Consider the following 114,232-nt stretch of genomic DNA (forward strand, 5'->3'; position numbering starts at 1 on the left):
CAAGACATGGAAGCAACTGAAGTGTCCCACGATAGATGATTGGCTAAAGAAGCTGTGGTACATATGTATAATGGAATATGATCAGTCATAAGAAGAGATGAAATACTGCCATTTGCAATAACATGGATGGACCTTGAAATAATCATACTAAGCGAAATAAGCCAAACAGAAAAGATTGAAAATCACATGATATCACATATGTAGGATATAAACCTAAAAGCAACAAATGAACAGGACAAACAGAGACTCATGGACATGGACAATGGACTAGTGGTTACTAGAAGGGAGAGGGGGAGGGGAAGGGCTAATAAAATAAAATGTTTAAAAAAATTAAGTATATACAGTATGAAAAAAAATAAACTGACATTATAAAAAGAAAAAGAAAAGAAAAGAAAATGGGTTTTGAAGCCACCATTCCAATTCATGGCCATTTTGGCAAATAGTTTGGATTAAGGTAGCACATAGCCGTCGTATTGGAATAAGTGGAGTGTGTGGCTGGATGTAGAAGTTTACTGACAACCAAACCAGAGTCTGGAAGCTTAAAAGCCTTGCTGTGGCTCAGAGAATTATCCATGAACCCAGGTGAAGTTTTGGTTTGGTCAGAGGGTAACTTGATCCAACTTTTAAGCAAAATGAAATTATCATGGTCAGGAGCAGATGGATGGAATAAATCACATGAAATCGGCCTCAATTTATCAAAAGCTGTCAGCAGAATTTCTTTTATTTATGTCTAATGTTCTAGTTACTTATTGTTTTATATCGAACCATCCCAAAATTTAGTGGATTAAAACAACCATTTTATTATATTTCATAATTTGTGTGAGTCAGGAATTTGGGCTGGGATTGGCTTAGCAATTTTGTTCCATGTTGCATCAGCTACAGTTACTTGGAGGTATTCAGGTGGCAGATGGGCGGGTCAGAAGGGTCTGAGATGGCTTCACTCACATGTCAAGCTCATGGTGGACATGGCTGGAAGGCTCAGTGGGGACAATTAATCAGAGAACCAAGTCTCCAGTGAACAAGCTAGAAACTACATGGCTTCTTATGACCTAGTTTTGGAGTCACATAGGGTCATGTCTGCCAAACTTCTTGTCAAAGTGGTCACAAGAGCACCTTGATTCAAGGGGAAGGAACTTAGACCCAACCCCTCGATGGTAGGGTATGTAAAAGTGCAACATTCAGTTTGAGTTAGAAGCAAAGAAGGGAAGTCAGGGCCTGCAGGCTTTCTCTGAATCTGAGACTGTAGCTGCAGCTGCTTTGCCAGGACAAAGCATTTGTGACCTAGGGTGTGCCAGGGAGGGAATAAGGAAAGGAGGGATCTGGCACAGCTGAAATCTCTGCTTTTCCGACAGCACTCCCTGCTTCCCGCTTTGCTTGGTCGGCAGAGCTCTGCACTCAGCACCACAGTCATTAGTAAAGAGCTGAGTGAAGGGTTCCGCCTACTCCAAGATGTTGGACCCTTGGAACTGAGAAAAAGGGAAGAGGCCAGCATGGAAAGATTTGGCTGATTTGAGCACTGTGCAAATCAAGCAGGGTTCAGGAGCCCAAGAAATAGCGCCTAGTTGCTCACCACACTGAAGATCTAGAGCTGAGGTTAGGCTCCATAGGGCACTGCCAGTGAAGCCAGCATCTCCCAAGGCCACACTGTAGGCTTCAATTCTGATGTTACTGTCCAACGTACTGATGATCTCTTTCCTTAAAGTTTTATCATCCATTTTTGCACTGAGTCCCTGGAATGGCTGCATGCAGAGTAAATCCTTAGTTTCCCTACAACCATGACTGACAGAGCCATAAAAAACCACAATAACTACCCGGCATGTTCATATGTCTGAAGTGCTATAATGGAATATCATGGGAGCTGAATGCTGGAAGTGTTTAGCATTTTTGCATTGGACAATATAGGCTGCTCCAATTAATGTCAGTCAGATCTACCCCCCCTCCCTTGAGATGCCCAAAATTATATGCTGATTTATTGAACCTACCATATTGTTCCCAAATCAATTTTTAAACATTTCTACAAACCAGGACGTTATATAGAAGCAATATAGCAGTTAGTTTAGTGTTTTGAACTTAATAAATATTCAATAAATGTGAGCCAAATAAGTGCCAGTCTCAATCTTCTACTAACCAGCCATGAGGTCTTGGGAAAATCTCTTCCTCTCACTAACCACCAGTCTGTTCATCTGTAAAATGGGACATTTGGACCCATCTATTCTGAGGTGAATCCCTTGTAGCTCTAAAATTCTATAATTTCATGTAAATGCCAAATCCATTTAAACATTGGCATCAAAGGAAATGGAAGATAGAACTAGTATTTTTTTAACTTCTCTTATTTTATGCTTCATTGCTTATTTTATGCATTGTTTCATACGCTTTCAGATCTATTATGTATTTAGTTATCATAACTAACTTGTGAAGAAAATATACTGTTTCAACATTTGGGAAAACCGAAGTTTATTAACTTTAGAAGACATCAATTTCTAATCTTGATAGAATTCCAACTGCTTTAAGACATTGGGAAATAGGCAGTGTAAAACTGCGAACCCTGAAATAAGGAATCAGTGAGGGGAGACTTAAAATAACCCTGGATTAACACTTGAAGGCAATTTCCACCTGGAAATCACAAGCACAATCTGGCAACTTTGCTAAGTAGAGGAGAGAGACACTAGCGATTGGAGAAGCTGAGGTGGCCAGGAGTTGAGGATCACAATTCCAGAAAGGATGGGAGATACACAGAAAAAGAACACCATAACTCTGCTGAGATATTCTCTTGTATCTGCTAAGTATTAGGCCATTTGTGTATAAAACGAAAGTCCACAAAATAAGGCAAAAAAAGTTACTGGAGAGTAGTAAGCTGAACAACCCAAAGCTCTTATAGGTGAAGAAATGGATGTACACCAACCAACCAAAGTGGAGAGTCCTTGGTGATCCCTTCAGCCATTCAATGAAAAGCCCAGAGGAGTCACACTCGAGTAAAGTGGCTAAACTATTCCTGAGTGACGGTTACTCTCGACCCTCCATAGCAAGGTTTAAAGACAGGATTCAAAGGGATCAAACTATTTCATGAGTACATTAACTGCCTGCCAAAACAATTCTAACACTCTTTAAAAGAAGACAGCAAAGTCCAAATACTTAATGATACAGCTTCACAATGTCTATTATCTAATAAAAAATTGCTAGACATATAAAGAAGCAGGAAAATGTTCACCCATGACCAATAGAAAAACCAGTCAATAAAAACAGGTCAGTATATGACAGAGATGATGTACAAGCATTTAAGTAATTGAACAAGACCCGACAGAGAGTGAGTAGAGAGTCTGAATTCAAACCCAGGACTCCCAACACTTTCACATAGTGCTCTTTTCATTACCTGCACTCATCAGTCTCTCTGCAACTGGGCAATTTATAAGGTTTTACCATGACAACCTCAATGCAATTTTCCTATACTTCTGGTTTGCACTTTAGTTGGAATCTCTCAGAGGCTCGTAGAGATGGACACTACTGATCTAAAAGCTGTGAAGGCCAGTCTCTGATCATGGACCATCGCAGGCCATCTTCATGGACAAAATTTCAACATTACTGCAATAGAACTCCTTTGTCTCTCCTTTTTCCCTACTACAGCACTTGCATGAGAATTCCCCATGGCCACCACCTGTCACATCTCTGGCCAGAGGAACTCTGCCCCAGCGGCTGTGGCTTACGGGAACATAGGAATCAGTGTGTGAATGGTGGGAACACATGCCAGGAAACCAGGCCTCCTCTTCATCCCTGAATTGGCAAAAACTTGGAGGTGAGTCAACCAGCTCTCTGTGCAGTTAAAAGATGAGTGGGTAATTGCGGATGCTGTCGGCGGGTCACACAGAAAATGAGGAACAAGTGCCTAATTGGGCCCACAAGTTCAGGCCTCCGCTTTGTCCTTGAGTTGGCAAGGGGTAAAGGGGAACACAGAAAGTATCGTAGGCTGCCATCAACCTGCAGAAAGGTTCAAATTCCCCCCAAACCCACCCCTCGATGCCGGGGGTATATTCATGTGTGTGCTGCCTACCTGTGTTTGTGAAAAAATGGTTCAAAGAGCACAGACACAAGGTCACCTACCAGGCTAGGGGTGCAGTTTTCCTCCCTGCAATTTACTGCACAAGTTGTTACCAAAGCAAATATCAAAGCCCTGCAATTTGCTAATTACAGGCGGGATCCCGGGCTTGTGGGCCCAATTAGGCACTTGCTCCTCATTTTCTGTGTGACCCGCCGACTGCACTCACAATTACCCACTCATCTTTTAACTGCCCTGAGAGCTGGTTGACTCACCTCCAATTCACTCCCACTATCACCAGGTAACCTTTGGTATCTTTCTGTTTTCAAGGTTCCCCACATTTACCTATTATCTCTCTCTGTATCACTGGACAATGTCTGGTTTCCCCTGACTGGGGCTCCTCTGAGATTTCCTGATCTTACTCTTCGCCTAGGCTGGGAGCATAAGGCAGGAAGCAACTCCTGTTGTTCTGGGCATCTTGCCTAGCTCCCCCAAGGGAGCTCCGGAGGCTGTGGCCATGTTTAGTTTAGCCTCTGCCCCAGACACAGAAGGAGTAAGGAAAATTACAGCTTCTTCGGAGCCAGCTCATTGCCAGAGCTCCTGCCCACGCTCTCCATCAATACCTTCCTGGCTCTGGAACTCAGTCAGGTCAGGGCTGCATCCAGGAAGACTCACTGCCAGTCCTGGGGAAGGAGGTCCCAGTAGCTGCCAGCAGTAGCTCTCCAGAGAGACACAGTTGGAGGAGAAAAACCCCCTCATGATTTTCTACTTCATTAGGCAAGCGACCTGGCAAGCAAAAAATTTCCAGCACACTTTTTGATGATTTATTATGTCAATGATTCCTACCCTTTTTTGTGTCACAGACACCTTTGAAAATCTGATGAAAGTTCTGAACCTTCTCCAGCCAGAATGCTCATATTTTTATTCCATTTATTTATTTAATCATTCAATGGAACACGTATGTGCCAAACACTACTTGACACTAAGCAAACATCAGTGGGCAAAAGAGACAAAAATTTCTACTCTCATGAAGCTTCCATTCTAGCAGGAAGAGAGAGGCAATAAATAATAAGTGTAAGAAATAAATAAAATATCTAATTTGACAGAAAATAAGTACTATGGGAAAAGAAAAATTCGAGAAGGATGAGAGATTAATGGAGATAAAGGTTGCATTTTTAATAGAGTGTGCCAGGTTGTCCTCATTGAAAAGTGAAATGTAAGCAAAGCATTGAAGAATGTAAGAGGTTTCCCCACGTGAGTATCTGGAAAAAGAGTGTAGCAGCCAGAGGTAACAGCCCGAGTGCGAGGTCTTGCCATGTGTCTGAGGTAAAGCAAGGACAGGGTGGCTAGACTGGAGGGAGGCAGGGAGGGAGGCAGTCTCAGCGGGTCAGAGAGACAAGGCGGTTGAGGGGGCAGATATCGCATATGGCCTTGTAGGTCACAAGGACTTTGACTTTGACTCTGAGGGAAATCAGGAGCCATTTGTGGGATTTGAACAAAGGGGGATGTAATCTCAGTGGTACCAGTGGAGACCTGGAGAAAGGTGAGTCAAGAGGATTTCCTGAAGAGCTGCGGTGTGTGAGAGAAAGATGTGCATGTGTGTAACTTCACGCACACTTCTGCAGTCTACCAAGCTCCTAAACACCCTCCATGGATGCAGGCGAAGGCCCCTTATCAAATGATAAAGGGAAGTGGTGACCCCAAGGAAGAAGGGGACAGTGGTGGCTCCTGTGGAGGAGTGCCTCAGCTGTATCTAAAAGTCTCATTTCTTTTTAAAAATGCATAAGAAGATATTTCAGGCAAGTATGGTAAAACATTAACATCTGGTCATCTGAGTGGTGGATACATAGGTGTCTCTACTATAATATTTTCTGTTTAAAATAATTTATACTTTTAAAAAGAACTGCCCATCTTGCGGTTTTTCAGAAGCCTCTCTCTCACTTGCTTGTCAATACAGGATAGGAAATCAACACGATTAAGTTAGCCATTCTGGCTGTGACTTCTGGCTGGGTACTTCACTTGTCTAACTTACTTTCCTTCCCTTTCTTCCAGCAGCTGAGAGGCAAAAGTAAGATAAGTCAGGAACTATCACAAAACCCACACTATAGCTTACAGAGTCTGGATGAGGAAGAGAGTAATGGGAAATGGGAGGACTGGGGAAGGCCCCCTAGCAGAGGCAACCCTTGAGCAAGATCCAGGAGGATGGGCAGAGTGGGTCTGGTAGAAAGAAAGGAAAGTCTTCCAGCTGGGGGATGCTTCACGAACAGAGGCAGAGTTGGGAGCAAGCATAGGGCCCAACCACGTACTCTGCTATGGCCCATTTTAAGGAGAGCAGGCAGATTTTCCTCTCCCGGTACTGAATTAGAGAGTAAAGGCCAGGTGGGAGGAAATTTAGAGCCCTTCAGTCACCCACGTAGGGCCAAGAGAGCCTGATGGTGGAAGAGCTTGCATCCATCTCTGCAGCAAGCTGAAACCTGCAGATCAGGGTGACTTCAGGCCCCAGGGATTAAGGCTACTGAGCTGGGTGGAGTCGCCTTGCGGACCTGGAGGGAGACTTCCTCCAGAGTAGGAGACCAGGGAGGCTCCCCAGCCACCTCTGCAGTCAGCCACCTCAGGCCATGGCCCTCAGACCGCAAATTCCTCACAATCTGCAGAGCTGTCACCGAGCCTGGGGGAAGGTCCCCTGCTGCCCACATTTTGTAGAAACTTGCTGTGTCACAAGTCCTGATTAGGTGCCAAGAGAAGGATTTCCCAGGCCACAGCTTTAACAAGACCATGCTTCCTAATTACTAGTTTTCTCCTAATTAAATAAAAAGGGGGGAAAGAAACTAGTGATTACTCTACCTTGTAATACCACCTTCCATTTATGTGCGTCTCTCTTCAGAGGAGCTCAGAGTGCTTTGTATATTGTTGTACATTTTCCCCTCATAATATCCCTGAGATTCCTAGGGATAGTTATTATCATACCATTTTACAGCTGGGAAAAAGGATGTGACTGAGGTTAAGCAAAGTGTCCAAGTGCCCTCTGTGGCTAGGGTCTGTATTTTGAATCTCTTATAAGAAACCTCTTCATATTTGAAAATAAAGCCATCCCCTTAAACTGGGCTAAAGTAACGCATAAGGAATAGCCATTTACTGCAAACTTTACAATAGTAATTAACACTATTTATTCTCACAACAATCCTACAAAACATATAGTATTACACCAAGTTTACACAGGAGGACAATGGGATTCAGAGAGGTAAAGTGAGCTGCCTAGAGTTGCATAATAATAATAATTGTAACAGTAGTAGTAAAAGCAGGAGCTAAAATTTATTAAGCTCTTACCATGTGCCAGGCATTTCGCACTTATTAACTCATTTTAATTCTTACAACAAACCTCTGAAGTAGATATTAGTATTATTCCCATTTTGCTGATGACAAGACTGAAGCACAGAAAGATTAAGCAACTTGCCCAAGGTCACACAGGAATTCAGTGGCAGAGCAATATAGGAACTCACAAAAGCTATGCATGTCCTACCATACCAGTTTACACATCTGAAGGAATACTGCATTCTAAGGGTTGGCCTGGGAACACCTAGGTACAGTCCAAATGACTCGGGTATATCTCTAGGACTGCTCTGTGCCCTATCAGTGGCCTATGAAGAAGTGAGAGTACACTTTCTGTAAGCCCCTCACTGTAAGGGTGGGTACCGGGAGAGGGGACCCTGGGAGAAAGGCTCTTTCTGTTTGATTGGAGTTACACATATTCTGGGTACTTCTGTTGATGTAAAGTGGTGCGGTAGGGGCTGTTAGCACAAAGGCAGTGGAATCCGTGAATAAGGATTAGCCCAGAGAGACAGTCAGACCAGTGGGAAGTGAACTTGCTGTGGTGCGTGCATGTGGGAGGCAGTGCACCTCGCTCTTCCACACTCCAGAGAAATGAGCCTCTAAATCTAGAACCTTGGCTTTTTCACTGCCCTCTCCCCAAAAGCACCCTCAAGTGACTTATCCCACATCAAGATGAGGATAAGTCCTAGATGGGGACACGAATTCTGACTCCTTGACAGTCTAGCCAAACTTGTCCATCAATAAATTGGCCTGCCAGACCCAGGCTTCAGAGTAGGGGCCTCTGAGTGCCCAGCCACTTCCTGGGTCAGCGAAGGTGAGACCAGGCCCCGCCCCCAACTCTCAGGTAAAGCCCTGCCCTGACTGCCAGGTGGCATGCCACACTCAAACCTCTGTCTTCTCTTTCCAGACCAACACTTGTAGCAGACTAACTACAATCCTCGCCTCCTGTCACTGTGTATCCTATCCCTTTCCGTCAGCTCAGTTTTCCAGACAGCCCTTCCTGAGAATGAGGACATGTCCCAAACAGATGGCATGTACGCAATTGCCAGTGAGTATTGGCTACATCACCCCCATGGTCTCCAGGTCTTTCTGACCAAATCGGAACATTTAGGAAGGTTCTAACTTGCCATGTCTGACTCTTAAAGTTTCCAGAACTTGTATCTCCACCTTGTTGAGAAACGATACACCAGAAGAAAATTCTAGAAGACAGCATCTTTCATCTAGTGAGCACAGTGGCTACAAACATGGGATCTGGAGCACAACTGTCTAAATTTAAACTCCAGCCCTACCATTTACTTACTAGCCGTGTGACTCTGAGCAAATTGTTGAACCTCTCTTTGCCTATTTTGTTGCCTATGAATCGTGGATAATAAGAATTTCTACCACAAAAGAGTCATAGGATTGCTGTGAGAATTAAATGCGTTCGTTATTGCATTAAAGTGCTTAGCACTGAGTAAACATTCAATAAATCTTGACTACTATTAAGTGGCCTGGAAACTTTTTCCCCAGAAAGAGACCTTTTTTTTTTTTTTGGTCAGCTTCTCTTTTGCACCCCAATACCTCAGGCAGGTAGAGGTAGCTCGGTATTGTGAACACTTCTATCAGTTTTGGGGGCTGAGAATCGTATTCGAAAGGAGATTTTGCCTTCCAAGGGTTTATTCTCAGCCCCTGCTAACCACACAATATCTACAGAAAAAGAAAAGAAAATAGAAAGAAGAAAAATCAAAGCCCATGACCTACTCCAGGGAGAAGGATGAACCTGGCTCTCTCCAGCCTCCCTGAAGATCTGTTTGCTGTTTTCGCCCTAGCCGCAGCCCCTGCCATCGACTAGAGGTTCCTCTGCAGATGTTCAGACCTTTTAGAAATGTAAAACCAGTGAAGCCAAGGCCTGTGAGTTCCCAGGGCCTCTCAGGCACGCGGCATCTCTCCCCAACGGCAGCGCCTTAAATACCAGAGGACTTGCCAAAGATGGAACTGTTTTGTTGGAAGCTCGGGTTTCTCCCGCAGTGAGGCTGAGCCGGTGGCGCAGCTGCTCGGAGGTCACGCCCGAGACACGTCCGCACAAGCCCGGCCGGGGGGCGCAAGGGCTGGGGGACTCAGGGGCGCGTCACCTTCTCCAGAGACCTGCCTAGTCTCTGTTCTCATCTTCATTTCACAATTTTGCAGCCTGGGAGGTGGCTTTCCTTTCCCTATGAAGATACAATTTTTGCAAAACAAAACAAAAAGACCCAAGTAAAAAAGAAATGCTTCTTAAAAATGGTAATGTGAGCATTTTTTAATAATTGTTTTGGAATTCTGTGTGGGATCTGGAGTTCTTTTTCAATAAACAGCGGGAAGAAAAAAAACCTACATTCGCCATAGGAAACCTGAAGCCATTTAAAACTTGAAAATTAGCCTTCATTTTCTATTACTTAAAATATTTGCATTTGTATGCCTAGAATCTTCTATATATGATAAAAATAGGGGCACTGAATAGTTTAATCACCTGTATTTTTCTTGAATTGCATATTTTCCTTTGTAAACAAGAAAACACAGATTGGAAATCCATTCATTCCTTCCTAAGTGCTTCAGTTGGGGTTTATTTGTGTTTCCAATCAATGGAAACCAAAAACAACCTTTGCAAGATTGAGATATTTCATGCTAAGAGACTTCAAGACATTTTTATCCTCTCTGAAGCTATTTCTACATAAAGCCCAAGATTGTTTAAATTCAGTTAATAATTATAATTATCATTTAATTTACCAAGTACATTCTACACGTTTGACTTGTCATCTCATTTGATAATACTGGTAAGCAGTTATTCTTAATTCTTATTTTATAGATGAGAAGACAGACTCAGAGAGAATAAGCAGTAGTTAATAAATGATGCAGCCTTTATGTCCACACCATTCAGGTCTGAGAGCTGCAAAGCTGTGCTCTTTTCACCACCAGAAACCATTTCCAGTGTATAAATATTTCTAAGTAAATGGATGGTTAGGGACATAGAGGTGTAGCTGATCTTTTCTCTTAAGTTACAATATAACTTTTAAGGGGAGAGGCGCTGGTTTCTAGAGCTAGTGCTGCCTACATTATCTTGCCATCCAAATTTAATAAGGCTTTGAGCCTCAGTGTCCCCTCTCCAAAATGAGACATTATCTCTGTAGTCCTTTCTAGCTCTGACATCTGAAGATTTATCCTAAATGAAAAGCTCAGATTCTTTAGCCTGTTATTGGGCATGACATAATATTAATCACTACTCTCCTGATTCCCTGGTTCCATTTATCTAACTCTGAGATTCTCAACATTGGCTGCACATTAGAATCTTCTGGGGGAATTTTTTAAAATGCAGATGCTCAGGCCACACCTGCAGAGATTCTGATTTAATTGGTCTGACATGTGACCCAGGCATCGGTATTTTTCAAAAGCTCCCCAGGTGAATGTGGAGCCAGGCTTGAATATTGATCTAACCTAGTGAACTACTCCAATTTCAACCACCCCAGTGGTGCTTTTATACGTGTAGTTACTGTAACTGGAATTCTCTTTTATAAAATCCAATAACACTAGTGCTACCAGAGTCCATCTCAAAACAGATGTGAGCTTTTTACTTTATTTGTGTAATTTGCTTAAATAAATTAAGATGTCTCATTATTGATAAAAATGCTCTAAGGGTGTGTGTGGGGCGGAGGGAGGGGCTGTTGAGACAATAGATGGTTTTTTTTTCTTCAGGGGTAGAGACAGAAAAGTGCTACAAGAACCAGAGGCTCTACGTCAATCTGATCCAATAATTGATTGGCCAAGTGAAAGCGATCACACAAAATATTTATTTAACCCAAGGGTAATACCCGTTCTTTGGAAACAACCTATTTTAGACCTGGCCTCAGAGACTGGGTTGAGTTCGAGTGGTAGAAGTCTGAAAGTCTGGGTAAGAGGTCAGCCTGGAGCCATTTGAATCCCAAAAGGCCCCAGGCTATTTTATGTACTATTAGCCTCTTGATTTGGCATCTATTAGAGGGAGGTAAACTTTCCAAAACTCTCCATCTAAATGTGACCCAATGACATCAGTACACAGGGAAAGTCCAAACATTCTTATAAGTCAAAAAAGATTTACTTCTTCTTTATGGAAGGATCTACTAATTTCCTGATATGCAGAAGAAATCTAGAGTTTGTTTCATTTTTTAAAAAGTCTGTTATACTTCGTTCATTAAGCTTAAGCTTCTTTCTTTTGCATGAACCTATAATCCCCACCACTCTACCACACACACACAAACGCATGCACATGCGCGCGTGCACACACACACACACACAAACACACACAAAAGGAAATGTTTTTTCATTCAACCTCTGGTGACATAGTTCAGGTTGATGAAATTCTAGTAGGTGATATCAGTTGATACTGTGGTCAGAACACGATTTCTCCAAATGAGAACATCAGGCAATTCTGTGGCCCTTTGGCCTTTACCTGTTACTTGTAAACAATCTCAACTGTACAAAGTGGACACAAAATTCTACTTAATGTAAAAATGCATGAAATCGCTTTACTTGTTAAATTGTTTCCCCTTGGCAATAGAAAGATTAACATTTCTGTACAGGGAATGGTTTTGATCTCGCCTTCCAGCTACAGCATTTACATTCCAGTAAAGTTCATCTGGATCAGTTAGTAGTCACATGAATGAATATGCAGCTCAAGATCACGTTCTTAAATAAAGATATCATCCAAAGAACAGGGTGGAAGGGGACTTATCTTAATAATCTAAAGATGAAAATCCCAGAAAGACACAGAATTGTTCTCTAATGTAGATTTCCATGATGAATTCTGGCTCAAAAAAAAAAAAATTATTTGAGGACTAGAATAAAGAAGGGACAGACAGATTATAGCCTCCTTAAATGAGGAAACTGGGAAAACACCTCGTCAACCCAAATACATTGTCTGCATAGATCAAACATGGACCTGAGCTTTAAAACATTAAAATAAAATAAAAAATCTGTCTAGGTGAGAGAAAGGGACTTTGAAGTAATAGGGTAGTTGTCATTTCTTGTATGAACTATAGGAATCAGATCAGAAATACTGACCTTAAGAAAAGAACAGTTTCCAAAGCAAGAAACAATTTTTTAAAATCTCTTTTATGTAGTTTGATATGTAGTTTGAGTTTAGGGGCAGAAGTCGCCTAATGATAATGTGTTTCATGTTTTTATAATCCAATAAACATTTGTCGAGCACTTACTATATACCAGGCTCTGAGCTAAGCATCAAGATACCAAGATGAGTAAGACTCAGTGCCCTTTCTCGAGACACCTACCATCCGTTGACATTGCCTGCAGTAGAAATTCATATGAGGTATTATTAGTACAACCGCAGTTTCACAGGCGACAAAACTTGTTGCTCACAACTTGAGGCTTGGTAGTCAAGATGGTGGGGGTAACTTGGACATGCCACCAGTGTTGATCATTAATTTAAGCCAACAAACTTCCCTCAGAGCCAACCCTGGGCAAGAACTCATGGGAGGTGCTATAAAGGGTACAGAGATGAATAAATCAGGGTCCTCTTCTTCCAGAGGTTCCCAACCGAGTTTCTGGATGAAAAGGAAAACTAGATGTAGCAAGTAAAGACTGCTTGCTAACTGGTTTTCCTCAAGAGAACTACAGAGAGAGACTTTGGAAATGCTTTGGAAGAATAATGCTTTAAAAGCACAATAGGTTAAAACACCGGAATGACAGATTAGCTTTGCCAACCACTTAGTGAATGGCCTTCCTTCAGCACATTGGGCTGATTAAGGAGTAGATATTAACTGGTGAGCTTCTCTGTCTCTGACACAGAGAGGTTTTAGGAGCCATCAATTTATAATTTAATGGGCTTTTAACGGAAAGCAAAGTACTGGTACATTTTCATTCAAAATAGCCATGCTGATAAAAGCCCGACTAACCACCTCTAGATAAGAGTCGGAGTAAAAAGTATCATTGAAGGAAATGCTACATCATTCCAACTGTCCATGTCACCTCTTCAGCTATTTCCTCAAGTCTACCCCAACCATCCCAGCCTAGATGTCTGTCACTGTAGCTGAATTCTCACAGGCCACTGGGCTGTATCCCTGGATCTCACACCCAGCCAGTACAGTTGGAGCTGTTCTCTGGTTGGATGATGACCATCCCAATTAGTCTGTGAGACCCTGACACTAGAGATCACATCTCCTTTCCCCTCTGCCGCATTGACTGCTCCTAGAATAGGGCTGTTCGTATGATACAGGTTGAGCACGGCCTGACAGGGTAAGCCTTAGACCTGGACTGGAAGACCATGGCCAGCGTGAACACTGACTAGCTATTAACCTTGGAAAAGTAACTTTTTCTGTCTGGACGTTAGTATTCCCATCTATAAAGTGAACAGGATGAATTACGCATTCTTTGAAGCCTGTCCCTAATACTTTATGATTATGCGATTTTTAGCAAATGCCAAATCTCCCCCAACATACCCCGCCACACACACCACCACCCACCTCACTTCTCCTTTCTTCTCCCTGTATTTGTGAATTAGCGGGCAGCTGACCATCTTAAATGAGACGAACGCACAACCTCAAACACACAATCCTCGAATTACTGCTGGTAGGCTGCTTGGGGTGAATGCTCCAAAGACTGGCATTTTATCCTAACAATACCAAAATGACATTCACCCCAATTCCCACTAAATACAAAACTGAGCACATGTGTCCAATTCTTTACAGCTTTCAGGACAGTCTCACATATGATCCCACAACGTACAATAACCTGTTACTGTTGGGCCCATTTTACAGAATAGGGTTTGATGCAGTCACATAACTAGCTAGTAAGTTGTCTTCACTTCACAGAAGCCAGCTGCCTTCTCCCTGAGCTGCCACAGGCACGGCTGCAGATGCTTCTTTTCAAGTGGGAGGCAGGGAGGGAGTGCGTTTGGAGTTCAAAAAGAGAGAAGAGCAAGGAGAAGAGATGGAGGAAGGGGAAGAGAGAAGGAAACAGCTACATTCCTGATACTGGTGAAAGGTCTTCCAGCCTTAATCGGCTCTTAACTCACAGCGCCTTACGCCTCCCAAGGTTTAGAACCTGCGTGTTATTCTTCTGACCCTCAGCCACTTCCCTTTCTTAGGCTGCCCTAAAAAAGAATGTCCGTTGCAATCTCTCTCCAGCTGTTTGATCTTTTTAAATGTCTCTCACTTATCTGTAGCATATGCTCCAACTAAAAAATAGACCTTGGGCATTCAGGATGGGAAAGAGTATTAAATGGCAAAAGCCAGCCTCGTGCCAAGGGTGTGGGCAGCCTCTAGATAGCTATGATGACCAGATGTCCTGGATTTGCTGGGATGGTCCTAATTTAAAAATTCTAGCCTTGTCCCCATAAGTGCCTTCACACTTGTCAGACCATGTGTCCCTATCTGGGGTTTGGAAAATATAGTCACCACATGGATACCTGATATCCAAGCATCAAACAGACCCAATGTCTGCGTCATGGGGGTGGAAAGAGGACAGATATTGGAGCCAGATGGATCTTGGGTCGACCAGCTCTGCCACTTACTGTCTGTGTGGCTTTAGGCAGCTTTTATTCTTTCTGAGCCTCAGTTTCTTCATCTAGAAAATTGTTAGCTCCCCAATAAATCAGCTCCATGAATTTTGACATCAGAAAACCGCTGCTTATAGAGACTTAATATCTTCCAGATGTTTCTGCCATTCTGTCTGTACTGTCACATTGTTTGGATTTTGGTCAAATCTGGTGTGTTATAATTTAAAGCACGAACTTAAATTTACGGTTCTGAGTATCATCTTAAACAGCTATAATAACAGCAACCAAAAAAATCCCAACAGATATGAAATGCCCTTCTTTATTCCTGCACATCCATTCCAAATCCTCCTCACTCTTTAAGACTCAATTGAAATCCACTTTCCACTGCTTCTTAACAGTTTCATGTGGGCTGATCCTGTCTCAGCCAGGTCGGGGGTCACATCTAGATCGTCGCTGTAGGTTCCAGCTGCTTTGCCTCTGTTCTCACCTCCCTTTAATCTACTTGTCACAAGCCCAGCATGTGGACCTTCCTGAGCCCCTCTCCCCCCTGGTACTCAGGGGCGAAGGTGAACAATGGAAAGTGGTCCACCGTGAAGCCAGCCAAGCACCACGTCTGATCCTGCTGCCCACTAACCTGCTGTTGATCTTAGTCAGGTCACCTGACCTTTCTCAGCCTCAGCGCTCTCATCTAAAAACAAGGATTAGGTTTCCTATATCTTGCGCTCATAAGAAGCATTTTCAAAGCCTTCCTGTTGCCCTGTCATTTAACTAGCATTGACTCCTCCAGCTCTCAAATCTTCTTCAGCATCTATTTCCAGGCATATCGAGCACCAACTCAGCATTTAAAACCCTCCAAACACCCAGCATTCAAAAACCTCCATCATCTGGCCTTACCCCAAGATTCTCAGATTTATTTCCCACCCAGCACACACTTTTGGTACCAGCCATGCCAGGCTCCTCACTGTTCGCTTGCCTCTGCCTCTGCATTTTTGCCCAAGCTGTTTTCACCAGGCACGCCCTCTGCCCACCTATCCAAGGAGATATCTTTCTAGACTGATCACGCCCTTTCCCCACTGCTATGAACCAAATTATGCCACCCCCCAAATTCAGATGTTGACACTCTAACTCCCCTAATATGAACTGTATTTGGAGACAGGGCCTTTAAGGAAGTAGTTAAGGTTAAATGAGATTATAAGGTTAGGGCCCTAACCCAAAAGCGTTAGTGTCCTCATAAGAAAAGACACCTAAGAGAGGGTGCTTCCCTCCCTCTCCCCCTCTCTCCATCATGTGAGGACAGAGCAGAAGAGAGCTCTCACCAAAAAATAAATTGACCAACACCTTGACCTTGGGCTTCCTAGCCTCCAGAACTATGAGGAAGATAAATTTCTGCTGTTTAAGTCACACAGTCTATGATATTTTGTTACGGCAGCCCAAGCAAACTAATATACCCACAATCACTTCTCTCTCTTTCTTCAGAACCCTGTGTCACTTGTCACCTCTCCCTCACATGACAACACTGAATTAGTGATACTCTATCTTGCTCACTCAGTAATTTCCCCTATGTGTGCCCGTTTTGCTCCTCCAATAAGGAGTAGGCTCTTTGCAAGTAAGAGCATCATCATCTGTATCACCCACAGGTCCAGCACAATCATGGCACACAACAGAGGCTCAAGACGTGCTTAGCTGGTCACAAGTCCTGCACTGATAGAGGAGGAACAGTGGTCCTTAAAGGATAGGAAGTCTTTCCAGTGTGGCTGTGGAATGCCTTTAGGGGTACACACCTACCCTCGCCCAGACATTTGCTTTTCTACAACCAACCTTGGCTCAGTCACCGTGGTCCATAGCAGGACACTGGGAAGAGTCAAGCACACAAAAGATGCTCCACACTGATATAACAAGGAGTTTCCCCAACCAACAGGTAAGTAACAAAGAGATGGATATATCATACTGAAATAGTCATTGAAAATATTTGTCATTTATGTGCATATTTTTTGTGTATACTAAAAAGCATTTTTGCATTGAATATTTTAATTTATATATTCATATGGTTGAGCACCTGCTGTGTGCCAGCTTCTACACAGGTCACTTCAGACCCAATACCAATCGAATGTATCTCCATTTTACAGGTGAAAAAACTGAGACTTAAAGAGGTTATGTAATTCACCTAAGGTCACACGCCTGGTAAGTGAAATTGTGAGCTAAGTGATAAACTGCATTTGAAAAGCATTCATTTGCTATAAACAGAGCAAATACCACACCCAGAGCCCCCAAACTATTATTTATGAGGGATACAGAAAGGAGGGCAACATAACCTCCATCCTTACAAAATTATAGAAGAGAGAAGAGGTTATGTAGATCACGAGTCACAGGTGGCTACAAATGCCATAAGAAGGGACAGAAATCAAATGCTTTAGGAGTGGAGGACCGGTTGCACACTGACCACACACCAGACACTAAAGGACAAGCAGGAGCAAGGTACAGAAATGGAAACATGCTGATAGAGCACTGGGATGCCGTGGAGGTTTCACTCACCAGGACAGACTTGTAGGGTGGTGCACCCCAGGCAAGACCGTCTGAGGTAACGGGGGTAGGACCTCTGGAAGCATAAGGCCGACTTTATGCAAAGTTCCTGGGGTCTCAGGACACATGGTTTAACCCCATCCCCATGTGCCCCACCCCCAACTTCTCTAGTTAAGGCAGGGGACTCATTAGGGACACTAGGCTGCTGAGAAGGAGGGCCTGATTCTCAGGAGGAGGAGAGTGTTGGGGTATGGCAGAAGGGGCACTGGACTTGGATTCTAGAAGTAGCTCTGCAGCCACGCAGCAGGAAGACCTTGACTAAACCTCCCAACAAGGCAGGACTTAGAAGGCCTTGGCCTGGGGGATTTCTGAGTACCATGTGATGCCTACTCACACCAGGCGCTGGGCTGGAGTTGTGGGTCCAGAGGATGCTGTTTCGGATTTGGGAGAAGTGGGCACAGTGGGGCCTCCTGTTCAGAACTCTCCTTTCACTGAGCCTTACTTCAGGGCGCCTGGCAGGGGACCAGGAAGGTGCTGATGTCAGACATGCCCAGTGAGGAGGGCCTCCCTCCTGCTTCTACAACCACGGCCCATCTAGGCCTTTCTCTGAGTGAGGTCCATGCTTAAAGACTGTTCCGTCTAACAGGACTAACCTACTTAATTAAACCAAAGACACTAGATCATTCCCCCCAGAATATGAAAGGCAGCAAAGGGCTGTGCTGGGCTGCCCCTTCCCGCTGCTTGCCTGCCCTGGGTCGTGCCCCAGGCAGGGGCAGGCCCTCCCGAGTCCCTGGGGTGGGCTGGGAGAGCGTGGGTGCGGGCCTGCCGCGCGCGCTCGGAAGAGCCCCTGGGGCCTGGGCGGCAGGCGGCTCCTGTTTCCCAGCTCGGCCAGGGCGCGCGCAGGGCAGCTGCTGGGAGGTGAGCGGAGCAGCCTTTTCCCACAGTCTGGGGCGGTGACACATGGTGCTCACACATTCCACAGCCGGCGGCCGTGCCAGGCCTGGCCGCGAGTCAAGGCCGGGCCGGGAGCCGCCGCCGCTGAGCAGGTTCCGACTTGGGCACCCGCCACGCCGCCCTCCCGCCTTCCCCACGCCGTGGGGCGGGGCGGGAGAGCAGAGGGAGGGGGCCGCGCTGCCTGCTTAATCCTTCGGCATCTAGACACAACTATGCGGAGTTGTTTTGAATCCCAGTGCGTAGCTCACCTAGGTGCTGAATAAACATGGAATGGATAAATGAATGAAGGAGCAAAGGAACGCAAAGGGTAGCCTCTCCTGGCATGCTTACACCATGTGCCTATACAGTTATTACCAATTTTCAAAGCATCTGACTCCCATTCTCTCCCTATATTTTGAGAAGATCCTGAAGATGTGGGGAGAGGGTTATTTGCACCTCCAGTAACCACGGGGAAAATTGGACTCAGGGAGAAGTGGCTTGCTCAGGGCACTGGTGTTCTTGCCTTTAGATTCAGATGGGAACTGCTAAAGGGATGTGTGGTTGGGGGCACTTTCTGTCATGTCCATCCTCCATCTCTGAGTCTGCAATGAAGGGGCCTGCCAACTTCTGACCCAAACCCACTCCCACAGCTCCCTATTTATTGATGGGCTATGGAAGTCTTTATCACAAACCCACTCGGCAACCTTTTGAGAACTGCAAAAGCAGACGATTAGAAAACAAAAAAAAAATGGGCCCTCTGATTCTGGGGTGGGCATTCCTTTCTATGGAATGGCAAACACTCCTGGTGTTCTGCTTTGCTTGGGCTTCTGTGTGAACTCCCCCACAACCCCAACAACTCTATCACCTCTAGAACTATATCTAACTATATATAACTATAACTGCCCAGGGGAGATAACACACTGAAGCTGGAGGTCACAGTGAGCCTTCGCTCATGTAAAACCTCACAGAGCAAGTAACCCACAAGCATCTCCCACAGGAGCTGCCCAGAAAGTGTTCTGGAAACTTCACTATTTCCAAGGTTGTCATATATATATATATATATATAGTTTTTAACTCTAATGACAACCAGTGAGATGGGTAGTATTATTGTTCTCGGTTTATACGATTTATACTTAAAGAAATCGAGACTTAAAGAGATAAAATCACTTGCTTAAGGTCACATAGCTATAAACGTGCTTGACCCCAGGTTTGTCGAATCACTAGCCCAGGGCTTTGTCAGCTAGGTCTCAAAGATGAGATACAGTTCAGATTACATTCCATGCATACACCCTCTCTCCCCACCTCCCCATAGCACACCTGTGCACAAGAACTGCCCAACCTTAACCTTCTCAAAGCAGAATCACACTTGGTCCTCCATAGATCCTCACTGAAGAGCTTCAGTGGCTCTGACTTTGGTGGAATCTGGTAGAATTTTTCAAACTCACTTTTGTTCTGTGAAATAAACTACCCACGTCTTCTGATCCACAATCAATAATTCTCGACCATTACGACATTATCAAAGAACAGAGAGGTCACTAATGAGGCCCTGACTAATCAGTTAGCACTCACTGAAACTGCTGGGCCAAGCACATAGCAGGGTGGTAATGGGGACAAGAGGGGACTAGGAGGTGAAGAAAAGGAATAAGAGAAGGTACAAGAGCGAATACAATACAGAAGACCCACGATCCCCACGTGGGGCTCCCAATCAGGTAAGATTGGAAAGACTCATAAAGAGACATGTACATCATCACATGATCAAAGAAGCATGAACTAAGTGGGGATACTGAGGCGAGAATGTTGCTAGTTGAAGTGCAGGAAGGGTTCCCTAAAGAGGTGAGCTTTATGTTGGGCCATGAAGGATGAGTGGTCCTTCTGACAGAGGCAACAACGGAAGGCTACTCAGAGCAGAGGAAACACGACGTAGCTTAGAGAAGACAGGAATGTGAATTATGAATAAAAATTGACAAACAGTATATTATCAAAATTTTAAATTTCTGCTCACAAAAAATTACACCATCAAGAAAATAAACAGGCAAACCACAGACTCCACTACAAGCAGAATCTATAAAGCACACCTGCCACTCAATAATAAAAACACAAACAACCCAATTTTATGTTTTAATGTCCAAAGACTAAACTTTCCAAAAGATACACAAATGACCACAACAAGCGTGAAAGCCTTCAACATCATCAGTCACCAGAGAAGTGCAAATTAAAACTACAATGAGACATCACACACTTATAAAGAATGCCCAAAATTAAGAACTGACACCACATGTTGAAGAGGATGTGGAACAATTGGAACTCTCATACGTTACCGGCAGAAGTGTTAGATGATACAGCCACTTTGGAAAACATAGTTTCTTAAAAAGTTAAACATACATCTACCCAGTGATATATGGCTAAATGTTTAACTGTCTCCTGGGATAAAAAACAAAGCTGATTTGTGGCACTTGGATGACTTCCCTGGTATAAATACTCTCACCAGGGCTGATTTCGAGCTGCCAATATGACATCACTGAAAGTGGAGTTGGGGAGAGATGAGCACATTTGCCTCTTGCTGGCCAGTACCAGTCTGCTCCGGCACACCATTGTACCCCTGACCTAGCAATTCTACTCATAGGAATTTGCCTAAGAGAAATGAAAGCATATGTCTATGAAAAGTCTCATAGAAGAATGTTTGTAGTAGCTTTTTTCATTATAGGCCAAATTGGAAATAACCCAGATGCCCATCACAAAAGAGTAGATAAGTTAGCTGCTCTATATTCATACAATAGAATACTATTTATTGATAAAAATGGATGATCTACCGAGACATGCAACCAGATGAATGAATCTTAAAAATATCACGCTATGTGAAAGAAGACAAACATAAGAAGAACATCCTGTATGATTTCATTTACATGAAATTCTAGAATGGTCAAAAGCAACGGTGATAAAATCAGATCATGGTTGTTAGGCGAAACAGGGATTGACTGGGAAGGGCCCCGAGCCAACTTTCTAGGGTGATAGAAACGTTCTGGGCCTTGATATGCATTGATCAAAACAGAACACTTAAGGTCTGAGCATTTCACTGTATATAAATTATAAGAAAAGAAAAAGGCACCACAGCTGAAAAGCCTGGGTTTCCTTCACTCGAACACTGCAGGTACCTCAGGAGTAGAGGACCACAACCCAGAGTGGGGGCTACAAAGCAGCTGGCTCAGCACATGGGCCTCAGGGACTAAATTGTGTTTCTCCTATTTTCTTTAGCAAAACCAACAAAACATTATTTGCTTTGCCGCCCACTGTGATTACCAGGTCCCCCAACCACGGGGCAGGGTATGGGCTGGACAGCTAGAGGGCACTGAGGTCATCCGGGCCAGTCATTCCCATAGCTCAGCTCATCTTTCCTCCACCCTCTCTCTCCCCTCCCCCATTTTTAAGGAACACATTTAAGGGACTTGCAAAGTTACTCTGCCTCCCAGTTCTCTCTATTCCCTCCCATTTTCCTCCAACATTCCCTTCCTCCCAACCACAATCTTCTATCTTCCTTCCACTAAAATATGTAATAGTTATTTAACAGGTCACAGCAGTCAGAAATCCCTGTCTCTAAGGGTTCTACAATAACTGAAGCACAAAAATTATTTAGTAAATTATCAAAGGTCATCCAGCATGTTGAGTTTAGAACATCTTTCTGCCACCACTTATCGAGCGGTGTGATTGTAGGACTGTTCCTTAAATCCTCTGGCCTCGATTTCCTTATTCGCAAAATAGGGGAAATAATTCCTACCTCAGTGGGCTACCTGAGGGATAAAACGAGATAACCTGTGAAAGGGCCAACATGTTTGGGAGACTTACATTTGGGGTTAGTTTATTTTTCCATATTGCATTATGATTAATTCTTACTATAAACATTTTAATGATACCATTTTAAAGAAGTAGTGCAGCTCTCGAGTCATGTACCTAAAGAGGAGCAAAGACAGCCTTCCAGTCCAGGTCTCTGCTCCTCTTCAGTCCACAGGGTGCTTCCAGGCTGGAAAACCATCTAGCTTAGGGCACAGCAGTGGACTCCACCCACTCAAGCTTTCATTTCTGCAATTCCAGAAAAATAGCATAAGAGGGCCAGGTGCAGGAAGGTGGAAAGGCTCTTGTCTCACACAAAAACAGTAAAATTCCTTTCACACCCTCCTACCCCCACTCCTTAATGAGTCTCTTACCAACTAACGTCTCCTTGACTTTTCAAAGTTCTATAAAGAGTTGCTTGTGGAACTCGGAGATTGAATATGAGGCACTTGTAAAACTTCGCACAATACACAGGGTTTCTTTTTGCTTTTTTCATATTATATTCACACACCCTTTCCCAGAGCAAAATGTGCTAGTCATTGTCTGGTGGCTCCGCATCCCTCCTGCCTCCTTAACTCCATTCTCATCACACGCTCACTACTGTAAAAATGGCTGGTTCCAAGGTCCTCCGAAACACTGCAGGCTACTCTCCTTAACTGCCTCAATCTCCAAAGTTAATGTTTCTTCAGTCTTCATATTTGACCTTTCTTTGCTACTCGGTGTGCCCCAGACAAGCCTTTGTGCTTCTGTTCATGCTATCTCTGTGCCTTTGCTCATGCTGTCTTCCCAACACTGCCTTCTTCACACACTGCCCATCCTTCAAAACTCAGCTCAAATACCAGCTCCTCCTTGAAGTCTTCTTTAATGTCACCAGCTAGAAGGGATCCTTCCCTTCATCTAAGACCCACAACACTTTCTAAACCTCCTTGTTATGGCACTCATCCCTACCCCCCATGTAGTATACAGATGAATGAGATGGATAGACAGGCAGATTGGTGAGTTGACGGGCGGGTGGATGGATGGATGCATTGATGGGTGCATGGATAGAATGTATATGAATTGTTGAGTGGATAGATAGATAACAGGCTGACAGCAAGAGCTATAAGATATACTCATACCTGGGTATCTGCATCATATTAATATATTTATTTGTTCAATGTTTATTCAGCAGTTTCTATGTCTTGTCTATCTATCCACAATCTATTTCCGATCTTGGAAATAGGCACTAGGAAGATTTAATTGAGGCTGGATCCCAAATCTTGTGCAGTCAATATTGACAAATGACGAAAGGCCAGATATGTTTTAATTTGTCCCTAACGTGAAGCCTGATGAGTTTTTACTAGCATTCAAAAGTAGATATTGACATATTTCTTGTTTCTGCTCTTGGGTTTCCAGCTGAATGGGAAGTCAACCAGTTCAACTGCTCATTTTTCAGATATGGAAATCAAGCTCTGGAGAGGGAACGTGGCTTGCGAAGATCAAATGTAGAGTGAGATAAAATCTCTACCTGACTCTCAACTCCCTACCGTAAAACATAAAGCCAAAAGTCTGGCTTATCCATTCTAGGTATGTTTCAAACCTTGATGAAAAGCAGAAAGGTTGGGGAGAAAATCCAAGACTTCTGTAAAGACAGATAAAATTCCTCTTATTACAGATTCTTTCGATGTTTAACATTAGATTTGGGACCTTAACTTTCCAAGGTGTCATTTGTACAATGAGGAGAAAAATGCTATGCCCCACGCTCCTCCCTGAGAGCTCTGAAGGATTCCAGTTGTGTTTGCACAGTTAGCTTCTCTCTGACGTGGAAAAATGAAGAATCGGAGACTTGGATGCTGAAGGCTCTGACTTCTCTCCGTGGTAAAAATTCTGATATCCACTAGGACTTGAGAACATTTTGAAGAACACCTCTATTATCAGACCAAGAATTAACTATTTCTCTGCTCTGGTGATGTAATCACTTTCCATAGTTTTTATTGAAGAACAAAATATTCAGGGAAGCCTCTGTACACTACTAGTTTCTCTGAGTTCTCTAGAGAAGGCTCTGGCTTCTCTCTCTTGACATACAACTAAACGCCACTGCCTGGGAATTTCTAAAACTTTGATCAAACTTTTGGTTCTGTTTTTGTGTTATAATATAATTCCTTGATTACGATGATTTTAAACTTCAGTTCTTTTTCTCTCTTTTTTTAAAAAAACCATCATTTCCCTCAAAATTACGTGAAGTATAAAGGGCACAACTGATCTATGCGTCATAAATATAGCCAGTGACTATTCATGGGCATTAAAATTTTTCTTTAATTGTCTTTTTCTCCTGGAAAGTCCAAAGATAATAGGAAGAAAGTGAGAGAGAGTAGTCAGAGAATGGGGGCGTCAGGGGAGGGTATCTCTGTAAGAAGTTGACCTCTCCCCAAGCACCAAAGCAGCAATTATGACTGATCAGCCAACCCGAAACGCGTCCTGCTTTTATGAATTTCCAATCAATACCTAAAATACCAGAAGTTTCTTTTCAAACCAAAAAAAAAAAAAAAAAAACAGCAAAGGAGGAAGAAAGGAAAAAATTCAAACAGTGGACAAAAACCAGGCGCCATGGCCCCCTGCTCCAGCTTGTATAGCAGTGACAATGGTGAGAAATCAATGCTCAGAACCACAAGACAGCTTTCAGACACCTCTTGACCTTGTCACTTCCTGGGTAATTAAGAGGCACTACAGTTCCGTGTCACTGTCAGGGGCTGAATGTATATCGATAGATAGATAGATATGTTCTTAAGAGATTCTTTTCCTACAGCCTTGGTCAGGATCTCTCCAAAGAAAAGAAGGAAAAGAAAGGCATTTTGTCCAGAGTGTGGTGAAAGGAAACATGAAAGGGGAAACCTAAATTTTTCAGCAGTCTGCTCCTGACATGGGAAAATGGCGCAGACAAGAATGGATTGGTTGTTCACTGTTGTTTTTTTCCCTCTGTTCCCTTGACAGATTATCTGTGTGAATGTGTTGTAGGCAGCAGGGCACCCCTCCCTCTCCGTGTTCTTCTTCAGATTCCTTAAGAGCAATCATGCAAACCCTGAGGTCTCCGAGACAGGTCGAGCCACTGCTTTGCTTCATGCGGCTCGAAGGGCGCCACTTCCCGTCTTTCAGTCTCAGTTTCCCCAAATGAGGGAAATTGGACTAAACACTAAACCCTCTTTAGAGCCTTTCCCAGGGCTGCCATTCACTGAGACCGTAAGAAGTAGTTTCTGTCTCCTGACCTCGTCAAGAAAACAGAGGAACAGGAGCACAGAAGATTGGGAGAACAGGAGCAGGTCTCCCCACCCACACCTGTCAAACCAGCTACGAGGCTACTCAAACCCAAACCCATGGGGAGCCTCGAGGTAGGGACACCGGGAAAAGGTTGTGCTGCAACTCACCACAGAGGAAAGCTCTAAAGGCACTTTGCCAGCTCTGACTCTGATGGTTCTGTGGTGAGTCTGTGTTCCTTCCCAGAGGCTCTCATCTCTGGGGGCCCCAGGTAGAGGGTTGATCACAGTCTGCTTTGCAAATTGATATGAGCAGCATATCTATCGTGGACTGTGAGCTCACTGATCCACATCCCTCTCAGCTCTAAGCCTGGGGCCCTACTGAGTATGTAGGACGTGCTCAGTGAGCGTTTATTAAGCCAACATCTGAATTTAAAGATACAGTGGGGAGAAGGAGGCTGTTGGTGTTGGATGCCTCGGTGAATCACTTCCACGTAAAACTGAGGTTTTTATTTCCGCAAAACTCGTGACTTCACTAAGCCTAGGTAACTAGTTTTATACCTAAAGGACAAGAATCTGGTTAAATCATCTCTGTTCCCACTACTAACACAGTGATGGGGTATACAAACCAGAAAAGTTTGAGGGAAGGAATGGGTGAATGAGGTCAAACACTGAGTGACATCTTTCTTTGGCATAGGGACTTATGTGTGTATATAGTGACTGCCCTGGAAAACCTGTTGGTGTGGCCCACTGATACTCTGTAATGCGCGATAATCTCTGCGTGCTGTTACAGAGGTGCTATATACGCATGGGCTACAAAGCACTCTGGAAGTAGCATTGGCCGTCACATCGAAGATGTCCTCCTTCACTCTTGGAATATCAAAAGTATGAACATAGTAATACACGTGAAATGGAATTACATTTGTCTGAAAGAAAAGCAGAATATAAATGAATTATCATGATTGTACATTGATAACTCAGATGAAGCTTATCTTGATGTTCACTCCAACTCACCAGGTAAGTGCTATGTTTTAAAGCTTTCTGGCTAAACTTTTAAATAGCTGGCTCCCAGACAACCTGGCTTCCTTTGCAACCCCACCTGAGGGGAGACAGTGGGTCACTGTGATCCATCTAGAGCAAGGGCCGATTCTCTGCAGGTACAGAAAGATCCTTATTACTTTGCCCTCTTCGCTACTTTTTCTTCTTAAACAGCTGGCTTAACACCCATTTCATTTACTCTCACAGGGGCTTGAGGGGCAAGAGAGACTGTATGACAGCCCAGGAAGACTAGGCACAGAAAGGCAAAGCTATTTGCTCCAGTGAAATAAGCAAGAGTGGAAGCGAGAATGGACCTACAGCACTCACAACTTGAGTCCTCAAAAAAATTATTTGGAAAGAGGTCAAAGAGAGAGATCGTTTAAGAAGAAAGGTAAAAGGAGGAGACAAAACGCTGAAAGCTAAAGTGACTACATAGCAACTCTCTGTACCAGGGTTATCCAAAAGAATGTTCTGCGATGATGGGACAGTCCTATTCTGTGCTGTCCAATACAGTGGTGACTAACCACATGCAGCTACCTAGCACTTAAAATGTGGCTAATGCAAATGAGAAACTGAATATTTAATTTTATTGCATTTAATTAATTTAAACAAATTTAAATAACCGTATGTGTATGGTAGCTACTATTTTGGACAGCCCAACTCTATACCCATCTTCATCACTCAAAAACATTACAGAATTTCAAGTATTCTTGGGACTTGAAAAAATCTGAAAACACGATAAACAAAGCAACTAAAAGGAGAGTCTTCTTAACTCTTACTTGGCATCTCCCCAGGACTGTATTTTCTAAGTCCTTGAGGGCCTGGCCTGAGCCGGTGGCAGAGCCCAAACTGAGGCAGCTGTCAAGAGCAGGCCCCCACCAGGATTACTCTTGTCCCTCCATGGTCCCCTGCATGAACCGACCCTCACCCTCACCTCCCTGTCCCTGGTCATCCTCACCCTGATGACAAGATGCATGGTTGTCTTGAGTGTGAAGCAGCAAGTCTTCTAGACTGTGAGCTCCCGGAGAGCAGCGACCGGGTATCACCCTCCACTGAACACCTCCCTCCAGTTTCTAGCCCAATGCTTGTCACACAGCAGGTACTCAAAAGAAAGTTGTTTTGAACAGGATTCCCAATATATAATTCAGAGATTGTTATGATTACAAGATGGATAATGGACTAAATGTGTCCCCCTCAGAATTCGTATCTGGAAGCCCTAATCCCCAGTGTGGTAGTATTTGGAAGAGACCAGAGCCCTCTCTCTCCAACATGTGAGGACCCAGCAAGCAGGCGGCAGCCTGCAAACCAAGAAGAGGGACATTGCCTGAGCTGGCACCTTGATCTTGAACCTCCCAGCCTCCAGATCCGTGAAGAATAAGTGTGTATTGTTTAGCAGCCTGAACAGACCAAGGCAGGGTCTTGGGAAAGAGCAGCTTTTGATAGCTTTTTCACATGCACTCGTTAAAAGTAAAAATAAAACCAGCCAAACCCCAAAAGACATTTTACCGAACACCTCCCACGGGGACTACGGAGCCAAAAAAGTCATTCCTTGTTCTGAAGGGGACCCAGTCCAGTGGCAGAAATAACCAAGTACAGAAGTAATTATGATCCCAGAATTAATGTGATTGGTTCAATTTGAGCAATGCAGATGCAGCCTTTGGAGACTTCAGAGGAAAGAGGGATGGGTTATTGCTAAAATGTTTGGGGGGAGGGCGGAGGTAGGGGACAGCTTCCTGAAGAAAATGGCATCTGAGCCTGGATAAGGTGGATGTGCTTGTGCAGAAAGAAGATTGGAGTAGGAGCAAAGAGCGGAGGCTAAAGGCAGGAAGTGGCGGGAGGGGGCATTTGGGGCCTAGCAACTAGTCTAGCCTTCTCAGTAGTGGTGTCATATAATGAAGCTGGAAAGAAACACTGCTGTGGCTGAAGCAGTGATGGCAAGTGGTCCCCATGGCTCCTTGGAGCTTGGGTTTAAAACCATAAGGAACTGGGGTATTTTGTGTACCTAGCTTCTAAGTTCGCCTCCACTGAAATGGATCCCCCAATCTCAAGCCCCACGCTTTTCACAAGGAGTGCGGGTGGACAGCTGAACAACCAGTGTGGCCTCCCAAGTGGCCGTGGGAAGGGTCTGGGTTGTCTGCTCCCCCTCACTCACTTCCGCCTGCTGTGAAATCCGCATCAGCTGGAGATGCCCAAGAGATCCGTTTCCATCTGTTCTGGGCATGGCTGGTGGGAAAGCCTCAGATCCAAGAGGGCAGCTTGGCCTATCAGCATGACAGAGGCGGCCTCTGTGGGGGTGGGGAAGGAGCCCACAGCAAAGGCAGGCTCAGCCAGCCCTGGGAACAGCTGCCCAGCCATGAGGCCAGGAGGCTCCCAGCTTCCCAGCCGCTCTCAAATCACCCATTTTGTAGCCTGGTTGCTAATAATGCAATTAACTTCATCAGAAAAACATCTGTTCTGAATGATAGGAACAGTTGGTATGCTCTGAAGGACACCCACCAGAGTCAGGGGACTCGGGTGACTAAACAAGCAAGGAATCTGGACATTCCCCTTTCAGACTTCATCCATCTCTAACTAGACCAGAAAGTGTCCTCAGCCAAGACCCCACGACAGGCTTGTCCACAGCTGTGCTGCTCTCAGCAGGTCCCAGGCCTCGCTGCTACCTCTCACATTCGCAAGCTCCTTGGTTTGTGGCTCCTTCTTCCATCATCAAAGCCAGCAACGACCATGTGAGCCTTTCTCACATCGCATCATTCTGATATTGGCTCTCCTACTTCCTTCCCCCCCCCCATTATAAAAACCCCTGTGATTACACTGGACCCACTTGGATAAGCCAGGATAATTTCTCCATCTCAAGGTCAGCTGGTTAGCAACCTTAATTGAACTTACAACCTTAATTCCCCTTTGACATGTAACATATTCATAGTTTCCAGAGATTAGGTCATAGACATATTGAGGGAACCAGTTTTTCTGCCTATTGTAGATACTGTCCCACCTCTTTCTGAACAGAAGAGCTCAAGCATGTTTCAAGTTCATTGGGGCTGACTGTCTGCACTGTTCTTAGAGCCAAGAGAGGACAGGCTGCCTGTTTCTGAAGCTGTCCCTAGGATTTCACATTCTCCTGGCACAGCAGCTTCCTTTGCCAAGGACAACTAAGCTCGATAAAGTCAGGAGACAGATGACCCAGAGGCTCCAGATCAGCCTGGGCGCCATGGAAAAAGCCTGATCTGCGGATAGATGGACTGAGCTACAACCCCAACTCACTAATTAACTAGCAGTGGGACCTAGAGCAGGCCACTCAGCCTTTCCAAGCCTCCATATGCTCATCGATGTAGCAGGTCCAATGCCCTAGGCTACCGGGATCAGAAATCACTTTTCAACTTCTAAAAGATAATTTTTGAAGAATTACTATGTGCCCAGCATTCCTCTAGGCTCTGGGACTGCAGCAAGGAATAAGGCCAAGTCCCAAGCCCCAACATGCTTACATTCTCATTGCTATAACTAATGTGTTAAGCCCCTAGACAGTGACTAGAACATAGTAGATAGTCAATAAATTGAAGGCATCATTAGGGCTTTCACAGCTATAATTCTCAAAGAAAAAAGACTACTCCTTAGTTATCTATTGATTTATAATGTACAAAATGTAATCATAACCATTACCTCATTCGATCCTCAAAACAATAACCCAGAGAGATAGGACTGATAGCAGCCCATCCACAGTTCTTACTGCAGCCTTAGGGAGACCTGAGTGTAACCCAAGCACCCAGTCACGTAGAGCAGGCCACTTCCTGCCCCGTTTCTATACTTTCATTAGGCAAAGGGTTGGGGAATAAGAAACCAAAACCTAACAAAAATTTTAAATGGCTCTTTTCTAGAGCTACAGATGCAGTAAAATATTTTAAAGCCATTTTCTCAACTGGTAGAAATATTTTAACCATATTTGAGCCCTCGGAGAGGAAGTACTCTCTTTTTGCTTTCAGCCCAGGCTGCCTTGCTTTTAGCATGTATATTTTCTTGTCTATCTCTCCCACAGAGCTGTGAACTCATCACCTAGGGACATCAAGGCCTCATGAGGTGTTTTACAATTATTTAATAGCCTACAGGAAGCATTTGCTAAACCTGCCCCCTCCCATCTTGAGGTCTCTAGGTGAAGGAGAGAGATTTGGAAGTCTCAGGTGGCTACCCCAGGCATGAGGATTTCCCTCTAAGTCTCAATTGTTATACTCAGGTTGGCGGGTATGAGCTTCAGGGAGATGGCGGAAGCACCAGGTGACATGAGCTAACTCCCCATCTGCAGGGGGGACACAGATGTCTGTGTGCATGCGTATGAGCGTACATCAGGCTTTTCCCTCAACCCTTATCCCTATCTCCAGTTCCTAGAAGGTGAGCTCCAACCTCATGGAGCCTGAGGGGCCCGAGAGGGATGGCCTGATGCACAGGCACAGGCGGTTGCCCTGTCGTCCCTGCTTATCTGGCACGTGCCTCTGCCTCTGCCGCCTGCCCTTTCCCACACTCTGCTCGCCCCACCTCCAAGGCTCCCTTCTTCACTTGTCAGATCTCCCAGGCTCAGCAGGCAGTATGCCATAACTCTCAAGAATAAAGAAAACATTTTAGGGGTTGACAAGCTCAACATTTGCATGTCTGTTTTCAGAGAAATACCCATCTGTGGGGGGATTAAGCTTTTTTTTTTTTTCTTCCTCCCCATCCAACACAAAGTATGAAAACATTCTTGACATAGTTGCCTGAAAAAGGGTTTCCAAAGAGAAAAATACCCTGTGATTTCAATGTCTTGGTGTAAAATGCATCGAAAGGAAGGGGATGGGGAAAAGAACAGAAAAGAACAAAATCTCTTCAGTCAAACAGCTTGTTAATCCTAAAGCAGGCAATGCGTTAGCTTTTGTCTCTACTTACAGGAAATACACAGGTTGGTTTCTGCCCCTTCCCAGCATTGGTGCGTATTCCATCTTTAACATGACCTCTTCCCTGAAGCAGGGGGCTTGCACTCCCCTAGGGCAAGGAACAGCCCAAGTGGGAAAGAGCAGAAACCCAAGGCCCACAGCCCAGAGGCAGCAGGCAGAAGAGGGAGGGACAGAGAGCGTTCCTTGGGCCATTTTACACGAGGATTTAGGCACATCCAGATGCTAAAGGCTCTGGATTGCGGAGAGAAAAGATGAATTTCACCCGGTGCTTAGGAAGTCTTGCCTCTCAGGGACGTGCCTCCCTCTTAAGGAGATCCTCTCGGGCCTACTCTGAGCATATAAAGTAAATTCATGGGAGGATTCCTAGAAAAAGGCCAAGTAGGGCAACTCATCCTAAAGTATTAAAGATTTTATTTGAAGGTGATTTCCACAAAGACCAGCTCCTCTCAGTCAGGTTGGGAAGCTGGTGAACTTGTAAGCAACAGGGTCCTTCTGACATGATGAACTTTGCTGCCATTGTAGATATAATGAAAGGCAATTTTAGAGTTTTGAAGACAAAGAAAATGTGCTGTCGCCTCAAATAAGAACTTTTCACCCATCCATTCATTCAACAATTGAACGTCTGTGTTGGCAGAGCCCTGTGTTAAATAGTGAGTTCTTCTAACCTCAATGGGACGTGTTGGCCTGCAAAGCCCTGGAACAGAGAGATGGCAGGAAGAACAAAAAATTTGGAGAACCCCCAAAGAGTTGGTTGACTGTAGAAGGACAGGGGAAAGCATCCCAATACAAACCCCAGAGACAGGGCCAGTGCATGTTCCTGAAGACAGGTGTCCCCACACACACGGGATGCTCAGAGATTGCCTGTGGCCTGAGCCCAAAGTGGCATAGGCTGAAGCCACACATCTTGTGTGTCAGTCAAGAGACCAGTTTTAAAATGAAGCCAAGGAGAGAAACCTACAGGAAAAGACCCTTCTTCTCCAAGTAGTCAATGGGCTGACTGGAAGAGCTCAGCCTCACCTGAGATTGGAGAAGAGAGACTCATCACAAGACCCAGTGCTCAGATGGAAGAAGCTCCTATCAGGACTTCTGGGACAGACAAGGTGAGGTCAGGGCATAAGGATCCACCTGGGACTTGTGCTGCAGAGTGACAGTCCAGGCGTGCCCTTGAGCCACCACAAAGAGTAAAGAGCAGTTGCCTAATCGCTGCTGGAAAGCAGAGGGCTGGGCCAGGCCAGGGCAGGCCAGATGAGAAAACTTTAAAGAAAGAGGTGGAAGTGGGATGGGGGAAGGGGGTTGGACTGTGAAGCCAGAGACCTTACTTTAAAGGAGAAATTATTTCCTCCTGTCCCCATTAATACTATAATCTGCAGTAGGCTGCCTATGAGAGGCAAGGAAACCAGCTAGGGAAAAAGTCTTCCATCTGTAGTTCTTGTCCCAAAAGCATGGCAAAAATAATGTTCCCTACCACCTTTATGCCTTCTCCCAATAACAGGTTAATTTCAAAAAAAAAATCATTCCTGTATGCAATACAGTACATCATACAAAATTATGCATTTTGGATTTCACTCCTAGATTTCTCTGTAAGCATTTAGCTTTCCTTCTGCAGGACCAAATCTGAGGCTGGAGGGGAAGTTTACAGTCAGCTGACAGCAACGACATCCCAGGTAGACAGGTTCTAGGGAACAGTGAGACTGGCATCTGGGTAGGGCATGTGACCCCAGTTCTGCCCGCCCTAAAGCCCACTCAACACCTGGCACCATCTGCCTCACTGCCACCCCCAGCCTTGGCTCAACCACCCAGTTCAGCTCGGTGCTAAATTGATTAGTCATTCACAACACTTAAGTCATTAATTCAGGAAGGAAGCCACGCTTGCTGCCTCCTCTTCTCAGCCAGGAGTTTGCTGCCATTGCAAAACAGAGGAGTAATCAGACATTCCCGGAGCCCTTGTTAAGCCCATTGCCAAGAAAGGTGTCTTGCAGCTCATTTGCTGGTGGGGAAGCCATGCTACAGGCCCTGAATCACGCGGGATACAGGACAGAACAAGGCCAAACTTGCCTGAGTTCAATATTTCATCACCAGGATCAGTGACAGAAGAGGCTCACCAAACTACCAAGCCCCATGGACTCCACCCACAGCCGCATCTTTGGGGTGACCCTCTGTGGCATGTTCTGCTTCTTCTAGGGTCTGGAAAGACTCAAAGGTTCAGAGACAGACAGGCTCGGAAGGACAATAGATACTAGCTAGAGCCCAATGTCCCCATTTGATGTATGGTAAACTGAGGCCTCGAGAGGCAATGGCACTTGCCCAAAGTCAAATAGCTAATTAATCCAGACTTAGGATAGAACTTTCATTTCTCAGTTCTCTGTCCCCAGCAACTTCCACTGCACCAAATTACTCCAAGATAATGTTAAGGTTTGGATGAGCCAGCAAGAAAGGACCCCTCTTCTCTAAGGAGTCAGGAGGCTGACAGTGAGAGCTCAGCCAGGCCTGGGAGAAGAGGAGACTCCTCTCAGGACACAGAGCCCAAACTGAAGGAGCTCCTGTGAGAACTTCTGGGACAGGAGCACATGAGGCCAGGACATGAGGCCCCACCTGGGACTTTTGCTGTGCAATGTCAGTCCAGGCATGCCTTCAGCCACTGCAAAGGGCATACAGAAATGGAGAGATAATGAAAACCACCCAAAAGTCTATCAGTAGGCAAGCAGTTTAAAAAGTGAAAAGTAAGTTAAATAAAATGAAATGCTAATCAACCATTTAGAAAGATTGACATGGCTCTCTATGTTGTAATATGGAGTTATCTCCCTGATTTAAAAAAAAGAAAAAAAAAACAGATATAGAAACAGAAAACCAAGATATAGAAACAGTACGTATAGTATGTTACCATTTTGGAAGAAGGGACACACACATGCACACAAGCATATGTGTGTTTGCATATGCATGGACTCTCTAAAGGATGTGCAAGAAACTGGTAACCATGACTGTGTCTGGGAGAGGCCCCAAGAGACAGAGTATCAAGAATAGGAGGGAGGGGCTTACTTTTTATTCTTTTCTCTTACAACTCAGATGTTTAACATGGGCCTGTGCAACCTGTTTGAAATCTAAAAAATCACACCTAGCCCAAGACTGAGAGTCAGGGAATCCTGATTAGCTGCGACATACAGTAGGTTCTCAGGAAATATAAGCTTAATAAACAATGCATCGATGATTGAAAGATGAGTAAATGAACAAAAATTCATCAGCTTTTTTTCCTGAGCACAAGGTAGTAATTAAATATACAGCATCACATTTTGGAAACGACCGGGAAAATGGACCACAGTGCTTTTGAGCTGGAAGGAAGTATCAGGATTATCGTGGGCAGCCTCTCATTGGGCACATGGAAGGAGTCTGAGAACCTGGGCTCAAGTCCTTGGTCAACTAAAACCTCAGAAACCTCAGTTTCCTCATCTGCAAATCTAGAATAATAATGTCGCCTTCCCGAAATTTTTGTGTGGATCAAACGAGGAAATGGATGGGAAAGTACTGCATAACGTTTGATATTCAGAAGAGGCTGAGGGACTGTGGTTATTATTAGTAATACTAGTTATTTTCAGAGTGTACATTCTCCTACCATGCCTTTCATTAGTGAGGTTTCCAAGAGTGACTCCTATTCACTGCCACTGAGCCTGGGGCCAACCTTGTTTCCCCTGCCCCTCTCCTCCCCACCTGCAGGTCTGAATGCTTTTCCCAACTCCTGCACCCCCATTGCTCAGCACCTTGGTTTCCACATGCTCAAGAAAAGCTCTGGGGGAGCCTCATAATGCCCCCTCTACCCTTTTCCCACAAGCGGCAAAGGTCCAGACACAGTTTGCCCGAAGTCACAAAGGGACAGGATCAGGAAGAGAATGACTTCATTCCTTTATGTCTTCAAAGTGTTTGTTCTTTGTAAGTTGTCTGGTCACATGTAGAGACCTTGAGAGGCATCACACCTTTAGCTCAATCAGCTACCACCTCATTATTTACCCACCAGCCTCTTAGGACAGCAAAGCTCTCAGGAAAGGCCTAAGCACCCTCCCAGGTGTCTGCATGGGACAAGTCACCCTCCAGCTCCCACTTTGGACAAGAGAGGAGGGGCCATCTGAGCCCTACTGGGTGAATGTGTGGCAAGATCAGTACCCTTGGTTGGACCAAACCTTCGGAAAAGCCAGAAGGAAAGAAGCGCTCATCAGGAAATCTCCATGATTACCTGGAAAAGTGGCTCCAAGGACTCCTAGTATTACCTATCCACACTCTCCTGAGAGCCTCAAGGAAGCTGGTACTATTATTCTCATATCGAGAATGAGGAAACTGAGACTCCGAGAGAAGAAGAGAATCATGTATTTAGGTTAGAGCCGGGGTCCTGCCGGCAATCCAGTTGTTTCCAGCTATGTCCGTATAAAATGATACCTGGAACGTGGTGAGCATCCGGTCAATATTTAGTTGAGTAAATGGAAGAAAACCCGTGATGGCACTTGGAAAGGGTAGGACACCCATCATTTAGGATACAAATATTTGTAGTCTGATGGAAGAAGAAAACAGGACAGTGCTATGGAGACACTAAGATTTCGTAAGGAAACACACTCACTAGGTCAGGGCCATAAGTCATGTACTATTTATGGACTACTAATTATGCTTAAGGGCCGCACGAGGCTCCGAGTTCTGTGCTTCACTTCATCCTATGCCCTGATCCTTGTACCCACTCCAGATTTTCACAGCTTCTCTCACCCCGCCCTCTCACTTCGGCTGTATCAGTGCTGCAGCCGTATTTTCCCCTATTTATCTCTCTACACTCCCTCCATCAACACCGCAAACCTCTTCCCCAGGCACAGGCTGGGCCGGCCTTTCAAGCTGACCAAAGATCATTCCTTTATGTCTGTGCGAAGGACAGAAGCTTTCCGTTTTAAGGTCCTTCCCTTTTTTCATTAATGTGCTCATTTATTCGTGAACTCATCAAATATTTACTGAACTCTGATATGCCAGAAACTTTACTAATACCTTTTCATTTGAAAATTATATAGAATTTCGTGTGTTTTTCATAGAGCCAGAGGAAAAAAATCGTTCCAAAAAATCCTGAAATGAAACAATTTTTAAGGAACAGGGATAGCAATAAAAAGCTTAAGTTTTTGAGTTTTCAGTTAATGCATTATAATTTATTAATTCTATTCTTGTGTCTTAAATTCTCCCTCACTCACCAGAATGGAATCAATAAATGGCAACATTTTTCCATCCGATGTTTTTAAACCAGATTACAAAGGCGTGGAGTTTTAATTTCACAAGCATTCGTTTCTGGGTCTTGGGTCTTTTTTTTTTTCCTCAAAGCAGATAAATGAGGTTCTAAACTTAGGATAATAAGGCTTAACAGTGAGGCGCTTTTTAAAAAGTGAATCATTTCTCAGTTCTCCTTTGCTAATCTCTCTTGGTAACATTAATTATGAGTTTGTGCAGCATGCCCCAAGGCGAGCTCGGCTTTCCCAGGACAATTAAAGTTACTTAATTATTAAAAACTGTGTGTGCTGCTGCCCAGAGAGAAAGAGGCAGCCGGGCCCGGCTCCCACAGCCCCCCACAGGAGTGACCGGACACTCTGTGGGAACTCGGCTCCTTTCCCTCACCATTGTAATTCTTTCAATATAATCTATGAAAATCCTTTCTCTGCTGTCCCCCTCCCACCTGGAATGATGAGGGTTGCTCCCTCCCTCTCCCCTGTTGCTGATTACAGCCTGGTTCCTCATTAGTCTTCAGGCTTAATTCCATCTCAGCTTAGCAGTCAGGGCCAGGGAGGCTGGGGAGCCCGGAATGACAGTGCCTCTGCCGAGGGATTCATGCTGGAGTAAGGGAGTAGGGCCCTTCTGACTGAAGGACATTGGAAAACGCTGAGCCCTTGTTTGTGAGTGGATTCCTTGACCCCATTTTTTCTCAGGCCTTCTGCCTCATGGGAGCAGGACATGTCATCCCACACCCTGAAGAGAAGAAGGAAGAGGGGTACATGGCCCGGCTGCATTTGCAGCAGATGTTACCAAGGGCAGACACTAATTTGTAACAGGCTTTTTTTTTTTTTTCTAGATGATTCTTCTTTAGTTGTGGGAGTGAAGAGACTGAAGGTGGTCCTATCCCTGCCATTGACACCCAGAGGGATCTCGAGCAAGGCGCTCCTGCATTCTGAGCCTTAGCTTCACAGTCAGAGGCATCCTGCAGTCTCTAAGGGTCTCCAGGTCCCGACACTTGGATGAATCTAGCTAACTCTTACACCTAGGAAGGAAAACCTCGAATTTTCCATTTCACTTCCGACCCCATCATCCATTCAGCAAGCACTCAGTCTGTGCCAAGCACTGTTGTAGCTCTGGAGACAGAGCAGAGAACAAACCAGACAGGAACTCCTGTCCTCCTGGAGGTAACAGACTCAAACCCTAGTCATCATTCTGCACACAGAGAAGGGAGGAGACTGGTCTTAAGGTCTCTCAGAAAGTCACTGTGAGATGGGGGACACGGTCCTCTCACCCCCAGCCTTAGAGCTTTCAGCGGGCTGCTGTTAGCCATCTGTCTCTTTTCCTTTGCTTTCTCCCCTTCTGCTCCATTTAGCTCCTTCCCACCTTAGCTCTCTCTCTGGGCTCCAAATCTCCAAGTAAGCATAGAGTCCAATAGAAATATGCCGGCCATGAATGCGAGCCTCATACATCATTTTACATTAGCTAGTAGCATATTTTTTAAAAGTAATTGAAAAAAACATGGTGTAATTTATTTTAAATATTTTATTTAACAGATATGTTCAAAAATAATAATTTCAACTTGTAATATACATAAAATATATTAATTAATAAGATAATTTATATTTTTAAATTAAATCTTCAAAATTCAGTGAATGTTTCACATTTACAGTACATCTCAGTTTGGACAGTCATATGTCAAGGGTTCAACAGCCACATGAGGCTAGTGGTTACTTCCCTGGACAGCACAGGTATAAGGTTCCTCCCATTTCCAAGTCTTCATCACTCCTCAATACTCAATATAATCCAAGAACAGAAGTGTGTGATTCATGCCTATAACATGATGAGGCAAGGCTGGAGCATGGCTCCTTCCATATTTGGCATTTTCCCCAGTACACTGACACTATGGAATACTATGAAGCCAAGAAAAACAAATCAAAGATACTCTTTTATGGACTCCTATGGAAAGAGCTCCGAGGTAGATTATTAAGTGAAAAAGGGCATGATACAAACAGTGCCCAGTATATGGAATTCCACTACAGCGAAGTACGTATTTGGTTGGATGGGCATCAACTATCTGTAGAAGTATTCATAAACCAAAATCATCAGTAGGGAGAACGGGATGGATGGAAGGGGGGGGTAGGAGGGGGACTTTCATTGCATGTATGTTTCCAGTTTTTGAATTTTGAAATATGCGGATGTATTTACTCATTCAAAAATTAAAATCAAAGTGCTTCGGTTAACAGGTACACTTTGGGCACATGAGGCCTGCTCAGCACAGCAGTGCTTGTCCCCATTCCCCATGGCAGTGCGTCAGGAGGAGCAAATACAGGTCTCTGTTTTTACTGCTGCTCCACAATAGGAAGAGAGAGCCTTGGCAGAGGCCCAGGGCAGGAAGACATGATATCAAGTGACTTTAAAGGGCTCTTTTGTTTCCAGACAGCGGTTTCCACTCCACATCCCTGCCCCCCTCTCCCTCCCACCCGCTGTCTCTGGGATCCCTCCACCACCTGCTGTAAGGGCATCTTTCTCCCCCGGAAGAGCCTCTGGGCTTGAGGTGGGGAGGGGAGGGAGGCACTGGCTGGGAAGGGGCATCATCCTCTCTTCCCAAAGGATGTCATTCATTCCCAGATGTCATTTTCAGAGGCATGATGCCACTCTGCCAGCTGCCCTCTAAATCTTGGCATCTCTAGCCTGCATATGACACAGAGCAATGGAACTAAGAAAGCAGAGCGTGAGTGTGTTGGTGCACGTGTGTGTCCAGCTGTGCACATCTGTAGCCCACTGACTGGCATTCCTTCACTCATTCATTCATCTTTTCAGCTAATATTAGTTGGACATCTGCTCTATTCCAGTCTCTGTGCTAGACCGTTGGGATAGAGCCAGGAACAAGGCAGCCGAGCTCTTGCCCTCGTGGTGCTTGCAGTCCAGGAGGAGAAACAGACATTAACTTAAAGATAATTTGCTCCCATCCGTTGTGATAAGTGGCAGGGAAAGTACCTAAAACTGGGGCACATGATTTAGACTGGGTGGCCAGGGAAGTCTCCTTCAAGAATTGTTGTTTAAGCTGAGTCTAAAAAATACTTAAGTATAGCGATGATAAGATGTGACAAGTAGACCTTACATAGACAGGGGCTCCACTGTTAACTTGCTCTGTATCCTTGAATAAACTGCATTCCCTTTTTAAAGAAATGTTTTATTTGGAAATAAATTTAAAATTCCAAAACTTAAAAATAAAATTAGTAAAAAAAAAACCTTTGCTATTTTTTACCCAGATGATTCACACTATTATTCCATTTTACCCCATTTGCTTTATCAGTTGTGTGCTCTCTCTCTCTCTCTCTCTCCCCTACACACACACACACATGCACAGGCACATGCACACACACAATTTCTTCCTGAACAAGTTGATGGCACCTAGCATACATCATGGCCCTTTGAGACTAAATACTTTGGAACCCCACATGCTTCCTGAGCACAGCTTGCTAGTTCCAGCACGGAAGATAACCCTGCCCTCTCTGCTCCCAGGGCAGTTACGAGGATAGGAGGGGCACATGAGAGCCTGCGAGAGCAAATCTAGGGCTGTTATCTTTTTGTGAAGCAATTCTTGGGACTTAAAAATGAAAATTACGGTGTTTTCCCAGAGAGATGTCCAGGGTCTCAATTCCTCTGGCAGATAGGCTGCTTTTCAGCCAAACCTGGAGTGCATGGTGGGGGCTATGTACGGAGGCTGGTCCCTCTGCAGCCCCTCCTCTAGGCCAGGGTGACCTGAGCCCTGGTGAGGACCTTTCTGGCTGATCATCTCTCCCCAGGGCCCAGGGGAGATTCTCAAGGCAGCTGTGGCTGGCACAGACAATGCTCGCCCACCCCAGGGAAGGGCTCCTTCTCCTTGATGAAATGGAACCAAGCCAGTGCAGAAAACCTCTCCTGGCCGGTTGGCCTTGCATTCAGGAGCACAATGGTGTTGGTCCTCTCAGCGGGTTTTGAGAGCCATTCCCTTAATGAGAACGATAAATTCACAAGAAAAGGCTGGTTGCCAAGCACAAGGAGAGAAGTGCTCTCCAGGCCTTGTGGCCCCAGGGGACCACCCCTCTGAGCGTGGGACCTGCAGAATCAACCACCAGACACAGACCAGGCCCAGACCTACTGAGTCAGAACGTCTGGGCTGAGGGCCTGGCGATGGGTATTTTTAAAATCTTCCCAGGTGACAATCTGTCAGTTTAGTAACCACTGACCTAGATACTCTCTGAGATCCTTCCAGCGCTGAGATCTTTTGATGGTGTGATCTGGAGAAGAAAACTAGAGGTAAAAGAGATGCAGACTCAGTTAAAGGGCATGCATTCCTCCCTTGCACCCCAGGAGTGAATTTGATAGCCCCCTTCTCCAGAGTAGAAACCTCAGGCACTTTGCTGGCAGCCCATTAATCTTGGAAGGGAAATGTGTGCCCCGAGCCTCAATGTGTGTACGAGGGTGTCTTCCAGAGTCTCTCATCCTCAGTTTTCCTGAACCAGCCCTAATGAAGGCAGAATGAAGTGGTGAGAGGCGGTAGAAAATCAGTGAAGCAGCCAGTTCTGCTCTGGCTGCGCTGATACAAGCTGGCTGCTGGTGTGGGCTGCTCACAGGAGCACAGCTGTGGGCAAGGCCAGGTGCAGTCAGGCAGCCTCCGGGTGAGCCCAGAGGGCCCGGCTGCCCACCCAAGTCAGGGAGCAGCATTCGCTGGTCCTGACTCATTCAGCCCTTCTCAGCAGCAGGCCTGGGACTTCCCCCTCTGGCTGCCCAGCAAGCTTCTCTCCTCCCCACCCCCTACCGTGACTAGCTTATTTTCTTCTACTACAGTTACCCACACCCCTCAATGGGGTCACTCTGACCCATGCCAGGGGCTTCTTGAGTTTCTAGGCAAACACTGGGACTCTGGGGCCCAGCAACCTTATCCCTCCCGTCATTAAACATTGAGGCTCCGGGAGGGTGGGGTATAAAACCCTGTGAGAATAAGTTCCCTCCCCCATTTCCCCAGCACCCAGCGTTGCCCTAGGCAGGTAGCAGGCACAAGGGCCCAAGGGAGAAAGGCAAGGAGGAAGAGAGAGAGGAAGGAAGGCTGAAATAAATCGGCAATAAAATCCAGTTCTTAATTGATCCACTGCATCAGATCTCTCCCTGGAGTCTGTTCCAGGAAAGCTCCTTAGTCCACTCCAGTTCAGAACGACTTCCCCTTTTACCTCATCATTCTAGGGCTTCTCTTGTGAGGAAAGAGTGTGAATTAAGCTAAGAGTGTGAACTAAATGGATTTTATAAAGGTTCACCAGATGTGAGAAGCCACCCACATAGCACAAAGAATGAATAACTGACTGAAAGAATAAACATATCTGAATGTCCAAATCTGGCCTCTTCTTTAAAGTTCCCTCAAGGAACTTTGCCTGGATTTCTCCAGCCAGAAGAGATCTTTCCCTCCTCTAAAACTACACAGCACCTTACCCATCCTTCTTTGGCTGACAGGCTACAGTTCTCTACCTTGTGATACAACCAGTCTGTGTACATGACAGAGTGATATACACCAACCAGCAAAGGCTTTGCAGGCAGATCACCCTAAGTTCGAACCCCACATTTTCCTCTCACCAGCTGTGTAGGTGTGGAGGAGGTGCTTAACCTTTCTTATCCTCAGGTACATGTGTAAAATCAGAATAATAACAGCATCCAGGGTTGTCATGGGGTTAGCAATGTGGCAGAAATGAACAGAGTTCATATTATTTCCTTTCTTTAAGGCCCCAGGGAAGAATTATCCTTCTCTGCCCCTGCTTAAAGTTAGATATGACCAATGAAATGTGAGCAGAAGTGATGCACGTCACCTCTAGGCAGAATCGTTTGGAAGGTGGTGCTTGATTCCCCAGTGAATCAAAAGGACTCATGCTGAATGGTGGCATCATAAGATGGCACAACACCCCAAAGGGTGGCAACCATAGGCAGTCCCCTTCCCTAAAGAGCTACGTTAAGAATTTAATAGCAGTAAGAAATAAACTTGTATTGCTTCCAGCCACTGAGATTTTGAGATTGTTTTTTTTAACCATAACATTGCCTAACCTAACCTGACTAATACAAGACATATGTATGTAGGACCCTTAATACAGCTCTGACACACAGTAAGTGCTTGAAACATACAAACAAGTGTTTGAGCAACTGGACAAATTAATGAAGTAGTAAATTGTTCCAGACTGGTTCTGCTTTCTCTAAGGAAAGTTTGCAACAACCTTTCTGGCTTCTTTATGGTGAATAAATGCCTTACGTAAATGCCACTGGTGGCTGGGTTACTGCCTGGCCAATAGGTGTAATTGCCTTTCACAGTGTTTTTCCCCGTTATCTGGGGATGCAATGTCACCCATATAACTCCACACATCTCCCTAGACCCTACTCTGCCACCTCTAACTGGAGGTGTATGAGGGGAGTCAGGGCTCTCAATCTAGGTATGTCTGCCATAGGAGATCCCATCTGGTGAGACAGGCTTCCAGCAAAATAATCCTTGAGAATCCCTACAGCCTCCCTACCACACACAAAGCATATTCCATCTGGGAGAAGAGCCCAAGGAGAGGGGTCAGATGGAACCCATGCCTGCTGTTATCCAGTCCTGGAACCTGAAGGGCCTTTGCAGGTGGCTGCTTAACTCAGCACAACCAGGACTGACCCAGGTGAGGCTACACAGACTTCAACCCAAAATGGAGCTGAGAACTAACATGTCAGGTCGACTGGATGGGCCATGTAGCCTATCAACATCTTTCACATCAGTATCCGCTGGGGTCCAGGTAGCAACTTGGTGACATAGCCTAGATGGGAATCGTTATTATCCCCGTTTTACAGAACAGGAGAAACTAAGGCTCTGAGCAGGAAAACGAATGTTTCAGCACACTCCATAGCGTCCAGAAGAGGCAGATCCAGTCATTGATAACAGGGGCTTGCTCAAGATTTTCCCTCTACCCTCCAAAGGGGAGGCTGAGAGACCTTCGTGATTTCTCCATGTCACTTTAAAGACATCCTTTTTGCTGATGAAGCAGGCAAATAGCATGTTCACCTGAAAATTCCTCAAAGACTGCTCCCTACAGCTATAAAAATTACAAAGGAGAGCGAGAAAGAGGGAAAGAGAGGAAGGAAATGCTGCTCCAGAAATTAACACAACACTCAAGAGAAGAGGGGGAAGGGGAGAGCATTCGAAGCACTGAAAAGGGACCCACTGAAAAGGGAGGTATGTGCACCGGAGGCAGCAGAATTAAGTGCCAGTGTGCGATCAGAGTCACTGTTCAGTAGATTTGAGGCCACAGCTGAGAATTAGCAAGAGTCAAGTCTAAAAGACAAGGTGACTGGGCAATGTCAGGTGGAGGGAGGGAGGGTGGGTGCAGAGAATAAGTCCAGGAAACCTGAGGGCACTGGAGTCCCCTCTTCTGTGGTGGGTGTGTGGGTCTGACGACAGGCGTGGTGGCCACAGGGGCCCTGTAGGGTGGGGCGTTTCTGGCTGCAGTTTCCTTTTCTGGCTGATGAAGGGTTGACGCGAGGTTCCTTGCCATGCCCAGCTCTGACACTAAAACAGTCTTTGTGCACTGAAAATCTTGTGATTCTCCATCTCCAGACCACTGGGAGCTGGGTCGCATCCAGATTCCCAGTGAACCATCAAGAATGGCCCTGTCACCGCACTGTCTTTTAGTCCTCACGACCCAGGAAAAATGCAGTGCGGTCCTGCAGTATGGATGGGGAAACTGAGGCACGACATAGTAAAGGTACTTTGCTAAGTACTACAATTCGTAAGTGGAGGAGCATAGATTTGAATCCAGTCCTACGGGCTGCAAATCTCAGGCTATTTCTCTGCACCGTGCTGCTTCCCAAGCTCATAGCGAAGATTCGCCCAGAGCAACAACCCTCTGGGGTTGTTTTTCTTTTTTTTTTTAAGTTGGTTACCTACGTCAACAGAGAACTAAAAGGGACCAGTGATAAGGGAAGGCTCTATCTCTTTCCTTTGCCCAAAGAGAATAAACACAAATACCAAGAGCAGTGGTGCAGAAAGCCATTTGCCCCTATGTCCTTGCTGGAGACAAACAGATAACCCTTATTTGCAAGTTTGGTTAAATATTAACTCAGCACCCAAGGGCGCTGTCCTGTACAAGCAAGACAAAGTCCTTGCCTTAAGATTCGAAGCTCAGAACTGAACCAAAGGAGCCTGAGCATCTACCAAGCATTTTCCTTCTGCACCGAAGACCCCCAGCCCAGGGGCCCTTCCCCTCTCCATCATGGAACTGAATGAAATCAGGCGATCATGCACTGATGGCCTGGACAAGCAAACGAGAGCTTGACCCTCATGCCAAACTGACCTACAGGAGAACTCAGTTTACACCCTGTGCCTACTTCTGCACACACCCATATAGTGTCACCCACTCCCACTCCTGGTCTCAACGGCTGTGATCAGGCAGAGGTGAGAGAAATGATCGCCACGCCCTTGCTGCCTCACATGGGAGCTGCCTCTTCCAGATGCATCAGGGTTTCTGCTCTCTGGGCCTCGGTGGTATTTCTGCTCCACCGACTGTCCTCTGGCTGAGGCTTACGTCACATTCAGCCTATGACCTCTGTGTCTGTGGACACAGTGGGGTGACAGAGGGGAGGAGGGCAGTGACAGATCTCTGTGGTGCTGGAGGAGGGCTCTGATCATTTCCTAAACATGCTGGCATCTCAGTACTCAGTTACTATAGGTGCCAGCCTGCCTTTTCAACTGAGTTGGAAAAATAATGACATATCTGAAAACCTACTTTCCTTCCTTAACTAAACCCTGCTACTCAGTATTATGTTAAAATCTTATTAAATAAGACGTTGGTGTCGACAGTAAACCTCACCCTTTAGAGCTGATGAGGAATAAAAAGAAAAACGAAAAACAAAACAAAACAAAACAGTATCTTCCTCTTAGGCAGTTGACAGTGTAGACAGGACAATAACTTTCGGGCTGATAGCTCCAGTGCAGGACTGGAACATAAGATAAACCAGACTATGAGCCCAAAGGAAACCAAAAAGGCAGCAAGACTTCTCCTGTTCATACTGACCAATCAAGTCATGAGACCATCCGCAAATACATCGCCACTCTAGTCATTCTTGTTAGACCTCGAAAACCACTGGCCTCCCCCAAATCTCCCACTTTTGTTCATACTTCCAAACTTCCAACTAAAAGGACTTTATCTTTCTTCTCTACCTGACTCGTGCCGACAAATCTCAATGCCTCCCGCCCTGACTTTCAGATTTGATTGTGCCCCCAACACCCCATCAACCCCTACAGTGAACATAGCTATTTGACAGCACTTAGCCCATTTCTTGCACTTAGCCCTTTTTAAAAAATCAGGCTTTTGGCATACTTCAAATTGTTCCTAAGCAGAGAACATATTCATAATCTCCAAACCTGCCTTATAGTAACTGCTCAGCAAATGTTGATTGAATGGATTGGCGACGGGATAAAGTAACTTTATAATTATAAACTCCTTCTTTATTTGCTCCCCACAGCATCCCTCATATGGGAAGAACAAATATTATTATCCCCGTTTACAGATGAAAACAAGGCCACAAGGCTCACTCTCGTTCACTTACTTAACTAATGTTTATTATGTGTAAGTTTCAGTCTGGAGCTGTAGTTTTCAAATGTTAACATACACACAAATAATTTAGGGAGCTTGGTCAAATTTGGGTTCTTCTGCAGTAGATCTAGTGTGGGGCCTGAGAGTCTGCATTTCTAACAAGCTCCCAGGTGACACCCATGCTGCTGGTGCAAGAGCCACACTCAAGTCTTACCTACCTAACAGGGTGGCTGAGAGAAAGAAACTACCCAATTAGCTTGAGTATGTAGCAGGAACTAGAGTCTTCTTCAAAACCTTAGAAAGGATAGAAAGCATTATACCCATTTTACGGATATGGAAACTGAAGATCAGAGAGACTGACTTCTCAAAGGTCTAATCCAGCCCTTCTGACACCAGTTCAGTGCTGCCTTTACTGCCACCCACTACGCTGAGTGCTGGGAGGATTCAGAGATGAAGGCACCACATCCCATCCTCAGGAAGATGGCGCAAAACATGCACTTGCACCAGGAATTGCAGTGCAAAGTCAATTGAGGGAAGAGCCAGAAGTCCAGGGGCAGGTGAGCCACGTGCCAGCCAGATTTTACCCAAAAAACATGGCACATCTTTGCTTTCTACTCACAGCCCAATTTAGACTGCAGATGGGGGTCTTCTTCCATCAACCCAATCCCTTTAAAAGAAAAAAGAAAAACAGTGGCTTTAGCATTTTTCTTTTAAGCCCTGAACCTCTTCAGTGGAAAGTGCTGCCCTTCCGACCTGTTGATGTAATTGCCATAATTGAAGATTCCAGCCCCCCATGTGGGTGGACAGGGCCCCATTCAACCATCAGGTCAGCGAAGTGTAAACCTGCTGAGTCCTTCAGATGCCCCGGCCACAGCCTCCCCCTCCCTCTTGCCTCCAGCCCTGCATGCTTGGCTCCCCGCGACGCCAGGGCAGCCAGGCCCAGGCTGGTCCCTCTCTCACTCTGGGAATGGTGCCTAATTAAGGGGTCTGTTCTCATCTCCATGGGGCCGACTTAAGGCCTCCTGACAGTAATGAGAGCCACACGTGTGCTGCTTGGGGTGGGAAGGATGGCTCCCCTGCTGCCCTTAGCACCCTATTAAACAGCAGAAGTACACACACACACACACACACACACACACACACACACACACACACACTCACACACACAGTGCAGTTCTGCGATAATCACCATCAAATCTTTAGAGCTATAGGGAACTGCTCCAATTCTGGAAGAGGAAAGAATCAAAGAAAAAAATAACTTGCCTAAGGGCACACGGCAAGTCAGTCAGTGTCACTGGACTCAGGAGTCCTGTAGCCCCTCACAGCACAGACTTCCCCATGGAGGGTAGGGCTCTCCACTCTGGCTCTAGGGGAGCAGATTGGGGGTGAGGGAGGAGACAGAATCCCAATTCACTATTCTGGAGCAGCCAGTTTCAGGGGGCTGCCAGGCAGAACAGAGAGAAGCCGTGTACTGGGGCTGGGGCTGGGGCTGTTGCATCTCCAAGACACCCTTTGATCACACACAAAGCCAAGCTCAGAGTGGGACATTCCTTGCTTCCCGGGTGGATCCATGCTTAACCCACACCCTCCCAGCATGAAAAGGAACCAGTCTCATTGCCCTCGCCTGCAAACCCTCCCCTGTCCCCACACCCTTTCTCTCAGCATCCACCCCCAAAACAGCACATAGTCGATTCTCAGTAAATATTCATTAAATATAATAAAAGTCAAGTCAATGTTTGTCCCAACTCACAGTCATGTTAGTGCATTGTTTTAATCATAACTTTGCTTATCGAGAGGGCCCTGAGATGAGGTGGTACGGAAATGCTGAAAATAACATGGAGCAAATCTGAGATACCGGCTCATTAATAAAGACAGTAAACAAAAGGGACAGAATTTCAGTTAAGTCTAACTCCAATCCCTTGGCACAGTGATGAATCCCAAGAAAGAAGCCAATAATATCCTAGGTACTAACCATATAGTCTGGAGACCCTGGCTTCCTACAGAAGCCCCTTCACTAGCATCTCTCCTCTGATACTTCCTCTTCCAATCCCCCCAATCCTCTGTGCACACTGGCTTTCTGATGGATCACACCACATGCATCATGTGATACCCTTGCTCAAAAGCCTTTGATGGCTCCCTATTTCCTCTGCATGAAATCTGTACTGCTTTCACTTTGAGGGACCTCCTCAGTCTGGCTCAGTCTTAACACTGCATTGTTCCACTGCTCTCTAGAGCCCTTCTTTCCCTCTAATCAGTTAGTCTCCTCACTTGGCTCAGTGTAAGACAGGAGTGGGATGAAGATGAAATTCGGAGCCAGAAGACCTGGATGTGAGTCCCAGGTCCACCGTTTGACCTCTCTGAGCCTAGTTTCCCATGGATAAAATGGGGATAAGAATAACAATATCTACTTTGTAAGGTCGATGTGATGGATATTAAAGTACTTTACAAACTATAAAGGGCTAAAGGAATGATAATTGTTCATTTCTAGTCATCGTTATTCTCACCCCCCAGCGGTGCCTTTAATCTCATGACTCTTACACCCAGTTGAACCCAACTCAAGCCCAGCCTCTCATAGAAAATCATGGCTGATAACTCAAGTTCTTGCTGACCCTACCTTTCGTAGGCTCACCCATAAAGTGTCTTGATTTGTTCACTGTGTCTTGCACATGTTAACCTTAAAACTCTAAGCTGTGTTTATTTATTTATATATTATATAATACAAAAGTTTAGGCTGCTCAAATTTTAAAAATAAATACATTGTGGAAAAGCTCAAGATACAAATGTAGAGTGAGTGAGGAAAAGAATAATCATGCTAGACATCTGGTTAAGCTGGCTACTGCAGTTAAGTACCCTTGCGGGTAATCCTCAATTTCTCTTCTTCACCTTTTTATAGAGGAAAGACTTGCATGCCTCAGCCCACAAAAGGGAAAAGGTGGAATGGAACTTTGCCATCTCTTCCTGGGGAGGAGGACTAGTTAATGAGATGGGTGGGGTCCACATTTACGAGGAGGGGCCACTGAGTCAGTGACACCGTGATGCCATCACTGCCGATATTCCTTGGACTGATCAAAGTAGAGCAGGCTCCTGCTCTCTGTCCCCTCTGGACTTCCGTGATAGGCCACCCGAAGAAGTAATCACCCCTCACTGACTACCACCACCGCCACCATCATCACCACCAAGCAGGATAGTCGCCAATCTCCTGTTGTGTCTACTCCACCAAACTTCTAGAAGCAGGCTCATAATCCGTTCCTTGCAGTGGCTTGAATATGTGGACTCAGCATTGGCTTGGCAGAACATGCAAACCCCAAAATGTAGTTCAAGAAGGGATTAGGAGGTCCCACCCCATTCCCAGACAACCCGCAGTTTGGGAAGCTTACCTCGTCATCAATTAAGCTGATACTTTGATGTGCATTTGGCTAGTGGTCTTTAAACCTGTTCTCAATCACTCTGAAAAAGAAGGAAAAATGGTTTTAGAGCCCTTACTTCCAGCAAACACAAATATGAACTATGAGCTTCTTGATATCGTAGGTATCATTATTTGATTAAAAAAAAAACCACACAGCTGAAGTTAAAGACAAATATGTCCTGATATAAGGGACATTGAGTAACACGATGAATGGTTTCTCAATAATAATTTATCAGAAGATGACAAAAGCGTCTTTTTTTGTTTGTTTTAATGACCTACAATATTAATTTATAATACAATGCAAAGGAACTAAACTAATACAATTCAAATCTATTTCTTTGTGATGACCCAATTAGATACAAGGACAGGGCTTAATTCATTGTCTCAATCATTCTTTGGGCAAGAATAAATAGCAAACAAGTTGGAATTAAACTTTATTTCCATAGTATATGCACTTGCATATACTATGGAAATAAAAACTGATGCGACCCTTTTAAAACAATAAATGTTGACAGTCTTAATAATGCTCCTCTCTTTAACTAGCAAGTCCACTTCTGAGAATTTATCATAAGAAAAATAAATATTTTAAAAGTTATATGATTAAATATATTAAGTAAATCATGTTACACGAGTGATGAAAAACTATATAGTCATTTGAAATGAAGTTTGTGTTGTTAAATAGCAAAAGCAGATTATAAAATTATCTATATGCAAAGATCAAACCACATAAAATCATGAAAAGAAGAAAAATATCAAATAATAAGAGTAAGTATCTTCTTTCACCTTTTTCTGTATTTTTACTTTTTAATGAGCATATGTCATATTATAATTGGAAATAAAATGAAATAAACTTTATTATTAATATGTATGTATTAGCTGTCCATAGATCCTCATACTTTAGATACCAGCCTGGCAGACAACAGAGCTAGCATCCTGTTACAAAAGTTAAAAGCTGTACATAAAGTGCTTCACCCAGGTGAGGGGGCATTTCACTTCCACCCAGAAGGAAGCTTGCCTTTGCTAGTGAACAGAACCTACATTTTTCTGAACTAGAAGCTCTGGTGGTGACCGGACACATTTGTCCATCTCAGTTCAGCTGTAGATACCCTGAGGGCAAGAGACAAATTCTTCAACTTCTATTTTTTGTCCCCAGTGCTTGATGATAGCTTGTCACCTGCCAGTAGATGAGTTGCTGGTTTCATTGGTTGATCTAATATGCTGTCTAGCTGGTTCACTAACAACATCGTAGGTACTCAATCTATAGTTACTGAATGATTGAATGATGAAATAGATATCAGTTCACTTCTTGGGAAGTACTGAAATAATGAAAACACTCCTGCATATGTTTCCAGGTTCAGGTCAGTGGTCTCTGCCTAAGCACTTTGCCCTAGTTGGACCCCACCTCACTCACCCATCCCCATTCCCCTCTGGCCTTGTGCAGACCACGACTGTAAACTTGAGCCATTCTCTCAGCCTTGATGCAATTTGTTTACCTGTCTGGCTCCTCACATGACTCTGAGTTCCTTGGAACCAAGTTTTACATTTTGCTCATTTTTAAAAATCTGCCTCTAATGTTATTAGCACAGAGTCTGGGACATAATTTCTTCAATATGACACATCAGAGAGATTCAGCAAATGTTTGTGAATAAAGGAACAAATGAATGAATGCGGGACAAGAATATTTCAAGTACCAACGAGCCATCCAGTCTTGGGCCAGGTGCAGTCTCTGAGGCCTTAGAGGAACCACAGGGAAACGAGCGTAACGCTCACCACGCTTCATTGCGATTTATCGTTCATTTGTTTCTCTTCCCTTATGGATCATAAATGCCATGAGGGCAAGGGCTGTTTCTGTCTTATTAACCCAGACTCCAGCAACACACACAATGCCATGGAAGGAACTCAGTAAATATCTGTGGAAGGAATAAATGGATGGGAAGGAAATGCCAATTTTCAGTTTCAATTTCCTCCAACCGTGCTTACTCATTGAACAAAATGGCATATTACATGTAGTGTTGTGCAGTCTGCCACTTTACTTTCCTTCCTCTTGGCTTTTTCTTTTTTTTTTTTTTTTGAGCTAAAGAGAACTGTTGGGGAAGGGTTGGAGCTTTTCCTCCTCAGTTGAAGATTACCTGGGAACTTAAGGAAGAGCCAAGGCAGGTCCTCCACAAACGCAGCCTCAAAGGAGAATGTTAATCCTCCCTGAGCAGGTGGCTGAGCATCAGGCTACAGAAACAATTCACCCCAGTAATCTTCTCAGAACTGAACTGTATGGATGTCTTCAAACCTTCTTACATGACCGATTTCCTTAGAAAGGACAGGGAGAAATAGTGAAAGAAAAGCAATTACTAAAGTTTTGAGACGAAATCGGTTATGAGGCATAGAGCTTCATCCTTGTATTTTACAAAAAAGATGTCATAGGCTGTCCCTTACTCAGTGCTACCTCAGCCACGGTCTCAGTTACAAATGAACATATAACTATGTGGAGCTCTGGGCCTCTCCCTCTAGGCCAGCCTTCCTTACTCACTTGTGTGCTCGCTGGCTCCAGCTCTCTCTGGAAACATCCTTTTTGATGTTGAAGACTAAAGCAACCTAAATCAGACAACCTCCAACTTAGTACCTAATAATCAACATTCAGATCCCCAAGACCCATTCCAGAGACATACGTTTGGAGTGGGAGTCTGGAATCTGCATTTTAACAAACTCTCCCAGGTTATTCTGCTGTTGGGTGCCCAATGCCTATGCAATAAATCAATATTCTAGTCCTAAGATAGAACTTCTCCTCTCTGCTTCTCCAGGCCACTGGTTGAGCTCTCTTCCTCCCCACAACTTTCTCAGTCCCCTAAACAAGCCTCTCCTTAGACACAGGTCACACTGGTATCAATAAACTGTAATATTGTCTTTATTTCCCCAACATATCTCACAGTACATGGGGATGAATGTACACAGTACTGTGTCCATGAATGGCCTATAGCAGGCATTCAGAAAATATCTGTTGAATTAATGAATGAATAAGTAAATGAATGAGTGAGCAAATGAATGAATTTAACATCACCATAGAAAATTACTTCTTTCAGTTTCCCCCCACTTCTTCCAACTCTAACTTGAAGGAACCATGACTTGCTATTAGAGACCATTTTTTGATCTCCTTGTCTCTGTGGCAATCTCTCAGAGACATTGGCTGGGAAGTCAGCACCAGTGGAGAAATGCCTTTCCACACATATAACCTAAGGGAGGCCATCTGGTCATCTGCTAAAGCCCAGAGAATATTATCGTCCTCAAAGATTTGTGGATCAAAGACATCCACAAGTGTTGCTGCTGTGATGCTCATGCCAGAAAAAAAAAAAAATGACAACGGAACCTTCTTTTCCCAGCAGGAAAGCCCTAGTCAATCGTTTCAATTTTCAGAATTGGGAGGTTGATGATTTACTCTTCTCCATTTCTACTGCTGAGAAAAGCCTGGAATTGGAAACCCAGGATGGGAGATTAATGGTGAATTTTGAATTAAAACACCTCATTGAATTAAATCCCCTCATTCCTTCCCCATTCACATCTTCCATTCTTAAAACTGGAAATACAAAGACTCTTCTCCTTCATGCAAGATCGCCCCAGGCTTAATCAAAACTGGAAGCTGCTGTCATTCACCCATGTTGTAAACACAGTGACAGTAATCAGGATAGGTGTTTGGAATAGAATGATGTAAGTGGGGCTTGTTGATGAGAGTTGCTGACAGACAGGCAAGTTGACACCAGAGAACAGCTTGGGCTACGAGGTCATTTGGTCCAACAGGTAGGCCCTTCTGTTTTCTTCGCCCTGACATTCGATGCCCTGTCAGTTATTCAATAACCAGAAATGAAATGGGTCCTACAAATTCCTGAATCATCTTGGGGATGGAGAGGGAGGGGCTGTGCTTCCTTGATCAAGGGCACTGTAGGAGAAGCTAGAGCTGGAAATCTGTCCCCAGGAGAAGTGTTTGATGACATAAAATGTGAGAAAGATATTCAGAAACAAGTGGTATGGTTTCTGCAGAAAGATGAACCATAATTCTGCTTAACATTTAACCTAGACAATCACGAACCACTCCTAGAGGAGAAAGTGAAACTCAGACCCAGCCTGAAAAAGTATGCAAACCCTCCGGTCAAATGGAGAAGCCAATCCTCAGCAAATTTGCTTTAAAAATGTGAGAGAGGAAGTTTCTTTTTGTTGGTGAAGAGGCTGTTTGCTTTTTGATTTGTTTATTTTACTACCCAATATATGCCACACATATAACCCAACATATAAAAGTTTTATAGCTTTAAATACATGAAATATTTGATGAAAGACTGTAGGTAATGCTTCAAAAAAGTGCAATCAAGCCAAACATATTTTTCTGTGAACATTTCATAGAGATAAAGGAAAAAGAGGTTATAGATTTTCCTTTTCAGCAAATATTGGGGTTGGGATAAAGTATTAGTTTCCCAGGGCTGCCAAAACAAAGCATCACAAACTGGGTGGTTAAAAATAACAGAAATTTATTATCTTACAGTTCTAAAGGCCAGAAGTTTGAAATCCAAGTGTCAGCAGGACCACGGTCCCTCTGAAAGCTGTCAGAGAGAGTCCTTCCTAGTTTCTCCTCGCTTCTGGTATTTGCCAGCAATCCTTAGTGTTTCTTGGCTTGTAGATGCATCAGTCCAATCTCTGCCTCTATTGTACATGGCCATCTTCTCCCCTGTGTGGCTCGGTCTCTGTGTCCCGTTATACTGGACTAAGGACTCATCCTATTCCAGTATGACCTCGTCTTAACTAATTACATCTACAACCACCCTATTTCTAAATAAGGTCACATTATGAGGTATAGGAGGTTAGGACTTCAACATATTTTTTAGGGGACACTATTCAACCCATAACAGGTAACATCCCCAATAGTTGTAATAAGCCCAGCCCCAGTTCATAAAAGGAAAACACAGAGTCCTCAGTGTCCACATAGCTGGGAGCCCTTAGCTATGGATATATTTGTGATTCCTCCCAAAGACAGAAACAAGCCACTCATTCATCAATTCTTTCAGCAAATATTTACTAAGTGCCTTCTAAGTATCTTACATACATTGGCTATGGGTGAGAGAGATAAGACAAGTTCCCAGTTATTGGTGAAGAATATTAGCAGTAAGACACTGTGTAGTTTTGTAGTTCTTTGTTCAGGTGTCTCCAGCCTACTCTACTTAAGTACGAGCAGTTTGAAGGCCAGAAAACCTGTTCCAGGCAGCCTTTGAAACACATCCCACATACTCATAACTCTTTGTAGAATTGGGCTGCAATGAGCCTCTGGGGAGAGAAAAATAAGTATACAAGGAGTTAAAGTACAATGTGCTATAGGTTAGAGGAGAAAAAATCCAAAAGCCAGGGAGGCACAGGGAAGAATCATAAGATTTTAGAGCTGGAGAGATTTCTGAGAGTATCTATCTTATTTGGTGGTTTTCAAACTTAAACATAAAAACCGGCAGAACACTTTCTTTGAACAAAATCGCATGAGGACTCACAATGTGTGAACAGGCAAAAGCCAAATCGTTCTGGTGAAATAATAAGAGGGTTTCTATAACCTTGATGAAGCCTTTGAAATTTCCTGGGACTTACCCCAACTTTATCCCTCTGTGGAGGAAAAAAATCAAGGTTCATGAGACACAAATTGGGAGTCATTTCTTCACAAGTTTGTTCTGAATTCAGAATTCTGAATTTTATTTCTAACTCACTTTGGAACAGCTTAGAAGTCCATACCCAAAGGACAGCACTCAATGCCCAGGTTCCTTAGCCCAACCAACTCGACCCTGGGAGAACTTTCCATGGAGGCCGAGTCGCCTCATGAGGTGTCCTGTCCACAGTTTTGGTCTGTTTAGCTTCCAACCATTGTAATTACTTTTCAAAGACTCACTGCAACCTTCAAGGTTATTGACTCCAGAGTCACTCTCCTGCCTTCAAAGGAAGGGCAGTAGTTTGGAAAAATCTCCAGAGGGTGGTGCCTGTAGAAATAATGATGGGAACTGTTTGTATATTCAAAACCTCTGAGGTCAAGTCCAGACTGCCACTTACTACTGAGTCAGGATCAATCTCTTGATTACTTCTGAAACTGTCTCGCCCTGTTAATTGGAGAGCTACTCAACATTCATTCAACAAACGCTCACTGAGGCCCTACTATGAAACAGGTGCAGTGTAGAGCTGTAGCAGATGTTTCCCCACCACCCACTCCTACTTCACAGGCAAGTATGAGGATCAGACTATTAGGGATCTGAGCAAGCTCTTCAGTGATGGTGATATTTAAATCTTGTTTCTATTCTAAGACCCTGATAGAGCGAACGACATTTATTTCCTCAGCATGTCCTTTACTCCTCCAGACTCATTCTTTGATTTTATGCCTAAACAATGTGATTAGATCTCATGTTTTTCACAAATTTCCATCGCGCCACCCATTTTGAGGGCTGAGTTGGCACCTGAAAAACTATGATTCATGAAAATAGGCATTCTTCAATTTTCATTAAAAAGCGGTGAATGGCATGAACTTGCCTTATTCGCCCTATATTCCCAGTAGAGCCAGGTGGGCACATAGTAGGTGCTCGATGAATATGCTGAATGAATAAATGAATGAGTGAGAGAAATCTTGCCTCCAAAGAGGAGAATGAGCAAAATTAGAATTAAGGGGAAGGACAACTTTTCTATGAATTTTTTGGTTTTTGTTTGTTTATTTTTACCAATAGATCAGCATCGTCTCTAATACTTGCCTGACTATCGTGAATGACTTCTGCAGTGCGTGTGCCCTCTCTGGCAGAAAACCCCTTTGGTCTAATGGACATTGTGTGTTGTCCCACAGCCAGTCCCAACTTCAATCTCCTGACATCTTCCTATTACACCAGTTATACAAAAGGGAGTGGGCAATGCGTGTGTCCCCTGCCACCCTCATGCAAACTGCCAAAGGCAAGTGGAATATTTTCATCCAGGCTTTCTCCCCTTTCTTTTTTCTTTTAAGCTTCTTCTAGTGATAAAAGCTGAAGCAAATTGAAATTGGCAGCTCCGCGGTCTTTAAGCAATAAGAAAAGTACTAGAGATCATGTGAACCACACTTTTGAAAACTTAAAAAAAAAAAAAATCTAATCTTGCCTCAATAAAAACGACATCATGTCACTGTAATCGGCAGGGGAACAGGCTTGAAAGTTGCTGGCAGTGGCCCAGCAGAGTTCAGGGGTTCTGTTGGCTGTGCTGAATTCCCACGGGAAAGGTAGAGAAAGAGGACTGCCTTTCAGGTGAGCCTCTGAGGCACAGGGAGGAGTGCATGTGTGGTGGGGGGAATGATAAAGCTCCCCCTGAAAACTTGCTATAATCTCCTGCTTTGCTGTAATCACAGCTCAGGGCTGGCCTCCTCCACCCCTTCTCCCACCGGCCTTTCTTCCAGATGCAGCTTTTGGTGGTGCTCCTCCCTCTCTGGCTGGCTGACTTTGAGGGACAGACAACAGCCAACATGAGAAATCTCAATGACGACGAAACTCCCTGTCAGGGCACAGCCCCAGAGCCAAAGAGGGAAGTACCAAATGTCCAATTCCACTGAGTGTGGTGTCTTTGCAAACTCACCCTTATCTGGTCTGAGCCAAAGACAACAATAAAAATGGCAGATTGGCTGTGCTGTAGCCAGCCCTTCCTCATGAGAGCTGCTTTAGCCCTGGGAAATGCAGAGCTGGGGGCCAGTTTTCACAAAGCCTCGGTTTACCTACAATTAGTAGTTACTGTCTACTGCCAATCATTGACTATTCATTAGCCATCCCTGGATGGGTACATAAGGGACAGGTAAGAGTGACTGCATCTGAGACAGGGCTTGGGGTATGGGGCCACAGATGGGAGGATTACTTTTCAGGATTTACTCTTTTACATGGCTTAAAATTTTTAACATATGCATTTTCAAGTTAAATCAATCAGCAATTCAAGAGACAAAAATTCATTAGCAGTAAATGAGCCCTCAGTGATGTCTGTACCTCTCATCTGACTCCTCAAACTGGGGTACAGCAAGAGGAAATCTGTAGCTCAACAAGAGGAAATTTGGAATTTCAATTTTACTTGAAGGACTGGGCAGAGGGTAAGGCAGAAACATTATTTTTATACTAAAAGAAATACGAATATATAAAGCGTAATGCAAAACGTACTTGGATAATTAAGAGGAAATATAATATTTTTATTCAGCCATATGCCATATACCAACAAACCAACCACAGGGCTGATGAAGCATTCAGTGCCAGTTCTCGTGTTTAAAGGGCCTTGAGGCTGCAAGGGCTGCACATGTGAAGCAGAGTCGAGTTAGCGTCCCCAATCAAGAAGGAAGGTGTTCCTAGAGTAGGGCTGGGTGTGGCAAAGTTGAGCCTTGGAGGATGGGAAGAATCTTGTTTGGCAGAGGAGGGGGTGAGAGACTGTGAGCAAATGGTGGTGGGCTGGTCTGAGCAGAAGGTTGGCCCTGGGGCACAGAGAAGTATTTGGTGCAGTACAGAGAGAGAAGGAAGGTAGACCCAGATAACAGAAGGCTTCAATGAGAGGCTGCAGAACTGAGACTCAAGGTGGCCAGCCAGTGCTTCTCATTCTTGTTCTCGAAGCCCCACTTCAAAGCAGAGGAGGGAAATACATGCCTTGGGATTTCAGGAAGCTGCTGACCACGAGGGAGATAAATCTTTCTTAGCAGTGTTAGTTCTACTTTCAAAATACATCTGAAATCCAATCACCTCTACTACCATTCTGGCCCAAGCCACTTTTGTCTCTTACCTGGATGAATGTCAGAGCTACCTAAGCATGGTCTCCTTGCTTCCATCCTTGCAGGCCACAGAGCAGCCAAAGTGGTCTTTTACGAATATGAAGCACATCAGGTGACCCCTTGCTCAAAATATTGCAATGTCTCCTGCCTTCCTCAGATCAATAGCCAGGTCATTAGTATATAGCCACGCCTGTACCATCTGGCTCTGTCACTCTTTGCTTCATCACTCTTCTCACTCCCCTCCCCACTTTGCTCACTGCACACCAGTCACTCTGGCCTCCTGGCTTTCCTAGAGCACTTAGGCTAGACGTGGTCCTGCCTCAGAACCTTTGCACTTGCTGTTTCTTCTCTTTAGAAAGCTTGCTGCCAGATATCCGCATGCTGGCTCCCTCCTCTGCTTCAGTCTTCTCTCTAAGGCCTTCCCCGACCATGCAATCTAAACTTGTACTTCCTGACACTTTCCATCTCCCCTTCCTTATTTGATTTCCCTCTGTAGTACTTGTCACTGTTTAATATACTGTCTAATCCATTTATTTATTTTGCTTGTCTACCTTTTTTTTTTGCTTGCTTCATTACAATGCGACATCGTGCAACCCCTCCTTAAGAAGAGTTCCTGGGAGAATGGGGTGAAGGATTAAAAAGTACAAATTAGTAGTTGATAGTTGGGCACGAGGATGGGGAGCACGGCACAGGGAATGCAGTTAGCATTAATATGATGGCTAAGTGGAGGGCCAGGCATGGGAGGGAGCAATTGGGGGAATCGTTTTATGAACAATATAGATGTCTCACAAATGTACTGTATACTTGAAACTAATTTAAATAAATAAATTTATTTTTAAAAAAAGAAGAGTTCCGATTAATGTAGAAAGAATGAGAGAAATAAAAAATCACTGTTAAATTACCACAATATTCATTGCCACAGGTGAGATCCTTCAGTAGTTTCTAAATTTAGTGGACAGAAGTATAAGGAGAAACAGCATATTTACATCATCTTGAAGTAACACCTCTCAAAACGTTTAAGAAATACAAAAAGAAAAGTCATAATTTTGTAGTGGACAATCTTGGAGAAACTGTCCTAACCTCGCGATCACGGTTAACAGCAGCAGTAAAATCCAACAATATCATGTAGCCTCTGACCTGCTGCCCTGGGAAGGGCACACCACCTCTGGCACATCTGGGCATTCTTCACAATAGCGCAGGCAGTTCCTTGATATCATCATGAGAAAACATCAGACAGACCCCAGTGGAGGACAGTCTATTAAACAACTGACTAGTACTCTTAAAGTGTCATGAAAGTCAAGGAACGATGGCAGAACTATCACAGAGGGAAGGCGACTAAGGAGACAAGACAACAAATGCACTGTGGAATCCTGCATAGGATTCTGGAATAGAAAGGAAAAAAAAAACATTAATAGAAAAAATAGTGAAACCTGAATTAAGTCTGTAGTTTATAGTATTGTACCAAGATTATTTTCTTAGTTTTGATGATCAGTCCCTGGTTACATAAGATGTAGGGAACCTGGTTAAAGGGTATAAGTGAGCTCTCTGTATTATTTTTGCAACTTTTCTGTAAGTCTAAAAAAAAACCAAAAACACTAAGGATCGTTAAGGGTCAAATTTGGCAGTCTTTTCTTCACTGAACTCTAGGCTTTGGAGCAGAAAGAAGGAAAAATAAGTCTAGAGATTATTATTAAAAGTCAAATTATGGAAGAAGGATCCACACAGTTAGTTATTCGAACAACAAACCAGGTATCATCTTTTGACTCCTCTTTCCCCATCATGGTCCAGTCAGTCACCAAGGCCTAGCTGATCTCTTAATCACTTGAATCCATTCTCTTCAGCCCACCAGCCCCACTTAAGTTAGGGCGGGCTCCTTCTTCCCCATGGCTTACTGCCGGAACCTCCCCTTCTATCAGTGAAAACAGAAGGGTGAGACACCAGGGAAGGTGCCCCTCAAGACCCGTAAAGAGACTCCCTTGCAAATGACTGACATGAAGTGACCAGAGAGGTGGAAAGAAAATGCACGTGACTTGGAAACAGAGTAGAAAAGTTGCCTAGAACCTATCAGCAAGTGAAAGGGAAAATCTATAAAACTCAAAATCCCCAGTCGTGGTCATTCTACACAGTCTTCATTCTGTGACAGAAAACAGTGGGCCTGATACAGGGTATCAAAGACTGATATCCAATGTTATCCCCAGTTTTTTCTCAAAGAATTTAGCACATTTGATGGTTTTTTTTTAACCTCTCCTTTTCGTTTATTGTCTCAGGGTAAACACTTGTGATTCATGAATGCCTTAAGAGTGAATCAGTATTCTCCTGTTCAAACCAGCAGAGGCCACATCAAACAATAGCCCACAAGGTATTATTAATCATTAAATAGGCACATATAAGAACATTCAAGCAAGGGAGCCATTTTTCTTTTCTTTTCTTTTTTTTTTTTAAGGAAATTAACAAAGAGCAAACCTTGACTTTGACCTATTTTTTAAAAGTGTTTTTTTTTCTTTTTTTCTTTTTTTTTTTTTTTTAATTGTTAAAGGTTTGGTCAAATTCAAGAATAAATAAGCAAATATTTCATGTGGGAAAATGCTCCTTCTTTGGGGATCTTCTTTCAATCATTAAGCAATGGCTTGGATTTCAAATTTTAGCACTCGCTTTTTCCACATTCACATGCCTGAGAAAAACAGATGTGCTCAGCTACGGTTGATAGGTACAACAGGTCCCTGGGAGCATTGCTATGTTGTTGCCATAACCTGGGTACAAACTAGCAGGGGAGAAAGCTTGGAGCACATATGCTCTATAAGAGAAGAAACCAAGTCATGTCAAACATACCTTGACCACAACCATCTAACCACCATGGGGCCTCTCCCTTCTCCTATAAACATTGAGTAAGATCCCCTAGGTTCAAAAATGGCGCTATTCTCTCTGTGGAAGATAGAAGTGCTAAAACATTAGTGACTTAAAAATAATATTTCTTAGGTAACATCTCTGATGAAAAGATAGCTGACTAGACAGATGAACAATCTAGCACATGCTGTCATAGGCCCACAGAGCTAGGATGGTCATGTGTTCCCATTAATGCCAGTTGTCCTGCTATAATAGTTACTAGCATTACCACCTTTAACTCTCAAAAGTGTCCCAGTTTGGACCGTAAATTATATGGTCATCTACAAGAACCTGCTAGACCCTGAAGGTCTCAGAATTCATCTTTCTCACCAATCTTATCTCATATAAATACGGCTGGAACCCAGGGAAAGCTTGCCCATGACTCCTCTCTTGAAGTAAGCGTCCCTCTACAGCCCTTCCCATTTCTTCCTGTGGGGAGGAGAGGAGTTGCCCATACATTCTACGTGCCAGGCCCCTGCTGATGTCCTGGCCCCTATGCAGAACTTTCCTTTCTGTGGGCCTGAGGCTCATTCCAAGTTTCAAGGCAGGGCCACACCAAACTCTGCATCTGTCCACCGATAAAGCTGAAACCATAATGCTTGGGTGGTACAGACCCTCCTCCCTGGAAAAGAAGAGGGAGCCAGGTCATTTTTTAGGTTTTTCCTATTCCCACAATCTGAGATTCATAAAAGACTGGCTGAAGTTTCTGCTTTGTCTAATACTCGTGACCAATTTATCGTAGTGGATGCCGACCATTTCTTTGAAAATATTAACATCTTGTGACCTTTTTCAGATGACTGACGGTATCTTACATGTCAGAGATACATATATAACAATGATAAAAGCAAATGAGAACTTATATTGTATTTACAATATGGCAGGCACTGTTCTAAGCACATTATATATATTTGCCCTCATAATAGTCCTATAAGATAAGTACTGTGAATATCGTTCCATTTAACAGGCAAGTAAACTGAGGTACAGAATGGTTATGTTACATAGCTAGAAAGCAAACAAGCTGGAAAATAAACCCAAGCTGTCTGGCTCCAGAGTGTTTACTTTTTAGCTGCCCTGCTATAGTTTTTCCTGAACATATATAGAGATATGTGCTCAACATTCCTATAAGAAATAATCACCAGGTCAGTCAAATCTCAGCTGTAAAGCACTTGAAGTTCACAGAGGAAGGTGCTACTTAAATATAAGAGGCCATTTCACCTCGACTTTATAGCCCCCTTTTTATCAATATCACTCAGCATTGTAAAACAACAGGTGTGTTGGGGTGCTTTATAAAAACAGGTGTTTTTCTGGGCTGTATTTACACTTACTTAACCCAGTGAGTCTGAGCATGATTACTGGGTACTTCTTGGTTATGCAGAATCTTCCACGAGAAGCTGGCATGAAAAGAGAGAGAGCAGGAGAAGAGGTAAGCAGTGTTTCTCCTCAGGAATCACTGTAGGCTCCAGCTCCACCTCAATGACTGCACACCAGACTCTTCTTTCCCAGGTATCCTCCGTCTTAGTGTCTTTCCCAGTTTTCCAGAAGGACCAGTGATCTCCTCACTGGAACCTGCCTGCTTAAATCTTACTTATTAACTATACATAGATATGGCAGACTGCGATTACAGTAGAATTGTTTGAGAGCTCAGTATCTCACTTCTTCCCACGAACCTTACCCTGGGAATTGCTTTGTACTTTCATATTACCATGTGGTGGTGTGTCTTTAATAACCATCAATAAAGATAGGCTTGGGAAAACACGGACAGCCACAGACTCCTCTAAATTCACCTGATTGCAACAGAGTAGAGCTGTCTGCAGGGGTATCCCAGCTGCCCAGAGGTGGTCGCCAGTAGTGGTCAAAGTAAACCAGCCCTCTGATTCAGCAACCAGAGAAAATTTGGAAAAATAGACTGACCCTCTGAGGGTTCCATTAAATTGCCAATAAAATATACTTCTTTAAGTCAAAGTTCATTTATGCATTTATTGTCCGAATATTTAGAAGTTAATTCAAGTTAAGTTCAGGAAATTGCAACCTGGATGATTTTAACCCCTGACTGTATTGTCTGATTACCATCGACACAGGTTCACTGGATACGAAGAAAATAAGCCGAGACTCCTCCCTTCTATCCAGATGACAGGTACTTCTAAACACCCAGTCTAGGTTTGTCCCAGGTGCCAGACTTTGAGGGACTGTCAGAGCCTAGGGAGATAAAGGCCACAGCTGGATACATGCGTGATACATGCACAGCTTGGCAATCTCCTCAGGGAACCAGCAACACTCTGGGACTTTATCAAGAGCCCTTTGTGGGTCAGGCAAGCCTGCTGCACACCAGCGTGTCACAACAGAGCTCCCTGGCTCCTCTCAGCTTTCAGTCAAGGCTGGCCGTGGAAGTCCGACCCTGCAAAAGGAGAGGTTCCTTTTCTCTACCTCATATAACGTCTCACCCCAAGCTCCCTCGACCTTTTCCATTCTATGGGGCTTTATGTTATGCCTACAGTAATATAGACAGCACAGAACAAAACTAAATATTGAGGAAAAGTGGGTTCCAGAGTTCTATAATCACAGACCTGGTCTCTCTTTCCGAGATCTTGCCAGGAAAGCTCTCGGAAGGCACTGGATGCTGAACTAAAGAGCTCTAGGCTCAGCCCAGAAGAGACTATGGTTATCACCTTTCCAGGTCTTTCCAGAACCTGCTCAATCATCTTCTTACTAAGTGAGATCACTTCCCTCACTTCTTCCCTCTTTGAAAAAGGATCTTTCCTCTTTGCTCCAAAGATGTGTCCTCTGGATTACTGATATTATATACCAAATTGTCCTCTCTGTTCCAGTTTCTGGAAATCTTATTGTTGCCTGTGGCTGAGAAAGAAAAATTGGTTCTTGCCTGGCCTCTCAGCTCCCTGTCCTGCCTTGACTTTCTAGAGATACTCTTGACCAGAATGCTTATCTATCCTTTACTCTGTGCCCTCACTAGCCAGGGTCCGGCTGAATGTCTCCATCACTACCCACTTGAATTTTCTCTCTCCCTTCTTGGGCCTCGCACTGAAGTCCCTCTAGTCTAGATCAGAAGGCTATATATAAGGACGAAAAGCTATAATGGACTAGAAAGTGCCTTGTCAACTGTCAAGTACTGCAAGGCAAGGGAACTCCGTGAAAGAGATTAGAAGGTCTCAACTTTGCTAGAACCCACCAGAGGCTTAAGGTGTAGTTGTGGTTGCTGCCTGTATCACCTTTTCTTGTTCCCTAAGATATCTGAAAGGAAAATATATATTTCACATGCAAATACTATTTATCAACCATTTGGAAAACCCCTTATTTTTCTTGCTTTTCCCTCTGCTAAATGTGAAGTCAGCCAGCAGTTCAATATGTTCGCGCTCCAATGCCTTCACCATATTACTAGCACCACGCCTTCTCTGGTTCTAACAAAAGCCTAGTATTGACGGAGCACAGATTCAGGGGCTGGAAATATTCTCTCCCCCAACCTTCTTTTCAGAGCACAAATAAGGGAAACATATTGGCAATTATAAGAAAGATGGGGTGGCATGTGGCTTGCCTTGGTTTGGTTGACTGTGAGGCAGGCTGACTGTCTTGTGTGGCCCCTGGGAGTGGCTTCCTATCTCCTGGAACTCAAAAATCAAGATCCCTTCTTTTCCAGAGGTTATAGGGTGATGAGTAAATCCAAGAGAGAATCACAGAGCAGCAAGCCTGAAATTTAACTATGCTCTGTGCTGGGCGTTTTCTGACATAATCACTCACCAGTACATAGCTCTAGTTCTCAACTGGAAAAACCATCTTTGGTGGTAATGTTAGTCACTTGCCGTAGATGATAGTTCAAAATGTTCTTATATAGATACTGCACAGTGGGTTTCTGGACTGGTAAGCAGGAAACCTGAGCCTATTCTGCCTTTGCTATACCCTCCCTGAGGAGACTGTTTGACCTTGGGCAAGTCGCTTCTTCTGGGGCTCAATTTTCCCAAGCATTCAATGAATGAACCCATTCAGCCTTTTAGGTATCTTCCTCTACCTTCCCCCCGTCCCTTTTCTCTAAGCTGAGAGACGATGCAAGGAAAATGGTAATGGTGATTTTAATTAAAAATATGTTGTATACACACATTCCATATCACTTTCAGGCCCCTAAGTCTTACCTAAATGGTTTTCCTGGCTAGCTGAGTTTTGTTTTTGATTTTGATTTTTTGAGAAATTTGATCTGCTATCACCATTTGAGCAGCTATCAGCAAGCCAAACAAATGTGTGTTCTAGGCTGAAAGGTCCCCACCCTCCTGAGCCTTCCAGAAGCCCTCACAGGCACCAGCGGGGGTGTAGTTCTGAGCTCTTCACACACATAGGTGCAAGTTATATCCCTCAGGAATATGCCCTCCTACATTTCTGACTTGAAGGCTTGCCTCACTGCAGTGCTGCTCAGAGGGTAAACAGTTAGCCAAGAGCACATTTAGAGCCTTCCCACCAGACTGCTGCGGCCAGCCTAAATGTGGGAGTTAAGCCATTCCAGGGTGCCCTGCCCCCACCCTATTGGGAAAGGCTTTCTTGGCAACCATCCTCTTTCAGAGCCCATTAGAAAGTGCACATTCTCGCGGTCTCACTGGGTCTAGTCAAGTTTTCCAAGAGGGGGTGGGGGTGGCGGAAAGCACTACAGGCTGCTGTTAGCCAGTGCTGAAAGCTGCTGTCTTCTGCCCCCACCCCCAGTTTGCAGTTTGAGGCCCCTGCTTGGCCAAGAACCAACTAGGAAGTTTTGTTCAAAAGTAGTGACTTATTTTTATCAAAGGTGGAATTCAGAGTTGCAGTTGTTTATAATGCCTCTGCATGGCAACCAAGACTCTTGCTCCGAGCACTCTGGAATCCTCTTCTCTCTGTAGGCACTTGGCTTTCTTGCCCATTCCTTTCTCCATCCAAAAATTGGGTACAGAGCAGCTCCAGTGCCTCAGAAGGGAGAAGAAGTTCTGAAAATTCAGTGTCTTTATTAATGTGTCTTTTTTAAATCTATACTTTGGTGATGATCACAGCTCTATAATCCCCACCCTAAATTTACCAGGCCCACAGCACTGTGGTGTGGTAGAAAGAGCTCTGAGAGATGGCTTCTGGCCCCCACTCTGGCCACATGTTGCTGTGGGCTCTTGAGTCAGTTTCTTGCCCTCTCTTAAGCTTGGAGTACCTGCTAAGTGGAGATTGCCTAGGTCAGTTTCCTCAGTCTTTTCAGGTCACAAAATGCTTTGAGATTCTGCTAGAAAAAATAATACGTTCGTTCATTCTTTCAAAAGCATTTATTAAGCTCCTACTAAATATGCATGTAGAGAGATAATTTTGAATTTCATGGGATTTATAGGCTCCCTGGGGTTTCATCCATGAACCTTAAGGTAAGATGTCCCGGTCATGAATTCTGCTGTGATGAGCATATATGGACTCTTACCCAGAAGAACCATAATAATGATTCTAGTAAAGGATCATAAAACTATCAGTCAGGCAGATGCCAGAAAACAGAGGCAGTGAGGCAGTCATTATGAAGGTGATCTCTGGCTTCCTCCCCTTCCTGTTGCCCCAGCCTGGCACGCGTGCGGGCAAACACGCGTGCACAACAACCAGCCTGGAATGTGCTGTTTCTGGGCACTCAGACTGCAGGGAGCCGGCTGCAGCCCTGGAGAGATGACAAACATCTCTTCTATCCTGGACTATATTTTTCTCACGGTCTCTGAAAGGGCTGCGATCAGGTGATATGTGTGGGACTGCTCTCAGTACAGGTGCGGAGCAGGTACCGAGGGGAGGAGAAAATCCGCCCAGTGTGTACTTACTCAAGGCTCTTTCAATAGCCCTCCCAGGATAGCTCTTGGCAGGGCAGCTACCATGTCTCTGGCAGGCTGCAGGGAATCTGAGTGTGAGAAAGTCAGTCAAGCGGAGGAAAAGGGGGAAAAAAAAAACTTCAAGTCCTCAGGCAAAATACCTTTATTCTTCTGCTCTCGCTCTCTCTCCCTTCTGTAGCTTTAAACCAAATCCACAAACCATTCCAATACCTTGGGACAAAGGGGAATCTCACCAGAGATGCATTATTTGTTTTATGGTTTAAAGCAAACAGGTGAAGCAATAAGACAGCAAAAATCACTCTTCTTGAAGGCAGAAAGAGGGGAAGAGAAAACACAGCAGCCCCTGGTTGTACTTACTGGGCATGATACAGTGGCAAAGATGCCTTGTGTCTTGCTGGTCTCATAGTGGGATCAAAGTGACCACTGATGAACAGGGTTCAATTTTCTCCTTGCTTAGGAAGAGGGGGGAAGGGAGGAAGATGACTGAAAAATAAAGGCTGTCTCTATCTAAAAGGAGCCTTCCAAATCCAAAAGTCTTTTCTGCAGTTTAGGAGCTTAGTTCCCCATTTGAGAAGGGGTGGAGAGAGTGTCAACTTGGTGCTATTTTCTCTGCCCAGGATAAGGATACTGAAAAGTGGTCTGTGAGCACATTTGCAAAGCAGCTTTCTTCTTAAATGGTTAGGGTGGAGGGGTGGAGACTTTCTGAGTTGCCTTGTGTGGCCCAGACACAAATTCATGGCAAATTTTTCGTTACCTGACCAACCCCTCTGCCGATCTAAAAATGTGTGTGTGCGTGTGTGTGCACGTGCGCGTGTGTAATCCATTTGCTCATTCTACCAGTCTAAGCACTCCTAAAGTGGCCATAAACCAGTTGCTGATCAACTATCTGGCTGAGGAGGCTGCTGTAGGCACTGCAGTGACACCATAACTTGACTATATTCAACATTCTCCACGAACCTTCAGGGTGCCAAATCCTGAGCAGATGACAGAGTCAGACAATAAAGGCTCTTAGGCTAGAAGGCTGAGGAGGTGGCACACCCAGCTAATTAATTAGAGCCCAAGAGCAGACAGCAGTCAAGGTCATAGCAGAGCTTACTGGAAGAAATCACTGGTTCTCATAGATCTGGGGGGAACCTGGAAAGAGTTAACAGACTTCCCTGGGAAGAGTTTAGTTCCTTGGAAGAATCTAGGTCAGAGTATTTAGGCAGTTTTTAAAAAGTCAGATGTTAAGCAGAAGCATTTTAAGAAGCTTGCAAAGTCTACATGTCAAAAAGGAGGGTAACTTCATAGGCTCATCACCTTTTACCAAGAGGATTTCAAACACACAGGACAACCCCACTTTTTTCAATACGAACAGACAATTTTCTGTCATCACCACTTTTCCATCTGTTTAAAATAAAGAAAAGTCCTACCCTATTGGCCTAGGATGCAGGTCAACAAAGGAGGCATTGTTCATCATTTCTTCAGAATGTGATAGGGTACAGCCCATTCTAGTGTGTTAAGAAAACACACACGCACACATCCAGAGAGCAGCCTGAGGGGCAAGAGTGAGTAAACCAAGCCTGCAATGAAGTTAAGGTTTGGCTACAGACTTGAGGGCTGTCCTGGAAGGTGGAAATGAGGTTTGGAAGGTAAATATGGTCAGTCACAATAATTCCTTAGTTAAACTCCAAGTCGCCGGGGGAACATTGAATTTAAGGGTAGGCAAGTTTCTGCTGAACTTGGATCACTGGATAGTGTGCAGTCAACATCCACGTGAACTGGTTCCGGGCAGGTGCTTCCGGGTATCAGCCTACACCTGTCACTTAGGAACCTCCTTTACTGGCTTGAATCTAATTGAGCTCTCTGTCTCCAAACACTACAACCCACTCCCCACACTTTTGCCAGAGCCATCTTTCTATAGGAGAACCCTAATGTCCCTTCTCTATTCAAGAGCATTTCATAGCTCTCCGTTGTCTAAAAATAAGTCCAAAGTCCTTTAGCAAAACATCTAAGGGTCTTATGACATGGCCTCAAGCCTCCTCCTTCAATCCCTTCTTATATTCCTGCCAGTCATACACCCTGTGCTCCAGATCATGTTCCCTGAATAAGGACCTCAAGTTCCAGAGTCTTAGCCTTTAGCTATGGGTACTTCCATCCTCCCCAATCCCATGGCTCACCACATTTCCAATGCCCCAATCCTACTTATTTTTTTAAGATACAAAACACAGGCCACTTCCTCCAGTAAGTTTTCCAGGATACCCCAATTTATGAGTAATTTATATATCCTAAACCTCCTCAGCATTTTACTTCTATCTAGACACATAACTGTCTCTATTGAACCTAGGACCTACCAGATGAACACACCAGGAAACAGACAACAGCTGCACTCATGCCTATAGTATCTCTGGGCTGTGGGTTTCCTAAGGGCAATAACTATTGTATTCATCCCTGTATCCCCCAAGGAGACCAATACTGTTGCCCATACAGGTGAGCTTTAGAGTTTCTTTTCGGTTCTCCTGACTTTTCAGGCTATCATCTAAGCCCGAAAAAGAATGGAATAATAGAGGAATGCCTAGTCATCAATCAGGAAACCAGGGTCTGTCCGCCTCCACAGTCGACTGGAAACTCCTTGCAGACTGCCTCTATCTCTTCTCGTGGTAATCCCGGGGTTTAACCCAGTGTCTGGCACAGAGCAGGCGTTTTATAATGAAAGTTAAGAGAGCTCAAGGTCGTCCAGAGTCAGGAACCGCTGAATTTCATCTGGGACGAGATCTGGTGAAATCATTTACAACATTATCTCAGTGGGGAGCGCGCAGGAAGGAAGGAATGAAGTGACTGAGAAATGTGTGCCAGGCCTCCGGGCGATCTCCAAGCCTGGGGAAGGGCTGGGAGGGCGGGGGACGACATCAAAGACGCTCGGCCCCTGGACTGCCCCGAGCCGCCCTGAGCTCCCAAGCGGCGGGAGGGGTGGAAGGAGTGGGGGTGCAGAGGTGGACGACCCGGGCGAGCCGGCTAGAGGGAGGGAGAGCGGCGGCAGTAGCGGCTGGTCGGCCGGAGCACTGCTCGTCGCCCGCCCTGCGCGGCAAATCCCCCAGGGAGGCCGCCGCCAGAGCCCTGGCGCTCCCGGCCCGGCGCCCGCCACGTGGCACCCGGCGGCGGCGGCTCCTCCCGGCGCGCGGCCCGGCCAGCCGGCAGCACGCAGCCGCCCGCGCCGCCCGCCTCCTCCCGGCCGCCCGCCGGCGGCCTCCCGGGCGCAGTAAGGGGGAGCTGCCAGGCCGCCCTGGACCCCGGGAAGGGGCGGGCGGCGCGAAGCCGCTTTAACCGCAGCCGCCGAGCAGAGGCAGGAGGCTGACCCGGCCGCTTCCTAAGTGCGGTCAGGCATCTCGTGACCGCGGCGGGCGCCTGGGGCCCCGCGGGGGGAGGGAGGGAGGGAGGGCTGGCCCGGGCAAGGAGCAAACAAGAAGGCCCCCGCCCCTCCCCCGGGCTGTTGCCAGTGAGGCTTTCGGCCGAGTTTAAAACCCCAAGCCTGAAATCAGAGGTAGAGTGGGGGGTTGGAATAATTCCCCACTCTCCACCCTGGGGTGCGCGCTCCCCGCCCGGAAGGGCTGACCTTGGCCGGGGGGAGGCTGGAGAGGGGAGTGGTGAGCGCCCGCACTGGGCTCCTAGCCCGTCGCCCCCTCGGATTCCAGGCCCGGCGGGGGCCGGAGGAGGGGGCCCCGGACACACACACGCGCGCGCGCACACACACACACACACACCCCCCACACCCCGCACGCAGCCGTGAGCCCCCGGCCAAGCGCAGGAGGTTTTCCCAAACTCGAGCACAGCTGCTGTTGTCCCTTGGCTCTCCCTGAGACGGAACCATGCACGCTCACTTCTTGCCGCCGCCACCCCCCGCCTCCCTGCCCCCAGGGCGCGCGCACACACACTCACACACGCACGCACACACACATCCTCCCGGCCTGGCCGCAGCCGCGGCGGCAATAAAACATCCTGGCACGTGCTCGGGCTCCAGGCGCGCCCTCGCCGGCCGGCTGATGTCAAACTGCAGCTCGGCTGGTGTAGCTCTTAAAGGGCCCGCGCGCGCCGGATGCCGAGGCTGCGCCCGCCACCCGCAGAACGAAGAGGGGAGCGGCTGCCGCCCTGCCTGCCACCTCTAAGTGCGGCAGAACCGGGAGCCCGTGGGTGGAAAGAAAAAGAATGGCGAAAGCACGTGCGCATCCCTGAGGCATTGCCATCAAAGCCCCCATCTCTTGTCATCTTTCATTTGAAATTCCATTTCCTTTCTGCCCAGTTGGAAATTATTCCAATTGTTTCCTGGGGAAGCGCGGGGTCCAAGGCCACCACTCCAGAAATGAAATGAGAAGCGGGTATCAAAAACCACCTTGTTCTGAAATATATGGTGGAAGGCATTTTTTATCTGCATGCAAAATAGAATTTTTTGGTTCTTTTCCTGAATGATCGACTTTCATCTCCCCCCCAAATTTCACCCCCCCACACACCCATTTCTAAGCGGAAAATACAGATGCTTCGGTAACTCAGCCTAATATACATTCCCTCTTTTAAACACTGCAAGCATAATCTTTTATATTTGTCCTTCGAAACCTTTAAAAAATATTTTCACATGAACTTATTAGCGTCAAAGCAGCTTTATTACAAATGTGAAAGGAAATAAAGAGCAAAGACCCTAGCCGCCCCGCCCCCCCAAAAATAAAATAAATTAGACTAGAGCAAAACCAATGTGGAAAAAAATCCAGTCTAAAGCAAAGCTCAGCAGGGAGAGTAGCAAAGGGTTAAAATCCTTTTGATTGACGTTGTAGCCTCCGGTGCCCCGGGCTCAGGCGCGCGCCATTGGCCGCCAGGCCTTGTGCCTGGCGGCCAATGGGGGGGCGCGGTCCACGAGCGGTGCCGCGTGTCTCCTCCTCCCATTGGCTGAAAGTTACTGTGGGAAAGAAAGTTTGGGAAGTTTCACACGAGCCGTTCGCGTGCAGTCCCAGATATATATAGAGGCCGCCAGGGCCTGGGGATCACACAGGATCCGGAGCTGGTGCTGATAACAGCGGAATCCCCCATCTACCTCTCTCCTTGGTCCTGGAATAGCGCTACCGATCTCAAGTAGCCATAAGATATAATAAACCCTCAGCACTTGCTCTGTAGTTTTGTGAAAGTCTCGAGTAAAAGGGACATAAGCAAAACATTTTTTTGTGTGTGAAGGACTCCAAAAATAAAATTCTCTAGGGATTTAAAAAAAAAAAAAAACAGAAAATGCCGGCTGATATAATGGAGAAAAATTCCTCGTCCCCGGTGGCTGCTACCCCAGCCAGTGTCAACACGACACCGGATAAACCAAAGACAGCATCTGAGCACAGAAAGGTAAGGGCAGTACCTGTATCTCTCTGCAGCCCCAAGAAATTAAGCTGGAGTTGGGGGCTCTTATCCCTTGGAAACCCCGGGGGAAATGGCAGATCCCATGGGAACTCAGGGTTCGTTTTTATTTCTTTACAGTCATCAAAGCCTATCATGGAGAAAAGACGAAGAGCAAGAATAAATGAAAGTCTGAGCCAGCTAAAAACACTGATTTTGGATGCTCTTAAGAAAGACGTAAGTGAATAATTCTGTCTTTTTTTAATTTACAAAGAATGAAATGCTATTTCTCAAGTACTAAGAATGAAACTCCCCGGTCGGCGGATCTTCCCCTCCAACACTGCTTTTTCTGAGGCGGGAGGAGGGCCGGGCCCCTTTGGCTGGGGTCTGGGGACGTGTGGGCCGCGGCCGGCGGGAGGGACCCCCAGCACTCCGAGGCTGCTGGCGGGGGTCTCACTTTCTTCCTTGCCTCCTCTTCTGTGCAGAGTTCGCGGCATTCCAAATTGGAGAAGGCAGACATTCTGGAAATGACAGTGAAGCACCTCCGGAACCTGCAGCGGGCACAGATGACGGGTGAGGGCGGCTTGCCGCGTCCCCCTCTGCGGGCGTCCCTCTCGCCCCGCGGTGATTTCTTCCAGACTTCCGCCCGTGGTTGTGAGAGGCATTGAGCTACATTTTACGGCCTTGGCTCACTCTTGCGTTCCCACGGTCTGGGGCTTATTTATAGCCACAACTCCAAGTTGTTACTGTTCCGGAAAGGGAGGGAGAGAGGTTGTAGCGGCGAGGGCGGCGGGCGGCTTGACAGTGAGGGAAGCGGGTGGGGGCGAAAGGACTTGGAACTGGCGGTTTTGAGCTGCGTTGGAGCCTGGAGGTCATCTGGTTTAGCACTCCCTCCTCCCCCATTACAGAAGGGGAAATGAGGCTCGGATGGCGAGGAATGGGGGAAGGGCATTACCCAAGGTCACATCGCGCGCGCTGAGAGTTAGGGGGCAGATATAGGGCCGAGATCGATTTAAATAGAATGACAGGGAATAGAGAAAGGGAGCGTCTTGACTTAGGTCGCCGAGCTAATGTGGAGAGGCAGATGGTTTTTCTAAACCCATTCCCCTAGCCAGAGGCAGTTCTGCGGGCCCAGTGGTCAGGGAAGCACGCCGCTGGGACCTCCCAGGGCGGAGGCAGTGGCCTCGGGGCCAGGGCCTTTCGGTGACCTGTCTGTCTCCTTCTGGCCTGCAGCCGCGCTAAGCACAGACCCGAGCGTGCTGGGGAAGTACCGCGCGGGTTTCAGCGAGTGCATGAACGAGGTGACCCGCTTCCTGTCCACGTGCGAGGGCGTTAACACCGAGGTGCGCACCCGACTGCTCGGCCACCTGGCCAACTGCATGACCCAGATCAACGCCATGACCTACCCGGGACAGCCGCACCCAGCCTTGCAGGCGCCGCCCCCGCCCCCGCCAGGACCCGGCGGTCCGCAGCACGCGCCGTTCGCGCCGCCGCCTCCACTCGTGCCCATCCCCGGGGGCACGGCGCCCCCTCCCGGTGGTGCGCCCTGCAAACTAGGTAGCCCGGCGGGAGAGGCGGCTAAGGTGTTTGGCGGCTTCCAAGTGGTGCCGGCTCCTGATGGCCAGTTTGCCTTCCTCATCCCCAACGGGGCATTCGCTCACAGCGGCCCTGTCATTCCAGTCTACACCAGCAACAGCGGGACCTCTGTGGGCCCTAATGCAGTTTCGCCTTCCAGCGGCCCCTCGCTCACGGCGGACTCCATGTGGAGGCCGTGGCGGAACTGAGGGGCTCAGGCCACCCCTTCCCCTAAACTCCCCAACGTATCTCTCCTCCCTCGGGGACACTAAACAGGAACTTGAACGCTGGAAAAGAAGAGGACTTTTGTGATTAAGTGATTACTTTGGTTTTTTTAATTTCTAAAAAGTTACTTTTTTGTAGAGAGCTGTATTAAGTGACTGACCATGCACTATATTTGTATATATTTTATATGTTCATATTGGATTGCGCCTTTGTATTATAAAAATTCAGATGACATTTCGTTTTTTACACGAGATTTCTTTTTTATGTGATGCCAAAGATGTTTGAAAATGCTCTTAAAATATCTTCCTTTGGGGAAGTTTATTTGAGAAAATATAATAAAAGAAAAAAATGAAGACTTTTATGTCTTAGAACTGATTATTTCAGAATATGTAATAAAAAAGAGGCTCTTGGCAGAATTTGAATTACATGTAATCTGAGAATTCAGGAATTGGCTCTTTTGTTATTCAAAGAACTTTTTTTAAAACGCCTCAAACCTTTCACCAACCCTCTTGGAACTAAATTCCATTAAATTTGCAAGAACTCATCTGATATGGCTTTTCTGATCAATTTGTGGTCAAGCTCCTAAAGGATTTCCAACATTATTTTAGTTGCAGTTGGGTAAGTCATTCAGTCCTGGGTGTCATACTAGCTCCTTCAGAGGAAGGTTGAATGCGACTGAATTCATGAAGTTAATGGATCCAGTACCATTGCCCACACCGCATTAAGGGAGGTTCCTGCAGCGCTACTCCCCTGGAGTAGCTCACCAATATCCAAAATAAAAACACTCAACCGCTAAGGCCTCCGGCCTTCAAGGGTTGGAGTCGTCCTTTAATTAGTCAGTCCTTAGGTACAACTAGACATTCCCTCGTGCCAGCCTCCAAAACTTTGAAATGCCTCTCTGCACCCTCTTCAAGCAAGCTGAGAAGGTCAACAGATTCCTTCTGCCAAGGGACAGCTAGTTAGACTCCCATGTGGAGCCCAAGTCCAGATGATTAACACCAGACATATGTTTTTGATAAGTTTCTATGCATGGCTCTAATAGAGAAAGCATGTGGGGGCTGTGCTGGCAGGCACACAGGCCATCTTCCCTTTTTAATACAAACAGCAAGCGACCCCTTCGCTTGGTCATGCCCCATTTCCAGGCAAGATGTGGGCTCCAGATAGGAGCAAAAGGCTTGTCTCGGGTTTCAGCTCACATAACCTTCCTTAACAAGTCCTAACTCAAAGCGGACAGCTTTAAACTGTGCCAGGATCTGCAGGGAATTTCTTCCAAATCCCATCACAAAGGCTTGTCAGATTTTGTCAGATTTGGCCAGGTGTTTGACTGCATCCAGGTGTTGGGGAAATGAAAACCACGAGCCCTACGAGACCAGACACATCAGCCGTGCTGTGGGTCTGGCGGGCTGGTCCTCCTCCTGCACCAGGGGCCAGTCTTCCTCCCTGCCCGGCCCCTCCCGCCAGCCTCTTTTCACCCCCTTCCTTTAGAACAGCTTCTGGGAGGAGAACACGAGGCGGGAGAGATCAATCTTTGAAGCCTTCCTAACAAAGATAAAGCCAACGATTTTCTGTCTTGTTTCAAAAGCTTTACCTCTCCCCCGCCTTGCTCTGGCCTTTCCCACAGGCCAGTGTGGAGAGCAGCTCTATCACAGGAATGATCTAGCAGACAGCACTCAGTTTTCTACTCAAATACCTTCCACCCAGTTTTGGACACAGAGGGAGAGGTTTAAAAGATATTCTTTAAAATTTGGCTCCTATTTGCCTCATTTCGTGCATGTGAAAGGGGTCCAATACACCCCCCTCCCAAAGAAATACACACACCCTTCATCATATTTTCCATGATTTCCTTCATTTAAACACAAACATAATAACAATTGCTCTATTAAGACACCCAACCCAAGCTCAAATCCTTCATTTGGTAAACCTGTCCTCTGGCCCCAATAGAAGTCCTTACCTGTGGTGGCAGCAATAATGGAGACATCAGCAACTCATTTTTATAAAAGTATATTTGTGTTCTTAAAAATCTCTCTCTCTCTCTCTCTCTCACACACACACACACATGCACGCACACACACACACACACACACACACACAGCATCTCTACACCAATCTAAGTCTCTTTGTCTTTCTCTATGCTGAAGAGGAAAAATTGAAAAAGTGGATTTTTATTAATATCATAAGTACATAGATATCTTTGGGGGGAGTAATAAATTTAAAGAAAAGAAGTAAACATTTGTTCATGTGAACATAATTGGTAGTTTGAAAATAGTCTTTTTTCCCCGAAATGGCGCTTTTAGATGATTAGAGGAGCCATTTGTTTATGGACAATATGGAGAAAAGAGGGAGACCCTAGGCCTCAACGGGGATTTTTCAGGCTCTTGTGCCAGCTATGCCGCTAAACTCACTGTGTCACTTTGAATGAGTCACTTCCCTTCTCTGGGACAATTCCATGTCCGTAAAATGAGTGGGTTTATTTCTAAGACCTTGTGCCCTCCTGCACCCAGGCTGTTTCTGTAGTAATTAGTTGGGCGAGAGGCTAAGCTTCAAAGACGACTTCAATCTTGCCCCACCCCCCACTCAGATCCCTCTGGCCTGGCCTAATTATACTGCCTTGGGGCACACCTAGCAGCCCCTCTCGCCAGCCCCGGGCAGTGTCGATAGCTCCAGGAGATAAGGCAACCCCAAGCTCCATGTCCGGTTGCAAGCCGCATATCTCCGTTGCCGTGCGCATTAGCCTCTCAATGGAGACCTCCCGGGCCCCGGCCCCCCACCGTCCCGACAGCATCCGGAGCGGGAAAGGCGCTGAACTGGAAGCGGGGGGTGGGGGGGGGGCGGTTCACCTTGGTCTAAAAGGGAACTTTGCCTAAATGGTGAATAAGCGTGACTCGAAGGGGCGCCCCCTCCTCGCGCCCCATTCCGCCCCACGTGTTTCTGAAGTGGGGATCCAGGAGTTAAACTGGACCTCCTCATCGTCACCACCGCCCCGGGAAACCTGTCATTAAAGTCAATTAACTTTTCCCACACCCCTTGGCCGGTAACAACTCGCTGCTAGCTTCCTCCCCGGCTCCTAACTGCAACCAGATGGGTGGCAAGGCTGCCCCCGCCGCGAGCCCTCCGGGGCGGCCCGGGGGTTCCAGGGTGGCCGCCGGGGCCCGCGGCCGGGGCGGGAGCAGGCCAGGGCGGCCAAGCCAGGCCAGCCCCGGCGGCCCTGCGGCCAAGGTGGTTTGCTTAGCAGGCCCGGCTGCTTTCTGGCAGGAAATGAATAGCTCCCAGATGAGCTCAGGCAACCTGAGAGGTCGTGAGAACGGCGCGAACCCCCGCCTGTGCAGCCGGCAGCCTGCCAGGCCGCGGGGGGAGCGGGCGGCGGCGGCGGCGGCGGGAGGCCGGGAGGCCCGGCGGGCGGGCGCGCGGGCGGGCGGCGGCGGGGTGAGAAGGAGGAGGGAGCCGCTGACACACGAGCCCGCGCCCGCTCCCGCTGACAGGCAGGCAGCCGCCCGCGCCCGGCCACCTCCCCCGCTTCCCCCGCCCCAGGCCCCAGCGCCTCCCAAGCAGCAGGCCTTAGCCGCAGAAATGCGGCCGCCCGGCCCCGCCAGGACCTGGGGGTGGGGCCGCCTGCCAGTGTTTTTCCAGTTTTGCCGGTAGCTCGGGCCACATTTAGAAGCCGGGGAAACTGGGCTGAGGCCAGTGTCAGGGCACCAGAGGCCTTCGCGGCCTGCAAAGCTCTTGCCAAGCGTTTAGGCCAAGCCAGGGCAGGAGTAGGCAGGGAGAGTGGGGGACAGGGCAAGGGCATCTCAGCCCACAGAGTCGTCCCAAAAGAGACAGAGTCACCAGACAGCAATTCTGGACTTAAAAATGAATCTCATTTCCAAAAACCCTGAACACCTAGTAAGTGCCCAGCAAGCCTACTGCAAGCACTAAAGAGATACCACTAATTTCCACACGGCCCCTAGCCTCACAGAGTTCTCAGTTTAGCTAGGGAGATAAAGTGGCTCATCCTAGGCACGATGTGGCAAGTGCCAAAAATGAAGTTTAAACAAAGAGCACCTCAGAACAGACAGATTAATTCTGATTTGAGAGGAAACCAGGTAAGTTTTTCAGAGTTGGCACTTGAAGCTCGGAGGTGAAAGATGAGTTCAACAGGAAGAGATAGGAATAGGAAATAGAAGGAAAACACAGACATGGGTAAATATAGAGGTCCGGTTTGGGGAAATTTCAGGAAATTTGCCATGGTTGTTGTATTTCAATTTTCAAATACCTAAATTGGCTTAGAGGTCAAAAAGAGAAGGCTAAGTTGTCTGCTTCAGTCTTTGGCTTAGTGCAGTATAGCCCAGGGGTTAAAAGCTCAGGAATCTATCTGGCTTCAAATTGCTTAGGTGTTAAACCAAGGCAAATTACGTCACTTCTCCGTGCTTCGGTTTTGCAGCTCTGTGCCACGTTTGGAACTTAGGGCTCTTTGGGTAGTATGCCATAGGGCTGTGAGGATGAAATGAGTAAATGCACATAAAGCATTTAGAATGCTGCTAGGCACATAAGCCCTCAATGCCTGTCAGCTCTTAATGATTCCTAAACAACCACCAAACAAGAAAGCAAGGCCTGGCCTTTGCCCAGTGATTTCAAAATCTGCTTGTTATTGCACCAGGCGCCATATGAAAGAACCACTGCTTCTTCCTTAGTTTCCAAATCTTATATATTCATTCAATAATTATTGAGTCAGACAATAATTTTATATATTCATTCAATAATTATTGAGTCAGACACTATGAGAAATAAGGTAGAAGAAAGACACAATCTCTGTAGTCACCAAGCTCACAGCCTAGTAGGCAAGACAGACCAGTAAAAAAAGAATTTCTTTGTGTTAAGTGCCATAAAAAGGTAGTGGACATGTGGTACAAAAGGTCACACGTCATAACAGGTAACTTTTCGGTCTTCCAAGTTATGATGAATCTTTATGAATTTTTGTGACCATATAAATTGCTGGCACAGTAAATAGTCTAATTCCACAGAAGAAAAGTTATTGTCAAATGGTTAATTTCAAGATTAATCACAGTACAATACTAATATCTTCTGAATGAACACAGTCATCTTGATGAGGTCAAGGAATTGGTCCAGAATCATAAAATCCCGGTTCCAAATTGGCCACTACCTGTGAGATGCTGAGCAAGTCACCATAAGTCTCTAGGCTTTAGTTTCCTCACTGACACTGTGAGGTTAGACTGGAAAGTTGTTTTCAACTCCATAGTCAGTGATTCTCTTTGCTCAGCATGCTTCTGTGTGCCTCACAGTTTAACACTTGCTCTGTGGCTATGAGAACCTATATTGGGCATATTTCAAAACTTTCAGTCCAGTCCTGGGATGATATTACAACCAAGTATTTTCATCTGCAGTTAAAAATGTGGAAACAGACCTGAACGAAGTATGGGCATTATAGTTCCACTGTCACAAGAAAATAGGCCCTGTGTGAAATTCTTGGAGACCTGCCATGTTAGTGAGAATTGTGCCCACTGCGTGGCATTACCAAGGAAGCCTGCATCTGTGACAGGATTTTCTCAGATATCTGCTACTAAGACCTTGTTCTGTGCTGTAATATCTTGTTATCTTACCTGGAGAACAGAGTAACCAGAGTTTAAAAAAAAACAGCACTTTTCTTCTTCATCCTAAAAAATGTCTTCCCTTTTCACTTGCTCACTTCTTTTTGAAAAGGAAGTGTGATCTGTTGGTTATCAAGACCCTTTCCCTTTAGGAAACATTTCCCTAACCGGCTAGAATTTTTCCACTAGCGCACTTACTGAATTAAGTAAACCTACGGAATTAGTCTCGTTAAACAAGAATGTCCGTCTAAATTAGCAAAAAATCTGAATTTTAAATATTCAATATTTTATATTTGAAATTTTAAAGTAAATTTTGCAAATACTTATAGTGAGTCTGAATTCAGTTTACAAAAGCACTTGCTCTCATAAAACTAATGCATTAAAGTCGTTTTAAAGACTGTATTCTCTTAAGCAGGTTTAACCATGGCTCTTGCAATATTATTTGTACTATAAATTTTTCTTTATAGTAAGCATAAGAGGAGCCCTGATTGCAGTCCAAGTAAAAAATTTGAGCCTAAATTAATAATAAGGCTGTACTGTTGCTATTCTTTCCAGTCAGGATATATTTTCAGTTGTAATTTGCCTTTAGTCAAGAAGGGATCAATGTATTTTTTCCCCCTTAGAACTGCAAGTATCACTAATGATAGTGATGTTAAGGAACACTACTATTTGTAACTTACTATTTCGTTATTCACAAATGTGATCTGTTTTCATGTTAAAACTAACTTTATTGGTTTAGTCATCAATGCGAGACCTGAAATTTATAAATCCAGTTTATAAAAAACTCCAGCCTAGGAGAAAACTACTGCTGTTGGCAAACTACCACCCAAAACTTCAAGTTTTTTGCTACATAAGTCTCTTCTATCAGCTTTTTCCCGGAGATATAAAATTTGTCCCTAAGGCATCAAAATGTAAAACAGGAATATTATTCCTTAACGGGGCCAGGAGAGGGCAAATGCCATGTCAAATCAGTTTCAGAAGCAACTGCCATATGTGACATTTAGGAGCAAAAGTAAGTGTAAAAGTGCTTAAGGCATTTCTTCATTTTAGTGAATACCCAATAGATATCTGGGGTCAAGGATGGGGTACAAAACCTGAAGGAAGGCTTCCCACACCCAGAATTGTAAAGAACAAATACTCTTGAGCAACCAAAGTTATTGTTTTCTGTTTTCTGTTTTGTTATTTGGACATATGATTATTTTCGTACAAATAGAATCTTGCAGGATCAGATAGATATTTCCTGTAAAACTCAAGCAGGTAAAATAATTGTGGAATTGGCCATTAATGCCTTGCAGAGGAGAGCAAGCCTCTAAAGCAGCAGTCCTCCACCTTTTTGGCACCAGGGACTGGCGCTCCTGTGAGAAATCTAATGCGTGATGATCTGAGGTGGAGCTGAGGCCGTGATGCTAGCTCTGGGGGACGGCTGCAAAAACAGATGGAGCTTTGCTCACTCTTCCACCGCTCACCTCCTGCGGTACGGCCCATTCCTACACAGACCAGTACCGTCCATGGATGAGGAGTCAGGGGCCCTGAAACCGAAGACTTGTTTGTAGGGTTTTTTGTTGTTTCGGAGAGGTGAGAGGGGCAAGATGGGGAGGCCCACATTGGTGGGCAAACGTACTATATAATCGTCCAGAGAACTCTGAAACTACTTTAGTGTGATCTCTTTGAGATTTCATTTTAAGTTCAAAGCAGGGAGTATCCATCCAAAGAAGAGACATTTTGAACAATTCAAAAAGAATAACTTAAAATGTTGTTTGTGCCTCAAATATTTGCACAGCTTTCATATCAAAGACCTAAGGCTATCATTATATTTGCACACCTACACTCGCTGGCTTAAAATTAGAAGTTGGATTTCAAACAATCAATTGTCTTGAGATGTAGCAATCAGTCTCTAACCTGATATTAGGCTGAATTCAACTTAATTTTTAAAAAGCCAAGTTTTCTTGTTTAGCATACAACCTTTAGCCACAGGTCCAGATTTCGAATCTGTGTTGTTCCTCCTCTGGTGGGTACCTCTTCAGCTTTTCCACTGTACTCTCTGGAAACTTGTTCTTTTTGAAATAAATGCACCTTTACCTGCACCCTTCGTATGAACCTCCTCATTGCCTGGTTCTACCTTTTTTTGAGCCCCCTGATTAATGACCCTTCACTTTCCCCACCCCAGGTATGAGTAGGGTTGTGGGGAGGGTAAGGGGATGAAGAGTGTGGGTACCTGGGCTGGGGAGTGGGATACCTTGAGTTGGCATTTGTACCTGGGCCCGGGAGCTCGGATACCAGGAACCAGGAAGTGTGGCACTAGGCTGGGGAATAATGACATATTTTCTGCCTCCCTATATCCTTACTAAAAGGAGACACCTTCTTTCTCAAGTAAAAAAATCTGCCCTCATGCCATCCAGCTCTTTCACTCTTTAGCTTTCTGGTCCTTGTAATCTCCTGACTTCTGTCCTTGAGTTTACCTTCACCTGGCTCCTTCCTTCCTTTCTCAGGAACTGTGCTCTGGATGCCATCCTTTCCCCTTCATCAGGGAGGTGGCCCACAAAACATCTGCGTTTATTCCAGAATCTTCGCCTTCCCTTACTTTTTTTATAAAACTTTTTACCTCAGCCTATAAACACATTTATTTCCCTACAATCTTTTAGAGCCTTCTTCTCCAACCCTGTACCTCTCTCTCTACCTGTGACTTCTCTGCCCTCTTTCTCACCAAGGACTCCTGAAATCTTGCTTATAAGCTGCACAGCCTTACTTCTCTGTCATGGCCACCCTTGTGGCCAGGCTTCTGTAGCCCCCTCTCTATTGACATGCTCCAGCCGGGGCAATGCAGCGAACAGTCCAAATGGTTACCTCCCTGTCCTCTCCTGTCAACATTTGTGAAATTTTAACTATGTTCTAACTCCATCCTTGAAATTCCTTTCTTTTTTAGCCCCTGCGGCATCTCCTTCTCCTGACTTCTTTCAAACTCTCTGACGACTTTTTGACATCTATCATGGGATTTTTTCCCTTTACCATCCCATTAAGGTTACTGTCCCTGAAATTCTAACCATGCCCTTTTCCTCCTGTCACTCAGCCGCCCATGGCTGTGATTGGCATCTATATGAAGAAGACCAGCAAATCTGGTATCTTTAATGTAGAATTCTTTTCTGAGCTCCAAACCATGGATCCACCTACCCACAGGATGGTTCCACATGGAAGTCAGAATGTCTCAAACTCAATTCACGACCCATGACCTACAAGGTACTCTCCCATGCTCAATGTGTCTTTCAAATCATCACCACCTACCTTGTTCCTGCATCTCGCAGGTCACCAGGAACCATCAGGCTTCCCAGCTTTGTGAATCTCAACCCACATCATCATTGCCTTTGTGCAGGAGTTTCGAATTTTTCATTTTTACCTTTGCTGATATCCTCACTTTCACTCTTGCCTCTCTCCAATCCATCGGCCATGCCCCATGTATCAGAGACGACCATGTCTCTGAGGAAACTTCCAAAAGCTTCCTATTGCCTCCACCACTGAAGAAGCTTAAGTGATTTGCCCCTGGCCTGCAATCCTGCCTTATTCCCTATAAGAAAGTTGCATCCTGTCCATGTTCCACCCACATGCAAAGCTACTCCAGTGCCTGCACGCTTTGCACGCACAGTCCCTGTGTTAAAAGTGTCCCTCCTTCACTTCTCCATCCAGAGACCTCCTACATTATGTGTCCTTTGAGATGTTCACCAGCTTCTGGAAACCCATCTTATTGCCTCTGGTTCCCTGCTTTGCCTCCTCCCCGCTCCTCTTGTATGTAATACAAGAGGATGACACTGATGACCTTGGAGAATAGCGACTGTTTATCTGTTTCCCCAACCCAGACTGTGCAAGTTTTGGAGGCAAAAACAATGTATTTTGTCTGTACTCCAACATGTGACACAGTGCCTTCCACACAGAAGTCATTCAGGAAGCTATATATTACTGATATAGTTAGAAGAAGGATGTTAATACAAATAGCAACTCATATTTGAACGATGCTTTAAGGTTCACAAAATACTTTTATAAACACCATCTCATTTGATCCTCAAAACAATTCATGTAGGTATTAGTATCCTAGTAGCAAATGTGAATAATTAGTTTCAAAGAGAATATGTAGGTCATTTGGCCAAGGTGATAGCTGGAAAGTGACAGAGGTGAGTCGCTACAACCCACATATTCTGGCTGTAGTACTGTGCTGCCCTCATTCTCTGCCAGATTGGACAGGCCTGAACACTACTCTCTAAAGCCTATTTCTCTTGTTGCGTGAGTATACCTTCTCTGCTGACTGCCCGAGGCAAATAAACCCAAATTCAGTTTCCGTGGTCCCTGTACTTTTGTTGCATATATAACCAGAACCAATTGGGAGCAGCTGGAAATCTGTTCTCCTCATTCCTGCTTGGCTGCCTTAACATGCATAAATAAAATCTCTCAGGGCGTGAGAACTGCAGGGAACTTCCTTCCTCCTGTCTCCCAATGGCATAAGAATAAATGCAATCGAGGCAAGTTGTTTTTTTTTTTTTTAACATAAAGATTAATGATCCTCAGCACAAATGAATTATCATGAATTTTTCAGAATCACAAATTATATAGTGAGAATGGGAAAATAAATCCTAAACCTTAAGAAGTAAGAAAAGTATCAGACTTTGAAGATTATATTTGTGTGGCTGGTTTGAAAAAGAGTGGTCCTTTAATAGGAAAATGAGTCACACTGTGACCCAGAAAAACCAGTGGGTAAAACCATGTGAAAGTGTAACAAGTGACTCTAAAGTGCTAGCTATGGGGTAAGAACGCACAAGAAAATCCACCAATACACTACAGTCATTTGCAACAGGATCAATACAGTCTCTGTAAGCAAAATGTCCACTAGCCACAAAACAGTTGCTGATTTTCCAGGTATAATTCACTTGGGCTTTTTTTCCCCCCGCTTCTGTGACTACCAGTATTTTACATTCCAGTTTTGTGGTAAATCAAAATGAGCATTTATTACCTGAAGGGTATCGTTAGAAGAGAAGCTACAGTTTGTTCATGTCACCTGCAGCTCAGGATGCGATACCTGAAGCAAAGGGCATCCTGCACCAGCATGGGTCACTGGCCAACAAAACAGCTCCTAGTGGAGGCTGGATAGTCAGTCACTCACCAGGGGTTAGTGCAGTGCTTACTCTGTTCCAGGCACCAGAATTTGTGCAACAAAAAAGACAGGCAAGACCACCAGAGTACATGTTCTACCACTGAGAAGACAATAAAAAAAGTAAATAAATAAATGAAGGAGAGAAGGTCAGCTCATGACAGATACTATAAAGAAACAAAAATAGGTTGCAGTGATAAGAGGGGACTGAAGTGGGGCTGGGGTCTAAATTAGAATGGGTGGTGAGGGGCGGCCTCAGTGAGGAGGAGACTCCTGAAGCCATGAAGGCCAGTAAAACAAGAAGCCTAACTGATTTTGCAGGCCCAATCAGTAGAGTCAGAAAATGTTCTCCCTGGCCAACCTGAGCCAGGTTTATAAGTGGCTGACCATGGTGCCCAGGGCCATAAATGGGGCCAGTGTCATTTGCTGAGGTTTTTTATGATAAATACAATTACTAAAAGCTCCTCCACAGTTTGCAGAGCACTTTAAATATTTAATGTAGAAGCTTATTCAGAGATAGCTATTCGACCTCTATGTTACCCACATGGAGAAATGAGAATCTGGAACACTGGTTAGTTTTGCATTCATTTGTTCATTTCATAGACATCTTGTGAGCACTCACTTTGTGCATGGTAGTGGGCTGGGAACCCCAGGGATGCAGAGATGAGCAAAATGTGAAAGGCCTTCAAGGAGCTCACAGTCTAAGGGGGAACATAGTGTTCACAGAGGAGGAAATGTGCTAAAAGTTGTCATCCCAGGACTCCACCTAGCTGTAGCCAGGGCCAGGCCAGGATTAGAACCTAGACTCCAGAAGCCCAGTCTAGGACTTTCTCTGCTTCTATTCTTTTTTTTCCCTCCTAAGTCTCTCAGCCTTATATTTACTATTTATTCTAGCTAGGAAAAAATTTCCCTTATCACTCATCAGTCCATTTGGTTAAACAGCCTTCAACTCTCCCCTTAGACTCTACTTCCTCAAGTCCTTGCCCAAACCTCTTCCTCCTGAAATTTTTTTGTTGTGTTCTCACTGCATATGTACCATGTTGCCATTGATATTTCCCCCATCAATCTGCTTATCACACGGGGCCATGGTCTGTCCTTCATGGTCACACTGCAATCTCAGGACATTCACAATGCCTGGCACACAGAAGGGGCTCAATAAAGTTCTGTTGAATAAGTAGACAAATAGACAAATCAATTGAGCGTGTTTCTTCCACCCTGCACCCCAAAGCAACCTTTGTCTTTGCTTGACCTCACACTTCCAGGCAACACCCCAGAATCCAGTGTACCTGCTTGCCCCATCAGGGCCCCACCGAGACCTGCCTTCCATGAAGTACTTGGAGACTATTCATACCACGCTTACCTGATCTGGTTTGGTGAGTGGATAGAAGACCCAGAAAAAGCCCTGACCAAGTTCATTTCTGCCAACCGCATCTCTTTGCGAAGGACTAGGAAGTCCTCTCTGTGACCCCATGAGTAAGAACAGGTCAGTCCCACGAAGCCACCATTCCTTAGCAGTTTCCCAAGAACCCTAATAGCTCCTACTTACAGAATAAGACTGGGAGGGAACATTGTGGAACTGTCAGAATGGCTGTGTCGAAGAAGAATGGGTGGCTTTTCTTTTTCCTTTCCCCATTTTCCAAATACTCTGTAAAATAGTTGGTACTTTCATAGCTGAAATGTTTATGTTTTTAAAAGTGAGTTTTTGACAACAGCTTAGAGAAAATAATTCCCTTTTCTGAATGCCAGCCACGCCAATAGTCGATACAGTTTGAGTCAACATTTAATTATTATATTCTTGCGTCTCGAGTGTCTTTGTTGGGTCTCTCACAGCTAGACTGGCACACAGAGCCAATATGATGCTTTTCTCTGCCTTCTTCTGCTAAGATCAAACCAGAGCCTGCCAGCCATGTTGTGGCTGCTTGGGAAACATTGCTGGGCTCCTTTGCTCATGCAACAGGATTGAAGTCATCCCCATGGCTTCAACCTGAGGACCAAGGAGAAGGCTCTTCTCCTTCTCAGCCTTGCCTGACCTCTCTTGTTGTTAATCATGATGGCTAATGAATGTGTAAGTCTCTAAATTCAGCTCTCTGGTGGATTAAGGTGGAGGCAAATTTATTGTCATTCTCCCAGGGGAGAAGTGAAGTTTTTTTTTTTTCCTCCTCCCTTTGATTCTGATCTGACCCTGTGACTATTTTAATGAACAGAAGGCAGCAGGGGTGCCACTGTGCAAGTTCCTGATCTAAGCCTTAAGAAGGGCTGGCAGCCTCTGATTTTGCACACTGGAGAGCCCTGAGCTGTCATGTAAGAAGTCAGCTACACAGATGGAGAGACCAGGTGGAGCAGCCACATAAAGGGAGAGAGGCCTCAAATGACATGGAAAGAGAGAGGCATAGCCATGTCTGCATCCCAGATGAACCCAGCCTTCCAGTCATCATCACCAAAGCACCAGCCATGCAAAGGAGCCACCTAGGCATTGCAATTGGTGGAGTCCTGAGACGACTGCAGCACAGTTGACAGCATGTGGAGCAGAGGAGCTGCCCAGCTGAGACCAGTCAACCCACAGAACAATGAGAGATAATAGAATGGTTGTTCTTTTAAGCCTGTCACACTGACTCCCAAATAAAACTGACACAACCTGTTGGTAAGACAAAGCTGAGTTAATTGCTTACTGCAGTAAGGGAGAACACTACATGGCAAGGCTTGGTGCTTGTCTCCAAAGAGAAGAAGGTAAGGTTAGAATTTATTAATAACTGGAAGCTTGGTTTAAGGCAGTTTTTCAGTATAGGGATATAATTAGAATTAGGCAAGAATCACCACGTAGCAATCCAAGATTGGTGGGAATAGCAAGGCAAGGATTTCCAGCCGAAGAATTAAAAGAATCTTAGGGCACAAGTTGTTGATGTTTCCCATTGAAGAGTTGATAGAAATTTCTTATAATGAACAATCAAACCTTTTCCCTGGGCAGGAGACTTCTGAAGAAATAAAGTCATACTAATGAAGACAGAGGAATCTTAAAGTTCTGCTAATGAAGCCTATAGCACAAGATCATGTTAATACAGACCAAAAGATGTGGTTTATGTTCTCATGTCCAGGCTAAGTGTTGGGCTGTCTGATTTCGATTTTTAAGCCGCTAAGTTTGGAGATGGTTCGTTACACAGCAGTTAACAAATAAGACATTTCCCAAACTTTCTGCTTCTCAATGTTTCTGTATTTCTCAATTCACTCATTCATCAAATATTGCATACCTGTTATGTTCTAGGCACAGTGCTAGGCACTGGAGATGCGAAGGAAAATAAGATAGACAGGGTCCGTGCTTTCTAGAAGCTTAAATTATACTCAGGAAAAGATAGACAACGAAGCATTAAACAACAACAAAAAAATTAACAAGGTAATTTCTATACTGATGAAGTGTTCTGAGGAAAATAAAATAGGGCAATGGGATAGAATGTTGTTAGGAAGGGAGACAGAGCTGCTTTCAAAACAGCAGTCAAAGAAGTACTCTTAAGAAGATGACATCTGCACTGGATAACATGTGAATGATGGAAGGATCCAACAAGTCAAGTTCTTGGGAGAGAACATTACAGGCAGGTGCAAGGCCAGGGCAAAATCCATGAGAGAGGAAAGAGCACTGGCATGCCGGAGGGAGGGAAAGGCCAGCGTGCTGTAAACATGCTCACCAAAGGGGATGTGGTCCATGTGGAGGCCAGAAAGATCGGGTCACATAGGGCCTTGATGGTCATGGTGAGAAATTTGGGTTTGAATCTAAGGGCTGTGGGAAGCCACTGGACCAGTGCTGTCCAATACAGATCAAATGTGAGTCACATACGCAATTTTAAATTTTCTAGTAGCCACATTTTTAAAAAGTAAAAACAAACAAACAAGAAAACAAGTATTAACCAGAATTAATTTTAATAATTTTTAACCCAATATATCTAAAATATTATTTCAACATGTAATCTATATGTAAATTGAATATTTTACATTTTTTTGGTACTAAGTCTTTGAAATAGGTGCATATGTTGTCCTTATAGCCCATCTCAATTCAGACTAGCCACACTTTAAGTATATAACAGACACCTTTGGCCAGTGGCTACCATACTAGCCAAAGTAGCTAGAGAGTCTAATAATCATCATCTTCTCAGGTATCCAGGTTCAGAGCTGTCATTCATTTCCCCCTTCCCCTCACACTGACCTGCCATCATCATTCACCAAAAGCTTAGATAAGTCCATCTCAATATAGTCACATCTGTCCTGTCATCTTACCCCAGCTCAAGTATCTTCAATATTTTGCACATCAGTTATTGCTACATCTGAATTGGACTTTCTGCCCTTGCTCTACCTAAACCAATCTCTCTCCACCAGGCTACTGATGTGTTCTGCTAATGCACAGCTTCCATATTCTCTCTTCTCCCCTTCGAAATCTTCCATAGCTCCTATTGCTTCCTAAAGTTCAAACTCCTTTGGAAGGCTACAAGTCTCCTCATGAAACAATGCCACCCCTCCTTTTAGCCTTTTTCCCCACCACTCCCATTCTATGACACACTTAAAACCCAGGTTCCAGCTTGGTCCACTTCATCACACTTGCCCCAGTGACTTATGAAAGTAATGTTATTTTATTTCCAGAGCTTTCAAGATTTGTTTCTGTTTATTATTATTCTTTAATAGTAGTTTTCCTCCCTGTACAAACGTGTTTCTATTTTTTATTTGGTAGTTTTTATTTTGTAAAGTTTTCATTTTTTCTTTGAAAGACAATTCCAGTGACCTGCAATGTTTGGATATGAGTGGCCTCCTTATTGTTTGATTTCTTATTTGTTCTTGTTCCACAGCCAACTTTTAGCAAAAATTATGCATATATGTAATCAAGCATTATATGTGTATGTGTATGCATGTGTGTGTAAAATTTTAAGTTAAAGTATACTTAATTGTATGCTGAACAACTATGACATCACTTGAAATTAAAAGAAACGCTATGGGATATAACAAGTCCAGGTTGAGAAATCTCTAAAATTCTCCTTGACTTTGGCTATGACCTATAGAGCATTTTAGCCGCCATCTTTGAATTATGGTTGAAGGTCATTCCTCATGTTTTTCTTTTTACCCTTGGTTAAAACATTTAAGTGACTGAGTATGGAATTCTTACAGAACCCACTCCAAAATAACCATCAAAACAAAATTCATATGATGGCCACTTGCCGGTGCATGCCACACAGCTGCTCTTGGCTATTTATGGTTGTGAGATGTTAGCTCCAGAGTTAGACTGGAAGTGAATTGAGTCGTAACTTGTTATTGAAGGAAGCTTGTGCTTGCATCTCTGAAAATTAATACTAAAAGGCAAGGCACTTACAAGCCTGTTTTAGCTGGAGTCTCCATTCCCTAGGTCTTGTCTATCAACTCGGTTTGGCTTGATTTTAATTTGGTTTGGGAGCCTACTTCAGGCCTTTGCATATATTTCAGTATAAATGAAGGTCTAATAGCAAACATCCTCTGCTTGTCTAACAGGAGCATAAAGGCCCTTCTTCTTGCCAGACCATGGGGCCTGGGGCTTTACGAGAAAACCCACAAACAAAGCTGATGACCAAAATTAATTTCAGACTGTAGTAAAGAATAAAAGAATTTATCTAGGCAAAAATAGCTGCAGCTCAGGAGACACAGATTCAGGTTGCAACCTAAATTGTGCTCCCCTGAGACAAAGGAGAAGCCACACTTTATAGAGAAACTTCCTGCCCATAGTTCCCATTTTGGTCTGTTTCATACAAATAAGGCTTCCAAATTGTGCAGTTCTGATTGGTCAGTAGATATATAAATGAGGTTTCAAATTGTGCGGTTCTGATTGGTTGGGGCAGGTCACAGTCTATCGGCTGAAAGGTAGCATGGTGACAAAATAAGGAACTTCCCTACAGTGGTGGACTCAAAAAGTATGAAGACAGGATGGTGCAGGAGGTTAGAAGTTCAGTTCGTGGTTCTTCTTGGAATGCAAGGTTCATAAAAGATACCTATCGGCAAATGGCTGCTAGGCTCTAGTTTAAATTTTAGGTCCATTTAACTACAAGGAGCTTTGACAGGTAAATTTCTTCTCAGGGTACGTAAAGCTCATAAAACTCATGGCTCCCCAGGTTGCCTAGAGTTCTGGTCTCCATCTTTTCCTGCTTCCTCCTGACACACTATACTCTTTCTGAGCACCTACCTCTGTGCTAATACTGTGGAGAGACAGATGAATAAAATACCAGCCTCTCAATCTCTGGGGAGATTCAGATGTTAATAAAGAATTTTTTAAAGGGTTTCTTTTGGATTACCTTAAAGAAACCCTTTAAAAAATGGGTAGGTGGGTAGGTTAAATGCTAAGTAACTGGATACGTGAGAGAAGTTGGAGATGTAGAGAAGAAATTAGAAAAGGCTTCAGAGCTGGGTGTGATTTAGAGAGGGAGAGCAGAGAAAGACCAGGTTTGACAGGTTTCACATGCTAATGAGTCACAGCCATCAGTCAATGTTGTTCAAGAAAAACTGCCTCTTTAAATCCCCTGGAAGGGGCCAGGTGGAGCCAGAAGAACCTGACCTGAAGATGGGCCCTGCCTCAACTCACCTGAGACCTTGGCAATGTCACTTGCCCTAATTCAACTCTAGTTTCTTTACCCATAAAATCTGAGTGTTGGATCATTTGGTCCAGGGGTCCTCCAAATTTGAGACCAGAATCCTCTGAATTGTCTTCCCAATAGGCCTGCTCCCTGAATGGAGGTCAATATGTGCAGACAATGTGAGCCACGGAACTATTTATGCCAGATGTCGCAGTTAGAAGCCGATGGTTATGATTCCTGAGTTGCAAGTACACGTTATCTGCCCGAGGACACAAAACCCCTTTCAATCTCTCATTTATCCACCCTCGTCCCCAATATCTGGCCACTCGTGATTTCTACTTCCTTTGTCTTCCTCTATTCAACTCTCTGTTTGGTTTATGTTTTAATCATTCATTTATTCAACAAATATGTTTGCACCTGTTAAGTACCGGGTATTATATTAGGCACCACAATCTATCCTGACCCTAGTCTGGATAGGGAGAAAGAAGGTGGGGAAACCAGGCCCTCCTGTGCTGTCAGGCTGGTCCCAGGAATGCGATGCTGAGTTCTCGAGCTCTGAGGAGGACCCTGTCTCACCGTGCATGAGCCTTGTCATAGCAGCCATCCATTTTCTGGATTTTCCATACACGGGTGTCCCACCACACTTCAGATTCAGCATGCTTAAATAAAACTTGAGATTTTTTTCCCCCTCACATCACCCTTCTCCCCTCAGTTAATAGGATAGCTTTCCATTTCCCCTCCAGTTAAAGTCATTTCAATACCTTTAGCTTCCTCACACTCCTTAAACAGAGGAGGCAAGTGATCCCAAGAAGTGGAAGGGTGAGTGTGGTTATCACAAGCAAGTGAGGAAGGGGCACTGGCCCACCAGCAAAGGATTAAAGCAACAGAAGGAAGTTGTGCTGTGAGAGGGATTTGGCCCAGGCTTGTAGGACAGAGGCCCCTAGCAAAGCCCTTGATTAGCTGACTAATCTGGTTTTCAGGGTTCAGGGTACCTGACTGCAGCTGGCATTTGTCTGCCAGCTCAAAGTCACTTCCTTTCCCCTCCTTGTGGCTCCTTATTTGCTTTGAACTGGGAGGGCCTGTTATGGAATCTAACCGATGCTCAGAATTGGAGGACGCCTACCTCAAGGGGGATGGGGCAAGCCTCCCGCTGGCCCTAGACAGAGCAGGCAGGCCTGGGCTCCTGCTGGGGTTAAGTCTCTCCCTCCATCCCCAGTATGAACTAGAGATTAACACCTCGCATGGGAATAGTGGCCGTAGCCTTTCTTTCTGTCCTTTCGGAGGCCACATCTCACCTTCAATCTCCTTTGTCCTGAAGAGTGTTTATATTTGTAATTAAGGAGGTGGTGAAGGCAGGAAGAAGGAGTGTTGAATTGGGAACCCAGGGCAGCCCAAAGTCATTGCAACCTCAGAATGAAAAAAGAAAAAAATCTCTGAGCTGGGGTGGGGAGGGTTGTTTAAAAGGCAGAAATAGATTGGGGTGAGAGAGTGAGGTGATGGGTATGGAGAGAAAGAGAACAAGACTGATTTATAATATTCTGAGAGCAAAAAGTTAGAATCTTCTGTCTCCACAGCAGGATCTCAGGGTTCAGTGTGAGAATCTCAGTATTTCAATTTCTCTCTCTCCTACCTCTCTACCACCTACTTGTCTCTCATGACCCTTCCCTCTCTCTCTCTCTCTCTTTTGCTTCAGTGGTTTGCATTATCATTTGCCTAACTCCAAGAGCCTCAAGACCTGTATCTACTTCAGCCCCAGCTGTAAGTCTTCCTCCCCACATCAGGAATTTCACAAATAAATCATTGAGAACAGAGTTGGCCTCACCACGAACAGTACACAGCCTTCTGCTTAGCCTCTGTGGCCTTGGACCAGCTCCCGGGAAGGGCCCCTGCCTGGTGACAGGCACCAGCACAGCCTGCCTCTCACAAACACTTAAAGGTGGGGAGCCCCTACCTCTCAGGTGACCAACGGGCTTGAAGGGAACTGGCAAGGTCGCTGTGCTGCTCACAGCCACCCACACCCTGGGCTAAGCTGGGTCCAAGGCACAAAGCTTCTCTCTCAGGGGACCAAGCAAATAACTCAGCGACCTTGAGAAAGTTATTTTAGCCTCTGCAGACTTCCCTTTCCTTGTTTTTAAATAGTTCAGAGATTTATGCTTCTTAATTCGCAAGGAAACTGCCTGGGAAAAGATTGACTTGTTCTGAAGAGTTTTGGCTTCCTGAGAGGAACCTGGGGTTCTGGGAAGCCTCCTTGAGCCGGCACAGGCACAGGTACCCACACGTGCATGATACGCAAATCCACCCACACGCTCACCCAACATCTATTCACCAGCTCGATGCCTAGGGACAAGATATTATTTTGTGCACTGCTCGGTCCCCTGCAATGTAGTGCTTGGAATAAGGTTAATGCTCAATAAATATCTATTGGATGAATATGGTTGACAATTATTTCCTGTATCCACTCCTTGTGCCAGTCACTGTGCTTAACACTCAAGTTGCTCACAGTCCAGGAAGTAGACAGGCACGTAAACAAATACAGCCGATATAGGGTGTTGATGGGCAGGCGCCAGGACAGAAGATGCTCAGGGCACTGGGAGGCTCAGCAGAGGGGAGTTCAGCTCTGCCCCATGAGGGGAGGTGGGTACAGGAGAGTGGCAGTTCTGAGCATTGAAGGAAGAGTAGGGGTTCATTAGTTGGACAAGAGGGAGATGAGGGTGGGTGGGGGTGGCAGATATCACCCAGCTGAGAGAAAACGTTTTCAAAAGCACAGAGCCCTGAAACAGCATGACAGAGTCCAGGGCACTAGGAATTGTCCCTCCCTCTGGGCTAGACCACAGGAAGGAGGCAGAGCATTAGGAGATGAGCAGGGGAGGAGGGAGGCTGGATCCTATAGGTCATTATGTTCCAATATTTTCAAGTGGTTTCTATACTTAACTTTAAGATTCTTGTTAGACCCTTAAAATGTAACAGTCTTACTTTTCTCTCTGCTGATTGAGAAACTACATGAGCATGATGGGCTTACAAACTCCACACAGTAATTCTAAGACTCCTCCCACCCCCGTGCCTCTCTTCACACCAGGCCCCATATGTTGGAAAGCATTACTTAGGGGGACCATATAAAGCCATTTACAATCCAAACTAGTTCACTTTGGGAGTGAAAAGATCACTCTGAATAATCGTACCTGGGCAACCTGGGCAACAAGCAAGAACTAGGACCATTCTGGGCAAACCCCAGGATGTATGGTCATTCTAGCTAAAGACCTTGGACTGCCATTGAATGGTTTTATAGAGGCAAACAGTGTGATCAGATTTACATTACTGGAATTAAATTATTCTCTCCCCTCATTTCTTCACAAAACGGAGGAGGAGAATAAGGATGGAGGCCCTTTCCAGCTTCAGTATTCTATAAATGTATGTTTGGTAAGCATCTGAAGGGTTAGATAAAATGTAACCTCTAGCAAGTTTTGGGGGTGGATTGCAATTCAACCCAAACCTTGAAGATCCATACCAATATCCTGTGTTTTTAGTTGAAACCCAATAAAAGTGCCCAAGAAAAACACTCCCAGGGAAACTCTACTCATCCACCTATCCAGGAAGGGAAAGGCGATGCCCATGAAAACATTCCATTGAAATTAAAGCCTTGCTGCCAATCCACCTCTCCCACAAGTCCCAGGTCTCCCTCCCTCCTCCCCTGGACTCCAGTAGCATGCAGGTGAGAGGTGATTGGATCTGTAAGAGGATGTGAGCATAACGAGGTTAAGTTAGTGCTGCTGATTCAACTCTTATAACAATCCTCTGCCTCTTCAAAACCTTCTCTCACAAAAGAAAACAAAAGTCTTAAAAAAAATCTTCATGTCTCTTCATTGACTAGAGAATTGAGTACAACTCTTCAACCTCCATTTCAAGACTCTCCATAGTATGAAGACAGCCCACTTTCTTCATGAAACCTCTCTTACAATCTAATTGAAAAATTTCCTGAACATACTTTACATTATTCTAAGTGCTAACTCATGTTCTATCTACTTTTTACTTATCAAAATCCTACTAATAAATTTCATCTCTTTTATGAAGCTCGTCTTTCCTCTTCTCTCTTCCTTTCTTTTAAGTTACTTAAATACTTATTTTTCAAAATACTTATATACTGTACTTCTACATAAAGGTATAATTAATGAGTGCTGGTATCTATCTCTTAACTTTCTTTCTGAAAGAACTAGTAACCAGTGTGGTTTAAAGAAGTTTACAGTCTCTTCTGTATGTCCCGCACGAAGCTAGTTCTGTACAGTTTGGAAAGGCCAAGGAGGTAGAAGAACCAAAATACTTTTGAAAAAGAACAAAATTGGAGACATACTATCTGACTTATTTCAAGATTATTTGAAAGCTACAGCAATCAAGATAGTATGATATTGGTGTAACAATGGGCAAATAGATCAGTAAAACAGTATAGAGTCCAGAAATAGACCTCACATACATACTCAAATGATTTTTGACAGAGGTTAAAAAAAAAAAAAACAGTTTAGTGGAGAAAAGATGATCTATTCAACAAAGTGTGCTGGAATGAGTGAATAAACAATGCAACAAAGAAAAAAGAACTTTAATCTATACCTCACATCATATTCAAGAAATAATCCAAAATAAATCTTAGACCTAAATATAAAACCTAAAACTATAAAATTTCTAGAAGACACATAGGAGAAAATCCTTGTGACCCAGGGTTAGGCAAAGATTTCTTAGATAACAACATCAAAAGCAACGTAGATTACAAAAAATTGACAAAGTAGATTTCACAAAAATTAAGAACTCCTCTTTAAAAGATTCTGTTTTGAGAACACTTTGAAGAAAAGGAGAAAAAAGAATTTGGATAAAATATTTGCAAATCACAGATTCGATAAGAGAATTGTATTCAGATTATATAAAAAATTTTCAAAACTCAATAATAAAAAAATAAACAAACCAATTACAAAATGGACAAAAGATTTAAACATATCCTTCATTCAGGAAGAATGTGAATGGCAAAGAAGCGCATGAAAAGATATATGTTATTAGTGTTAGGGAAATGCAAATTAAAATCACAATGAGATATACACCCATAAAACACACACTAAAACTAGTCTAAAACTAAAAAGACTAACTGTATCAAGTGTTGGCAAGAATGTGGAGTAACCAAAACTCTCAAACACCACTAGTGGGAATATAAAATGGTACAACCATTTTGGAAAACAGTTCCTTAAAAAGTTAAGCATTGCCTAACGTATGATCCAGCCATTCCACTCCTAGGTATGTATTTAAGAGATATGAAAGCAAACATCTATACAAATATTTATACACAAATATTCAAGGCACCTTCATTTGTAATAGCTCAAAACTGGAAACAATAAAAATGTCTATCAGTAAGTCAAATGCGTAAACAACTTGTAGCATATCTATACAATAGATTATTACTTAGCAATAAAACAGAATAAATTACAGATATATGCAACAATATAGATAAATCTCAAAGTAATTATGCTGAGTGAAAGAAGCCAGAAAAAGAAGAATACATCTTCCATTTATATACAATTCTACAAAATGCAAACTAATCTATAGCAACATAAAGAAAATCAGTGGTTGCCTAGGGACTGGGAGAGGGTGGCAGATAGGATGCTAGAGAAGGCTCACAAAGAGAGATGAGGAACTTTTGAGGGTGATGGGTATATTTACTATCTCAATTGTGGTGATGGTTTCATGGGTGTACACATATGTCGAAACATCAAATTGTACGCTTTAAATATATGCAGTTTCTCTTACATCAAATATATCTCAACAAAGCTTAATTAAAAAAAAAATAGACCTAGCCTGTCATTTAGGAGCTCAGAGCCATTGTCTCACTGAAGAGACACCAGTTGAAAGAGAGAAGAGAGAAAGGCTTTTGTTTGTTTGTCTATTTTCTTTTAACATCATCTACTCCAGCATTCTCCATAATTGCTCAATGCCTGGCCTAACAAACTTAACGATGTACTGCTGTCCCCACTAAACATCCATATCTGCTGCTTGAGCATCTGGTGGGAGGAGGGGGAGATATACAAGTCTGATTTCTTGAGACTTACACAAATTGCTTCTGAACCGCAAGTGGCCTTCTGGGATACAATTGAGAGACTGGTCTCAGGGCCTTAGAACTGGAAGGGGCCTTGGGGTTTTCTCCTCTACTTTGGGTCTGGAATCAGGAATCCCCACTGTTCACCACACATAAAGCAACTAGCTACATTCCAATGGGAAGAAATCAGAGCAGGACGAGAAGAAGTGAGAGAGCCGTTCCCAAAACCCAGCTAGAGCTCTGTTCTTCCTTGCAATATGGTTCTTTAGGTATCTTCGATTTGGGAGGAAATCAATTGTTTTCAATAGACTAATACATTTCTTTTTGCCTGTGATGAGGGAGAGAAGAGAAGAAGGGGAGATGGATAGATTTGAAAAATGAGACTTCAGTGGCCAACGAATTCTTAAAAAAAAAAAAAGCCTTTCCAACCCAATGGGCTATGTCTGTTTGGTTGGAGTGGTTTATATGTTGGTTAGCTCTGACTAACTGAGCACATCTCTTAATGTTTCATTGCCTTGGCTTTCCCAACTTTGTACATTTAGTATCAAGAGCATGGGTCTGCCTCCCTCCTGATCAGCGACAGGCTCTTAAGAACTTTGGGTTCTGAGGAGAAAAAAAAACCTTTGTATAGAAAGACCAGGACTTATCATTTCTATTTCTCCTTGACAGCTTTTCGAGTTTGGTGATTTCGGCTACTTTTCTGAAGGGAATAATCTTTTAAGCTCTCCATCTAATTTGTTCTCAAGCAGGAGTTTAAACTCCCCCATTCGAAGTTTATCAGACAGATCTACAGAGACTTTTTTAGGGAGGATGTTTACAAAGGACTCTTAGTGTTGCCAAGAAAAGAGAGAACGAGAAAGATAGGGTTTCTGAAGGATAGTGTCAGAGGCAGTGAGATTTAAATATAAATATAAGGACCCCTTTCTCTCTCTCTCTCTCTTGCTAACAGGTTGTTCAAAGGCCAGTGGTGGGCAAAGCAGTTCGCAAGGGGTAAATGGCTTCCTTTTTGGAGAAGATTCCTCATAATCACATGAGCCAGTGGAGTTTCCCTTTTAGGTTTGTCTTGCTTTCTCTTGTTGCAGAGTTGGAATTCCAGACATTAAAGCCCGTAGTTCTGTTTCCCCCTACTTTTCTGCTTCCTATAGAATAACTTTATTTTTCTGGGGAGGTCTTCTTAAAGGTGATATCTTTTAAGTAACAATGTCATATTTACATGATTATAGCAGTAGTACCATGTAAGAATAAATTAATCTCTTTTGGGGAGAAGGGAATTCTAGAATATGAAATTTATATCTAATAAATTACGTGACCACAGGCATAGAGCATTTTAGGTATGGCTTCAGTAATCCCAAAATTATTTTGAAATTGTGTACATGTTCAGGTATTTACAACTCTGAAACTCTCCAGTTGTAGAAATCTACATGTATGTAGCTTATTAAGTTTGAATTCATTATGTGAGAAAAATACCACCCCCCCTCCCCCCCGCCTCCACACAGTTAAGCATACCCTAATACGTAGTTAGGTCTGGAGAACAACTTCATTTAACATATCACTTTAGGGGCATTTTTTTCTTTAATTCTAGAAAAACAAACATTTCTGCAGCCAGTCTTGAGAAATGATTTTTCTCTCTGATAAGGATGACTTCATTTTATCCTAGTAAAAGATAAGTTTTCATCATCATAATCAAGCAGGAGAGAAATGTTCCCCAGTGAGCTGCCTGACAAATTGTGTAATTGTAGTTCATTTTAATTAGCAAGCTCCATTTTTGAATTGTTAATCTCCATTCTTTTCATTTTAGTCAAAACTAGAACTAAATGGATTTCAATCATGAGTTTCCCCTCCTCCTTCAATGAACTATTGTATTTCAAGTGTCTTATATAGGAAAAAAAAATAATTTATCCCATTTGTCATAAAGCTAAAATCTTCGGTTGTTATTCATGGTACCATCCTTGTGTAATGAAAAAGTACATCTAAAAGAGACCTTCTAAAGCACATCTACTGCAAAGTGAGAGGGTAGGAGGACTGTGTGTTGGGAGGGAAGGGAAGAAAGTGGGCATTCAGCAGATTTCCACAGAGGCTCCATAAATAGGGAAATCATAATATTAGAAACAAAGCTCTAGCCTTCAAGTCATGTAACATGTCATCACGAAGAAAAGTTAAGAACCAAATTTTGCTTCATGGCTGTTTTCAGCACAACACACACATACATTATTGTCTTTATTTTTTAGAATAGTTTTAAGTTCATGGTATTTTTTTTTTTTTAAAGAAGAAAACCATGGGTCTCAACATATTGCTAAGAAAGACTTCCAAGAACAAAGTGTAGTCGTAAGATTATTGAGAATTAAGCAAAATCCTAGAGCAGGCTTTGTTTATACAAGTTACTTCACCCACCACTGGGTGGTGGTATGATTGAAACCTTCATTCTCAGGTAAAATGTCCTCAAATCTCCCCCATTCTCCCAAGTCACTGATGTCACCATCTGGGAAGTGTGTGTGTGTGTGTGAGGGTGTGTGTGTGTGTGTCTTTTGAATCAATAGAATTCTGGCCTGATTGAATGTGATCTGCAGCCATCATGACAGAGGGTATTGTTCTGTCCTTTTCAATCAACAGTTTTCCATCTAGAGGACACAGAGGTGGCTTAGAAAAAGGTCACCACGGGGCATGTGGCCTGCATTATGGTCCTGGGTTTGTTTTATGACACCAGAAGATATGCATAGTCAGCCCAAGAGAATGAAATAAAAGTCTTTCAATTAAATTTTAATCATGCACATGTGTCCACTCCACTATCTGAATGAAAATCAAAAAACTGACAGTCGCCTGGTGTAAAGGGTCTCAACCTTTTGTCAGCTAGAACCCCTCTGAGCTACAAATTTTGAAAGATGTATGCTTACCAATGTGCTGCTTATATTAAATAATAATTCAATTTCTTATTTTTCATTAATAAAAGTTCCTAACAGTAACAGCTACCTTTAATCGTGGGCTTACTATGGACCAACCGAAAAACTGTGAGGTGGGTGTTATTATTGTCCTTATTTTATAGATGAAGAGAACACTGAGGTTCAGAGAGATCAAGCAGCTCCATCAATGTCATTTGGCTAGCAATGGGTGTGCACAGGCTGACCCCATATCTGTCTGCTGTCAAAGTCCTGGCGATTCATCACAATTCTCTTCGGTGCAGCAGAGCTTCTGGTTTGCGTGACGTGGTCTCTGGTGTAAATACACAGCCAAAACCAAAGACAGGGGGTGTCTTGATGAGACTGCAACCCATATCCAGGCATATCCAGGCAAATGCAGAATTCCCGCCAAGCTCTTTGAAATATTGAAAATTGTTCACAGACCTCCCCTTCTTTTCCACGTCATTGACACCTTTAAGTATTCCGAGAAGTCAGTGGGCTCAGAGATAGAGAATCATTTGCTAAGTCCTGTTCTCTCACGTCAGAAGCAGTTTGATTGTCAGCAGGACTCTGAGATAGATATATGTGCAAGGACACAGAAAGCGTGGTTCCCAGCCTTCTTCCACTATTGGACCCCTGGGAAAGTAGAAATAGTATAGGGGCATAGGCGAGACATTATTCTATAATTTTCCTTATTTTTTTTCCTCTGCAAAATTGCTTTCACTGAGATTCTATTCCTCGCTGCCCAAGAAGTAAAGACTTCAGCCTCCACTGACAAATATCAGAGAAATCTATTAATATATATAATTATATATATATACACACATATATGTATATGTGTATATATATACACGTATATATGTATGTGTGTGTGTGTGTGTGTGTGTATATATATATATATACGTATATATATATATACGTATATATATATATATATATATATATATATATATATATATATATATAATTCCTTCAGTTGTATGATATTACTAGCGTGTGACCTGGTGTCTCTAAGATTTCAGAGATACCACATGTTGACTGCTTTGGGCCATTTTGAAACAATCTGGGATCTAAACCTACGAGGCCAACAAATACAAAGAGAGAGCTGGGCCATCAATCATTAGCAGACATCCTGAAGTGTGTTTTCCCACACTTCAGAGATGGGGGTGGGGGTGGCAGCAGAAGAATGTGAACATTTAGATAGATCTTACTGGGACCTAAAGAAGGAATTAGCATCAAAAGATCTTTGAGATAAGCAGAGTAGATGTTGAAAATAGTATTTGAGAAGCACCGTGAACCCAGCTAAGAGCTCATATTTCTGTTGACTGTGAGCTGCTGGGAGCCTGGCCTGAGCTTATCCATCTCGGTGTCCCCACAGTGCCTAATACACAGCTTGGCACACTGGTGTATTAAGGAAATACTGGTTTTATTACTAAATATAAAGCCCAGAACCTCCAGGGTTGGCACTAAGAAGAGACTGGCTACGGGGCCAGATAAAGGCTTGAGAAAGGCAGCTCCAGAGACCCTCGTCCCATCTCTAGGATTTACCTTCTTCTTGGAGTGATCTTAAGTCTACCTCTCCCACCCCCAGGAAAGGGCTATGCTTCTTCTAACGTGCTGGCCCCACCGATCTTTCCAGGTGAGCTCTAGAGCCTGCTGAGGGGAGGAAGGAGCACAAAAAAAAAAAAAAAAAAAAAGACTCTACTGAGCAAATAAGAAACTACAAGGAGGAGGTGACTGACAGATGCAGCAAGTCTTGAGAACCTGGCCTTAAAACACTACAGTTCATCTCTGGCCATACTTTAATATGACTCCATTCATGTCATCTTTCACAAAATGGTGCAACAAAACAAATTAAAGAAGTTTATCAGATGCAGAGGCTGATAAGACAGCAACTGTCATCTGTATTCTCCAATTTCAAAATTTTGTGCTAGTGAAAACAAACAACCTCTCATTGAGTTTATAATAAAGTTCACAAATTTGAACATACAAAATAAATTTACGCCAGCTAAACACCACTTATATTGGTTTTATATGTTGAGTTCTAGATTAGATTTCAGTTTTTAAAAAAGACTTCTTATGTCTCCATAATTTTGAAAGCCCCTCCCTAGACCATAAAAGAGCGGTTGAGCCTTTTTTTACCTATTCCCCAGGACCCTCATTTGTATTTTCTGCTTCCCAGGACCCTGAGCTCTACTTACCTACCTACCTACCTACCTACCTACCTACCTACAGACTTGTCCTGATTCTTGTAAAGCCAAATAGGAAAACCAGGTCTCAAGGTAATTTCACCAGGAGACACTGAGCTGAGGCTGTTGTGGGGGAGAAGTGTGAAGGGGGATATGCTCATAATTAAAGCCCTTTGCTGACTCCCCACTTTTCTCCATTATGGTAGCTTTCTTGGGTCTTGGGAACCATCTTCTCCTTTTAAAGCTACAGGATGCCATGGATTGGCCCATCGTGCCCCAGCATAACCTGAGGAACGGGCCGTCATCAGAAAGGCTTTAAGGAGTAATTTTCTTACGCACGACACCCCAACAACAGCTGAAATTATTGCACAAAATCCTTTCACATCAGGGCCAAAGGGCCCTTTGGAGTGACCTAGACCAACCCCACATTTCCACAGAAAGAAACTGATGCCCAGAGAAGGAAGTGACTTACCCAAGTCACACCATCCATGATCCCTTGACTCTGTGACCCCCTCCCCCACCTTCCGCAATGCCTCATCTCCTCACTTGCCATGATGATCAGCTCTCACATGAGAGGGTTATTCTTCATTTTGAAAGATGTTAGTAGTGATTTACATTTTTAAATGTGGCTAATGGTAGAAATGAAATGATAATGAGAAAGCGACACATACTTTCAAAGTGACTGTTCACCAGAGCGAACATTAAGCCTGATTTGATCACACCCATTAGGGATTTCAGCTGAAAATTACAGAGATGTTTCCTGGGAATTTGTCTGATAAATGTGACAGGGTCAGCTGCCAGGGATAAAGAACCATCATTGAAATGTCCAACTAGACAAAAATTTATCAATTACAGGTATGAGAGGCTTTGAAATGCTACATATAAATCAAATTATTTCTAAACTAAAGGAGTTATTTTTTAAAATTCCTTTTTATACTATAAGTGTTTTAACCTGTATTGAGCTATTTCATAAGTAAAAAGGTGTTTTGGGAGAGTGGATTTTGTTTATTAATTTTTTTCAGATATTAGGTTTTAAAAAGTGAGATACTCCCTATATGGAGAGCTTTAAGTCTAGAAGGTACCTTAGAGATTGGTCAGATCCTTCATTTTCCAAATGAGGCAGCTGTGGTCCAGCAAGGAGAAGACTGTCCCAGGGTCACACAGCAACCAGCATCAGAGCCAGGACTATGAAAATGCCTCCAGATCCAGGTCAAGGAGTTATTTTATTAACAGCCGACACAACTCTCTGGGTCGTGAGTTGCAGGAACAAGATTAAAGTACTGAAATTGTAAAAAAAAAAAAAAAAAAAATGCAGTCTACTTCTCTATTAGTCATTGTTTCACTTCTAAAAATATAATCTTTTTACTTACTCAGTTTCAAAAAATTTTTAAAGTAGTGTGCAATAAGACACATTCAAGCCAGAAAGAGAGAGAGAAAAAAAGAGAGGGAAGGAAGGAAGGGAAGGAAAAGGAAGGAGGGAGAGAAGGGGAGCAGGTGGAAAGGAAGGGAAGGAAGAAAGAAGAGAGAAGACAGAAGAGGAGACAGAGAGAGAGAATTAAAAGAAAGAAAGAAAGAAAAGAAAGAGAAAGAAAAGAAAGAAAAGAAAGAAAGAAAAGAAAGAAAGAAAGAAAGAAAGAAAGAAAGAAAGAAAGAAAGAAAGAAAATAAGAAAGAAGAAAGGAAGGAAGAAAGAAAGAAAGGAAGAAAAAGAAAACAGAAATAAAATGTGTGTATGATGCCTGCACATATGTGTGAATGCTCTGTCAAGGGGAGGGGTGGTCAAAGAACAAATTTGGGGATGTGTGTGAAATCTAAACCTCGAATAAGAATGGTCACTAAAATTGATTTAGATCTGAGTTTCCTGGTAATAAAGTTTTCATTTGCTTATTCATTAAAAAAAATAATAATAATAACCTTCAATAGAAGTGTAACTAGAGAGTCTCCCTTTCTCTCCTCTAATCCCATCACCTCTTCCTACATACCATCCTGAGAAACACAGAGCAGAACTGCAGCACTTTGGAGCTAAAAGGCTCCTTATATACCACCGAGTCCAACCCTCCAGTTGACAGAGAGTTAACTGGAACCCCAGAGAGAGAGAGGTGATTTGCCACAGTAACAGCAGAGTCCATGAAAGGTAAGGCGAAGGGCCAGAAAAACACTTGACACCTCATGTCTGAGTTTCAGAGATGTTAATGATTAAAAAAAGTATTTTTAAACTTATTTTTACAAATATCTCCATTGCATAGCAACAGAGAGTATCCCTGATTCCCTTTAGCTACCTGCCCAAGAAGCTTGAGCTCGATGGTCACAAAACTTTTTATTTCCATGCTGTTTTATTAGGTACAATATTCTTTCATGCCTGGCACATCCCATGGAACCGTGGCTTATCCCTGTGAGGTAAGTGCACAGAAGAGGAAATTAAGCCTCAGAGAGTCAGGCTCAGCCGAGGTCACACAGTCAAGCAGTGCTGCTAGTGAATCAGCTCCTGACTGTGAATCAGGCTCCTGAAGGCAAGTCCACTCTTTCCTCTCCATGCTGTGGCCTCCCTGAAAGAGCACAGACAGTGACAGATGAACCAACACACCCCATCGCCCACTGGTAAAACCTTGCAAGGACACTGTGATTGCTAGCTGGGGCGCCAGCTTCATGGTCAAAGTACCATCTCTTATAGGTATTAAACTTCTAACACAAGGGGATTTAAGTGAAATCATTGTTTTAAAAAGAAATTTTTGTCAAAGGGATAGATTTAAGGGCTTCATATTTGAAGTTTTGCAGAACACTAATGGGCACCTCAGCAGATAACCCGCAAACCTACTGGCCACCCAGGGGCTTCTGGGCCTCAGCTTAACAATGTTCATGATTCAAGAGAATTAAGAGAAACCTCAAAATGAGATTCATGGGGTCTGGATGAGTCAAGAACTGGGAGAGACTTAGGGAAAAGTAAAGCAATTATCAAACATGGGAGAAAAAGAGATTGCCTCTGCAATCAGAATCCCACCTCTGGGCCTGAGGCTTAAAGTTTAAAATAATAATAATAATAACCTGGCATCTTGATTTCATTTAAGTATGAAAAACTAGTGTCTACAGGCGGCTGCTGGCTGGACATTCATCCTGCTGGGGCATCCATGGACCCTTCATCAGAGATACGGGATAACTCAGAGCAGAGAGCCCAGCTGGGGCCTTCCTCCCTGCCTTTGAATTTGCAATGCTAGTGATTAGAAAAAGTGTCTCCATCTTGTAAACACAGCAAATTTGATCTGGAAGTCATTGAAAAAACATAAACACAGATCCTCATGCGGTCCTCTTTACACTGTTCCAGCCCCAGTGAAATACAAGCCCAGTTACAGCAGAATTGTTTTTTTTTTTCAAACATGCTTTTCCGTTTAAAATAAAATTCTCAAGAAGTACACATTAGCATGAAGACCCAAGTCCTGACAGAGAGACAATAAGTGCAAAGACAAGTGTTGCTTAAGCAGGTAATAGACAGAATGTCACACTTACTTGGGCTGTCTTCTGCAGCTGCAGAAACTGCTTTCTTGAAAAGTCAATTTTTTATTTTTTAAATTTTTTTAGGTGAGGCAACCCTTGGTCGATCTCACAGATTGTAAGGACCTTGTCAGCTTACAATCCCTTAATTTTTTATTTTTTACACCTACGGCACCTGGTGTTCCTAAGTGGTCTCCCATCCAAGTACTAACCAGGTCCGACCCTGCTTAGCTTCCGAGATCAGACGGGATCGGGCTTGTTCAGGGAGGCACGGCCATAGACAAAAGGTCAATTATTTTTTAAGTGAAAATTAACAGTACTAACACAGCTCCTAAACTATATCTTTAGTTAAGAATATGGTTTCATGACTATTTTGTGTTTTCCAAATTCATTCCAAATCTGCAGTAATATGGACCAAGAATTTAGTCTAGTTGCCTACATTTAACCAATAAATAAATGGAGGCACAGAGGGAGAAGTGACTGACTTAAGGTCACAGACATATTAGTGCCAGTGGCAAAAATGGGGCAGTGATTTCCTGGTTTCTACTGTTTCCTTCAGGACCTGTCTCTTCCAGGTGTTACTATTTACTTCACATTTTTGTCCAAAGGCATTTATTAGATATTGTGCTTTATACAGAGCAAGTAATGGGTTTTATTCCACCAATGTAAGCATGAAAGAAATGTCACGTGATTTTTCTAAAAACAAATGAATTCTGATTAGGAGCGTCCAGTTCATAAGGTTGGCGGAGAAATTCACCCAGTCAGTCATGGGTGAATGGGGCTCAGCCTGTTAGCTGCAGTGACAGATGATTTCTAGATCATATGGAAGGCCCCAAGGTATGGAAGTGGAGCGTCTGTAAGGGCCTCTGGTTATTCATGTCTTCACAGCCCAAGGTCCCTATAGGCTGGCACTTCACCTGCTCTTGCAGGAGATGGCAGTCCCTGGGCCTGCTAAGTTACTACCTCCACACTGGGGCACTGAGAGGAAAAGAAGTAAGGGCCCGAAACCTCAAACCACTTCTCTTTTAGGTCTGGGGAACCTCTCCAGCCCACTTCCTACCCCCTCAGCTTCTCTCACTTTCTGCTTCCTAGCCTCCTGCTGCCTCCTTCTGAACCACTTAGCACAATCTGCCCTCAGGCCAGGCCAGAAAGGGAGAGTGACCAATTTTGAGGAACTACTACTTTCAATTTTAGGTCTAAAAAAATCCGCAAACAAGGAAACCCAAAGGCCTATCTACCTAGAATGAGAGAACGAAAAATACAGTAAGAACAAATTCCAAATGGAGACCTCAATAAATCATCCTGCCACTGCTATATGCCACCTTTGCCATGCAGAATTCAGATCACGTCATAATGAAAACAAGAATGCACTTGTATAGCACCTGATAGTCTGCAAGCCACTTCTATACTCACCAGCTCTGTACACTCTCCAGCACTGCAAGCTACTTGTCACCCCATTTACAGAGGAGGAGAGACCAAGGCTTAGTGAAGGGATAGATATTTGTACTTCCTCTTTCCTAGTCCTGAGAGGAGGGTAGCCAGCCATGTGTATCAAATATCCTCTGAACTTGGCTGAACTCTCAGTAAACCAACACTTGTCAATATTGCTCCATGATACATTTTCTCCTTCACTTCTAAACGGCCCAATGAACTTAGATGACACAACCAAATGCAACTTTCAGTAGTTTTCTGGGGTGAGCTCCATTGTTTTTGTTCACTCAACTTCAAGGTTAAAAAAAAAAAAAAAAAAGAAGACCAAAGATCATAAACAATCTCAGCATTGGAAGATTTTGGAAAGAAATTCAATGAATGATGAAAAGAATTGTTTAAATTCCTGAGGGTTATTTGGTTGAGGTCTTTGTGCCCTGGTATCAAGACTCTTGAGATCGTGTCCTCAATCTCTGTCTCCACATCCTGTCCTGAACCCCACCTAAACAAGGCTGTGGCATTGACTGCTGTCAGCTTCTTTCTCCTGGAGAAGCAAGCAAAAAACCCACAGGAGCTTCTTCAGTTGCTGTTACTATGTGAATGTTTGTATCCACCCCACCCCAAATTCATATGTTAAAACCCTAACCCCCAGTGAGATTACATTAAGAGGTGGGAGGTCTTTGGGAGGTGGTTAGATCATGAGGGTAGAGTCACCATGATGGGATTAGTGTCCTTATTTAAGGGACCATGTCCCAGATTTGCCTCAGGAAGGGTGGTACGTACCTTTCAGCAAAGGATGAAAATAGCCATCTAGAAATCAGAGTCTTTTGCACAAACTTTATCTGGAAGAGACAATGTAAAAAAATAGCCAAGACAGTTTTGAAAAAGAATAATGAAGAGAAGCTTATCTCAGTAAACAGCACAACTTACTATACAGCTAGGCCATTTTGAGCAGTATCCCTGTTCAGGTGCAACAATAGGTAAATAGAGCAATGTATTCAAGGACTTCCATGACAGCTGGCGAACCCTTTCAGTGTCAATCAAAATCAAAGTATCATACCTTTGAGCCCAGTAATTCCACTTCTAGTTATCTTCTCTATAAATATAGAGCACATATTTATATTTATAAGTGTACAAATAAATACCTGGAAATTCTGGAAGGATATACCCAAATTGTTGACCAAGATGTCCTCTATAAGTAGAGTAGGGAGAACAAGATTGTGGTTGGGGTAGAGGTAAAGGAGGGATGGGGCTTTTGCTCTTAGCTCTAAATTTACGTTTCGTTCAAACTTTTTTAAATTAAAAGTAATTTACATATTGTGTAGATTTTTTAAAAAATTAAACAGAAAGCAATATTACTTGGGCAGGCCATGCTGTCTTCTGATGAAAGTCTCGACTCTAGCATCCCTACAGGATGTGACCTTGACCAACTCTCTTTTGCCTCAGTTGCAATATGGCTCAGCATAGCACTGAATGTAGGATGACTCATGGCTGTAAAATTATGACGCTTAAAAGAAAAGTCAGTTCGAGAAGAAATTGGTTTGGGGTAGAAGCTGGGGGTGTTACTTTAGTTCTTACGGGCATGTTCAGACCCTTCGGACTGCAGTTGAGGTCCATCTAGTGTAGAAATAAAAAACGATCTCTGAGATTAAGTGGTAAGAGAGGGAGAAGAGAATTTTGGCTTAGTATGGAGACTATCGAGTTCAATCTCTTCTCAAAATGAACTGTGTAACCTTTACTTAGCTTCCCCACATCAAATAGAATGTGGCAAGAGAGATGTCCAGAAAAAAAGCCCATTGCTTAAACAGTTCAATTGTGGATTACACCATCCCAGACCGGGACTCAGGTGCCCAAACCAGAGTGATGATAATCATAATTATACTCCTGTGTTCATTCATTCACCAATTTCTTCTTCTCTCTCTGCTTCTCCTCCTCCTCTTTCTTCTGTGTGCCAGCTTTAGGGTAAGAAATGATGATGAGGAGGAGGAGGAGGAGGAGGAGGAAGAGGAGGAAGAGGAAAACAACAGTAGAAGATGAAGAGAAGAAGCAAAAAGGCCGAGAGGAAGAGAGGAAAGAAAAACAAAAGAAAGAAAGAAAAAGAGAAGGTGAGAAAGAGAAGAAATGGTAGTAAGTAAGGTCATTCGTTTTCTGAATTATGATTAAACCATTTCACGTGAATGTTAGAGTTAAAAACTGCCCCCCTCCGCCCCCAGAAACTGCAGTGACAAACTGAAGAATGATGACAGATTGATTAAAACTTTTTGTTTTATTTTTTAGTAAGGAAAGAAGTCACAAATCCAGGGCATATAGCTACCCTCAACTGATACTCCCAACAAGCACCCCAACTAGAGGGCAGGGAAGGAGAAGGTGCCTCTGCATAGAGGTGATGTCTGCACTCAGCCTCAAAACTCCATGGCTTACCTCTGTAGATGCTCATGAAGTTCCAGTGAATAAAAATATCTAAAAGATTAGTGGATAAAGGACATAACTGCCTTTTCTTCTTTAAAATAAAAGGAATGAAGGAAGGAAGGAAGGAACCTTCCAGGCTGTTGCTGATAACTAGCCTGTTATCATTTAACATTACTGTTAGGTAATCGCTGGACTCAAGTGACCTCTGTAATCCTTTCTGGCCCAGAGACAACAACTAAAAAAGGTTACTATAAATTACATCAAAGTCTTTTGGAGATGGAACTTTCTTTTAAGTAACATGGAAAAGGAAGGCAGGGCAGCTCACAGATTTAAGATTTCAAAAACAATAATGCCCGTGATGGGAAATACAATCCACATAAATAAACAGAATTGCAAAGGCAATTAAAAAAAAAATTCCCCTTAACTTCAACTCCTTAAATATAATCTATAGACAGCGTAGGAGTGGCAGGGAGTGAGGGAAGCCTCTATCTCTCGAGGATTTACTAAAGTGATTTATTGGGGAGGTCGCAGCAGCCCGTGTTTGGGCCTGTTACAGTTCGTTAAGCTCCACTAAGCTCAGGTATTAAGGGATGCTTCATTGGAACATTTGTGTCGAAGGAAGGAGGAGGAAGGGGGAAGCTTTCTTTACTTATCTATTTATTTATTTTTCAGCTCTGGAGGTGCCTAGGGCCTAGGGAAAGTCTCAGGACACAACTCTGTTTGTCTTCCTTTTCTATTCACGTTCCTGATGTTCCAGGCCTTCTCTGCCCCATTGCTCAGTGTTTGTTTATGGCAGCGAAGTAGAAAATTGTAACGTCTATAATTGTTATTGGTTTGCTGATTGTGTGACCACCTGGTTTGCTGGATCCAGACAAAGGCTGTTAAGCCCCCTTTCAAGCTAAAGTTATGTACTTTAGAAGAAGGAAGAGGAGAAGAGGATGTTTGGATGTCTTTTGTTTGTGTCTGTGTGTTGTTTTGTAAAGAATCATTCAAAGTCGAAATTATTTTAATTAAAACAATAAAACCCCCTTAGTACACTTTTCATGGCACAAGTCTGCACTAGAAGGCCTTCCTTTTTGCAATGAAATGCCCTGAAACAGAGGAATTCCTCAATAAACAACTTCATACTTGATTTGCTGTGTTGGAGTCGGATGTGCAGTTTCCAGATGTTTTCCAAAAGGCCCCGTGCCCTGAGGTGCACTGACTGCTTCGAGACACCCCTCTGGTCTACAGAGACCCCACAGCTGCTTTAAAAGAAAATTGTTTTCTTTTAATTTCATAGAATGCCACATTCAACATGCACCTTTCATCCAGACAGGCCGCTAAGACGTTCAAAGGATTCAGAATTACTGAACCACCCCCTACCCTCTGGAGTCATACACAGAAAATATTTAACATCTGCACCGCTGTACCACCCAAAAGTTTTAAATTGAAGGAAGATGTGTTTCTCACACTAAATTACCAACGGAATTTTCAGAATAGAGCTCAGTTACCTAGGTTGGCCAGGACATCACTGCAGGAAAATCCTTCTACTAGTCTAAGCGCTGGGAACCATGAACGGTCAGACAGAAAGCCTCTACCTGTGTATCTTGTCTAGAGATGACATCGCAAGCAGCACCTGTTTGCCAACACTCAATGGGCCCTGGTATGGTAATGAGAGTAATAACTGGGTTCACTGGGTGCTTACTATATAGCAGGCCTTGAGTTCAATGCTTAATATATATGATTTCATTTAATCCTCATAGCAACATTATTAGATGGGTATTGTTACATTCTTATTTTGTAGAAGAAAAACAAAATGAGGCTCTGAGAGTTTATCTGGTCAATAATCACAGAGCGGTAAATTAGAATTCAAATCCAGGTTTGTCCGACTTGGTGCCCACCGTGTCAGTGAAGACCCCCGCTTGTCCCGACACTGCACGGCTTTGCCACCCAGATACAGTGCATCTTACCGAGAACCTGTTATGTTCAGAGCTGTGGGTTAGGGTCAGAGTGAGGACAAGCGATGAATAAGCAACACCCGCTCTGCTGAACTCGCTAATAGAGCGACCAACAATCCCAGTTTTAGCACCAAGAGTCGTTCATCCCAGATGGGGTACACAGAATTCTAGGATGGTTCCTAAAATTCCTGATCCCTGCTGTACCCACTGCTTCACCTAATTATTCAATCGAATATTAAATTTAGGTGTTACTGTGAAGGGATTTTGCAAGTATAAATAAATTGACTTTAAGGCAGAGAAATTAGGCGGGTGGGCCTGACCTTATCAGAGGAGCCCTTTAAATCTGGGTCTGGAAGTCATAGAGATGGAGAAGTCAGTGGGATTTGAAGCACAAGGGGATTCAAGAAGGATTTTGAAGATGGAGGGATTCACATGGCAAGGAATATGGATGGCCTCTAGAAGCTGAGTGGCCTCCAGCTGACAGCTGGTAGGAAAATGGGAATCTTAGCCCTACACTATATGAAACCGAATTCTGCCAACCATCTGAATGAGCTTGGAAACGGATTTTTACCAGCGTCTCCGGATGATAACTCAGCCTGGCGGACACCTGAATTTCAGCCTTTGAGACGCTGAGCAGAGAAGCCAGCCTTGCTATACCTGGACTTCTACCTACAGAACTGTAAGCTAATATGGGTGCTATCTAAGCTGCTAAGTTTGTGGTAATTCGTTATGCACCAATAGAAATGCAATATCTCAGGAAATTCTTCAATCCTGGGCAAACTGGGACAACCGGTCATCCTAAATGAGTGCAAGCTTATGCGACATGTGTTGCTGAGATATCTGGAAAGCTTTTGTGGAGGAAGTGGCCTATCCCTGGGGTAGGATTTAGACTAAGGTAGGATTTTCGAAAAGTACATTAGAAAAAAGACAGCATAAGCAAAGACAGAGAGGCAGGAATAAGCAAAGGGTGTCAACCGAGATGCCACCAAGGCACCAACTAAATCCTTGAGAGAGTTAAGCAGAGACTTTAAAACTTCAGCATGTGAAAGTGTCTGTTCCGGGGTCATAAAAATGGCAATGAAATTAGCAGCTTGTGGTTGCATGATTTTGTTTCTGTCATCCTGGCACTGATGCAGTTCAGCCTCCTCCAAGAAACTCTGAACTCCTCAAATCAGGGATAAAGCCTATTCTCTTAGGTTATCCTATAACCTAGTGCAGGGTCTGGCACATCACTGCATATTAAGGAAATAGTAAATAAGAAAGTGGATGAATAGGTTAATGGGGACAAAACAATATAACTTTAGGCTAAACATGTAACTACTTTGTCCCTGGAAATACAAAGAGGGTGGTAAGGCTGACCCATTATATCTGCTCCCGACTCCTCCAGGAGCTGACCTTCCTGCTATGTACAGGGGCCCCCAGTGTCCTCTTCTTCAGAACCTGGGGTGCTGATGTCTCGCAATCCATCTCAGTGCTGCTCCCCACCAGCTGTTTGACCTTGGATAAGGAACTTAACTTTTCCGTGCTCCAGTTTCCTCTCTTATTTTGGCTGAAACTGCGATAAGACTAACTCTGTAGTGGTTGCTTGATGGGGAGTTGATGCAACCTGGCTTCCTTTGGAGACTTCCGGCTTTTAGGAGGTGGGAATTTTCAACCATCATTTAGTTGTTTCAATGTAATTTCAGGTAGTTAAATGTGTTATTAATTTTTTGTGTGTAAAACTCTTGAAAGGGACATTTACTGAAATACAATTCATTGAGACTGCAAATTCTGTGCCCTACCCCATTCCCAAAGGCCATTTCATACAGAAGATTCTGAGAGCAAAAAAAAAAAAAGCAAAAAAAAATTTTTGAGCTCCAATGGGAGGACTGCCTGGTGAGGTGTGTCATACCAGGGACCTTCCCAGGGTAAGTGAGCCAGGCTCCCCAGAAGTCTGCTCCTCACAGTGTAGTTGTGGACCAGGATGGGCCACACCTAGGAGCCGGTGAGAACTGCAGTCTCAGCCTGAGCCAGAATCTGCATTTTCACCAACTCTCCACTGGGAGAGGCACTGATCTAGATGAAGTCCTATCAGCCCGCATCTGAACAATACAGTGTCTCTCAGATCTTTCCTTACGATTTACTGTAAAAGTTAAGTGTTGAGGCACATAGGCGAGCCAGACCACAAAACTCTCAGCTGGCAGGAGAGAACCTCATTTCTAGGGACAGCTGGCTTTCTACATGTTTCAACAAACTGGCATTATCCAAGAGCTCTAATGGTCTGAAGTCAGGCTTAAAACTCAACAAAAATAAACCTTCCAGGAAATTTCTGGCACATCTACTTTTCATGCCCATCATCTCAGGAACGTAGTCCAAGCAATGGCCTTCTTTCCCACATCTAACTCCATTTCCAGTTTGGGACAGTTCTGTTG

The 114,232-nt window shown here is 44.3% G+C and overlaps 1 protein-coding gene, 1 long non-coding RNA gene and 1 pseudogene across 3 annotated transcripts; 1 reads left to right on the top strand and 2 right to left on the bottom strand.

Annotated features, from left to right (window-relative positions):
* Positions 1-46,503: 46,503 nt before the first annotated feature.
* Positions 46,504-108,137, bottom strand: LOC120592867 (uncharacterized). 2 transcript variants are annotated; one of them, XR_005650228.1, is made up of 6 exons: positions 107,458-108,137; positions 104,838-105,104; positions 103,642-103,839; positions 51,663-51,837; positions 49,505-49,574; positions 46,504-46,794 (listed from the first exon to the last, which is right to left on the bottom strand). It is a non-coding gene; the product is annotated as an uncharacterized LOC120592867 (long non-coding RNA). The 2 variants fall into 2 exon arrangements; XR_005650227.1 differs by lacking the exons at positions 46,504-46,794; positions 49,505-49,574; positions 51,663-51,837 and adding an exon at positions 99,118-101,006 and having other exon boundaries at positions 107,458-108,134.
* On the top strand, positions 71,960-74,476 carry HES1 (hes family bHLH transcription factor 1). The gene is made up of 4 exons (XM_039850560.1): positions 71,960-72,330; positions 72,463-72,558; positions 72,807-72,894; positions 73,555-74,476. The coding sequence occupies exons 1-4, from the start codon at positions 72,223-72,225 to the stop codon at positions 74,103-74,105; spliced, it is 843 nt and encodes a 280-aa protein (XP_039706494.1). The 5' UTR covers positions 71,960-72,222; the 3' UTR covers positions 74,106-74,476.
* On the bottom strand, positions 106,208-106,326 carry LOC120593108 (uncharacterized; annotated as a pseudogene).
* Positions 108,138-114,232: the final 6,095 nt, after the last annotated feature.

Source organism: Pteropus medius, unplaced genomic scaffold (genome assembly GCF_902729225.1).
Source record: "Pteropus medius unplaced genomic scaffold, Ma_sr-lr_union100, whole genome shotgun sequence".
In the NCBI taxonomy this organism is placed as follows: domain Eukaryota; kingdom Metazoa; phylum Chordata; class Mammalia; order Chiroptera; family Pteropodidae; genus Pteropus; species Pteropus medius.

What these genes read in the sequence shown, in the direction of transcription:
- HES1 (XM_039850560.1), top strand. Translation starts at nt 72,223, where the DNA reads ATGCCGGCTGATATAATGGAGAAAAATTCCTCGTCCCCGGTGGCTGCT. An exon ending in CAGCATCTGAGCACAGAAAG is followed by an intron (nt 72,331 to 72,462) that starts GTAAGGGCAGTA and finishes ATTTCTTTACAG; the next exon opens with TCATCAAAGCCTATCATGGA. An exon ending in GCAGCGGGCACAGATGACGG is followed by an intron (nt 72,895 to 73,554) that starts GTGAGGGCGGCT and finishes TCTGGCCTGCAG; the next exon opens with CCGCGCTAAGCACAGACCCG.